The sequence below is a fragment of the Dicentrarchus labrax genome, unplaced genomic scaffold (genome assembly GCF_905237075.1).
Source record: "Dicentrarchus labrax unplaced genomic scaffold, dlabrax2021, whole genome shotgun sequence".
Lineage (NCBI taxonomy): Eukaryota > Metazoa > Chordata > Actinopteri > Moronidae > Dicentrarchus > Dicentrarchus labrax.
This window is the reverse complement of record NW_026136704.1, coordinates 27,935,799-28,060,467: the sequence shown is the minus strand read 5'-3', so window position 1 is coordinate 28,060,467 and position 124,669 is coordinate 27,935,799. Positions and strand designations below refer to the sequence as shown.

Sequence of the window (124,669 nt, the reverse complement as noted above, 5' to 3'; positions counted from 1 at the left end):
AAATATGTCTTTTTATGAATAATATTTGATTGCACATGTGTTGTAGTCGATAATGGACACAGAGGTTTGTCTGCAAGAGCCTAATAAGATAAAAAGATTAAAGAGCTTATAAGTTATTCTGGAATTAATTTAAAGTTAATGTATTTCTTTGTCCAGCAAATGTAAGATGGGAGATGTAGCTGGTATAACTCCTGATCTAACTAATCTAAAAGAAACCAATCTAAGAGAAAACGAGTAAGTACCAAGATGTGATGGATGTGAATGCTTGTGTTATTGAATTTGATGCTGCTTATGTTGGTCATTATTGGTTTACACACAGGCATTTGTTTCCTTAATTGCAATATTGAGATAGTTGGAGTCTGGCGTGATTAATTATTTTCTAAAAAAGGGACTTACAACACTAAGGAGTCTGCATAGTTTAAAGACACTTTGAACCAGGGAGCCACTTTGATGCGCACTTTTGAATATGAGCTGTGAGAGTTCAAAATATTAAGAAATCCATTCAGCTGTACATATTAGCAATCATGACGGCCCGTTTTAACTGTTTGCATAATTTCACAGCACATCAGTAAATTCAGAAAACATTTTTAATCTAAGAACCCTTTATGTGCTTTGACCTAACAACACTGCTTAATACTTAATATTTCTGAATTGCTCAAGATGTTGCGTGACTAAATGAGAAGAGTTTTGTTTACAGAAGCATGATTCATCCATTTGTTCGCAGTGTAGAAGCACTCTCCTGTTTTCACCGCAGCAGAGTTCATGCAAATCATTCTGACACAAAATATATAAAGTTACAGGCTTGTAAGATCAAAAAACTGTGTACATCAGTTGATAATACATCAAGCAACCAAGCATCTTAGAAAGCATATTAAAAATATTTCATGTCAAAACGTTATATCAAAGCATATGTTGAAGTATAAACTTTTCTTGTTATAGCTCTTTGGTCAACAAAGGAAAAAAAATACAGTATGTTGTAGTATAGACAAAATAAAAACTGAAGATTGCAGTTTATGTGGGTAGCAAGTGTTGCAAATACAGATGGTAATATTTAGGGTATCCCATTTTATGTGATCTATTGTCCCTCTTGAACAAATTCTCAGTGACATTTTATTGTGGGCGCACTTTTGGTACACCCATGCCATGCCTCCTGTGAAGATGATAACAAAAAGGGTCATTACTGTTTGATGTGGGAACATCTTTTGCATGCATGTTTGTGGCATTTTGGACAAGGTTGACAGAAGTCAAAAAGCACAAAAAGTGTCCACTTATGCTGAATTTAGGAACAATTCTCTCTTTGGTTATGTCAGGCCACTCTGTTATTTTTCCACTTAATTTTTCTTTAGTGTTTGGAGGCTCTTGGTCTAATAAAACACTGTATAATTGGCAAAGGCACCTTTCATATTCCTCTGTTCTTTTGGCTCTCTTGCCCCCTCAGGTAGAGTTTTCGTTATCATTTTCTTATAAAATAAATTATTACTTTTGGCTCGGTCTGGAGTTTTATACATTGCTGACCTCCTGTTTGAGCCATGCTTTATTGAGGTCCTAACATATGCCATATAGTCTAGAGGCTTTGCACAGACTTGAAGTATTATTCTTGTTTTGACAACTCAATTTTGGCAGTCGGTCCATCAAATAGGCTTGCCTTCTTCAACTGTTGCATGAGCAAAAACGATGTCCATAAACATACGGTAAGTAGTATGACAATTGTTCTTTCAGCTAACAGCTCAAAGTGGTTATAATCATAAAATGCTCTTTTGATAAGTGCATGAGTGGTAACATTTGCAATCCAATAGAGGTGTGATGGCTCCCAAGGAGTGGCAGATTTATCCTCCCCTGCCAACATAACTGAGGCCCTATTTTCTTGTTCAGTGAAGTGGAAGTGGGTGGTTCAGCACTGTTTGCCAATGTAATACCAAACAGATCTTATACAAACGCAATTAGAGCAGTGTTTGGTTCTGTTGTGCATAAAATTGATTGACAATCGGAAAGTAGCATTAGTGAGATGCATTCTGCAATTCTCTAAGCTATTGCTTTCTTTAGAGGAGAAAGGCGAGGTATGCCTACTGCGAAGGTGAAGACTTATCCTCAGAGCTGCGGGTTATTATGCTGAAAAATAATCTGCAAGCCCCCAGGGGTATTAGATTTACAGAGCCGGTTGGGCCAAACCAAATATCCAACTTTTGCTCAACTCCCACTGAATCATCTCACCCGAAAAAGCACAACAAGAAGGCAAATATTATAATATGGTAAACTCTCGGAGTCACATGTGCATCATATGCAAAAAATATACGGTGCACATCTAAGGGACAGTAGAGCGGTTTTAGAACAATGCTCTGTTACACATCTCTGCTTCATTTTTTAGCTCTCTTCACTGCACAATTTGCATTGCGTGAGACTAGAAGCCCCCTACAGTCGGTCTCTTTGATGTCGGTCAGCAGTTGGAAGTAGCCCACTGATACGTATATTGATTGCTGTGAACCACAAGTATACTTCCTGCTGCTCTGTGTTTCTGTTCTTTTCTTTCTTTTCCGAGCTTAATCTTGGTATTGATATATTACTGTAGATAAAAACAGTCTGGGCTACAAATAGCAAAGCCATGCTTTTTACAGTTGAATGGAAAGCCATTTCTGTTGGTGAATTTTGTTTTCTTGAGGATTTTGAAAGCACTTTATTCCCCAAATATAAATGGATGGGAGAGAGAATGTGGTTTTCTATGTGTTTATAATTTGATATCATCAATTTAATCTGGACACTTTGATGTTTTAGGGCCCTGCTTATTCCACTGAGGTGGGCTTTCTTTTGTCACGTTATTTTTCATGTCAAATTCATATTAATAAGTTATTAAGCCTTGTCACAACCTAAACTTCTCTTCCCTGAACAACCTTGGGCTTCATTAACATTTTGAACCCTGGGTATGTTTTCTTCGCGCTTCATTGACTCTCTCCTTTGGTGCCGGCTCAAACTTTTCGTCCCTTTTGAGTTTCAGTGAGAAAACTATCCACAGAGAATAGATCTGAAGTTTGCGGTGAGCTTTGTTTTTCCCAACAGGTGCAATAAAAATAGTTCTGCTCGGATGATTATTTATGCAGCGTAATAACCTACACTGCAAGAATAAAGCAAGAAGTTGTCACACGTTATTGACACATCAGTTACACAGTCTGCACATGGTGTTGAAATATGGTGAAATATGTTATCTTTCTTTCTACCAAGTGAGTAGGAAAAAAGTGTGTTAAATTCACTTGCTGACATGGTGATAATGATCATGTTTCAAATCAAACCCTAAATCAATGAATCAACAACATAATTTCTTTATTCTTACCACTAATTGCATTATGATGGTGTTAATAGTAGGAGAGTTCAAACAAAGACTACAAAAATGAAAACTGATTGGAAACAGCCAGCCCGTGCCGATCACTCAACCAGTGATGCTTGTATGGTTCAGCTCAATTTCGGCTCCCAAATGAAGAAGGTGGCCGTGCCATTTCCGCCAACAAATTTAGATCCCCTGGTAATGTGAAACTTATCTCAGCTCAAATATTTGCCCATAGATGCTGTCAAGGAGAGTAAAGAGCCAGGAGATGATGAGAGACAGCTCTCTGCAGGCCTCTCTGTTTGCTCAATACTCATGGGAAGTCCTGATACACACAAGTCAATAATGGAGGAAGCACCAAAGCAGATGTCTGCTCTGTGAACGAGGCTGGCTTGGCCAAGTGTCTTTTCAAGAAGAAGTATTAAAAGAAATTCAACTAGTCTTAAAGCACAGTGGCACCAACATTTTCTAATGTGGTTTTGTTTGAGACAGCTGTGTCTGAGCTTCTACTCTGTGTAAAATGTTGCCAGGCATGATTTTCACTGATATCCAAGATGAGAAACAGTATGGGTGTATGTGGGTCATGCACAATAAGCACAAGAAGGGGATCAATTCCTTTGAAAGGGTTTGAGTAACTCCATGTAACTATGATGATGATTATTGTATAAACTGGTTTTCTATTTCCACGCAGTCAAACACCACAAATCACCACTGAGCTTCAGTGTGCTGCTGCTGGTCAGATAAGAAGAAAGCACACCTGAGCTTTACCTCCTTTTATGAGCTGTCAATCAATCAGGCTCACCTCCATGCTGCACATGTAGGTTAACCCTTCCTGTGCCTCTCTTCACAACAAACTGATACATTGCAAAGATGGGTGATAATTGACACAGCCTGAGTCTGTTATATTTTTGTGACAAAAGTAAATCAATATTTGATATTCAAGGCATTGCTGTACATGAGCATAGCATAGCTTAAATAATTCTACTGAGCAATTCCCATAATTATGTTGAGCAAAATTAAGAAGATACTATACTTTTTTAATAAGAAATGATTGAATATAATTAGTCATTTTCGACCCACTTATGGAAGAATGTACCAATGGCGTATGCATATAAGGGTTAAAAATGACAACAATACAAACATTGCCCTTGTTTTGTTCATGTTGACGTCGACAGCTCCTTTTAAATGTAATGTTTTGACACCCCAAACAAAATTCCATTTACCTCCATTGTATTCAGGTGGAGGATATAGAGATGTAATGTAGAGAGGGGTGAGAACATGGTTTTTGGTAATTTGGGTGAACCACTAACTAAATAAAACTAAATACCTTAAAATTTATATTATAGCAAACCCAGTGTTACATACAAAGACAGTAATTTTCATTCTGAAGCAGTCCTTCTAAATAAATATGTATATTATGTGGTATGAATAATGGCAGTCACAAAAGGTGTTGCAGACTGTGTATTCATTCAGCAATGTGCTATTGTAAAGAAGAACACTGAATGAGGATGGGATTAATGCTCTCAAGTATTTGCTCAGGAGACACAACAACTCTAAAATGAGCTACAAACCATTTGATGAATCATTCATGGACTCAGACCAATGCATTTAGTGGTAGAGCACTCAGACCTTTAAGACTCCCATGAGGGTGACTTCATTTGTTTAGTTTGCTTTTGCTGAAAAGCTGTGATATTCTACAGTAAGAGCTATTTAGGGAGTGGAATGGCTAACAGCTGCCCAGAGGTTAGGTTCAGGGATATCACTGTATTAGTTCAGGGTGTTCCTCCATCATCTTTAAAATGAGACAGGACAAGAAGATGTGTATGGGAGTATCCACCTTAAAAGAGAGGAGGAAAGGGGAGATATTGATTTATGGCCTCCTGCAGCTTTCCTCCCTCATTCATCATGCTGTCCCTGTGCACACCGCCATCACTCCCCGGTAGGGAGCTTCTCTTCCTCTCTGTGCAGCCGGCCACTCATCCTCATGTCTGGGTAACAAGCTGTGTGCTCCGCTCAGACCTCCGGCAACCCCCTCCAACCCCCTTCCTCCCCACTTTACCGTCACACTCCTACACCCAGAGACGCACCATGACAGGATTGCTCATAACATGCGAGGCTCCGAAATATGGCAGAGCCAGATATGTGCGGACGAATACCTCCTGTCATAGCCCATCAAACACCTTTTTAATTCCCAATTCATTAACAGAATGCTCTGTCTGTCAGCTAATTTGTTTTACTTAATGTTTGCCTTTGGGTGGCATAATTAATTGATTGGTTTCAAAAAGAATCTTGTCATTCCACCTGAAAATGTAGCTCCCTGAAGATTACACATATGAGTGATATTTGCACATGTGACTTTTCAGAGAGCAGGTCTGACTTTCCTGCACAGATCTTGGTACAAGAAGTAACAAGCCCTTGAAACAAGTGTCAGCTCCTTCATTATTCAACAAAACAAAGTGACAATTGCACCTGTGTGATACTGGCTCATCTCATCATGCTGAAGTAGTCTGATGCTAATTAGCACAATTTCTCGCTGTGGGAGGTCTAAATAATTTAATTGCTCAACTTTATCGCTACATTCCAAGTGCTATTTCTCTAAAAGGATTTATTATTCCCTCAAATTTTAATGACCTCCTTCAGAAAGTCATACACTTTTATTGCATTTTTACTGCTGCATTCATTTAAAAAAACATTTTGTACTTTATTAATGCATTCAAACACTGAGGTCTACAGAATGAGCCGTTAATGAATATTCAAATCAGGCTTTGCCCTTTAATAAGAAAAAAGAGGCACAGCCTTTAGTGATATGCTGTCAAGCAGGAAAAAAAGAAAGAAATTTCTTAAGGAATGTAACAACACTGGGCTACATGCTCTTTTTTGACTTCTATTCACTGTCAAGCTTCTGTTTTGCATCTAGAAAAGACAACATGATGACATGAAGCAAAGGCCTGCAAAATTATTGTTTTTTTTCTCTCGGGTCACTGAGGAAAACGCGAGTGTCATGTCAGTTTGACGTTGCCGTTTGAATAAGATCTCCCTCTTACTTCGCGGCAATGCCAGTGGCTGGGGTCATCCGCCCTTCACCCTTACAAAGGTTTCATGAAGCTCCACCGCCTCTCTCACCTAACATTACCATTGCCTCTCATCTTCCATGAATATTATCCTACAGCATAGCAACAGCACATTCTCATTCCATTCCCTTTCCCTTCCTTCAAGGCCCTCACAAAGTCAACCCCAATTTATTCGCGAGGGATGGACTCATCATCGCTCTGGCCTGCCTCTCTGCAAGCCGCGCTCTGCATAGGGATAACAGAGCCCTGCTGCTCATTCGCATGCAGCTGTTAGTACTGTATTTCATACATCTTGACTCTGAGTCACAATGATCTCTGGTCAGTCAGAGTAAATTAAAAACAGCAGCTGCATTCAGATGAACGAGCAATTAATAATTTAAATGATACCAAAGTGTTTAAGTGTACCAAAACGCCTGCCCTTCAGTGGATTCTCACAACCCGTCATGTATCATTCTGTTTGTCTCCTAATTGTGTAAATGTTGCCTCTATCTTGCAGATGTTTTGGCTGATTTTTTAAATTATATTTTCTATTTTCTGAGAGCACCGCAAATAAAATCCCACTCACGTTGAGACAGGGTTCTATATCTGCATGGCTACATAGTAGCCATGCAGATATAGCAGTAAGCAGTAAGTGAGAAAATGTGTTTCATTTTGTTTTTGTAATTTGTGTGAACTGACCCTTTAAATAGCTTGTTTTGTAGGAAAAAGCCTCTGAATCAATCAATCTTCTGCCTACTTTCAATTTGCAATTTGCTACAGCGGACTTGCCATACAGAATATAACAACGTGTTTGTGAATAAAGTCAGGCCGTGAATGTCGAACAACAGTTGCACCACAGAAAATACCATGGCTTTACTCCTGTTGACTATGCTGAGAGACAACAGAGGAATGTCAAGCAACCAGTGGGCTGAGACCCTTGTCATCCTTTATTTACTTTTACAACAAGGTGGAGTTGTTTTAGTCAGCTATATGAATACATAAGCCATATGGGGTGTCGAAAAAATGCAATTTCTCTCCAGGATCAAACCCCATGGTTAGCATAAAGATTTTTATTTATTTTTTTTTGCTATCATCTCATGTTCATATCTTTCAATGCCCATTAATCTCTATACTGTCTCAACAACATCAGAGAACAGAAATAAACATGTCAAACAAATTTTTCTCAAGGGGTAACAATTTACTTTGTATTTGAAGACCGAATTCTTCCATTGTGTGCCTGCATGGCTCACTGTAAGCATTGTCAGTTTTTGATGTTTCAGTCTGAATAGTATCAACCCGGGCCAGCAGCTGCTGCTTTTGGATGTTCTGTGCTGGCTGACTGATTCAGTGCAGGAAAAAACACCCAGATCTTCCCCCGGATTTTACTTACCCACATCACGCCCACCTCCAGATTTGGTGAGTTTTATGTCCTTCAAGAGCAATTCTAGTCTGACTAATGAAGCCAGGCTGATTCTGAGGCACCGGGGCTGCACAAATTGAGCACAGCATCCTTTTTTATCCCATCTCCTTCCAGGAACAATGCTCTTGTTAGAATTTACTTTGAGATTTTCTTTGTGCATTAATGTGTGACTGGATGTTCCTCTTTGACAGGTTCCTAATGCCAAAATGAATATGTTATATGTATGCATTCCTAAAATGGAAATCTTCATTACAGAAGGATAAAATACCAGCTCTTGCTTTGGCTCTGATACATGATCCAGTGGTTTTGAGCATGTAAAATCCAAGTAGCATTTTGCAGCTAAATGGATCTTGTTGTGAGCGGATCCATTTCAAAGGTGTGGTTCATCCTTTCCACGTAGCGGTTGTCTCTGGGTGATGGAGAGCATGTGTCTGTGGCCACGCGTGCTGTTGAGTGCTCCAGATCACCCGCTGCAGGCGTGACCTTCCCTCTCTTGCTGCTTAACCTAATCAATTATGGTTCAGAACAGAAGCCAAGACAGAGGGGAGACAGAAAGCCCACGACCTTGTCAGAGCCCTGAGGAGACTGTGAATAATTCCCTTTGAGCCCCATAAAGAAGGTTTCCATGGCAGGAGGAGAAGAGTAAAGGTAGCTTGTTGAGCAGAAGAGAAGGAAGCTGAACAATAGCATGTAAGGTACGATCAGGAGCCGCTCGATATTCTGAGAAAACCGCTGAATCAAACCAGCTATTTGAGACTTGTAAGGTCAGGCAGTTGCAAACATTTAAACTACCAGAAGGGTTCTGCTTTGACTGCAACAGAGCTAAACCTACTTCACAAAGGTGAAAAGGGAAAAAAGCCTAAAAGACGTGTTTCTGCAACCTGTGTCACAGGTCGAGATGTGTTTAAAGATACACATATAGGCTGCTGTGAAATTAAATGGAAACCAAAAAAAATGTTGCGAAATAAAATAATATAGTGTTAATTGATTTTTATCTTAAAGGCCACAGTGAGCTGTGCCAGAGATGCTGTCACCAATAAATACGGTTAAATTAGCACCAATTTAGCCTGTGTAGCTGCACCTGAGAGCAACTGATTTTACACTCTCAAAAACACCTTCACACAATGGCAGCATCTCCAGCTGTAAATACTTTTTTTATTTATTAGCAGTGTGTTTAGTCACACCCTGGGAAAGACCTCCTTCGAGTGCCCCCCCTCCCGCAATAAAAAAACAAAAAACACAAAATTCTGTATGAACTATAGGCCTGTATTTATTATATTATGAATGAAATGTGCGTCATTTGGAAGAAAGTCAAGGTGTGACTGACTTACAGTGGATCCCCCGTTCCCCCCCTATGTTTGTCTGGACTTTTAATGTGGTAGAAGGTGTAGATATATTATTTTTAAATATATATATATATATATATATATATATATATATATATATATAATAAGAAACCTTTTTTTTATAACATGTCGGGAGGGAATCTTTAATGTTTTTTTCTTCATAGAGAAGTCTGAATTGTTCCAAATATGTGTGCAGCGGGAGGATGTACATTTGAAATTTCTAATATAAAGGTACTTTCCACAAAGATAGAAAGTTCAAGATAAAAGTATCACCCTCCTGATTCTTTAAAACAATATCAATATCGGAGTTACATGAACACATACTAAATGTGTGTCTGCTAAATCTATCTATGTGTTTTTTTATGTATTTTTTAATAAACCTTTACTTCAAAATGTTTATTCTGTATATGCAAGCATTTTTTTCTGCAATACTTATTTCACATTCAACCAGCTGCACACAGTTACATCTGGAATCTGCCCAGTATAACCACATACACTACAACCACAGTGTGTGCTGAGATTAGCATTCAGGGCTCTAGGGAACCATTTTAAAGGACACACTAGTGGTTTGTGTTAAAGCAATTGATGATTTCAACCAGAAGCCTTTAAAGTCCTTATGTTTAGCTCACATAACCCAGGTATGACATAATCATCTGTAATGATTGCAGGGCTCTCTTTTCTCCTGTTCTGAGTCCTTTTTATATGGCACTTTAAAAAGCATGGGTAGAATTATATGAGTTTATGTTTTACACAGCAGTTATTAATTTGAAATTGTTTTGCTGAAGGGTCGGGTGGTAATGCAACTTAAAGCTATTTCAACAGCTTGTCTCTGCATGAATTCTTGTCTTTAGAGCAGCTTATTACCTTCGCTGCTGTATTATAGCCTGGGGAGGGCAGAATGTTGAGTTTGCATTACTATAAGAAACATTTCTAGATCCCCTACAGTCTAGTGGGTATTTTAAATCACCAAAGTGTCTTTTGAATAGACAAATGCAATAGCAAATCATGCAGAGTGACACTGAATATAAAACATGTTTTCATACATGCACAATTATATTGACATTCATTTCCTGTTACCATTCAGGTTCTCTCTTGGGCAGTTTTCCTCTTGTTTGATACTGTTCAGTTGTGTCCACAGGCAAAATGGGACCTGGTCTCAAGTCTGATCTAAACCAAAAGATTGAGATAAGAAAGTATGCATGCTTCCCTTACCACCCCCAACTGAAATAATTTCATTAGTAAATGTTTCAGGGGAACGTTGAAGCCTCCAATCATTATGTGCTTTTTTGGAGGCTTTTCCACACTGGTAGAAATAAAGAAACATAAGGGATCCCTGCTTGTATGCATACCCTTTAACCAGCTGCGCCAGCAGGACAACCTGCTGCCTTTTGTATGTAAATGGATGATAGCACTATGGCCTGACTATAGGTATTGAAAACTTTTTCTTTCCATCAGAGCGCTAATCATAACTTCTGCTCAAGTATTTGAGATTCTGGAAAGCAAAACATCAACCCTCTGTGAAGGGACACTGAGCTTGACTGTCTCATGAAACAGGAGATCCCACGAGGTGCATGGAAGAAAAGCGTGTTTAAAGAGCAAACCGCATATGAATAGTCTGTCATCAGGAAGACAATGCACATATGGTGGAATGGATGTGCCGTCTGCTTGATTCAGCAGTTGGTTCACCTGCAGTTTGTCTGGCCTCCACACTGATTCCGGCAGCAGCCGATCGTAGCTTGTTTGTTTCTAACACATCAATCATAGTCACCTCCTAATGACTTATTCATTAACTTCTCCAAAACACACATCTTGATGATGAGACTGGAAGGAGCATGTTTCAAGACACACAGTTGCCGAGTCTGCAGTCAGCATTCTGTGGAATTAAAGCCACTATTAATCAATTTTAGCCAAGCTGGAACAGATCCCAGACCCATGATCGTAACAGCAAAAGACTGAGAAATGTGCTGTGTGCTGTGTGTGTGTGTGGTGTCGATGTGTGAAACGGAGGCAAAGCAAATTCAAATACTAATGATGCCTTGTAGACCACAAATAAACCTTGATAGCAGTAGATAGATCGATATATACTGTACAATAATCGGAGAGAAAGAAGGCTCAGTGTTTGCCTGAAAGATTCAGATTATACACTCCTTTACATCATACCAATATGAAAACAATAAAAATAAAGATCAGGAGCATATTCCACTGTTAAATCCACTGGAAATCAAACTAGATGAAAGCGTCTGTAACATTCATAAAATGTTAACTAAATGTGAAGTGATTGGCACCATAGGAAGCGTCATGCCTTGCAATTTATGTTTTTTCAGCTCTGGAACAGAGATATTACTGTGATCAAGCATGGATTCAAAGCGTAGCTCTAGGATACAGAAAGCCTTTCCTGAGCTTCCTGCAGGGAAAGGATGACAACATGTGTCCAGCTGTCAGGCGCAGCTGCTGGCCTCTGAAGTGATACACTCGGTGGGTGCAGACTGCAGTGGGTGGTTGCAACACAACTCCTAAGGTGGCCCCATCAATTGGGTTATGACAGTGCTGCAACCCTGTTAAATATCAATGTGTCCTTGGGTTTGTGTTGCTGAGCTTCTGTTATTGATCTTACATAATAGAAACATTATGGCTTCAGTGTTTTCTTCTTTTGAAAGAATCCATGTCATTTGGTGTAAAATTGCATGCAGCTCCACAACACTGAATGAATAAATTTGGAGGAGGCAAAAACAGCTCTTTTTGGATAAGGACAAGTGATTTAAAAGCAGCAATTATTGTACTTGTTTGTGTGTTTTTCTTCACCCCCCGGAGTAATTGGTCAGTTTTCTCACTGGTGACCAAGTGAAATATGTTTGTTTTTATTTTTTTTTTTTTTTTTTTCTGTAGGGACACAATTTTCATTGTTCAGGCTCTTGGCATAGAGCCAATTTTGCATTGCCTTCAGCTCTCAAAAACAGAGCTGAGACAACTTGACTGATATACTTGTCTCTGTGAAACACTGCTTACCACAAGACTTTCACAATGGCTGTCACATATTCTTGGGTATATGCTTGGTTTATCATCTGTGATTTGGAATGGAGTCACAGGTAGAGTGAGCAGTGCTCCTCTCATTAAAGAGGCTCTTGGCTGTGCTGTGACACATGGATAATCCAACAAGGAATCAATCATTACATAGTTATTGAGGTAATAGGTGAGCAAATATGTTTCCTGGTGGCTGTCCTTATTATTCTGGGGCTACCGGGCCCCCAGGAGACAGTAGAGCCAGATGGAATTGAGGTGTTGTCACTACTGAGTGAACAGGTAATGAATTACTCCAGGACAAATGGGCCGCCACATGGGAGATGAGGAATCCTCCTACAAAGAGTAGAGACAGAAGGTGAATGGCAGCATCCGCTAACACTCTCTTGCCTCAACTTCCTCCCGATGTTATTTTTTTCTAAACAGACGTGGAATCAGTGAATGGTAGTAGAACGGATAAAAGAATGAATGAATAAGGTAAGAATCCTCTGAGATGCAGACAAAGAGGCAAACAAATATCTTCCAACCTACTTTGGCATTATACACCCAATTTCAGATCCAACTAAAGGGATTCTGACACAGCTTTTTCAGAATTGCCAGAAATTACATGATACATGATAGTGAACCTTTCCAATTATAGAGTCCAACCTTCCCTCCCTCTTCTTTTTCTGGCTCCTGATCTTGAAACCAGCTGATTTGTTATGACATTAGAGTAATGGTATTTCTCTGGTGACAGTCATTGCTGAGGGATATGATTACGCTGTGGTAATTATGATTGTTATTTCCAATCACAGCTGAATTGAGTCGGAGTGTGTTATTTCAGCAGCATAGACAGCACCAGAGTGACTATCTGCACTTGATGATTCTGATGGGGGCGATTTGAGATACAAGCGTTCTGCTGGCACAAGCACTGACAAATGCATTCTGTATTTCTGCAGGGAGACAGCAGACAATCTCACATTCTCTGCAGGTGGGTCTGCTGGTCGCTGAGGCAGCTGGATGACTTCAACAGCACTTCAGTGAGGAGAGAAAGGTAGGGAGCCCAAAGAGTGGCGTGTAAGCTTATATTCAACATTAACATGAAACTTTGACACTGATTCTTTGATTAAAACTAATTTGCATCACAATAGATGTTAACATCTATAAAACATATGAGAAACATTTAAAAATATTTCTTTAATGCTTTGAAATGGTTGTAAATATATACATCCTTGCTCAGATAAATTAGAAAGGGTCATTTTAACATCATCAAACAATATGCAGTATAATGTTATGAACCAGGATTAGACCAAGCTGTCAGCTATTGGGCAGATATTAAAGATCCCCTATTAAGAATTATAAATATATACTATGATGTGTGTGTTTGATGTGTTTTTTCTGCAAAAATTTTATATTTTCACATTAAAGTACTTAAAAAGGCATATCCTCCTATTTATTTTTTCTATTTAACGTTAGTAAATGGTAAATGGTAAAATGGACTGCACTTTTATAATGCCTTTCTAGTCTTCTGACCAGTCAAAACACTATATATAAATATATATATATATATTTATATACGTCACATTCACCCATTCACACACTGAGGGCAGCAGTTGACAGTCATGCAAAGTGCATAACTGCTGAGTCAAGAAAGCAGATACTAGGCACATTTATACACCAATGGCACAGCCCTGGGAGGTATTTGGGTTCAATATCTTGCTCAAGGACACACTCAAACCCCAAACCTTCTGATTACCTCCTGAGCTACAGCCACCCACATACAAGTAATATGCTTTGTTCATCATCCTTTGTCCTAAGGATCCAATAACCCAACATGGTAACCCATAAATTAAATAATAATACATTTACATATATAATGTTTACACATTTAATTGACACAGTTAGTTAATTTATATATAGTTACAAATCTTATAACAGCAAATTTTGAACATTGACAAAATCTTTTACTTTAGTCTTGTCTTTGTGGTTTTTGATTGGTTATTAACAGGTGAGATAGGAACAAAGAAGTCTTGTTGTTCTGAAGATGATGAAGTGTGGGGAACAGTAAAAACTGCTTAAGAAAGTTATCTGTCTCCGTCCTGCTGTTTCTCGTCATTAAGAGTGATTCCAGCCACCACATATCAAAGCCACAATTTGACATTAATGCTAACGTTTTCCATCCTGCCAAAATAAAAATTGTACGAGACGACAGTATAGTTGTGGTTATCCATTCACAGAAGTATAGCCCGTATTATGTGACAAAATAATCGTAACTCTAGGTCAACAGGCTAGCTTTTTTTAGCTTGCAGCTGATGGGCAGATGGAGCCGGCTCTGTTGTCATTGTGTGACCTACAAATGAAATGTCTATACGTTGGGAGATCATAACCCCTGTCTCTGTTCAAAAATGGTGTCTGGCCTCAGATGTTAACATCCTGCTTGGTCTTCCTCCAACCTTTGACCCTTCCCAGGATCAATGCTCTGGGCAGTTTTAATCTACTGGTTGTAGTTGTAGTTTCATAATGAAAACAAAGCATCCTTTAGTTTTTCAGTTACTATATCTGTTGAACTCCCAGATAGGTTTGATATCTCCAATTAACTCAAACTGTGCTCTGATTTCTGTTGTTCTGTTTTTTTATACTTACTTTAAATAGACTTTAAATCTTTCATCCCTCACTGTGACTTTATGCAGCCACTTGCATGCATAAACACTCTACCCAGCAGATGTTGGTGCTACCAATAATGAAAAGAATCAGTCTACCAACCAAATTATAATTTACCACCTCTATCTAGTCAGCATCTGCTGAGCAATAAATATAAATTGCTTAAATTTGCTAAGCATGTTAATGTAACTCACCATCTGTACTAGTATACCTTTATGCTTTCCTGACGTTTATAAGGCAGGAGACTTACACTCAGCAAATAAAACCCAAACATGCACTTGCACAGGCATACATTCACTCCTTAGCATATTTTCAAACTCGAAAATATCATTACCATATTCATTCAATATGAAGATACATTTCATTAGATTGTAGCCAAAATATACACTATCTTCCATGTTTGAATCAGAAGTTGGTGCAGCAGTCTGAGCAGTAGTGGAGTGGAAAGCAGTGTAGCACAACACAGCTCTCAGAGTGTGTAATGAAGATAAATTAAGACGTTTTGTTCGCGGATAGTGCTGTGTTAGCTCAAATGCTGCGGATTGCCATCTCCTTAGCCTTTTCTTGGGAAATTAGGATTCACTCAGCTGCAACATCACACACCACCTTGCAAACCGCAGATGTCAGATACTTGCGTCGTTAGAAGTGTGAAAGTGTTCATTCTCACACTGACAGAAAAAGAGACAGACTTGAGTGAAGGAAGATTATGTAAAGAACTGGTTCTGCCAAACGCTATGACTGATCAGACAGGTGTTCCCGCCATCCTGTTGATTCCTATAAGACACTACAGTAACTCATGGGACTCCACCGTTAGTTTGGATCTACTTGCATCTTAATTATAAAGTTGAACAATCTAAAACCCTACATAGTTCAGACAGTCAACTTCACCATTTCATCGGCTTCACATGTTTGGTTGTTTTCTGACACACGCCCATGTGCAATTTAAATAATTGGTTGTGTTGTGAAACGGGGAGGTGATTTGTTTCTGATCATTTCCTACATTCTGCCAGCAGCTCACAGATTTTACCCGCCAATATCATACAAAGTTTGGCTCAACAGATCAGTAAGTCCTGAATCCTGCCATACAACTCATCCCACCACTTGTCATTTGTTAGCAGCCCCTAATTTATAATCCTTTTCTTGCTGCAAAGCACCACCTCTCTAATTATATGTGATTGCCATGTTCCTACCACCAACAACAGGTTGTCATTTTCTGCATCTTGAAGGACAGTTTTAATGAGCATCAAGGGTAGACTTCACTAAACTATAAGAGAGAAAGTTCAAGCTTTCCTATTTACTATCTTCCTTAACTGTAATTATGTTTCATATGAAAATTGTGGGTTTGCAGTTGGTTAGTCTCAGTGTCCAGAAGGAAAAGACATATCAGACAATTGTGTAAAATGAGCTTGGGCTTCGTAAATGTTGGATAAATATATCCTTTACTGCTGACATTGTGTGGTTGCCATATAGCCTAGCATGTTCAAGGTCAGGCGGTGTGTTGGGCCCAGTGGTTCAGCAATTACCTGCAAATGAATTGTAGTAACATCCACAGACCATTCAGATTTAGTTCCCAGTGATAACCGCATCACCTCTGTTCCCAATATTTCATGCTCTCAGGCAGCCTATAAAGCGTGCAGTGTACTCCAAACAAAACCAAAGTCATTGTGTTATCATCACAGGCAATGTGGCAGGTTTGCATCTGAAAAGAAACGCTGCAGTGGACTTTGAGGTGTGTACATCTTGTTCCTGTTGCTCTGTTAATCAAAATAAAGTGATTAGTGGTGCTTTTTTGGGGGGGGCTTTTTCTGCATTTTATGTGGATAGTGCAGAAATGGGCCACAGGTTGGAAACTGCTCTGCTATGGCAAGGACCCCACCGAGCGAGCCAGCGCGGCGCCCTGATTAGTGGCGCTTTTAACATGTGACCTTAAGGGTCAGGTTTCTGCTTTATCTTTAGCTTAATTACACCTTCCTTATCTTCTTTGCACTTTGGGTAGATTCACCACCAACATGAATCATCTGCAGGAAACGTGTGTGTAACATACATCACCCCAAAATATTAAAACATACACTGTTGGAGACAGAACAGGCTGTGCTCATGATTGAGGATGATTATTCATTTTTTGACTGCTTGTGATTTTTGCTTCACAACTTTTTTTTAACACTTTTGCACATGCAAGGGGACTTCTCTGCTGAATGGATGTCACTGCATTAGAGATAATAGTATATATTCACTCTGTTGAAACAAGAACACAGAACTGACATGTAGTTTTAAAATAAAAGACAAATTGAATACTCCATATCCTTAGAATTTAAAACAGAATGCAAGACTGGGAGGCAGAGACCTAAACTACTAAGCTTAAGGTAACAGATATGTGAAATAATAGGCTGTCCTCTGAAATATATTTCACAGTGTATACTATAAGCAAAGCTCTCCAAACGATATCAGTGCCAACAAGCAAAGCTGTAAGAAGGACCCTTAAAATACTGCTTTTAAAAAGATGGCATCTAAGAGCTGATAAGAGCTACAAGCATTGGAATGGATCAATTGTGCAATAGGAAGAGCACTCAGTCATGGGTACTGTTTAATTAATGATGGGGGGTAGAGATAGGCTGTTAGCTCCATATTGTCAGTCAAACACTCACAGAGGGTGGCAATGTGAGCTATGTAAGGGATACGTGAAACAGAAGGAACTAATCTATACTCTCCAGTCTAGTACCATTAATGTTGTGTTAAGAGGGCAGGGACGCTGCATTTCTTCTGAATGCAGAAGACCAAAGGCAATTAATAAATACACAATAGTGGGAAATATTGGGAGACAGTTTCATATTTTCTTACAAATTGGACATTTTGGTGCTGCTTTGGTTAAAAAAAAGATAAAAGAAACACACTGTGCTGAACACGTACCTTTTTATCTTGTCCACCAAAGCTTGTTTATTTTAATTGACAGAAACCATTCCATTTTTAAGCCTGACATAACTCTTTATACTTCCATTTTACAGGAGAAACAAGTAATCCAACAAATGTACATTAAAACGCTTCTTCTACATGTTTACTTTTATCAGAATGAGTTGCTTCACCTTTATATATAGAATTACTCATTGCTCTTCTTTTACTAGTGTCTAAATGAAGAAAGGGTTGAATAAGAGCGCAACCCCCCTCCGAGGGAACTGCTTTAAAACAGACATTCGATAAGTACAAAAACTGGACTAATTGTATCAAGCTTCAAACAAAAGTCTTTTCCATAAAATGCCCCTCCCAATCTGAATTTAAAGCTCAATGAGGCAGTAATGTGGCTTATTGATTAGTGAAGCCCACGTGGATCTAAAGCCAGTTGTGACCATCGATAGCCACTTGCCCCATCAAAAGAAAAATCCTCCGGCGAGGCATTAAACCCCCACCTGTCACTCTCAAACTAATAGTTAGACTTAGTGAGTGTTAGCCAGCTTAACCATGTGGGTTAAAAACAAACCTTAAACTAGAAAAATACTAACAAAACAGTGTGTAAAAAATTTGCCTTTTAGCATGGATGTATGAAGCTCGTCTACCAAAAAATAGTGTACCAAGAGTCTCCCAGAGGCCTTTATGTTAGGGAACAGAGTGTTTACTGCCCTCGTGGTATCAGTGATGAACAATATTAAAAAGATAAATATCATACTAAAGCTTTATGTAGATATTTTCAAAATACAGTAAGCAAAGAAACAATCCAAGGCGAAATAAAACGATGGCATGTGAGTTTGTGCACATTTTCTTCAGTGTGAATAATACATATATTAACACTGATTAATATTCTGCAGTAGTGTTGCTATGGTATATAAATACCATGGTATATTGTGGTATGGAAATTGTCATCATACTGTGTAGCTACATGGCTTGGGAACCGGAGGGTCGCCGGTTCAAGTCCCACAGACCACAAAATATGGAGTGTGGTCTGGTAGCTGGAGAGGTGCCAGTTTCACCTCCTGTGCACTGCAGAGGTGCCCTTGAGCAAGGCACCTCACCCCAAGCCTGCTCATAGGGCACTGTTAATGTTACAGCCCCATCACTCCACCATCTCTCTCCCTGTTTGCATGTCCACAAGTGCATGGAAGTGTGTATTTCAGCCTGTGTGTGTGTGGGTGTGTGTGTGTATAAAAAAAATAAAGAGTGAAAAGAATAATTTCCCCCAGGGGATCAATAAAGTATATCTTCTTCTATTGAATTCTATTCTATTAAAGGGTTAAAATTACAAATTAAAGCTCCTTCGGTTTTCATTCATTTAAGGGGCATTGTAACAAATATATATAACTGTGTAATACCGTTTACCATTAAAACAGTGACACTGAGACATGCAGTGAAAATCTCATACTGTTGCTGCTCTATAGAACATCATAGTTATGTAAATAGAATAAATGTTAAAGCAACTTTATGTAACTGTTCTACCGTAAAAGGTTCAAAGTGATTTTGATGCCATTCTGACTTGAAATAGGTAGAATGGTGCCTGTGTCATTCCCAGGTAATTTTTTCCCCCCAGGATGGCGAAGTCATGACCCGCCCTACCCTGTCTATAAATGGAATGCTTACTAGCCAATCAGAGGCAGAGTAGGGCGGGTCTTGACTTTGCCGTCCTGCGGGGGGAAAAAAATTAATTAAATTAAAATTGCGGTCTGCCCCTGATTTTGGTGAAGCTAGGTTATGTTTTATAGAGAAAATGGTTTCTGATTTACGGGTTTTCTGATGAACAGAAAGCTTCATTTGTTGCTGCTTGCTATGTCGTGTGTGAAGGGCTAGTTTTTAAACGTAAGTAATGTAAACACAACACATGTACAACTTATGTACGCGAATTGTACTGTAAACTGGGGACGCCAAATCGTGAACAATATTAATTCTAAATATTAAAGCTTTAATAACACTATGTAATTTATTGATTCTAGAAGCGTAGTTACAGACTGTGGCCACTGGAGGGCACTGAAAACTGTTAAACCGCTTTGATAATAATAAATAGCGTGTAATTAAAATAAATAATAAAATAAAAGGTATTTAATATATTCATTTTTAGCTGACACTTTGGTAACCCAACTTGTTTATCAAAATTACCCCCCAATTAGTGTAAACAGGGGGCATAACCTAACGTTAATGCCACTCTTTGCACACAGCACATTTTTTTTAAACCCCCCTTTCACTGAGCCAACTTTACCATTTTCCATAATCATTAAGGGAACAACCTATAAACAGGTTGTAACCAGGATATACTCAGTGGCAGAAACTGATGCGATGCCACTCCTCATAACTAACTGAGGGCCACCTTTTTTATTTTATTTATTTATTTATTTTCGCTCCCTCAACAGCACCAGTGAGACGGGATGCTGCGCTGCAGAGAGAGCCTCAGCCAGCCGGCTGCAGCGGTGGAGACTGACTGAGAGGAGACCAAAACCAAAACCTCGATCCACCACGACGCACAGCACCGGCACAAAGCTCCCTGAAGTGGAGGAAAAGGTTGGACGCTCGAAGGGGGGGTTGGCGGAAAGAGCTGGACACCGAAAGAAATCACATCTATTCATTGGTATTTTTTTTTATTTTTTTTATTTTTTCTTTACTTGAGGATGTACTGTTTACGCTGGCGAACCACATAGAGCGGCAGAGACGAGGACCCGGACTTGATATTCGCAATATCGCTGCCATTCCGCCGTTTGGGTCGGGAGGGAGAGACGCTACTGGCGGTCACCACAGCCGGTATCATCTGGGAGAGAAAAGAAAAAGTGAGACGAAGGAGGACTTTTTTTTATATATATATATATTCAGTGAGTAAACTATTTTACTTGAGCGTTTCCATTTGTTTGTGCTCGGGTTGTAGCTGCGGCTGTGTGAGTGAACGCAGATTGTTTCTCAGAGACTTCTGCTGACAATGCTGCTGATAATACCCATGTTCAAAAATCATCTCAAAGGAGCTGAATAGTTTTGGACGGTGTCATTCATCTAGACAAAGTCCTAATCTCCTGCCCCTTCAGTCTGGGTAATTTCTCCCCGTGTTGTTACAATAACTTCTGCCTTTTCCCTAAAGAGTCAATGAAGTCAGATGAAGCATGAGGGCGATGGAGCTGTTGAGTGTCCAGATGCACAAACACAGCACAAGTGTCATGTGAAATGAAACATTTCTTGCTTTTTATTACGCCTGAGGGGGGGGGGGGTTGAAATAATCTTTCCAGATTTGAGCACAAATTAAAGGTGTCCTACACTGAACCCCTCAGCAAGCCTTGAAACGATGCTTTGAAATGTATTTACACTGAAGTGGGTTTGAGGTGTTACTGCTTTTGATGGGAGCTCAAAGGGACCCGTGAAGATATATTTTTATTTATTTTTATAGCAAAAGAAAAGAGCTCTCCTGGAGGAGCAGAGGCAGGTCCTTCTTGTTTTTTTTGGGAGTGCATCTTTAGGTTAGCAGAGCAGGAGGCTTCTAACACACCACTTACCACACAAGTAGACCCACAGGAATTATCTAATCAGAGATATGCAAATTTCCCAAACTCTAATTTTGCGGCTTCGCTGCGGTTGAATGTTTAGTATAATACTATCATCTGACTGTGCTGGTGACAGTTGGTTTGTGCATTGTGGCCTGGGGGTGCACAGACTCTTGTTTGATCTTATTGATTTGTTTTTTCAGAGCTGTGTTTGGACAATGAGCAAGGGGTATTATTAAGCCATTATTCAATTAGGAGTATTATTTCCAATTTCTTCTTGAAGTTTGTGTGACTTTCTTTTCAATGACAGCAATTAGCCAAGTGGTGGCGGCTAGAATAGAGACTGCCGAAGGAAAATACAAGCTTTTGAAGTGTGTCTGCTGTCAGTAAACCCCCCCCCTTGCTGCAGTTTTTCTTCATTTTTTAATGCAGGTCCATTCAGAGACATGAAGAAACACCTGACTATTTTAAGGCCAGTTTCTAATTTAAAGTCACAAAGTATGTCACTACAATATTCAAGACTCCTGAAGATTTAAACCATGAACCTTTGGACCAGTTTCCCTTTCTAAAAATACAGGATCTAGTTTTGGCATGCATCAGTCACTTCAGAATTTGACACAAATTATGTTCAGATATAGTGATACTTTAGAAACGCTGCTGATGAAAGGATTTCTGATGTAAACGGCATCACAGAACATGAGAGAGTACCACTTCCAATATGTGGCTCAGAGGCTATCAAATAGGAAGAAGTCAACTAGGAAAAAAAAAAAAAAAAAAATGGAAATATTTATTTTTTCTTTAATAGAAATGTTTTTTGCTGTTCTATGAATCATGATGCTCAAAATGATCATGTGACGCATGCGGTGGGTCCTGACCCCCCTCCAGTTGAGTTACATATTATATTGTGTGTGTGTGTGTGTGTGTGTGTGTAAGTGTGTAAGTAAGAGTGGGGTATGTACAAAGGAAAGTAGCCTACTCAGTCTTTTTTTGCTTCAAGCACAATTTCATTCACATTCTTTGATGGATTGTGAGTTGAGCACATCTATCTTCAACTGTTATGTCACACATACCGTACTGTAGTAGTGTTATATCGTTGCAACATGGTTGCAATCAATTTTCAATTTAGCTAAGATGTAAAGAAATTCTAGCCAATTCAGCAAAATCGTTTGGCTTTTTGTTTTCTTGCACAAAGTGCTCTTGTGACTTTTTTTTTGTCTCTGGCACAATCTAGTAAACATTTTTTCTGTAGAGGCAGGCTCAGTATTTAACTTTAATTAATGAATTTTACTCTGATGTGTAAAAAATACTAAATATTGTTTTTAAATGTACAATGATTTGAATCTTACCTGTACAACTGTAAATCAGTGCTCAAATCATGTAACCTATGTCACAGTCTAATGCTGCCTGGCTTCCTGTTAGTGTTCAACAGCATCCATTAAGACTTAACGATGGAAGCCTAACTTGAAGTCATGGTTGGGATTTCAAATGGGCTATAAATTGCCATAATGTTAATCTAGATATATATTTCATGAGACCTAATGTGCTTAAACGATTGTCATAGCAGCCCACTCCACCACTTAGTTTAATTTCCTGAGATCATTTGAAAATGGTTCATCTCTCCAGGGGATGCATAGTCGGAGTCGCCAGACACAGTCCTAATCAAAACGGAGCTTCACCTGAATGTCAGGGGGACTGGATGGAGGGAATGAACAGCTGTGCCTGTTTCACTTGGCACGAATTAGAGGTTACCTCCACTATCCTTATCGAATGTAAATCAGGTATTTGCTGGCAATACATGCTTTAAAAAAATGTTTGTAAATCCACTTGGGGGCAGGTGTGAGATGGAATGTAAATTAGCAGATCGGCTAACCTTGATTGAAATGGAATGTGTCTTGAAGTTACAGCTGTCCCATCTTCTTAAATGAAATGGTTATTGACATGGGCCAACCGACATGTATTTAGGGTGTAGCTAATTGAAAATGACAACTCCGGTGAAGGCTATCCCTTGGGACACTTGAAAATGCATGAAAAATGCATACCAGCAGTGACAAGAGAGAGGCTAGGGATAGAAACCGTCTCACCAAGACAATGGCACCCAAGGGAGTCCTATTTTCACTGACAAATCTGAGACTAATAAAGTGAAAATGGACAAAAATTTCTTGCAGATCACAATTTGTACTCCCTGTTGTCTGGTTTTTTATATAATGCAAGCAAAGATATTCAACGACAGTGATATGGCCTCCCACTGCACAGGCGGTATAAAGAATCTAGAGTATGGAGAGCGCTATTTGTTTATTTCTGTATGGTGACAAAAGGATGGGTTGTGTAAGTGCGTGTGTGTGTTGTGCGGGGCATCCTGAAATCTGTAAACAACATGTTTTTCACTGTCCAGAGAATGCAAGGGTGTAATTTTGTTCTCAAAACACAAGAGTGACTAAGAATGTAGGTCCTCGGCATCTTCCCCTGCTAAGATTTGAGATGACATGCATTTGTTAGATTAAAGAAATGATTTTGTACAAGAACTGTTGGTAATCTTGACAGTGGTAGATCCTTCCTTGGCTGTCTTCCTATCCAGCACTTTGTTTATAAGAGAGGCCCACTGGTCTTGCAGAGCCTGGAAGACAAACGTCCCTCAGGACCCATCTGACAACTTAATTTATGTAATTGCTTAGAAGCATCTGCGTAAGAAAGACTGACTTCCAGCGTCCTCCTCCACTTGTCACTGTTATGAATGACTTGGATTTGATGTCCAGTGAGTCAAACAGACAATCTTAAGGCACATTGTTGTTGTCATACTAAAGCATGTGTGAACGACAAATAAGCACTGTTAATTTAATTACAGTGTTGCATCCTTATGGAAAACAGTTTTAGCATAACATCTTCATCTTGCATTTTTTTGCTCTGATCAGGCTCTTGATGCAGCCGGCAGATTGTACAATAAATCCATGCACCATGACAAATGTGGACATATGTTAAGCATGCATTAATGTGATTAACATGAGTGACATGACGGCATCAGTGTGTGGCATTTTGCGCTTGATTTTTGCAGCCTTCGGTAGTCAAGCAGCTGAAATAACTTGTTTTGGTTAGCGAATATGTCCCACAGCCTCAGGTTGGTTAATTACGCAGTCCTTTTATCTGTTTGTCTTTGTGCTGTCCCCATCGTGTGTTAACTTTGAGCAAGTTACTTGCAGATACCCGCAGGCCGCCGCTTAAATGGGTGTGAAAATGTTAAAGGTTATTAATTGCATGTATGGAGCGAGGCAGTGTGCTTTTGAGTATTTGTAACAAGAGCAAAAAGATTTCCTGATTTAGAATATGTGCCCTTTGTTAAGACATTAAGATGAGGCAGTTACAAAGCGAACCTGCTGCCTGTAATATTAAAATCTGTACAGTAGCACTCTTTACTCAAGGGATTTCTACTGTAGTCACATTACTCATGTGTTGAAATAGGTGGTTTGATTTGTCTTTGGAAAGAGTTTGTCAGCGAAGTGAACATCAAGTATTTGTGGAGATGGTATGGAGAGAGTAGTGATGATGGTGATGGTGGGGAATAGCCCGAGGATGGAGTGTTTTTCAGTAGGCAGCTCCTGATTTTATGTGACAGTAAAGGGCCTTATCTTCCAGGGCCATGATGAAGCACAACACTCTTTGATTTTTTATCTTCCAAACGTCTAACAATCTCATGCTTTAGACAGATTAGTGAGATGAAGGTGTAAAATGGGCTGTGCGGTTTCAGGGGAGTCAAATACAGCCAAATACAGGGTCTAAGGCTATATCTGCATCATGCTGATAGTACAAAATGGAAGATTAGCTGAAATTACTGATGTACTTTTGACCTTCAGGTTCAAGAAAGTCAAAAAATATGATTCGTCTTATGGCACGATTTGTTATTTTTGCGCTAGTAAACAATAATAGATGTGGCAGACGGTGTGAATGGGAGAAAAAGGGGATGACATGCATGGTTTGGGCATAATCTTTAGCTGAACTTGTGGTAGCAGAACGTTCTTGTCCCCCTTGTCAGTCTATTCGAAAATGTGTTCGGAGAGCATCTCAGCCGCAGTCTCTTTGGAGCTTCACATTTATTTCAGTTTCTCATTACCTCAGACAGAGCATTGATCCTCTTAAGAATTAGTTGGGGGGTGTTTCTTTTTTTTTTTTTTTTTTTTTTTTTACACCACTTAAAATTCATTGGAGTCCAAAACCTTTCTTTACTTTATTTCCGCGGTATCTTAATAGGTCCCATCTCCCAAGACACAGGGAGTCACTCTGGGCGAGGATCAGCGGTGTCGACAGAACTCGCCGGCACCTCGAGAGGTCAATGAATTTTCATGTAACATTTGTTATTATATCTAATTATGTAGAATTACCTTTTTACATTTTGATCTTTAACCCTAATGAAAATGTCTTCAGGCAGTGCTGGTTAACAATCTTGTTTGCTAGCTCGCTCATTAATGTGGAATTGCATCTCAGCTTCTTGTAAAAGCAAGTCTTAAAACAAATAACATGCAACATCCTTGCAGATTATGTTTTAAATAATTAATTGGATCCTAAATCCTATGCTCTTGCATTATTCAAACTTTTTTATTGGGATTTTCATTGTCACTAGCCATAACATCATTTTTTGTGTTATACTGTATGTTCCTTTTTTATATAGCCTAAGTTAAACTGTAAGAGTAAGATTGTGTTAGGCTCATGTGACAGACTGTTGAGATTATTTTCAAAGTACTTTTATTTATTCACCATGCATGCCATCCACAGGGTAATGCCAGGTCTTTCAGAACTAAAACAGTTTTTGAATCCATAAAAGTAATCCCTCAGGTCAAAATGCAGTTCAATACTTCTCATTTGTTTTTCAGATGTTAGGGCCCTCTCAGTGTCCACTAAGTGTTGGCGAATGTGCACGGTGATGTCTTGTGCAACCCGGGGCATTTCTGAAAAGAAGGCACTCAATGAAGTACATTAAAACTGAAGGAGGCGTGTTTTAGGGTCACCTTTCTTACACTACTATGTCATGCATCCTAGAGGCTCATGATGAGTTGCTACGTTCCACTCTCATGCCTCCTTTCTCCCGAGAGATGAAATGTGTGTGGAGGTATCTGTCAGAATACAACTAACAGGGCTGCTGTGCTTAGCTGTGCTTGTGCAGTACCTCCCTGTTCACTGTCTCGTGACAAACACTGGATTTATCCTGCTCAAGTGAGGTCGATGTAGTCTAATTTCCTCAGTATCATTCTGTTTTTTGACACTATCCTATGACATAATGGTACTCATATGAATGGATAATATTTAGTGATTTGATGTTTTCTACCAGTAATGAAAATGTTGATCTGATACATTAACATGAATGTCAACTGGCAATATTAGGCAGAACATGACATCTTATTCCACAGGAATGCATCAACATACAGAATGCATGCTTGTGCAAATGTAGGACTTACCGGTGAAATGTCCTCCAGATATTACGATGATGTGAAGGCTCATTTGGCATTGGGATAAGACATAAGCACTGATGCATTTAGCAGGAAATCAGGGAAAGAAAGCTGGCCTGTGAAGCTTTTATTCAAAGCTGCTATTGAGTGAATGCTGATGTTTGGTTTTACACAATTCCTTGATATCAGCTGTCACCTTGGCGTGGGTAGAACCATGGCTGCAGTGATTTAGCAAGCGTTCCTGAAAACAAAAAAGAAAACAAAAGAATAATGTTATAATATTACAAGTGAGTAGAAAACAATGGTTTGTGAGGTGTTTGGTGTTTCTCTGATTTAATTTTTTTTGTTGCATTTCATGGTAGCTTTGCAGTTATTTCAATGTGTGTAGTAATTTATTGACCTGGCTGACATTTTTAATTCACCAATCAAAGTTCAACCTTCCTTGTAACGTCTCTAAAAATGTTTATAGCTCTTAATAAAAATAATAAGATAAGGAACCTACGAGCAACGGGTGAGAGGTTACTGAATCGTCTCAGTTTCCAGCAGTCCGAAAGATCAATAAATGTAATAGTTAATGGAGATTGATGGGAGATGTGACAGCAAGGCATGACAGAACAATATTGTTTGCAGATGTGTTAATGTAAATATGGAAATGCAGCATTCCACTATCAAAATAACAGAAACCATTTAGGCCATAGCTTGTTTTTAAAACTTGAAAACATTCACAACGGTAAAACGAAGTCTCATCTGAGCCTTTGATAAGCAGCTTCCAATGTCAGCAACTGGAGGTTTGTAATTAATCAGCTACTTAAAACAGTGATAAACAAAGTATGATGGCCCGGAACAGGCATTTATGAATCGATTGCATCTAGTTAGTTTAATTAGTTGTTTTTCAAAGGGAGAACATTTATGGAATGGTCTCAGATGGTTTAAAGGACCTTCTCTTTTGTGCATGTCTTATCCTGTTTGCTACAAATTGTGCATAATTTGTTGGCAACCATTTTCAATGGCATATTTTTGTGGTGTGGATATTTGAGTCTTACATAGTACTGTCAAACATCTATCTTATCTATTCTAAATGTCCCTTGATTTCTTTTTGTCCCATTATTTTTTCTCATTTTAATGCTCTTATCAACATGGAAAAGTGGATCGGCTTGCTTTGTGCAAATGTTGTTTTTATTGAGAAATCATCCATTGTCGCCTGGCTTTGATGAGGGGGCGGAGAATTTGCATCAGCTGTGTGCTTGGCCATCAAGTGGTATTTCGGACTGGACGTGCTGCGATGATAGCTCAGTTCACAACGACAAAACACACAGATCACTTTGGTCTTGTCAATGGAACCACTTGGCAACTTTTTAAAAGTAAACTTTCCATTCAGAATATTATTGGCATCCATTTTGGCGTCTCACGCTCGCCATCCACTCAAAACGTAATGTCTACTACTCTTAAACAAGTGTGTGCGGCGTGCCTGTTGTTTTGTTTCCGGTCTAGCTAGATCCGGTGTGGTGTTGTAGTTTTTCTAACGTTACTAGTTGTTGCAACAGCATGTGAAAAAAAACTGTGCTTGGCCAAAAAGAACGTTAATCTTGCGGTAAAAAAATTGACGCCGTTAAAATGAGTTTGCGTTAACGCCGTTAATAACGCGTTTAACTGACAGCACTAGTCTTACTTACCATCCAATTAGCCATTAGTTTCAGTTTATATGAGTCTGGGCAGCCTTGAGAGTTGACTGCTCCTTATGAGCTGTCGTGTTGTCAAAACAGCCAGAAAAAGAGTTCAATTCTTAAGTCATATTGATTATGTTGCCTTTTGATTTATTATCAGCCTGATGTTTTGAATGAGTAAAAACCAAATTATAAATCATTCTTTTCATTAGTCACATTTTGATTGGCGCACAAAAATCAAATGTATCTTAATAATCATCTAAAATTGGATTAAAGAAATTATGTAAAATGGAAATCTCCAATGTGGTTGCTAATGGCCAGTAGCAAGTAGCATCACTGTATCTCCATAGAGGAGATGCAGAGACTTGATCACCTAGGGAGCCAGACAGTGGAGATCCCATTCAAATAAATTGAGAATTAATTAGATCTATATATCATTGCCACGGATGTGCCATGGGACTAGACAGAATTGCACTGGGAATGGGCATGTGGCACAGAAACTCACAGCTGCATTTCGGTGGCTGTTGTGCTCTATTTCTTCAGCTGTGACTCTTAAAAAGTGAGCACACCTTAAAAATGCCTTTCTCTTTCACGTTTCTACGAAAGCAATTTTTAGAGGATGAAGCGAGATTGCCGGTTTTTCCAGAAAAGCACCTTTACTACCCGCTTTAATTCTATGGCCCATACTATAGTTACCATAGCAACTTGTGCCCCTTGATTTGAGCAGGAGAAATCAGGTCACATTATGGCTATATTAGATGCGACCTTTATTTCGGCACAAATCTAATAGTTGGTTTCCTCTTTCCAACCTGCCACTCAGTGTGCATCTCTGCTCTTTGCCTTAATTGTCTGCATTCAGTCATATAGCAGCATGAATTTTAATCAGGATTAAAAGCATCTGGGCTAATTCACAGAGAGTGTAGCATCAAAGCACTTTTAAAGATGACTTTCAAAAGACCATGTGCTTTTGACGTCAGTATGTCATCAGGGGATATCTCAGTTTGTACCTCTGCTATTTCATTTTGGAAAATAGTGATTATTTGGAGTATATAACATCATTAAACACTAATGATACAGAGGTAAACATGTCATATTTAGATATATTTGGAAGAATCTCTAACACATGAGAGAGAAACACTGTGAGAACCTGTAATTTCCAGTAGAACAATTTGAATTTATGTGTCAAATAAATAACTGCCAGTGTTGCTATGTGATAAGTTTTGATTTTTTTGTTATTCTATCTTGCTGTTACGAGAAAAACAACTTTGGGCACAAGGGCACTGATAGCTGTCATTTTATTACCATTGAGTTTTGCATCCCAGCTAGACAATCTTCCAATACATTATTCTGTGTAACAACATGTTTGCTTCTTTTGTTTTGTATATCAATACTGATACATCCAGTTAGTGTGGCACCATCAGTGCCATTATTTATGCAGTACTACTGCAACAGAATACAACATAATTGGAAACCTTACCTCACTTGTCTGGGATCAGATTAATTCATTTGAAGTAGCCAGTCATTTTTGTTATTATAGTGTAAAATTGATGCACAAGTGGGTATGCTAACTGTGCTGACCTGAGCTGTAGAGATCCAACAATAGGCCTTGAGACTCCCCCCTCATGTGCCAGATCACATACTCATTAAATCTCAATTTCAGCAGAGCTCATGTGAACAGGGACAGATTCAAGTGCTAAGCTTCACATGCTCAAAACTGGTATGTGTGTGTGTCTGAAGCAGCCTAAGATGGCCAAACCTGTGATTCTGCTAAACTGTGTTAAGTGTGTGCAGATGTAAAGTATGTAACTGTGATCTACCTGACGCTTTAGACTACCGCATATTTATATTCGCAACAGTGTGAGGGTGCCTTTTTTCAAAAAGCAGAGCTGAGTCAGCACAGAGGGATATTTCAGATTGATATTACAGAGGGATATTTCTGGTTTGATGGGTTTTTTAGTGTGTTTCAGCCACCGCCTGTAGCAAAGCTATGTTTTGTCATTTTTTTTAAGTCAGAAGGAATTAATTCATATATGTTCTGCAAGGAAAGAAATTGTCTAAAGACCTTATAATAACATGCTTCTAGAGGTGGTGCCCTTTGGCAGACTTTGGTGTCATATTATAAATATGTTTCATTTTTTGCTGAGAAAGAGGGATTTTAATCACAACAATTAAGCGGCTGCAAAATGTAATTCATATTAGGCTACTTTTCATAGTCTACAAATTAGGCATTTTATTGAGCGTGGGCAGATGTAGGCCCACAAGCCATTTTCGATCCAGTAAAATCACCACATTGCATGACCTGTCTGCCCCCCCTCATCTGATAGGAGACTTGGAATAAAACAGAACCTTTATACAAGTTTTATTCAGCTTTAAAGGATCATGACCCCATTGATCATAAGATTGTCATTGTGTTGTGTTTTTGAGAAAAAACAGCTGAGTTAGCTCATTTAAGCATTCAAGGCTACATGTGGTCTGTGATGTTTCAGGTTAAGAGCAGTTTCTTAGGTGCTGATCTCCCCTTTCTTATGAGTGGGATCATATGTCCCATTATCTTATTGTCATCTAGATGGATGGTATAAGTGTGAATTATTGGGTGACAGGGTGTGTGTTAAACATTAGCAAGAGTTGGTGCAGCGTTAGTTATTCATTATTTAACATAACAAGCATTACAGCAGAAGATTTCCTCCCAAAAATACCTTCCCAGAACTAGATGTAGCAACCTGTTGAGAACAACGCATAGCATAGCATTCATGCAGAGCAAGGAATGAGTTTGGCTTTTACTGTGAAGCAGGTGCATGTTAATGTTGTAGTTTCTATTAACAGCGTAAACATCACAGTGGGTCAGCCATTAACTCCAGCAACCTTCACTCTCTAGTTTGTGCTCACACCTGCTTTCTTACAGCTGTTTTCTGCTACTTCTGTGATTTAGTAGCACTTTGCCCACAGGATACAGTGTGTGTGTGTGTGTGTGTGTGTGTGTGTGTTTTTATTATTTTCAAAAGGGTACTAATTGGCTGTCCAAACCTAAATGCAGGTGTAGGGTAGTATGCCATGTAATAAAAATGAAAATAGTTTTATAGTGGAAAGGATAGTTCACGAGTAAAAATCTGTAATGTCAGTGAGGACCTGCAGACAGGCGTCTGTACTTTTTGTTTGTTTGTTTTGCTACATGTTTTGAATTTGTGATGTGGTATGGATGTAAGAGTCCTTGTGGGAACGCTGTTCAAAACACCGGGGATTGGAAAGATCCTTAGAACCTTTTGCCCATATTTATTACACTGCTCGGGTACTTGGCTGCTGTTTCTTTTTTTTTCTTCTGAATGTGATCAATCAGATAGACAATACCCACAAAAATATTAACATGTATGAGATGGAAAGATTTTTTGTTTACATGCTTCATAGTAAGCCAAAGAAAAAAATGCCACAACAATATGTCCAATAATCAAACTTGAATCTGGTTCAGAAGCTGTGTTTTCCCACTAAGGCAAAAAATTTACTACTGCTGGAGTTAAAACAGTAAGATAAACAAAAGATGAGCCTTCTGTTTATCTTCCTGAAACCTTCCTTGTTCAGAGATCCACTAGGAAAGACGCACCACTCTGAGAAGTGTGAGACGGCGCTCGTAAATGACAAACAATAGAAGACTGAGTGATGCATCCTCCCAAGGGAACATCTTTGACTTAACTCAAAGAGTGAGTGAGCATGCACACAGAGAGTGTAGACTGTTGGAATGACTCAAAATTCAAATCTTTCAATTAGAGAATAGTTTAACCTGCCCGTACTAAAAGGAATAAAATTAAATCAAATTGTTTGCACATCTCTGACTGAACTCCCATTCTAATTTATAGTGGAATAAAAGGGTTGAAACACAGTGACTGATAAGCAGGGTACAAAATTTGCACCAGCCACAAGCCAAATGCTGGTAAAATATGCAGGTGGCAGAAGATTGCTTCCTTCACCAGCCAAAAACAACAATGGTAATCTACTGAGTGGCTGGTAAAATGTGAACATTCACTAGCCTTTTGATAATAAGATAAATGCTGGGCTGATCTCAGAAAGGGGTGGGTAAAAAGAATCTGGCTAATTAAAATAAAAAAAAAAGTATGAAAATATAGAACATCCCTAACTGAAAATTAGTCAAATAACATTTGAACATGCAAGGTAAAATGCATCCCAACAAATCACCAGCTGCTCATTGGATCCACTGAACTGGACTGAAGTTGGCTCCTTGATTCAGCTCAGGTGTGGGTAATCAGGATGTTGCTGGAGGTAAAGACGTCATTCACAGCACTGAAATTATTCCAGTGCAGTTGTCACTCTACAATCTGCTCTTACAGTGTCACAGATGGAAATCCATTAAGATAATCTGCCATTCACAAAAATGAAAAATCCACTCCAGATGGACGCGTAATCCTTTTACCAGTTTAACATAACAATAAATGAATGATCAGTTAGACTTCTCTATATATGGCAGCACAATTTTATGACCTTCTTTTGAGCACTGCTACTACTACCTTAAAATAAGGGCTGATGCAGTTAGCTGCAGTTATACTCTCATGTCCACATTCTGCTTCTGTCGAGGTCCATCTTGTTGTGTGGCTATAGACCTTACAGAGTTTTTAAGCACCACTGTGGTTTTACATTTTATTACTGTCATGCAATTTCTGCATTCATTGAGATACCGATCCAGACAATGTATTTTTATCAAGTGTACCTAATTAACTTTAATTGTATAAGTTCTCCAAAGGACAAAATGAAAACCATTGCTGTTGTCTGCTCCACTGCGGTGCAAGCTGTTGTTTATTCTATTTAGGCTTGACTTAAGATAATTTCTTAGTAAAATAAGTCAATTTAACAACAAAATACTATATGATGACAGTAAACTGGTTTGTGTCCGCAATCTACTGTACATAATGCACAAGATAGGTAGTTTTTCTTCAGGTGCAAAGATTTCAACTTATTTTAATGTCAACTCTGTACAATAACAGGCCTGATATTTGGTGGGGGTGTTGTTATCTAGTGCTTGCTTTTTAAAGAGGAGATAACTGAGGAAAACGCACAATGTTGCCCTGCCACAACAAAATGGAGTGGGTTGGGTGTACCAGCATGACTCAGCCACAGTCAATTCCAAAGAAACTTTTCATCTAAGGCTTATTGATCGTTTTCAAGTTTGTTTGTTTTTTTGTTTTTTGAAAATTCACTTACAATTCACAGTAAAAAAACACAAGACTAGATCCCTTTACTTGCCTATGTAACTATCACATCTCATATCAAGAGCATTAAAATGTTCTATGAAGATGTAAACTGACTGTTAAAGGGACTGAATCAAAGCTGTATTCTGTATTCTGACATGGGCTTTATACCCACCCACCTAACAGTGACATTGAAAGTTACCATACTGCTGCCTGATTTGATGCTTAATTTCTTCAACTCATATTCAATTCAATTCAATTCAATTTTATTTGTATAGCGCCAATTCATAACAGAAGTTATCTCAGGACACTTTTCAAATAGAGCAGGTCTAGACCGAACTCTTTAACATTAATTACAGAGACCCAACAGTACCACCATGAGCAAGCACTTGGCGACAAGGGCAAGGAAAACTGCCTGTAAAAGGCAGAAACCTAGGAAACCCCCCTGGGGGGGTTGGGGGGGGGAAAAAAAAAAAAAAAAAAAAAAAAAAAAAAAAAAAGAAAAAAAACAGTGCCAACAATCATATGCCGTTACTACTATTAGTCGAGACCTCACATACACTATTAAAGGCAGACTATCACTATGTATGCTCTGTGTACACCCAAAATGATGCTTACGCCAGAAAGCTGTAGCCCAGTGGGGCAGTCTGGATCATGAATATTCTAGGATCATGGATTTGGCATTGCAGGCCCAATGCTCATAAACATGTGCGTGTATAAATATGTTTACAGTATATAGAAAAGGAAAAATGTGTTCACCTGCTAACGTTGCCTTAAATTTTGAAGACAACACTTGGATTTATGAACCATGGTGAAATAGCTAGATACATCATTTTTATGCCACTTTTCAGCCTTTACAGGCTTCATGATGGTGTGTTTTCCCCTGGCAACCATCTCTACAACAGGTCAATAGAATTCCCTATGTGGCCTCTGCAATGAAAATAATGCAGAATGAATCACTTGCATATACATATAATTTTAGTGGTCTCCAAAGGCTAGATGTAAGAGATGAGCGTGCAAATGTACGGGTATGATGACGAAATGTGGGAGTTCAAAGTGACATTTTAACATTTTCCTAACTCAGCAGGGATGCAGTTCTGGCATGTCTGATGAATTGTGATATTCTATCATGATATCCTATTGCATTAACTTCAATTTTGCACAGACTTTAATATATTATCCAGCATTTCCTAAAATATTCAAGTTTTTCCTGTCTTTGTCTATCACTTTTTAAATACATTAAAATAACCGTTCGCCCTTCCCATGATCCCCTACAGCTACAGAGATCTTAAACACTTGTGTGGCTTACTCCTCCCTCAGTCCAGGAATGACTCCCTTCATTGATTCTTGAAACAATGATGGCAGGTTTATGGAATATGCCTTATTTTCACTGCAGTGACAGTCTGCACATTCAATACATGGCAGACTACAAGGGAAGTTCCAGATCATTTCCAAATTCTTGGAAAATTTGTTACAGTTACTTAAAAGGAGAGTGGTATTGAAGGAAAAAAATCTCTCTATTCTTGCATTCCTTCTTAACCTATTTTCCAACTCATCTCAGCTTGCCCTGAATTCCTCCACACAACTTCATGTATGTGTGCCACTTCAAACCGTAGCACCTTGTTCGTTGGGCTTTGAAGTTTGAGTGTCTTTTCATATTCAGTCTTCTCTAAGGACATATAAGCATTTCAGGCACATACTTCATGCTCACTTCTTCATCACGACAGCCATCACTGGCTGCACATGTAATTTTACCACTGTGAAAGGTGCTAGCTCCATTCAGGTGTGCCCTATCTCGTGGTGAAGACAATAATTGCCTGTGCTGCTCTTCCCTTTGGTAATTGTCTTTTGATTGAGGTCATCAGGACAATTAAAACCATTGAGGGGTGAAAAGTGGCAGCAAGAGACTTGAGACAGCTCTACTAGGTGGTAGAAAGGATGAACAAAACGTACAGAAGAGATAATTGCACGTCGGGAGACTCACTGAAGTCAGGATAGGACACTGTGGAGAATAGCTTTGTCTACAGTACTTAATCATAGAGTAATCATATGCCTTTTTAAAAGAATGTATTGAAGGTACCTGTATAATGTCATTAGTGATCATTTGAGATTAATTCTCAGTTTTTAAGAAGTTATATGTCAATTGTGTCTTGAATTCACTTAGACCTTAGATGGAATGACACGATGGCATTGCATATTTTATGAACGGAATTTCAGTGCAAAGGCAAAGAGTTGTAGCGGTGAGCCGGGGCCAGGCATTTTGTGGAAGAAGAAGAAGAAGAAGGAGGACCCATCTGTGGGCTCAGGTTTTGATAATTCACAAATCTGGCTGGATTGTTTGTGGAGGATAGTCTGAAGATATGGACAGGCAGTTTGGTGTCAATTGGGAAAAAAATGTGGGAGGAGAATAACAGTGATAGACTTCAGAATTCCTGCCAGCTCAAAGCATCTGAACATTTCTGCTCAACTGGGCCTACATTTTGTTGAAAATGTTAAAGTTTTAAACTTAAGATGGTTGCTGTAGCGACACCATTTGGACTATTACTATTATTATAGTTTGGGTGCAAAGTTTTGTTTATTTTCATGCATGGGAAGGCAGATTTCCTGAGAGGAAGAAAAATAATAACATTGGCAATTCCAAGCTGCCGGTCCCTAAATACTGTCACCCAGCGATAATGACAACATCCACTTTGTTTCTAAAATCTGGAAAATACAATTGGTTGTGTCAGTATGGGGAAATATCTCATGATGATTTGAATCTCTATAAAAATAAAATCGTGGTGGTATGTCAAACAAGACTGGAGATATCATTTCACTTATTTGCTGTGGGCCCCTTAGGCAAATCATTGTAATTTTGTGAAATGTTAGTTCTCCCAAATAGGAAACATCACTCAGCCAAGTTTCGTCAAAATCGGGTCAGTAGTTTTTGGGATGTCGCTTGTGACGAAGGAGACAGAGATGGATAAACTGTTCAAATAATGAGTATGAGTAACTGTTTCTGAGCATTCACACATCGTTTGCCTCAACTGTAACAGCTGAGTGTCAGGTATGAGGCTAGTGTTAGAAAATATGCACTCATCCCCAGGAATTCCTCATGTATCCTGTGACAATGACATTTTTATTTTTTTATCTTCATGAGCCATTCTCTGTGAATGTGTACCAGTGAAGCGTGGGCAGAACAAAGTTGTCTCCTCTGTCTCTGTGTGGGAGATGGTGGTGGATTTGTACTAATACACACTAAATAGTCTGAGGGCGTATGAGTAACATTTTTCAGGGCTTTAAGTTTTCTGGTTTTCTTGCTGTGATGACTTATTGCAAGGATACCAAAAAATAACCTTAATTGTCTGTGTTGCAGACAGTAGCAGCGATCATCAGCTTACACTTTCACTCCAATTTGAGAGGTTTTGGGGCATGATTTGACACAAACTTCTAGACATCCTTTCCAGCTGAATGGACGGTTAAGCATCAGAAGTAGCACTGAGCAGATACATGAATACACCATTTGAAAGCAGCTCACTGAGGCTTTAGGACATAGCACTGATGCTTGTAGTGTTTACCCTAATTACATTTTCACCCCAATTAGATTTTCAGTACCAATTCTGATGAATAGATAGATATATAGATCATCTTTGGATGGAATATAGTTAGATGGGCTACAGTCTGTCTTCACACTCAGTGGAGAACTGTTGCGAGTAGCTCAAAGGGTTCAAATGAGTGGATATTATCTCTCATGGGGAACGTTGATAGCCACTGTTGTTCCATTCTTAGATTGTATGCTTGTAAGCCTCATCAAAAACAATAACACACTGATAAGGAACATTCACGTTGCTCTTGTTAGACTTGCAGGTTGCCTTTATATCAACGTAAGACTGTAACAGACTGAATAGGGTGCAAAATGTTGATTATTGAAAAGTGGCTGTTCGACACTTACGTAAGAATGCTTGTTAAAGTTTATAGATGTTACTAAAAACATTCCTGAAGAGAAATACCACTCTATACAGAACTTACATCATGTTTCAGTTTATTTTGAACAGCAAATTCAGTATCAACGAACACAGCTGTGAGCTCTAAGCTACAAATCTGAACATCAAGACTTGAATCATGATGTCATCAGGTGACCTTTTTGGAGCTGATCCATCGAGACTGAATTAATGAATGATGCTGTGGGCTCAGAGGATTTTCATTTTAAATATTGCATCCAGATGAGTTTTATTTGAATGTAGGGCTTTCAGCTGTGATTCAGAAAACGTCCCCGTGTCCCAGTAAAATCACCATGGGTGCTGTCGTAGTGTCCCAGGAGTTATGTCATTATTCACTGTCTATGAAGCAGCTCCAGGATTAGTTTGATTCATATTCAGAGTATTAAGCTGTTTAGCACAATTAAAGCAATGTGTACATGTTTTAAAGGTGTATGTTCCTTTCAGGAGACAGCAAAGAAAAAACATTCAAACATTTTTTGTGATTGCTGCTTAATGATCAGCAATAGCCTGTTATAATCCATAAATAAAAAGTCATTTGAGGGGACACATTTCTCTTTTAGATGGTGAATGTTCCATGCCAACATTGCTTGCTAGGTATTTTCAGCTAGTCGTGTTTGGCACCTGTGCATCCGTAAATAGTCAAATGAGTGTGTATTATTTTTGTAAGTGGAGAGGGGACTTTTATCTGACAATCCATGTTTTTACCTATTTGCTGATCAACTGTGATTCACACACTCACACACTACACACACACATATGTTGGTGCGCACACTCTACCGTGTTAGTTACCAGGGAAATGGATCTTTAAATGTAAGAATGCAGTAATGTAAATTTGTACATTTGTACAATTGTACATTACCATCATTTGTTTTCCACTTTTTCTCTCTTCACTCAAAAGAAGCAGTTTTCTTGTGTCTACTTTATAAAGAACTAGTTCTAAGAATAGCAACGTTTAAACATTAAAGGACCAGTGTGTAGGATTTATTGGCATGTAGCAGTGAGGTTGCAGATTGCAACAGACTGAATACCACTCGCCTCACCCTCCCTTTCCAACCGTGTAGCTGAACCTGCGGTGGCCACAGACCCGTGAAAAAACATGAAAGGCCCTTTTCTTGAGCCAGTGTTTGGTTTGTCTGTTCTAGGCTACTTTAGAAACATGGCAGTGCAGACTCTGTGGAAAAGGTTTGGGCAGCAGCTCTGTTATCTCAGTTAGCTGTGCAACACACGCTAGTCCACTTATGGGGGGCATCCCATAAGTGGACTAACGTGGCGAGAAGGTGGCAAGAAGGTGGTTAGGCCTTACTGAACAAAAACACAACTTTATAACTATTAGGGATGTCAGGTTTTTTTAGCCCCCGATCCGAGTCATTTAACATTGAGTATTTGCTGATACCGAGTCCTGATACGATTTTTAGATAAGCACAGTGCAAACTTCAAGAACATTACAGTTATTAAAGTCAATCCAGTGTATATGTTTGACAATTAAATAGCTCTTTATTGCATCAAGAAAAAAAACCTGCATCTAAGCTGTTCCTTAATGTTTTTGTTTTTTTACACAAGAAAGTATAACATAACATACCCTCTGTAATCTTTTTGTCGCTGTGTGGGGGGACTTTCTCTCCAGAGTGTGGTTATGTAGGACGTCGTGGTTGTATTGCTGTCTCTGCTCTGAGCAGAAACTCTGCAGCGGACGGGGCTGCCTCTGCTCTCACACTGACACAGAGCTCAGAGTGGAGAAAAGAGACAGAGAGAGTTGACGATGACTGCACCATACATTCCAAGCTTTGTGAGTAAAAACAGCTGTGGGACAGCTGACGTAAAACGAAAGATCGGACCGGATCAATAAAGCTCAACATAGCCCATACCGATAAATTAAAAAATGCCTTGATTGGCGCCATCATTGAGAATGGATTGGGACATCCCTAATACCTGTTAAAGGATTTTGGTGAAACTAGCAATAAGGGGCAGTGAATTTGAAGAATTTACTGTTTATCAGACCACAAATTATACAAGGATTAGGTTGGAAAAACAATAAATGGCCGGAGCATTGTGTTTCTAGGGGCCAGGTCTCACTGTTTAACTGTACAGAGACACTTGATTCACAGGTTTTGGTGAAACTGGATCATATTTTATGGGTAAAATATTTTCTGTTTGTCCCTCTGATGTCCACTGGCTGCTCTCATCAAATGCTAGTGATTTACTGAGTGGACAATACTTGCTGCTAACTGTTGCTAGCAGTAGCTGCCAAAAGCTGCCAAAAGTTACCTAGCAGATAGTTGATGTATTAGCTGAACCCGGTTCCGTTAACCGCTGGCCCACCTCCAATTCTAGTGCCTATTCCGGCGCCGGTCCCTGCCAGCATTCCCCATTAGCATCCCCATAAATCTTACACGCTGGTCCCTGAATCAGACATTCCCATTACACTGCTTAGCGTTCAAGGCAGTTTCATTGAAATGTTCTTTAGATTTTGCTTTCAGCATTTAGTACATGCTCTATAGTAGAGGTTTGCATTAATGCAGGCCTCCCACTGGTCTATCTGGTCCCGAATCAGTTTTGAGTGGCGTGGGTATGTTTTAATAGCTGCGGGCAGTGATGTTGGAATGCTGTGGGTATAATGAAAAAATAATGAAAGTAGTTGACATGGAGATTGTGGGATATTTAATTGATAAGCTGGACCCCAGTCAGCCATAACCAGAATGTTAAAATGATGGAAAAACAAAAGAATCTGTGAAAATATGAAAAGTGGTACCATAAAGTTCGAATATATATCAATATATAATATATAACGAATGAATTATGCAGCAAATTAATTTCACATCCCACTGTTTGCATGAAATTGGCTATTCTATAATTTCGGTTGCATATCATTTTCTGAGAGTGTGTTTCGGATCTGACCACAGTCAAAGAGTCTATTTCCCACAGTTTAAGGGAACAATGGTGAAAATCTAAAAGACATTACCGAGCAGAATGTATAAATGTGCAGCGAACAGGACCCAATCTAAAACAAGGTGAACAGTGACATTGCTCTCAGATTGGCTGCGTTGGCTGCATTCACCACCTGCTTCTACAACACCTTTGATGTCTTTATAGATGCTGTTTACCTCACCCTCAGGCTACATGCAGTTTCTAAGCAGACAGCTCATCAAGATGAGTGACAAGTGAAGGAGTGGGAACTTGACCAACTGAGGGGGTTGATAGTGGGACAAATGATACACTACCCGACTCCAAGCCAAAAGCACAAAGGTTGCATACTATAGCTTTAATTCTAATTTTAACCTAGTGTAGATGTTTTCCTAATTCTCACACAGCTGCTTAGTATGAGAGCTCAGTGAAAGTTACTCATCTACAGTGTTCACCCATTTTGTCTTCCAGTCCAGGGACTGAAAATGGTTCCGGTCACAAGCCCAGTTCTCAAACATTCACCATATTCCCCTGCTGCACATGGTCCTTTTTTATTAGTTGTTTTTAAGAGTTTGCTGTGGCTTTAACAAGACCTAGCTAAAGGTTAATTTAAAAAAGATGTCCTATTAACAAAGGGCTTGTTTTGGTCAAAGGAGTGAAACTGTGGCGAGAATAATCCCCCGTATTATCATGTTTTAACTTCATCCCCTTGTGCTCGGATTAAAACCTCCAGTGTGTGTAACGAGACTCATTCTAAAGGGCTTAGTAGTTTGTATAGGCTGAAACACAAATCTAAGCAGTGTTTGCTGTGTTTTTTAACTGCACATCTGAAAAAGGTCCTTTGATTTTATTATAATTCTATTTGCATTTCTGTAAAGTATTATTTTTTCTGAGAAATACAGATAACGTATTGTACAGTTTGACTGCTCCTGTGTCTAGACATATAATTTTCTTAATTATCATGCTTGTTGTTTAAGGATGGCCACTTTTACTGAAAGTCAAACAAGGTCCAAGGCTTTTACAACACAACAACAATAGACACCTGACATACCCACTCAAAACTTATTTTATGAACTACTTCTAATAACACAGAAGCCAAATATTTACCTGCAGTATCAACTTGTTATTGACTAATCACCATTTTAAAATATGTGTATATATTTTTAACATTACATTAAGCGTCCTATCAGAAAGCAGCTGCTTTATAACAATGGCTGCCATAACCTTGCTTTACTCTGAAGTTCTGCTGCTACCACAGCCATGGAGGAAGAGTCACACAGATCTAACCAGGCATGGAGCTGGCAGAGTAACTTAACTTAAAGGTAAAAATCCACTCCAGCTCTTGTTTGAACATGATGACATCTACAATTTCCTTAACATTTACAGATGAAAGTGTATGTGTCGAAGGGGACAGAGAGACCCTGTATTGTGTGTGTCCAAGTGTCACTGTAAAATGAAGCTTTTGAAGTAGGTCAAGGTATGCTTGCGGGTGGCTCTTCAAATGAACTCTGCTTTACTGGCATGTGGTACTTCTGTATCTGGTTTGTTCCAGGTCCGTGTCCACCTATAGGCTAATTGATCGTTATTGTACTATTATTGTACAATATTGTAGGCCTAATTAGTTGCACAATTTCCATTTTTTACTGCATTACAATGTATTAGATATACACAAAAAATAATTCAGATATTTGTATTAGTAGAGCAAATGCTAACAGGGATTTGTCTTGTATGAAATATCTGTAATATACACCCAAGTCTTCATGTCTCAGTTGCCACAAATCAATGAGCAAGCGCAGTAGAGATAAGTATCATAGAGAGCAGTGAAGTGTCATTCACTCACTGCCTCTTACACATATTTTTAGGATGGTTATATTCAAATGATTACAGAGGAGAAGGCGGATGTTTGTTTCTGCTAGTTGTGCTGCTTCTGTTGGTACAGATGCTACTACAACTATGCTATGACTATCATTACCACTACTGTAATCACTACTTCCTCTACCACTTATTACTAGCACAAATTACACGGTATGGGTTTCGGAAAAAAAACAAAAGCTAGCGCCGGGTTACGTTGTTTTATCATTTTATTTGCTTCATGTACGTCATAGAAATACACAAAGGGCCATTTTTATTAAATAAAAATGTGATAAGATCGAACAATAAGCTCATGAAGGAGAACAGCAAATTGCACAAATGACAAATAATTTCCTTTGATCTTTTTTGTCTACTTGATTACTGTATGTGCTGTAATTTAACACAGTTTGTGTGTGTTCGCGCGTGTGTCGGCAACTCAAGTGCTGCACTCTACAAGATGGCACTGATTAAATTTCTGGTCTCATCCTTAGATATACTTGCCTTTCTTGATGCACAAGATGTATGCTAATTGGAATTGGTGACAAGGTGAGACAAGGGTGTGCGAAAACGATAATTACAATCAAGATCTAGATTTATCTGGGTATTACATTTGTCATCATGGCTTTCGCTTGCCTTCATGACTCAACCTTTGTTGCTCTAATACGTTTGTACAACAAATATCTTTGTGTTTAAGCTTGAATAGAGAAACAGGCTGGTCGTTGAATAATCTGTAACAAGAAGCTATACATGTATTCCAGCACTCACACTGCAGTGTATGTGAACATTCATTCAATTTTTACGAGACTGTCAGAAGCACATGCCACTGCCTTGTATTGTCCTGAATAATACTGTTACAAGTGGCTGATGAGAGGACAGCTACTGTGGTGATGTTATTAGGTGATTTGGTTTATTGAAGCTCGGCCTGGCAAACGATGTCTGCATTTGTTTTTATGTGTAACACGCCCTGTGGAGACAAACACAGCCATGAGACCAAGCAGAGGCAGCACATTCCGAACTGTCAGTGCACCTTGTGGCACCCTGCACACTACCTCATTAATAACCATCTGGCTGGGCTGTGATTGCCTGGACAGAAGTGTGGCAGAATCCAGCTCTACAGCCCCCGACTGTATATAGCACACACCTGGAGGGTTGCAGGGTACTATTGAGAGTATTCAAATTTGGATAATTTCTGTCGATTTAATTGATGGATTGTGTATGTCTTATGTTTATGCTTTTCTTGTGGTTTCCTGTCTTTTATTTCGTGTTTCGTTGGCAGGTGTTCCTACCTAATTGAGCCAACTTTTTCATGCCATCATGCTCTGAAGCCTATATGCTTTGTGTGGGCTTGTCTCTTGTGAATCAAAAACAATTCTACCAATTTATTTCTCTCTCGTATAAAGTATATGGTTGACTGGAAAGTGAAATCTGAGTCCACAAATGACATGTCTGCCAGAGTTCTGTGAGACACTGAGCAGTCAAGTAAGGTGAACTTTAGGTTGTCTGAGTGCAGACCAACTTTATTTGATATACACAAGGGACCCATGTTCTCTCAGAATCCTAAATGCTTGACAGTAGATGAGAGATCCCTAATCCCAGTTACTGTAATGCAGGTAACTAAAGATGTAATATTTCCACAATAATGCCTGTTCTCTAAAGATTTTGTCTTATGTGCAGTTGCAATACACTTTATTTTATACCTGTGCGACTTATAGATTATTATATTCTTTTTTTTTTTTCATTTTCAAAACTGATACCATAACAATGAGTATCTGTTCATTTCAATATTGATTGGATTCCTCTTCTCTCTTCCCTGAACTGTAAATTCATATGCACCTTGCTCGTGTGTGAGCCATGAAACGTTAAGCTTTAACGTCAGACTCTGCATTGTGCTGTCAGACTGACGCCTGAGCAATATAACTAATGGAACTGTTAGATAATCAGGTGTGTGTTGATATGCTGTACATAGGATGTGTTTGGCTCTGGAATAAATTATAAAATGCATTCCAGATCTTATGAGAATTCTATTATCAAATGTTAAAGATCTCTAAACATAATAATTCTAAACACAATTGGCAGTGTTCCAGATTGGAAGCAAGTGAGGGATCTTGTCCTTGTTGCAGGGCTAGCATGTCAGTCAGCTTCGAAAGAAATGTTGCTTTCATTTCAGAATTCATGCTGAAATGACTTCATATGATCATATAGCAGCAATATGGCAATGTACACAATATGGCAATGTACACAACACAGCATTTAATTTCATCATATGCATCAATGAAATCTTGCCTTTTGGAATTGTGTCCACCTTTATTACGGTCTCATTTGAAAAGGATAAACTTGGTCTTACTTTCCAGAGTTTTATGACAATACTAGGTTTGGTGTGAACATGGACAGAACTTTGTCTTCTATTCTGCAAAAATACACGGCAGGCCAGAGATGATCAATCAGAGGAGCTGCTGATGGATTCCTGTAGGAAGAGTTGTGTTTCAGACTCCAGTTACCAACTGTGGGCTGATGTGGAAGTTGTTCAGTCCAACATGTACCCAGGGGTTTGTATGACAACAAGCTGACCTATGCAGCCAAGAATAAAGTGAAGTGCTGAAAAGGGACAGAGAAGGCGTCCTTCCCTGAGGTGATTTGTGTGTTTAATAGGCTTCTGCTCGTGTTCTGTCACACTGCTATGGTATGTTATATTTCTATACTCCTGTATGCAAGTAAGCTGAAAGGGAGGTCATAGTTAGGTGAAGGAGGGTGAGGCCCTTTTTCAAAACAGAGCAGTTTTACCAGTCTGCAGACAGCTGTCTAGACGGCAGACCTTCAGCTGTTTAATTCTTTGCATCGGTGAACAAAGAAATAGCCACATAAAGTGCCATTGTAAGTTTTTAAATGTATTTCCAGCTGTAGAGAAAAGGCTTACATTTACAGGGAAGAGCAGCTGATTACAAATGGCAAACAACCTGCAAAAAGACAGCAGAAAACTCCTTTTATTACAAGGAAGGAAATGGATCATTGTGTTTGTTTATCTCTCTTTCTGTTTTTCTTTCTCTCTGTCTCTCAATAACAGATAGCCTAATTGCTAAGTCACTAATTGTTTAACCCACTAGTACATCTGCTGGTGCATTCTGGGAGGATAGGGAGCAAATGAGGTGAGGCAAAGACAAGGAGGCATAAATGATGAATGTGAGACGACTCCTGCTGGATCTGGACATGCTTCCTGCAACCCTCAGAGCTGTCTGTGCCACTGCATTAATGATCTAAATGACAGAAAACTTAAATGAAGATGAGAGAGCCAGTTAGAGAGATAAGAGAGGAAGAGAGTGAGAGAAACAAAGACAGGGAGCATACATTGAAACATGTTGATAAAGAGAATGAAAATATCACATAAATGGAGAAGTACTGCAGTTGTGGAGATGAATGGTGCTGAAGGAGAATAACAAGGTCAGCAGATCTTACTCTCTTTATACTTTAGGCCTACACTTCCAATTAGCATTGTTTGCAAATAGAATGGCATCTATAGTTTCAGGTGCCATCCTTTATACACATTTTCCTCTGAATATCAGTGTTATTATTGTGGCTTTAAGGCTATATAGGTCAGGTAAAGTGATTGTCAACATAGATTAATTGAATAATATGTTGTATGTGGTTGTTGCACAAGTAACTCATACAGTTGTGAGGGTGTGTGGATGAACGTCATCAGTGAAGGGCTTCGCTTTCATGTGAAAAGAGGTTTTCTAATTCAGTGCGCAAGGTTTATTAAAATGCACAAAAACATAGCAACAGTGACAATGCTTTAATCCGCTGGTGTAACGAATCCAACCACAGGTTAAACTAACCACAAACTGTTGAAAATGAATGATTTGGTATGTCTGGTATGAATGCGAGAATATGCTCCTGATATAGAAATATAATATAGTATAGAGGGTGTCCTGATATAGAAAACAAAATTAAAGGAGGACATTTACTTTAGTTTTTGGGACACCTTGTTGTTTTTAAATGCTTATTTTGTATTTATACAAAACATACATGTAATTCAGAGAGTCATTTATTCACAGCACCATCAACTCATTCCTCAGTTTAAGGACTAGTCACAATGTGTATTTGGAGCATACATGTGTTAGTTTGATACTCTGTAAACTAAACATGAGAAAATGTGTGCGTGTTTGGGAATGTTTGTCAGGAAGATATTTTAATATCTTTAAATATGTATCTGGTCAACATCTTTAAACTTTCATTTGTTCTGCCGGTGAGAAGAAAATGTTAGGAATAAGAATAAACTCTGCAAATCAGCTAAGCAAACACTGAATACTTGCTCTAGTTTTTGTGTATAAAGTAAATGAACAGTATGCATGCATTTACTGACAGTTTACTGACAACCCATTTTAGAGCCTAGTTAGTGCTATGGGTGCCAGCCACAATCTGATTGATTCCATGAAACGTGTGATTTTTCTAAGCACAAGACCTGCAACAGTAATGAAGTAGGAGGGGGACTTTTAAGCTCTATGATAGAAGGCAGACAATTAGAATGTGTGAGAACCCAGGAAGGGATGGGAACTGACAACACAACACTATACTGCCTATGTTAAATATTTAGAAATGATATTTTGTATGGCATTAATGTTTTTGTACCACACACAAGTACTATAAATAACAAATACACAGGCTCTGTTGACATCACAAGCTTCTCTTATTTTTTTCTACACCAATTACTGCCCAGGCAACAAAAACTGCTGTTCCACGGGAATCTATGTTTTGCACAGTGAGATCACAAGAAACCTATTTTATTATTTTAATAATTATTATTATATTTTCTTTTAGTGATCCAAAATGCAAATAAGTGATTTAGTGAGATTAGCACAGTGAATTGTATGAGTGCAGACCAACTGTGGATTGACAGCTGTTGAGTTCGACCGTGTGATTTTGGATGTATGTGATAATTAAAGGTTTATCTTCCCACCAGTTAATGTTCTCTCTTTCTGTTTGCAGGCACAGCTTTAATGAAGAAGCAGACCTGCTAACATTCTCGCAGAAGGGACCCTCTTAAACAAGTATGGGGTCACCATGGAAACCATTTCTCCTCCTGTCTGTCATCAGTGGCCTTTCAGGTGAGACATTCAAAAGGTAGCGTTCAAAGATAATAGTAGGAAATAGTTGTACAGAAAATTCTTCATAACCACTGCTATGAGAAGAAATGGTACAGTACGCAATGAAATCTACTGTAATGATATTGCAGTTGTAAATGTTACACAGCTGGGAGAATGATCATTTATGGGTGTGAGAGGGGGCCTGTGTCCTTTCATACTTGTAGAAGATGAATCCGCATCTTTGAAATGATGAATTTTGCACTTAAATCTGAGAAGAAGTGAAGATGCCATGGCTCATTGAGCATTCCTATTCTGTTAGGCTTTAGAGTCGCAGTTATTTGACAGGGGTTTCCACACCTTTTCAGTAAAGGTCTGTGGTGGCTGTAAACAACAGGAATGCTCAGAAAAAGCACCAGCCAGTAATAAGGCTACATTACTGCTTTAGTTTCAGAGTCCTGTTTGCATGACATTATTTGAATAGCAGGGTTGATTGGCATGCTAAATATTAATTGATTATTGAATTAATTTGATTAAATACTTCCCCACATAATAAAGACAGAAAAATGCATAATATGTAAATATCTTTTTTTCTTTAATGTATTTAGTGAGACCAGTAGGAATCAAACCACAGCATAGCAGGGCTCTGTTCCATCCACTGAGTTGAGTTTTCTGGTAGAATGTCTTCACTAGTGTGATTAGCAGCCAATGCACAATTTTAAGTTCCAGATCAAGAGCCTCCCTTGGTCAGTCGAGAGCATATGTTTGCCAGTCTAATGGATTCTGCCTTTTTGATGGTTCTTTTAACCCACCAGAGCAAGGTTCGTGCACTCTGTGGTACTATCCGACCTTCGTTTCTGGGAGTCAAACACTCAACGTTGACCTTAGTCGCCTGCTCGTTAGACCATACTATTAAATGGAAACAGCTATTTCTTAACTTTTGATCCCTGTCTTAACTGTGAACATTTAGAACTTTAGAGGTTATATTGTACAGTTTATATACTGTGTATATATATTAGGTTGGATAAGCAAGCTGTCATAAAAGGTAGGTTAATGACGTCCTACCTTCCTTTACCTAATATTGAAGCATTTTGATAGGTGACATTTAGCATACCACAGGTTTACGGCCTGCTGTGTTGGGTTGATGTTATGGCAAGCATTGGGCTCGGCTCCACTATAGCATGTAAAGAGCAAAACCGGTAAAAAGTACAATTAAGGTTTTTCATTGTAACCCTAGTTTATGTAATCTCTAACATTGTCATACTGCTGCTCTTTGAGTCAGTAACTTTGAGGATACTGGCCTTGGCTAAGACAAAATTTGGTGTTCATACAACTATTTTGGCAGGCCACATTGTGCATGTTGCTATGATTCATTTCCATCTAACCCTGCTGAATTTATTGGTACTTCAAAGGGAAGAATTATTTTCTCATAAACAGTTTTTTTAGGCAAATGTGTTTAGATGTTTTATTCCTTCAATTGTGGTCCATAAGGTGTTTTACTTTCAAGAGCGTGTAAATCTGTGTTTTTATTCACATACTCTATACTTAATTTGTTGTACACCATTGGGTACAACAAATTAATTATCAAGTATGTGAACACTGGGTAGTAATCAGTAGGCAAATTGAAAGGACCAAACTGCATCCCCTGTTTGTTTGAATATGTTAATCTAGTCTGCCTGACTCATTCATGCTTTATCTGCCTCAGTTTTGTGAAAGTTAAGTGGAGTGAGTGACAGACTGACAGACTGGAGTAAGTGACAGACTGACAGACTGGAGTGTAGCAAGAATAGTGAACTAGTAGTCAGAGCTAACCAGCTATGTGCTGCTGCTGTCAGATGCTCTGTGTCTGTGCTGGAAACTTATAGAGTCCGCTGGAGCTTTTACAGTCACTAAAAGCACATTCATTGCAGTTTTGTGTTGTGCAAGCTAACAGTTGTCTTGTCGCTAAGCTAACAGCTCAGACAGGCTACCTCTCCAGTATGTGTTGTGTGTCTTTGACTGTGCATGGGATAAAGGTAAAGACTGCAGTCCAGTGGTGCTTCGAACAAGTCTGAACCACTGCACCAACATGGAAAAATACTAAGTAGAGTGTTAGCAGAAAATAGCATGAATTCTTAATGATTTTTCTCAATCAGCATACATTTGTAAATGAGAACAACACTTTCACAGAGGCTGGAGGAGGTGGGTTGCACTCCTCTGATTAGAGGGCGTTAACACTCTTTTTTTATATAAATGTCGACATACAGTAGTCCCAAACAATCAACTATATCTGAGCATTGGCCTTGCAAGGTTCACAGGGCTTTGCAACAGTAGATGGCGTGTTGAGCCTTTTTCAATCCATGAAACACCAACTGTCGTAAATTTGGTAAGAATTTCAGTATTTACAACAGCATTGGTGTGCTCAGTACAGTCATATAATCTAGTTTACAGCTCAAAAAACATGTTTAAGTGTGGAGTACCTCTTTAACTTTGCTGTGTATTAATAAATCCAGTGCTGTAGTAGTAGATGGATTTATAATTTCACCCTCTTGGATCTAATATTCTCTAAACCAAATATTATACATAATCACTTCACTATACCATATGTAGCCTATATATTCTATGGAGTGGTGTCACCTTCATGATTAAATTGACAAGTAACCACGTTTAGTCACAGGGGAGTGAGAGGATCGCACTGCTGCCTGTAGTATTCCTGTAATATTCCTGTATTTCTATGATTCATTCAGTAGTGTCTGCTGCTGAATATGCACCCCCATACCAAGCCACCTCTGTAACAAAATATTTTAGGGGAGACATGACTACAGATATAGCTTTTACTATAGTGTTAGGGTAGGTAGACGTGAATGTCCAAATGCACTGGTACAAGTTATTTATTTTTCAAAATCACAACCGAACATTATATAATAATAAAACCCAGCCATCATCACCTGTTAAAAATTAGCAAGTCGTGGCTGGTAGTAGTCATATTTTCTTGCATAGATGATATAACAAGCAACAATGTAGTATAAACATAATAGCAGAGCTGTTTTAGGGGGAGTATACTGTATATAGCACTGTATATGTATTCTTGTGTATGCCAAAGGGAAGGCAGGCCTGTGGTTTTATTTGCATAAGCACTTGGAGGGTTGTTGTAGTCTAATCATAAGCATTTTAAACAGTTTTCTTTTAGGTCTAAATCTTGCCTCCCCATGGAGTTTGTGAAAATGTTTTAAGAGAGGCGGAGGGATGTGTTCAAGAGAAATGGTAAGGCTATACAACTCACCTTTATACCTTATATCACCCTTATATGAGCTGTTATCTGTGTAGACATTTATAATCCCACTTTTTCTTTATCAAAAATTGTATACTCAACAAAAACACAATTTAGGGAACATTTTATGCTCTCTGAAACAGTCACATTAAAACCATTAAATGAAGAAACAATGTCATGACAAAATAGTACGGAGTGCTAAATAAAATGTTTAAACAAGTGGTGAACCTCTGGTCTTTAAAAAATCCACAACCAGACCAAGATATTAAAGATATCATTACCAACTGTGGAGCTCACAGATAAAACAAGAAACTTAAATAAGCAGAGAAATTGCTTTATCAATCATGCCCACACTGTTGTACTCCATCTCCATCTTGTCTACTGTGTTGTCATATCTTGCTTGCGTCACCCCTACTTGCAACTTAAAATGTATACCCACTGAAAAGGTTTTGCTGCTTCAGAGATACAGCAGAGGACAGTCTACTGGATATTGGCACGCTTAAGAAATTGCAGTACTGACAATCCAACTTCTGAGTCCTGTGCAGTTCTTGAAGCAGATAAAGGCATGACGGAGTAAAATGAAAAGGCAAGGCAAAACAAAAGACACCTTCATTATCAGCTTGTCACATACTGTGCTTGCCACCCTCTCAGGGTTTCAAGTACAAAGAAATGCAAAAGCTATTTTCACATTTTCGATCTGCATTTTAGGTTTTTTCAAAAAATAAAAAATTGTTTCGACCACATTGTGTGTAAAATATTCAGTCAGTCCAAGTCAATCAGATTGAAGAATGACTCAGTGAAACACAGTCAAAGATGGTTAAAAGAAAAAACTTCAACTGCAGTGTAACATCAAAGTGCAATGCCTATTGAAAGCTTTTCAGATCAACACAAGCACTTAAGAGATCTCTCAGAAAGGTCTCATCTGTTGTGGGTGTCTGTTAGCTTTTTGTGAGAACAGCAAAGGCCATGGCTACTACAGAAGTTACTGTTGTTACAAACATCATGAACAGAAAAATGTGAAAATGTAATGGAAAATCCACAGACTCTGGTATACCAAGGTCTAATGTGGGACTGGGCAATAAATAGACCCTCAGTATTAATGTTATTTCATAACTATATGTATTGTTGATGTTTGTATAGGTGGTAACTTGATGCAAATGGAAACAATGACATTTTTAAGCAATGGGCACCCAAACCACATTGTTAAACCACCCCAACCATATCCTAGCCCTATTTTTAACCTTAATGATTCGTTACCCTTCCTGGTTACAAACTCTGAGGTAGGTTGCCAGTATTTTTGATACGTGGCTTTCTCTCTGTATGAGGTTGCCCTAGATGTGCTGTCCCTATCTTTAGATTCAATTAATGATTTGTTGTTGATATGTTATTCTATAACCAAATATTTTTTTTTTATACAAGTAATAGTCATACTTTGAAAAAACATTTTGATAGGATTTCCCATCTGAGCAAGAGTTTTGTGCGTAAGGAATTAAACACATGTCCCATATAGACAGGTTGAGTTCAGTGACTGACTCAAATAAAACCCCGGGCAATTCATTGGAGTTTTACTGTACCTTTAAAACAGTATAGAAACCCAATGTTTACATAGGAACGTGTCCTGCAGCTTGAGCTAGAGTTTTTATGAACTAAGCATTACATTAGAAAAGAAGCCATTGGAGAAAAGCTGGAGGTTATCTGTTTATCAAGACTTCAGCTAGTTTATCAAGTTTATAAACAGGGACTTAGTGGCTTGTGCAGTTAATTTGTTTCAGTTGAGTCAATTCTATCTATTGATTTTTGATCTGAGGATTTGGTTCCATGGTACCTTGGGCACATATAGTTGACAGTATTTGCTCTGCTTGTTCATTATGCGTATCTCAGCCCTCTACATTGACTCCTGTTGTCTTACTGGTTTGCAAAATAATTGCCACTCAGAAAAATGGGTAGGCACTTTCTCACAGGCTTTATAGGGTGGTACAGTGGCATTGATTTTTCCACCTTTACATTCCATACTCATGTGGAGAGAAATATGTGACCATGTCTACTTTTGTCTAAACCGAAATTTCAGCTATCAGAGGTAAAAATATCCTGATTTTGTTGAACATAAAAAAACAAACTTAATATGAGCTTATGAAATTGGTTTCCTATTTAGTAAAATGTGTATCTGGATGGCAATACAGGAAAGGAAAAACTATTTTGGGAGGGCTGTTCATGTTTTTACATTCAATCAAATATGATAACATGCAAGTTCTTAAACTGCAAGCCATTAACCTTTCAGCAATAATGACGACATAAAATAATAATTCTATTAGATGAACATTATATTATAGCAACGCTTTTATTTTTCACATTAGCATGAATGGCAAAGATTACAGAGTTTTAAAAGGTGGTCCTGTTTTTCAGATTTTCTGAGCTCAGTAGACAAAATACATATATAGTCTAGGTTTTGAAGCACACCTGCTTTATATGTGTAATATCTGACACATAATAAAAACTTGCTGTTTGAATTAATTTGCAGTTCGGAACATTTGGTACTTTCAGTAAAAGTATTCCTGGTGTAATATATCTATTGTAATTTAATGGAAAACGTAACAAGCACATTTCTCTGCATGTGAACATATCCACATACAGAGAAATGCATTCTGATGTCACCCACATTGATGATCACAATATTTCCTGTACATACTGCATTATCCCATTTTGTACATTTATACTGTATGATTCTGGTCTGCATTTCCTCCACGTCTTGTATTTGCATTGAATGAGAGCACCAATAGATATAATACAATGTAGCCAAAGAAATGTTATGGACGTCACATAAAAACCCCAAAAAGAAGATAGACACCATATATCAGTATTGTCCTCAGGCATATTGTTGGCTTATGCCAAGCAGCTGTGTTTACTTTAGTTTGCTTTCTTTGGCTTTGGGAGAAATTTCTGAGCTAATCCCTGTTTGGTTATTTCAAAGCGATGACTCTGAGTGGACTTTTATTAGATCGCCTGAAGGAACTTGTATTTCCTGTCATTATCCATCCACACATCAGCAAAGCATTGCCTTATCAATAACTGGAATCAAAACAGTCAAATTAGTGTTGCACATTTGTCAGCAGTGCTCATACCATTAATGCTATTGATTTTTAAACAGTGAAAAATATGTTACACATTGGATGACACCAAAATGTTGAATATAAAGTCTGTGGTTTTGCTACTATGTTGGCTCACTGGAAAGGCTCTGCTACACTAAATGGAACAGGGACCTCAATTAATATCATTGGTAACACCTGTGTTTATATTTCATGCCAAAATGGCTGCTGTGAAAAAAGGTCTATTACTTCACTAGTGTAGGACCATAGGTAACAAAGAAAATCGATGAAAGTAATGTTTTTCCACTTTAGTCAAAACAGCACTGAGAGCTGAGCATGCTTGAGTCAGAAATATGTCACATTTTAGTAAGAGTGCTGCACTTCAAACTGGTTTTCAATATTATCAGCAGCAGGAGCCATGAGCAGCCACTCCCAGGGGTGTGATGCGGTCTTTGTCTATTATGATACTTTTGACATGATGGCTTGTGTAATGGATTATTGACCTACTGTTCTCTGTGAATATTCTGAAAATGTTCACTTTGAAGACAATAGAAAATAGTTCCCATGTTATGTTTTACTTTACTCTGAAGCGGCCTCCACTGCCTTGTCCTTTTTCATGCCATAGATATTTAAATCATGCCGAAGCAGAGAGGGCAGCACAATTAGATTTCTCTCATGTTTAAAAGTGGGCTGGGCAGGCATGATGTCTGGGGCCATTTTTCCTCCCCCCAGCCCGCCTCTGATTGAAATACAATGTTGCTTGGAGTGTTAAGTGTGGAATGGTAATTCAGCTGTTCCTCAGCAAACTCTAAGGTATCTCAATATTAAAAGTGGGTTGCAGGGAATATAGATGTGTAGTGCTGTATAAGTGATGCATGAAGTCATTTTCACCAAGGGCAAAACAGTCATGCACCAGAAATATGGTTGTGTATGGGTAAATGGATGAGTATTTGCATGCACTACACTGAGCTGGATCATGCAATGAATATATTGCTGTGATTGTATATCTTGAAAAATAAACATTAAAATACAGAGCTTTGTTAAAAGTCACTCCCAAGCCATAGAGGTGAACTGCAATTCCCAATGTCCCACATCCCACTAACCCAAATAACATAGTCAATGCCCAAAATAATGATGAGTAGTTGCAATTCTGCAGGTTATTAACTTTGTACGTACAAGTACACAAACTTTGCAATCTATTTATGGTCCCACCATCAGGGACTAATGGACTTTCTCCAACTGGCAGGAGAGCCTGAGTTGTGACAGTCTCTCTTACACTCACAACTTGAGCCCAGGAAATAAAAATAAAAAATAAAAATAAAAAGCCATTGTTGATTTCTGTAAGCATGAGAAGCTGGGCACAACATTCGAGTCTTGGCAGTCAAGTTTCTCTGTGTGTGTACAGTGATCAACACTATAATCAGTACCCGGGGATTTTAGATTTGGCTTCTCAGAGAACATGAGTACATATTGTACAATGAGCCTGTGTGCTGACGCCAAAGTTGAAATAGAGTCTTGCGATCTTGTGTCGCATAGCCTGAGCCAATTAGATAGGTTGGTTGTCATTTGCTTCAAATTTCAGATACAGAAAACAGGTATGACATCTGACTTTGTGTAATGTCACTGTAGAATTTTGTTGTACTTCCAATATGAGCATAAAAAAAAAGAATATCAGTAACATATCATGCTAGAAACAGACTTTCTTTCTTACTATTAAGAAGCATGACAACATAATACCAGACACCTTATAACACTACTGCGGTTTCAGCGTTACTCTAGCAAGGTTGAAGCAACTCATACAATATCTGTACACCAGGGATCAGGAAAAAAGACAGGGTTTTAGTAAGTAGTCCACTGTGATAGGAGGCGAGGTGAGGTTGCATATGATGTATGGATTGTTCTATCTGTAATGATATTCCGCTGAATAAATGGTCTCAAGCATAATCAGCTTCAGTCAATATAATCTCCCTGTGAAGGTCTTCATTAATCTTACAGGCTATGGCTAATCATGTCCGTCTACTTGAGCCCCCATGAGCGCCCCACCTACTTACTGTATGTTATTTTAATTAATTTTTCACGCCATAGTCCAAAGGCTGCAGACAAGAAAAGCCCAAGAGTCATACATTGTCTCTATGGTGCTATGCCGAACCCGTGACCTAATACAAGTAGATGAGTTTCTCACTGTTCCCCCAGGTCTCCCCTCTGTTCACTCAAAACATGTCATCTTCCCTTAGCCTCACCTTCACCTCTGTTGTTGCTTTAAGTGTAAGTCCCAAGTCGCCTCAGTTGGTCACACTGCATGATAACTTAGACTTAATTTAATGCTGAATTTATATACCGAGAGGTGATAGCCATTAAACCCACAGTATAAAGTGACATATGATAATAAGGACAAGGTAACAGGAACGTTTGGCTTTTTGTTCTTTGTTCAAGTATAAAATGGCCATTGTGTCCTTTGGTGATGTTATCATGAAGGTGGTGTTAAGACCTGAAACGATCACCGATGGCATTGCTCTAGAGCTCCCTGAAATGCAGCAGGTGCAGCTCTTTCAACAACAATGAGTGTTTCTGATTTTGCACCCTCTGAAAGATAGGGATCAGGGGGATCTGCAAGGGTCATTGCTTTTATCAGATGAAGGTGACAGCTGACAAGACCAAGTGCCTGTCGGCTTCAGTAGTCAAACAAACAAAAGAGACTTTTTTTTAGTACGCTGTATTTGTCAGGATTTAGCCTCAGTCTGGAATGTTATTTTCCCAGGCAGAGGAATTGGACCGAGAAATTTGGAAATTATTTTGTCTGTCAAGGCTTAAATCACACAAGAGGAAATAATAATCTATTACCAATTAATTTAATTAATTATTTGTTTTGTTGCACACTGAAATTTGCAATTTGAACTTTTATCTCCACCAGCCATAAGCCTGGAAGAGGTTATGACTTTGGTCGTGAGGGTGTCTTAGTGTTTGTGTGTGTATCTGTCCATAGCCAATCTTGCCGCTACTGGACCAATCAGCCTAATATTTTTACAGTTATGACTGTGTATGTTCAAGCACCTCTCATGGTTGCGGTGAGTCACATTTTTTAAAAAACCTTGAAAAAATTATTTTACTGACTGCTCTGTTATATACAGACTGTTGACTCGAAAAACGAGGCTAGTCTGTTGCAGACCACATTTTTGCCTTTGTCTTGGCTCAAAAATGTACATCCATAGAATCCTAATACTGAACTGATTTTCATGAAATTTGGACATTTGAACATTATACTGTTTACTTTTTAAAGTTAAATTCAGTTATTGGGGGCATATCTATGCCAAAACATTAACCTTCTGAATAGTCACAACTTCCAGGCTCTGATCTATGAATAGACAACATCAAGTTTCAAAATTTCAGCTTATGAGTTTCTCCAGAAGTGTAGATTTCTATATCTGTTATTGTTATAAAACCACCTAGCTGCTTGGAAATTTTAGTATACTTAGTTTTGACTTGTCCTACAATTTATTGTTTCCTCATCACGTTTATATAGTTAGGCAAACCCAGGACGCTCGTTACAATACTATTAGACTATTCTATAGATCTTAAAAACAACGTAGACCATATTACACAAAAACACTTTAAAATCTTTGCATACATCTATATAAGAAAACATCTTTATAATTACCATCTGTTGCCTTGCAGAGATCTAGTCTCTGCTCTACTGAGTGCACTCTTCTAATGTTTAGTGTTGTCAGTGACAAAACCATATTCATTGAGTTGAGTTGAGTTCAGTGTCTTTTATAAGTAAACAACTGAATAACCAACAACTGTTGGGTCTCTGTAAATAATGTTATGAGTTCGATCTACACCTGCTCTATTTGGAAAGTGTCCTGAGATAACTTCTGTTATGAATTGGCGCTATACAAATAAAATTTAATTGAATTGAATTGAATAAAAAATGTGCAAAAAAAAAAAATCTATCCAAATTTCTTTAGTAAGGGTCAACCTTGCAGTTAAGATTTGTTACTGGCTTGCTATTTTATTACTTTAGGGACACCTGCTGTAGCTACATCCAATATAACACCTTCCACCCCCTACATACATTAATCATTAGTAGGGGATGATAAAACTATTAGAAATAACTTTCAATATTATGCAGTACAGTTAAGCAGCACCAGAAAATTACTGTTTTAAAAATTATAATTTAGTCAAATAAATACTTCTCTGACACTATGGTAAAAAATAAAAAAATAAATAAAAAAATAAATATGTGGAATAGAGAACCTACAAAGCCATGTTCATATCAAATAACTTAATAGCTTGGCTCAAGCACTATGATTACTATGCTAAAATCCTGTGCTGTTTAAAATTGAGTATGTCAGGTATGCGCAGTGATAAACAATCTTGTTGAATACTTTATGTCCTATACTTTGGGCTGGTCTCAGTCTGCGCTGAGAGGGGGCTTTGCCGCTATAGGGAGAAGGACTTGCATCCCAGTGTGTTATTGGCAGTTTTTATGTGATCCACTACTCTTTTTGTCCAATTCACTTGTCTTTGTACAGTATTGCTCACGGCTAGGAATCTACAGATATCTACCAATTTGATTCTGATTCAGGGTGCTATGATTCAGACAAAACTATTTCTGATGCGTCTGGATACATGTCAATTTGTATCTCTATTTGTTACTGTAGAACCACATTAAAAATAACACAATAATTGTTATCAATCACGAATAAAGTCTGGTGAATTTACTTACATTAACATTTACCACGACAGAAGTATGGCAACTGGCATTGAAATAATATGGCATGTTTACATGTCCCATTTAGTAAAATCAATTAGCCTTTTGTCCTGACAGTATTTTTAACCCTTCAATGCAGCTGTCATCTTTTAACAGAATAAACTTATTTTATAACAAGCTATTTCCTGTCATCACTCGCTGCTTTTCTCAACCACACTGCAACTGTCACAGCACAGCTGTCAGTTAGAGAGATGCTGACCTGCACCAAGTCATATATATAGCACATGTACTGTCTGCAACAAACTGACTAAAATCCAGTCATCTGCTAACAAATTGGTTTTAGTCACATAAAAGAGCTATAGATTTACCATGATTTACCATTCCTTTTTTAAATGATGTACATAGCCAAACTTGCTGCTGCTCACTTATTGGTTAAATGTTCTAAATGTAACTTTCAGAAAACCATTGTTAATGGTGACATCAAGTTGCCATGGACTGCAGTCAGCGTCCTCTTGCTCGCGCTTGCTCTCCGTACTGAGTCTAGAATATTATATATATTCGATATTATATAATTCAGAAAGGCGAACTTAAAAACAGGGGTTTGTATCTATAACTGTAGTACTGTAAACTTGTGCATTTATGTTTATATCTGACCGTAGTCTTGTAAACTGTAAAATCTGCAAGCTTGCATATACATACTTACATACTCGAGTACACCTTTGAGCCAGATTTTAGCCAGATAAAACCACATTATCACAATGTTTTTCACAAGATTTGCGGTAATGTTAGCTTTGACTTTGGACTTTTGGTGCACTGTGACTCTGTGTTGTAGTGGGTGCGAGTCGTTTTTAGACATTAAATTCAACCAGCAGCCCTACATAGAAATGCATATTTATTGGTCCACAACCCATTCACTCATTGGTAATAAAATGTGATTTATACATAAAAATAATATGTAAATTGCTTCAGAATCTTACATAAGGAACCTTAACATAGTTCAACTAAACAAGAAATAACTTGCGTCACATTTATTATGTTCAGTCTAGAACCTTCTTACCTTGTTGGTACCATGTTGCTGTAATTTACTGTAAATTGTAAAAAAAGATCTGCAAATAGTGGTCCTAAATGATATAGGAAGGACAAAACTAACTAAACATAGTTGCTCAAGAGATGTGAAAGTGTGAAAGACCAGAAAGTGGATCTGCATTATACGCTCAGCAAGTCTTTATATAAGTCTCTAAATTGTGACAACAGCGTTTGCAATGTAAGTACGTGCTGACAAATGAATAAAACATAGCTAAAGAAGAACAATACTTACAATAAAGAGACATTAAACCTAGTAATTGCTGGTAAATAGTGCTCTTTCAAACACATGGCTTTTGAGAAATGTCATACAATCACTGAGCACAGGGGCATTTTTCTAAGACTAATTAGAGGCTACGAAACCAACTGTTCAGCAAAACTATTGTTCTGCATCTTCACATTTGAGATAATTAGTATGGCCATTTAAATGCATGTAAGACATCATAGGATGTGCGAATATATCTACATTTTATGATTAAGATGGCATTCAGTCAGTGAAGCTAAAACAAAGAAACAGATGCCTTAGTCTTACTCCTACTATTTGGAGTTAATATGGTTTTTAACTCTTCCAGCTGTCAACAGAAATAGTGGAAGGCTCTGCATTGTTTAGTCAACCGTGGGTATCAGCAGTGGAAAATGTGGTTTACACCTCAATTGAGCTGATTCTCAGCAAGATACATTATTTAACTGACTACCAACCGACTACTAATTGCTTTGCTTATCAATTTTCAAACTCACAATACCTTTAATTTCAAATGGAGTTCCATATCCTGCTACTCGCCATAATATATAATACAGTAATTGCCCGCTCTCCATTTGTAGATAGCAGTATTTTTGCAGCTGACAAGTCCCCAAGGGCACATAATTATTTCTCAGTTTTGTTCAGTTTCTTCATAGCACTTTATCATAGTGCAAAACACACCCACCCCCTTTGCAGAACTCTGATTAGACTCTTGCTGAGCTTGAAGCTTCTGGTCTTTTGCATATTTCTTTAAGCGTTTTGTCCGAACAGAATTGGTTCCATATCATCAGTATATTCAGCTATCTATTTTAGCTGTATTGTATAGTTACTTTGGAGAATATGTGTTAGTGATCAGCTGTCATGTGTGAACTAATTGTGCATGTAATCTTGAGTTATTACATTTGTACTATCATAAAACAACACATTGGCACATCACCCTACGTAAAGTGGATTGAATTCCTCAAAAGTAAGTGTAAGAAGATTATGTTAGTAGCAATGACTAGTGACAGTCTCAAATAGAGTTTACATTTCAGAGAGGATGTTATTCTGCACCTCCATGGACTGTTTTACTTTAAAGGAAGCGGTCCTGGTCTGTTACACGTACCATTTTATTCAATTTGAGACTTTGATGACAATGATTTCCAGAATATACAGAGCATCTGCGGTAACTTGTTAGAAGTGCATGTTTTCACCTAAGGCATTATGAGCCTTTACACGGTGCCTCTAATGCCAAATAAATGCTAGATGCTTCAAAAAGACTGTATGGAAGCCCAAAAGGGAAATCCTGGTATCAAGTTTAAGAAGTTTTGGTCTTTATCTGTAATGTTCTTTTTAACAGGTGTCTTGGTGGTGATTTGTTCCATTAAGTGGATATTGAGGCTTAAAGAGGAATAGATATAAGCTCACCGAGGCTTCAAAGCTCCAAATCAACATCTTGTTGCCTAAATGTGGATTTTTCATCACAGATACTATGCCCATGTTTTTCAATTATGTATTTTCAGCAGACTGTAGGAAATGCCTTCTAGGTTTTTCCACCTATTTCAGTCAGAGCTGTCTCTGAATCATGACACCTCCTTATCCTGCTGTCTCTACTCTTTTCTTTGTTTCTGTTCAGCAAGATTTCTGCCCAGTAGAGCACAGATTATTCCAGTAGCATGATACTCGAGCTCATCAGTTTTACAGAAGACGGTAGTACAGAGAATAGTACAAATACAGAGGTTACAATATAGTACTGTAATGGCTCAGTATTATTAGGTTTGGACCCAAAAACAAAGCTCGGAGACAAGGCAGGTAAAGTTAATTGTTCAGTTTTACTTGTGGTCATAAAAAGGCACAAACAGTCAATATTAGATAGGTAGGGGGGCAAAGTCCCATAAGCAGGAAGGGGTTCCTGCAGTCAGGAAGGCAGGCAGAGATGATGACTGGACTGCTAAGCTGAAAGCACATCAGACAATCTGTGAAGAATGAATGGGATTTGCCTGGTATACATACCGCAAGACTAATAGGGAAGTGGGAACAGGTGTGCAGGTGGTCAGGGGAGATCAGGTGATGAAAAATGGCAAGAACACAGAGAGAGGTAGAGTTAGTATATGGCGAGGGCAGAGAGCAGATATAAAATGGGGAAGTAGAATCAGGTCAATGTGAAAAGTCTGGTGTGTAACCATAACCACAAAAAATGCAATTGCATTATTCTTTCTCTCTGTTTGAACATGGATTTTGATACAAAAAACATTCTTTGGACCAAATTTTTGTTGAACCCTTGAGTAGTAGACCAATTTTACTGAAGTCATGACTATATATGATGTAACTCTTTGCTGTGTTTCTGCTTTTTTTCCCCAGACATTGCAAGAGCTGTTGCAGCACGGCCTATATCATATGCAGCGGTATTACGAATGAAACCAGACAGCTCGTCAGTGCTCAACTCGCGCAATAGACCCCGACAACACCACAGTGGTGGGCTGGTGACTCCTGACTGGCCTGCTTTCTCCAGTCACCCCCTGTCAGCCTTGAGTCTGCTCCGCTCTCAGGAGGACTACAGGAGTGAAGGTAAAACTAATGGTGCAGTCACACCTACAGTTTCTTTGCTCTTGTCTCTACCAAAATGGAAAAGTTTTGGCTTTGGTTTGTTAAAGTCCACATTCACACTTAAAAACCAACTAAGCAACTTTACACAAAAGTCAAATGACCTCACAAACAGCTCATTAATAGTACAATTTGTAAACGTGTCTTTGTGCATAGATTTCATTCGCAGCTCTAGCCAAGGATAATGAACACTTGTGTACACTCTGGCATTATTTGCCCGCTGTGGTATTCATTAGTTAAGAAAATGAGAAGAAGAAGAAGTTGAATTATCTGTTAAAACTGGTATGCCTTCAGCTTATTTTGTAAGATGTTATTGCTGGCAATCAAATGTCAGCAACTTCCTCCTGCCAAGAGAGATTTGCATTTTTGTGCCTTTTCTAGTTAACAGTGCTGGGTTGCATTCTCAGTTCTGACCATCAGCCTTGTAACAGCATTATGCAGGACTGAGACCTGAATTTTCAGGTGGTCTTAGTGTGATCAGGTAGTACCACATGAGTTCAGATTACATTGTTCTCACCCGCCAAAATGAACCAAACTAAAAGGGTGGACACCAAGTTTGAATAAACCTCTCCAAACATGATTGGTGTGAATGCACTCTGCTATCTCTGCAACAGTCTGCCATATCTGGTCACACTTTATGTGTGAAGGCTTCCTGCCTGTTTAGATTTGGTCTGAAAATGAATCTCACCTATCCATCATCACTGTGCATGGGCTGCAGTGACCGGGGTTGTGCCCTTTGTGAAATTGAAGTGGGATCATGGCAATATCCAGCTCTCTCTGTGTTCCTGTCACTATGGAAGCTATAGATATGATGTATATCTTTTGTCAAAAGGGAAGATTTAATATCCCAAACACATCATGGAAACACACTGTCATAAATCTACATGGGTCACTTCCTGACTTACAGTATGAATAATTCTAGAGGATGTAATGACACGTTGGTGCTTTAATATGTGATTAATCACATCATGCTTATTGCATTTGGAGTGCTTAATTAATGGAAATCTGAAGTAGCTGCTGAATTGGCGAAATAATAGCACGCATTAGGAGTAAGGAGCTGGTCACATTAAAATCAAGCGGAAAATATTATTTTTTGTTTTTTCTTTTTGTCTTTTTCTGTTTCTGTTTCTTTTCCTTTCTTTCTTTGTGCCGTTCTGCCTATCTTCCTGTCTTTTTTTACTCTCTGACAGCATTATCACTATGTAGCCATAAAATGACTTACATCTCTATAACCAAGGTGAGAGTAATGCCTCTCCATTGTCAGTGGTGACAAGAGCATTATACCATTGCACTGGATTGATGTTCAGTGGATGAAATGGATGCCAAAAAGTAATGCACCTTTCGTGGCTCAAAGGGGATATTGCTTTTTTGGCTCTGTGACTGACAGATGGCCATGGCACTTGAAGTTGAGTGATTTAAACAACTTCTGTGCTTGTGTATGTGTTTGTATTTTATATATATATACACACACACACACACACACACACACACACACACACACACACACACACACACACACACACACACACACACACACACACAGCCCATATGTCCTTAAAGACTGAAACCTGGCTTTTTTATCCAATTCTTTAATGTTTTGGTCACAAATAGTCTATTGTATGTGCACACACGTTTCCAGTAATTAAGCAATGATTAAGCATCTAGGTGTCCCGGAACAAGAGAAAATAATAATTTATCCACCATTTATTTACATGTCTGGACACCTCTTTATTATCATGCTGTTACCAGTAAATTACCAATGAAAATAGTGCTTCAAATGTCCATTTATTAAGTATTGTGATGTCAGTATAATCCATTGTTGGTTTCACCTGTCACCTGAAGCAGAAAGCATAGCTGTTTTGATGGCTTTCCGCAGTATATTATAGACTATTTCTTTTTTTTAGATCATGTTCAACTCTAAACCAGAACTGCAGTGCAGTCAGAAAGGACAATGGCATTCTTGTTGCTGTTTTGGCTTTGTGCTCCGTCACACTGAATTTTAAGGTTAAAGTGCCAACATTCAGCTTTAATTCAGATGAATCAGATCAGAAGGACATTGTGGGAATTGTAGCCTGTTTTATGCATCATCACCTGATTTGAGGGGACAGAAATTAATCGGAAATTTTAACATAAACTGGATGTCATCCTATTTAATGATACTGCTTCTTCATGACTTCCTGTAGTCTATGATCCATGGATATCAGCATGGTTCTTTCACTTGTTCCTCATTTAAACTGAAACTCAGTACCAGAAACCTTAGCCCCTACTATTGTTTCATTTGAAATAGAAATAATTTCATCATACATCACAGTCCACTCCACAAGCTAAACGGGGGCAGGTGGAGCATGCTAGTATTGTTGGATGTATGTAAGGATGGATAGACAAGAGAGCAGTGCAAAGAAATGTTTTAACACTAGTAAGACTGCAAACACTTTGGCTTTGCTTTATATGCACAACAAGGTTGCAACTTAATATTGATTCATTTTCCTCCACTGATTAGGGTATTATTTCAAAACCTTTTTATTTCCCTGTAGAGCAGCAAATTGCTGACAAAGGGTTGGTGAGATTATAGATACCCTGAGAAAAAAACCATGAGTCTTTTTTTGTCACCACATTATTCCTAAATAGTGAGAAGTACTCAAGACTGGTGACTTACAACGTTGTATTATTTATGCACCGGATCAGATGTAATGCCACACAAACTTAAATGCTCAATATAATGATGTCTGTTTACACAAATAGCATGAATTTTGATACACTATAAGAATTTCTGCTGCTGCATTTTGGCGTCACATGTAAACACAAGGAGCACATCGCTAGCTGTTCACTAGGTTTACATTCTGTATGAATTCATTATCTCATCGAGAAACAGTTCTTCTAAAGAACACACGATTCAGCTGTCTTTTGTAGAGTCTGATGCAATATACCTAGGAAACCCTCTACAATAAGTACATCACTTCTGTGTTAACAGAAGGCAAGATCAAAGAGTAGAGCACTCTGAAGGAACAGAAGAGAATTGCAACAGGGACTGTCAAGTGGAAAATATTACACCAACAAGCATATCGATATGAGGGTACAATTGTGCCGCGGAGACTTCAAATCTTACACAAGAAGCACTTTAAATCACAACAGGAGCAACTTAGATTTAAATCAGTGTGGCATAGATGTAGTCATTAAATAGCATTTCACAAATTTTAAATCATATAAACATTTGTAATCCAGGTTTCAATTGAACTCCATCCTGCAAAAACATGTTACTTTGAAATTAATTTCATTGTTAACATCTTGTGACTCACCTTCTGGATATGTGCCATTGGAAACGTAAATCATTTGTTGCAAGGCAAGGTAATCTCATTCCTTTAATCCTTGAAACTTTTTGTTAATCCAATTTATTTGGTTATTTAATTAGAATTGCCTTAGACTTACTCGCTTGTCTAATCTCAACTGTGGTAGTGTGGGGTTCGCAGTATTGTTGTTTTGTTGTATTATTCCCCTGTCCTAATTATATGGTACAACATCAGTCAAATATATATTTACACTTCTGACAATGATATTTTAATACATATTGATGTAACAAACTGATGTTGTCTGTGATTTATACAGATCTGTCTCCCCGTTCATCATTTTGTAAGGGGGCTCTGATTGCAAGGCACTTTCAATGGCCGTGCTTATTACCAAGCCTTAACAATGCACCTCGCCCTTCCAGGCACAAAAATGACCGCGACATAATGGCAGATTGCACAGTGTGCTTCAAACGATGCTCCAAATTTCTATACTTTTCGGATACACGACACTATGCGATGGTGTGAGCTGCCTGTAATGTGGCTATAGCATATGGTATGTAGCAGTTGTATGCCAAGATTAATGCCTATTGGTTAATTAATGTACCCAATAGAGCCTGGGGCTTAAACTCACAACAGGTGAGTAGTTAATACAACCAAGAGGGCCAAGGCTACAAACCTCATAGATTGAATAGAATAGACAATTTGGATACATTTGTGGTATTAAATTAGATTTGAAGAGCAAGAAGAAAAAAACAAAAAGCCTTTCTGTTGTGAAATAAACTCTTGTTGTCACTTAGATACAATATTTTGTATATTTTTATTATATTCATTTGTATAGTGCAATTGAATAGTACCATGTTGATGCCCAAAGATAAGAGCTGCTTACAGTAAGTATTTGTTGACCAATGTTTAATTCTGAGATAGAGCCATTTTTTGTGGATAAAATTTTGACCGTAAACTTGTTTTTATTTCTTGCAATTTTGCTTGTAGAGCTTGTTATGGAAAAACAGAGGCTTGCCACAGACTATTAGGTGGATAGTAAACAATGCTGGAGAACTGACAGAAAAGGGAAAGATTGTGTTGTTGTAACATTTCTTTCCTGACAAATAAAAAAATTGCCTATTTTCAGTAGCAGGATGGTGGAAATTATTCTGTAAAAGGTCAGAAATAGACCAGTGAGAAGAGATGATAAATAGTATGTCGGCACAAATTAACTAACAGTAAATTACTAATGTTATCCCTCATCTGACATGGGTGTATACCACTCGGTACCGTTGTTTGAACATGTGTTTTGTGTGACATTTCTAAACCTTTTTTTCCCCACCAAATAAATCATGTCCAACCAGGTTAACTGTATGATCACAAAGAATCACTTCTAATTTAAGAAGTTCTTATTTCTGCTTTAGAACTGCCACCAGGCTTAAGGAGGCTCCTCCTGTTGAACAGCCAGATCATCTATACAATATATCACAGTACATCAACTATCAAAAGAAAAGTCAGTGTGCTGCAGAATGCAAGTTATTGTTGTAGTCTATTTTGTTGTTTATAATTCCCTCACAGTATGCAGCTGTACATCCTCCTTCTCTCTTGTCTCCTATAATAGAGGTTGGTAGGAAATATACACATGCACTAAACAAACTAGGGAATAATAGAAAACGTAATTGGATGTTAAAACTGAATGGCGCTCATGTTGTGATAATTGCAATCATCCTTGTTTTTATGTCTTTTTTTCTCATAGAGAATGAAGAGTTTGGGCCTGTCTTTATCCAGGAGCCAGACGATGTTATTTTTCCTTTGGATTCTGGTGAAAAGAAAGTGGTGATGCACTGTGAAGCACGGGGGAATCCACCACCCACATACAGGTGTGACATAGATTTGTCCATCTCCTAATTGCAGTCCCACTTTCACAGCTCATTAGCTTGTCGCTCCTCACAAATGTATTAAAATCTCCTATTCTTCTTATGTTTTTCAGTTGGTACATCAACCGGACAGAAGTAAATGCAGAGTCAGATTATCGCTACAGCGTCATTGATGGAAACTTACTTATTAACAATGCAAGTGAGATCACTGACTTCGGGAAGTACCAGTGTAAAGCGGAGAACGGCTTTGGGACGGTCCTCAGTCGAGACGCTCTTTTACAGTTTGCATGTGAGTAGACTTTTTATTTATTCATTCAAAAATCTTTAAAATTCTACATACATACAATCAAATAATATATGATATACTCTATAGCTCTTGTCTTGTCTTGACTGTGTTAAAAAAAAAACATTTTATTCTGTCTTGGGTGAAGAACATGGCTCTCGCGTGAAGCAAATAATGAGCTTCAAGCTCTTTCTCTCTCTGTGTCAAAATAAACCTGTTTGGTTCCAGGGGTAAATAAACACTACACTGTCTACAGTAAGGTTTCAATGCTGAGTTTAGTTCCCACCGGCTCCATCTGATACTGTTGAGTTTCTCTGCTAACAGGGTATGTACCCTCAAATGCCATGTCTCAATGGTAAATGAGAGCAAAAAGCACATTTCTTCCCCCAGTAATCCCCTGGACTAACTCCAAAACATCACCACAGGCTAAGGCAGCATACACGGAGAGACCAGGGGCACTATGCTCAGAGGAAAATGCATTGTTGGTTTTCTCTACAGTTTCCTCGGGAGCAATGACCATAATAGCCTTATTGGCATGTCTACGGGGAGATTACCGGTCTCACTCACTGAGCTGTTGCTAGAAAGTATAGTACATGGTCCCATGTGTTGTTATGGGGACTTACAGTTGTTACAGGAATTACTCAGGAAACAAATGGCTAGATTAGCCTGAAAGTATGTAGACAGAAAAAAGGAATGGAGTTCTGTTTCCTAGAAGAACAATTTTCTTTAACAGAACTTAGTTTTTTTGTTTCTTTTATACTCTTTTTGTTTTGTTGTTTCATATATATATCAGCATGATCAAAAAAGTGAACAAAAATCAGAAGAAGACCTCTCCTAAATTAAATATAAGCCAGACAGCATTGGCAGGCAGGGATGCCCAGATGGTAAAGCACAGACATGCTTCAAAAAAAGTGCTGCTAGTTTCTAAGGGACAGAAGCTGCACCTCAACATGTACTCGCATCTGTCCTCTCAACTGTCCAGATCTTTGCCTCCCCCTCTCTTCACTTGCGTGTCAAATCAGTATGTGAAAAAAATGAGCTTGAGCCCTTTTTTTCCTGAAAGATTGAACCGAAAATGAGCAATGTAACAAGTACGCTCTCATTTATTAGGTGAAGCTTCAAGCTGAGACATTGGTAGCTATTTTTAGTTTTGCATAAATACTGTGAATTTGCTTGACACTATATTATTCATCAGACTCATACTGGCGATATGTAAGATTCAAAAGTTTGGGTTCTATGGAAACAGTGTGGTGTTTTTCACTGTAGTGTGCATTTCATTTGTTGAAATTTCTATAGAGTTTCTGTAGGTGGCTTTCACTCTCTATCTGTTAGACGAAGAAGACAGCAGTTGCTCGTTCTGTCCCACTTGAAACAAAGCCGTGATGTGTCATATAGTGCAAATGGATGCCCAGATTTGTACTGGAGCATACATATTTTACTGTGTTTAAATGATTTAAGCTCAAACATAATCACATTGGAAACTTTAACCTTCCTTTTCAACAACCGTCAGCCAACGAGACAATCCAAAGAATTTGAGTCTAGCACTTTAAGATCCGCCACCTGTAATGGCTGCACGATCCTGGCTCCAGAAATAAAAAATCTTAATGTATTGCTGTGGAAGATTAGAACCGAATAAATCTTTTCAAATTTAAATCAGTTATTTTTTATTCCATTTAGCCCTTATAGATATTTGCATCTAGTTAATTTGGCCAATTGCACATTTTCCAATGTGTGTCTTAGCCTTAATTAAAAAAAATAATTAAGTCTTAAAGCATATTAGGGATTAAGCAAAGGGTATATTTGGGGTCATGTTTGGTTGATTGGCAGGTGTGCCTGCTGAGACGATGGCCACTTCCTCGTCTCACATCAGCTTCACCCAAGCCACCTTTACACAAAATTGGATTTTCTTGTTCCAATAAGCGACAGGTCAGTCAGTATCCTGTTGTTGGAGGCGTGACGGGGCTTAATGTGGAAAGATGCAGCATAGACAAGAGTGTGCCAGGTTCTAGGTATTACATTAAAAACAGCTTATAATCGCCTACAAAATTATATCATTATTATTCAACTCTTCTTGCCAAATCACAGCAATGTCAGTGCATTGCAGCACAGTAGCAAATTCTCTGTGGCCTGGGGGTTTGAAGCCACAGCCCCAAAATATCACTCACTGAATAAAAATGTGTGGATGTCTCAGCTGTACTATTAAGTCGGGAGCAAATCCCACATTTAACCAACTGTCATTGTGTGGTGATGTCTGAAGCACCAGTCAGAAACGTCTAAGGGGAGAATTAAAGATTTTTTTGTGTAAGGGTGGCACATCATCACACTGTGTAAGAATCACTGAAAGATTTATTTGTTCTGTTTGTGAATATGTTTTAAGTAACAACAATAAAGATCATCCACATTAAGCTAGCTGCCTTATTGGGGTTGTTTCCTAAATAAGTTTAACTGATGAGAGCTCAGTGCCTTCTGAACTTTATTAAGCTGTATTCAGAAAACCTGTCAGGACACTTCGTCCCAAAACTGAGTTTATTTTTCCTCTAGGTTCATCCAAGCATATAAAGTGACAAATTTGTGTGACCGTTGCCTCAGCTTCAGCATCAATGTGTAATAGTCTCTTTCCCAGTCTACATTTCTTTAAAATGCGACCCTTCAAAAGGCGAGCCACAGAAACAAAGAGAGGTGCCCTGCAGCACAAATTTGGATGCAGAACCTTCCCTCTCTCTTTCAGCATAACAAATGGTGGGTATTTATCACTCAGCGTGGAGCTCAACTTTTTCTTCCCTTTTCATGTTGGCAGCGCACATTTTCATGCATTGACACAGTTGTCGACTGCTTTATAGTTCAGATACACATGAGCACTTCTTTCCCACGTAAGCTGTATATTTTAAGGAAGTAATTACATGCTTTTATATGTTGGTAATACTGGAAATAGACTGGTCAACTACATTTTCTTGTGTTGTACACAATCAGAGCACATTGAGACATACATGTTGCTGCCTGCTGACCTACAGTCATCTCTGTTTTAGATAGTGAACATTATTTTCCCAATTACAAACTACCTGCTATCACTTCAAGCAGAGCATGTTAAATCCTGGAGGTATGCAACTCGGCCAATTTTCTTTATTGTGATTTGTTAAGCAGTTGCTGACTGGTTTGGTTTTATTATCCTTTTAAGAGTGTGTTTATTAGTGGGTTAGTTTTTAAGATTTTTTTTATGTATGCTGAAGATATTTTGTCTTACTAAATCTTGGTGGGCACTAATATTATCACTTTTCTTTTTTCTGCGTGCATATAAGAGAATAAAGTAAAAGTATAAGATACATTTAAAAAAAAAAAGTCAATTGTTTAGACTGGTCTGGGCTAAATTAATTTGTGTGTGGTGCGCAGTACACACTCCATAATACACTCTGGTCCTGAAGGTTGTTAAGTCAAGCTGGTGAACTGAACACAGCCCTGTTTCATGCAGGGAATCAGGGGAGAGCTAGAGTGGACCAGCCAGAGTGCATGTGGAAAGGTTCAGTCAAGGCTCTCTATATTCTACCCCACTGGTCGTGTACTCTGCTCCAAAGATGTTTCAGTAGGATGCTTTTTTCTCTCTTTGTTTTGAAATTCTGAGCTGCTGAACTCACACTTGGGCTGTTTTTCAGCCGTGACTTTGAAGGCAGCAGGCAGAAAGGAGGCCTCTGATCTTTCTCCCCAAAGAGTTCTTCTCTCTCTGCAGACGTGAGTCTGGCTGAGGCTCAGGTATCGAGCCACTCTGAGCAGTACAGTAGTAATGAAATTAACGGTACGCCTTGACTTGGGCATTGGAAGACCCACACTCACACACACACACCTTATTCTGAAATGTTCTATAAATCTGAAATGATCAGTAGTTAATGCCCATTGACTGAATTCATACTGATCTTTAAATAACTAATTTGCATTGAGCACCTGCTCCCGTGCTTGCTACAAATTTCATCACTGCATTTCTGGATTTTAAACATTTATAGGGACATATGTTGACTTGTAATTTTTGAGGATACTTTAATGACCGTGCTGTTTTTACATTATTAAAAAGGCATTAAATATTGATTAACTTACATAACTATTTTGCAAAGGGAAATGATAGGTGAGTAAGCATTTCATTTTAACTCATTTCATTTTCAATGACTAAAACACTTTAGTCTTTATTTGTTTATTCTACATATACATGCTAAGGAACCATTGAGCTTCCACATTGTACTTTTCACTTGGCAATCAAACAGTTCTGTAGGTTAAGTTGGCTCTTCGATTTTTTTTTTCTGACTCCCTTATGTTGGCTATTACTGCTAACCATGACTTATTTATTCCAAACAACCAGTGTTGCTGCAGCCGGAAATGTAAAATGTATAATTTCTTGTGTGCCTGGAGATGTTTACCAGGAAAGAGCTCCCCATTACTACGTGTTTTTGTGTTTTCAACAACAAGTGTGATGGGTCTCTTAAAGTGGAAATAGTGTACTATAGGTTGAATTGTTATCATAGGGGTTTATAGCATAGCAAAATGGAAATATATAAACATAAAAATTACAGTAGGAAGACTTGTGTTTCCACAAAATGTAGCCTGGCTGAATAATTGAAGGTGAAGGAATACCCACTCACATCTGGTTGCTGCCAAGTACAACAGTCACATTGTAGGTTAGTGATTACTTTCGTTCTACTTTAGTAGCTGTTTTTGTCCTTCTGTTATTTATTCACTTATTTACTCACTCATGCATTCCAGTCCAGTCCCAGTCTTTATCAATAGATGAAAAATCTATTTAGCCTACATATTGTCTATTTGCTCATTAAAGCTGCAGTAGAGAACATTGATCCATGATAACTCATGATTTATGTTTGAATTCAAAAGGAAACAGAGGTATAAGGCAGCTTAATTGACAAAAAAGGCAGGTTTGTGACAGCTGCTGGTAAATCAATAGTGAACATGGTGACAATCAGTGGTCCTCCATCCTCACGCTGGTGGCAGCTTGTTAGCACACATGAATCACACATAACAAATGAGCAAGAGGTGGGATCGAGTTTTACTAGGTTAGCAGTGTAAAAGATTACAAGTCAGGGTTCAGTATAAAAGCACTCTGCAATATGAACTAGCCAGCAGCCCCTAGTTTGAACAGAGGAACCTAACATTGAATTGATAGTCCAATCAGTGGGAAACAAATTAAAGGTAAAAGCTTCAGTCAATCAGAGTTCATTTTAAACAACACTGGGAGCCAAGGTATCTACAGTCATTTGCATTTCAGACATTTTAGCTTTGTGTATTGTTCTTCCAGTGTTGCACACTGTGTAGAGCTGACTGTCTATTCATTGTTCGATCTGCCTTGTTTTAAGCACAGGAAGTGGTCGGTATGGCAGATGCCACTTGTGGTGTGGATTGAATGCTCGCAAATACAGGTTGTATGACAGGCTACTCTCCTGCTTGATTCTATTGAAAGAGTATAGCATACCACATATAATATTTACTCTTTCTTCTTTTTTTATGTAGTTATGGTATTTCTGCTCACCAAACTCTTGCCATTTTTTAATAAAGGGTCCAGGTTAACCTGTTGTTATGTACTTTTGTTCTGATCTGTTATGTTTTCTCTTCTTTTGAACTAAAATGTTTAAAAAGTATCGTGACAACCTGTACATAAAATGAAATGCAACTCGGTGCTTTAATGAGGAGAAAAAGGAGACCACACTGATGTTTTGAAAAATAGGGAAATATACTTTGACAAGAAATTGACTTTGTGCTACATTTGAAGATGAAGGCCATGAACTATGATTATTATTAAATGTGTCAGAAATTTAGACGAAACGCAGGTTTCACAAGTCACTCGGAGGCATAATTATCCAACAGTTCTGGAGTAATAGTCAACACTGTACCTCAAAGTGATGAAATGAAAGTGTTGGAGACACAGAGACCCGCCCTGGGTCAGCAGTCGCCTCATTTCCACACTTTGGCATTGCTTCAACTAGAAATTAAGGAGGCAGTTTTGGGTCCTTGAAGGCTACGGTTCTGGGATTTGTTTTGTTTTGAAAAATAACTAGGTGAAAACAAACACACTGCCACATTAGTAAATTTAAAATGTCAGTAAAGGAGTTTAGTTAAAAAAAAGTAACATCATATTAGAGATGATTTAATCTAACAGTTAATGTCTTCTTGTTCTTGTTAACCATTTAATGCCACAGATCCACAATAAATGTTGGCTATGACTAACTATGATGACTTCCCCAAACCTTTACCAAGTGCCTTTAATTGCTAAACGTCTGTAGATTAGAAAAGATCATTCTAAGGTTAATAAACAAAAACAATTCTTATTTTCAGGTGATGATTGAACCTCAGCCATTGTTTAACTTTAATCACCATGCAGGAAACCAGTAGGAGTTGCTAGTGCAGCAACAAGGGTGAGAATCCACATCACAACAAATTGTGTGTGAACACAAACCAGCATTGGAAATCAAATGATGGATGAAAGCCTTATCCTTGTGCCACCACTTCAAAAGTCTGTTGATGCATTGCTGTGTTTTTTTTACATTCCTAAATCATATAAAGACATTGAAGGCAGCAGGGATATTGCCACTTCATAATGATTCAACATGTTATATTTTACTGTTGCTGAAAATGGTTGTCTTTGCGTGCTGTTCCAGATCTCGGTGCATTTAGTGTGAAGACCAGAGGTGGGGTGTCTGTGCGGGAAGGCCAAGGTGTGGTACTCATGTGTACCCCTCCTCCTCATTCACCAGGTAAGAGTTAAGACCTTCAATCACAGCCGGAAGAAAAAATATTTTTCTCTCTTCACTGCCTTTGGGATTGTCAATAAACTCATCACTATTCATCACGATTCCTATGACAACAAGTAGTGTTGTTATTACTCTGCCAAGGTGAATGATTGTTCTCATTATTTATTTATTTATTTATTTATCTGTTGCATTGTATTTCGATGGTTAGTTTTTGTGCCCGTCCGTTCTCCTGTCCATCCATCCATGCTGTTCAAATGACGTGGTAAGTTATGGCCACAACAGAACCGGAGCACAGATTCTCAGAGATCAAATTTGCTGGATCATTAGAAATGAAAAGAAATGTTACACAGCCAATTATTTCACATAGGCAGCGCATAGACACCTCTCTTTAATGGCATATCTTGAATATCCCTCTCTGCAGTTGTCCTCTAATGTAGGCTCTTATGTGAGCCATGAATCACCCAGGCTTTCTGTTTGCATCAGCTCTGTCGTACCGCTGCACTGCACCCGTGGGAATGTGTGCCAAGCGCTCCTCAGCACCCGCTTCCATTTCTGGATGCCACTTTGAATGACATGATAGTAACCAGAGAGTCAGTGGCAGAATAGTTGAGTTAAAAAAGAGACAATTAATTATTAATGATGATTAATGATTGACAGATTAAAGTGTAGCGCCGATGATTCTCATCCTCAAAGTTCTCCATCAATCACAGCACAGGTGTTGCCTTTGCTTAAAGTGTGTGTCATTTTTCACTCTACATTTACAGGTCAAACCCCCTTACATGCATGCTTCTATTTTTCATGGGTTTTCTCTTGAATGGTTGGAAGTGTAATTTACATAAAATTCAAATTGAAATTCAGAAACACTGTAGATGATTCTGTGAAGTGAGCTCGGTATAATGGAACTAGTGATTTTCTGTCATTTAAGGTTTGTTACAGTCTTGATGCTATAAGCTGTAAAATTGACCCAGGTTTCAGTCATGATGACAGATTGTAAGACCCTCGTGTTACATTGCTTTTATCGGATTGACCAAGTGGGTCAATACAGAATACATTTTATAACTCTACCTTTAAAATAACTCAACCACTAAAATTGCAAATTTGCAATTGATATTTTACATCAGCATCACATGTATCAAAGTCTGTTGTGGGGAAACACTGCAGTAAGTCCTTTTATTACTTGAATATTTGCTTTCTTGTTTTTAATGTCTAAATTAAGTCACCAAATGAATTGTGACTGAGGGTGCCAAATCACGATTTATGAACCAAGGACAGTAAACAAATAAGAAAAGATATAAAAGATCAGATATACAAAGTGACACTTATGCCACTTAAAACAAAATTGCTATCAAAGGTTTTGGAAGGTTTCCTATTCCCTTTCACTGTATTTTGGCAGTAAAATAATGTAACCAGAGTGATATCTTAAGTACTTGATCGGGCAACCTTGGTTAATACTGTTTCAGGAAAAATCTTATTTATATTTAAACAGCTTAAACGTTCCCTTGAATAAAACCAAAAAAATGTGCTCTTAGCTTTGAAGGATTTAATCTTTTATGTACAACCTTTAACAGCTTTAATGTTACATATATATACAAACAGTGGTTTTATGATAATCATAGTACACACAAGTTAATGTTGCTTTAGCCAGTCACACATTAAATACTGGTAACCAGAAGGCCAGCCTCAGCGGGCTGTTGAACCTTTATTTTGATGCTTATTTCTCATGTTTACAGATTATGCTCAAATACACACTGCAGGTAAGATTATAATTTATTTCTTCAACATTGCTGACATAAAATGAAAAATGATCCACAACAGCTAAAATAATTTTTAAAAATGCCACAGCCATAAAATGTGCGGCTGTGATGAATGCCTGGGTGAGTCAGAGCGTGTCACAATTGAAATTCATGTTGTATAGGGAGTGTTAAACAATGTTTAAGTTAAATTGGTTGTGGTAGGATTCAAAGACATTAAAATGCCACTTAAATTAGATAGGTCTCATGAGTGAAAACAATTTGGAATCGGTGAGATGTGAAAAGTTTATTATTTTCCATTTCATGGCTTTGAGCTCTTGTGATCAGTTTGTATGTGTCTTTGGTAAACAGTCTTTTACTTTTATGAAGCTAAAGTATGGTGACCTTTGAATAAAACCTTTTGGAACTCAGGTGTCTTTGATCAGGCTAATTCTTCATAGCAAAGAACATTGTAATTTATGTTGTTTTACATTTTAAATCAGCAATATATGCTGGGTATAAAGTTATCATTCTTTATTTATTAGAGTACAGTTGGTTGTGTTGTAGCTCACAATCTGCATTACTGCCATGTGCCCTGTCCCTGCTTCCCTCTCGCTTTCAAGTAGTCCTCTCAGTAGATTAAGCAAATGATGCTGACTTTGCAAATTAATCTGTTGACATATAATATGTGTAAAGTATCCTGAATTTGATTCAGTTTTCTGTCTTATTACAGCTACTAACTTTGAGCTTACATCTAGTGTCAAACTGAGTTTAAATCTTTCAGATCTGAGCATCTTTGAAACAGCAGTTATTCATTATTTACCAATATGACATTGATGGTCTAAAGGAAATATAGTCGTCCTTTTTTTCTCCAGAATAGACAGATTATGGATGCAGAATCAAAGAGTTGTGAAATATTGTTAGGCAACACTGAATAGATTAATTTCTCCCTGAGTTTGACAGTCATATTTTTTTAACATAATGATGGATGGTGTGTGTAGAACTATGAACAATAGACATAAAGCAGCAGCGTGCTGTCAAAGTCTGTTCTATGTTCATCATAGTCATATTGTATCCATCCATCCATTTTATTACCCACTCATTCTTATTCAGGGTCACTTTGCAGACTGTTTGTGGCTGTTTTTTTCTTTTTGGGCTTTTTTTTTTTCAAACCCACATATTTTGTTCCAAGCAATTGTGTAATCTTTCTTTTTGAACAATTTAATTTGTATATCAGCATGCACTGTAAAGAATACTAAACACAAAAGCACATCTGTGCTGCCAAGTCTTCAAGGGATCAGGAGTTTATATCCCACCCTATCCCACACTGTTATTCATGAATAAAATATAAAAGATTCAACCTAGATGCAAATAGCTTCATAATCCTTCAAAGATTATTACCTAAACAATCAGAAAAATCCTTTTCTGTGCGCACACATGCACACCCACAACCATGCTCACGGCCCTGGAATCTCAGTTTTCATATGCCAGTTTCACCTTCCTGATGGTATCAGCAATTAATTAAAATGACATCACTGCAAATAACATGCTCATTAAGGCGCTGTTTAATTGTTTTTTTTTTTTTCATCTTTAGGGGCCTCAGTCAATTTTTCTAGACTTTTTATAGCAGTCATTTTATGCTGATGAGCAAGCCTTTGTTGTTGTACAAAACTCACACTCATTACTTCTTTAAATTATTCTTGTTTCTTAGATATTGAGCAGTGATTAACATTGGTTATTAATGGTTGATAATGTTTACAGTGTTTGTTGTTTAACAGGGGTTGGAACAGTAGATACACTATTCTAGTGGTAGCATGTGACTAATCCTAACTATATTTTAGAGCATACTATATGTAAGACAAGATCAGACACACTTTTTTTTCATGGAGTAACACCCGAGGAACCTTCAGTAATTATTTGCCACAAACTCAAAGGGTGTATAGAAGACTATTACAAACAAAGTCAAAACAGACACAAAGATAGGCGCTATACTATACTTTTTTCTAATCTGTATGTTCTCCTCTTGCTTTCATAGAGATCATCTACAGCTGGGTGTTTAATGAGTTCCCCTCATTTGTTGCCGAGGACAGTCGGCGCTTCATTTCCCAGGACACAGGAAACCTCTACATCTCGAAGGTGCAACCCTCTGACGTAGGAAGTTACATCTGTCTTGTGAAGAACACAGTGACGAATGCACGGGTTCTGAGCCCTCCAACACCTCTAACACTGAAAACCGACGGTGAGGCTCTCAGATTTATAGCACCTCTCATACGTGATAGGCCCGGGTTTGTATGGATGCCCTAGAAAGACAAATCTAATGGATTTTATTGGATAAACCAGACAGAAAGTATCGCAGAGTCCTCTCACTGATCATTTGAAAGTGTGAAATTGTTTTTATTTTTTATTTTATTTTTTTTAGATCTATTACAGTGCTCCCTCCGTCTGAACTTGTTTAGCACAGATGAAAATCTAAAAGCATATTTTATATTCTGCTGGTGCATTTTATTATATAACAATGCATTTGGAGAAACATTTTCAGATCAGATAGGTTAATAAAAGTTGGGCAGTCTTCTGCTTTCCACTGAGCCTCATGTTAGTGGAGGGCGTTATGAATTCCATACACACTGTAAATAGATAGTGAGCAATCCTTTAACATTAGTGTGGGGAGTCTTCTTCACTCACAATGTGCTTTGGTGAAACTGGCCATCAGGGAAATCATTTTCTAGCATAAAATTAACTGAATCAATGGCCCTTGCTGTGGATGGGATTTTGCTCTTTTATACTAGCCTCTCAGGAGCCATGCCGGGGAGCTGTTTGTTGGATTCAGGTGTGGATTTCACCTACAGGCTTTTTACATCTGACTACACAGAGAAACGTCCATCACTTCACACAGGTGCCTGTCATTGTCAAGGTTTTAAAGAGCCACTGAGATTACATCCCCAGTGAAGCTGTGAAAGGGCCTCTGTGCCTCGGAACCAGGTTTGTTCCAAATGTTGCAACACGAATTTACCTCTTAAGGATTACCTTCCAGCAAGAATCCTGCTCTGCTATTTGCATAACCTTGTATGAAATGGCCCTCAGAGACATGCATAATACCTAGCACATAACCATGCTAAATTGGTTTGTGTCTCTCATTAACCAAGATGCAAAATACATTCAGAAGGGCATGTGGTCAGTCTGCTGTGTTTAAATATGGCTGATTGTCAGATAAAGAAACAAGACATTTTTTTTGTTGTTCATCTTTCAATGATGAGCTTATGATGAGCAGCATTCATATTGTGATATGTGGCTATGACATGTGGGCTGAAGGACAGCACTCTCACCTGCAACACAACATGGCCAAATAAAATCTCTACAGCTGTAGGTCCGTTATGCCAAAGAATGTCTTGGCATCTCTTGCTCGGCAAATCTCATGATGTTCACCAGCCTTTTTATATTGTGAATGTGTGTCTAAAATGCCGAAAATTACATTGGCACACCTCACAGCAGTCACCCAAATGTCCCCACGGCGTGGGCACCCCTCAATCATTGGAATCTGACCAATCAGATACCGCAATCTGTGCTTCAGTAAACGTGAGTGATTATTACACAGTGAACAGTTCAAGCTGGATCTGTGTGCGGCTCACCACTGTCAGCTCCAACCATGACTCTCTTAATCAAAACAAGCATCTGGGCTCCATTATACTCTGCTGGAAGCCATTGATCGTCAATTCGCAATCCACCTTGAGCAGAGCAGGGCTAAGCACTGAACTCTGCACTAATGCACTGTTTTTAAACAGACATACAGTTCATCTCAGAAAGACACCGCCTTTGATTTATCTGTTTGATTTAACTAGAAGCAAGTGCATAATAATGCTATGGATAGCAGTACCTTTGAAATGGCTCTGTATCAGACCACATGGAGTGTTTGGTAATGAAAAGAAATACTACAGCAAAATTAAATTGCTGTAAATAAAAAAAAATCCATTATGTCTATTTTTTTTTGTTTTTGCAATCATCTTTCATCCATCTTTTGCCATTGTTTGTCAGTTCTAATGGTCTTCTTTTGATTAAAGGAACAAAATCTTCAGAGAGGTTTTACATCCTGGTTTACCTCGCAGGAGTGACCAGGTTCACTTTATGTGTGCACACAGTTTTATTTATAGTGATATGTTTCTCTTTTTTTTACATAGGCTATGATGTACATAAAATTGCAACTATTTCTGAGGTACATTTTTATTATAAATATAATAAAGTAAAATAACAAACCTATCATTCTCACACTGATTGACAGGTGACAAGTTCAAACAACCAGTTTTACCAAAGTGCTGTACAAATTTAAGTAGACAGCAAAATTATATCAAATTAGTAGTAAAAAAGGCACATTGGATGCCAACGAAAGAAAATCTATATACACATACATGCACACATAAAACTATTCAATTACTGTCTGTATGTCAGTGTATTTCAAATGAATGTTTGTGTCAAACAGATCAGGATTTTAACCATTGCTTTTACTTACAGATAAGTGGCAGTGCAGTACTGGTGCAGTACTGGTGGGGTTATTATAGTCATAAGACATTTTCTCTCTCCACACTGACAGTAATATCAGTGAAACGTGATGTTTGCAGGCATGTCGTCTCCATATGGCATGTTTTCTGCCCTACTTTGTAAATCGTTATTGAAGACCTTAGGCCCATAGCCATATTGGATGTCAGCATGATGTTTTACTAACCAACATATTTTTAGTGGTGTAGTCAAAATAGCTCATTGTCTTTTACCCTGAATGTACATATTCTGCTGTCAAGAAAGCTCCAACTTTCAGTCCACTGATACATCACTGTTATGGTATAGAATGGCATCTCTGTCTGAATCATAGGAATGTTTCTTTCAAATTGAAATCTTTAATGTTTTAGGTTTATCGAGCACACGCAACAACTGTAAAGGTGTCATTGTCAGTGCCAGCATGTTAAATTATCGCCTTTGCCCCAAGAAGAAATGTTTTTAAAAACTCTAATCATCAAAAATTACATTTTACAACATTTCATGCAATGTTAATCATGTTCCTTGTATTAAACATGGCTGCACTGCTAATGCAGTATGGATGAAGGATCAGTGCCTTTAGGGCACCCTCCTCAATGAGTGCTACATATGATTGTACAATTAGGTAGAGCAGTCCAGCTGTCCAGGAGCTGGCTCAAGTGTATGGAAATGAAGAAAATAAGAGGAAAATTATTAAACCATTACAATTTTACTGTTGTATGGGGAAGTCAAAATGTCAAATTTGGATTTAAATGTTTATATTCATGAATCTTAAAACGTTTCTATACAAAGGAGCTCTAATTCATTTGTAAAAACATTGTGTATTGTTTCTCAATGTACAATTTTTTTATCAAAGTTTCAAACATTCTCATGTTTTAGTGCTTCTGAGAGGCACCTTATGATCCATATCTATTACTGGATCAGAGAGCTAATAAAACACATCATTTTCCAAAGCTATAAGCTCTGACCCAGTAAATTTTAGAACATGTATCATACTTTGAAATTGAAATTGGAATTGGTTTGCAGAAGAACCAAACACAACAGAAAATTTTAATTTTCATAAATGAAACTGGAACATGAAATATAAACCAACGCCACAAATGAGGGTTGTAATGTTTCAGCACACCAAGCCAAGACATTATTTCTTTCAGTTCTATCAAGTCTAGCCACTGAGACTGAATATCATATTGAATATACTATGGCATGAGCCTATGAAATATTGCAAATTCATTACATGTGAAGGGCTGCTTTGGAGCCATAAATGTTGAGAATGAGATTGAAATTGAAAAGTTCTTTGGAACAAATATCATAAAACTCCTTTTCCATTCATAGTGGGCCACAATTCAATAACCTCACTCCTTCTTTGCAGCATTCATTTTATCACATAAAAAGTGTCAGGTACACGTAGGAGGTGTAATTATGGTTTCTCAAATGTCATGCCGGTCATTTGTCTTACTGATCATATACATTACAAGTGGAGCAGCGCTGCATATGGTCTTATATGTTTTGTTTTGAATTCAGGTAGCTGGGCTTAGCTGTGTGTCCATCAGTGGTGCTCACATGCAATGATTGTGTGTGCATTTAACATTCGTCTAAAGGGTAAAATGCTCATGTAATATTCATATCACAAACTCCCATTTAATAAGACAGATAATAGTAATTAGATCCCATATGAAGGTGTTTTCCTTTGTTTCTCCAAATTTGCTCAATGCCATCTGACATATTGTTCTGGCAAATGGATATAAATGGCCGCCTTAACATACAGATGAATAAACAAAGAAAAGGTGTCCTCTGGCTATGACTTAGATTGGAGGTGTTAGTCATAGTGGCACTTAGCAAGACTGATAACACGTTATCACTTGTGTCCTTTCGCAATGTGTTTGTAGAATTGTAGAGCGGATTACTAATTCTTGAGGACAATGCAATACTATTCCCTGTTGTCATTGTCATTGTGATACCATGGCTTTTGAGCTTTTCTACCATATCTTACAAAGTAGCCTTTGTGGTCGTGCATAGAAGGCAATATGCTACCTAAGACTTTGGCTCACATGACTGCATTTTCCAACTAACTCTGACTCCATATAATACGTGGAAGTATACTAGAATAAAATATACCGTGTGTTAAACTTGGCTTATCCTGTATTCTAATATGCTACTCTGTTTTTTAGAATTAGATCAAATATAAGTATTCAGTTACCCTGTGTTTGATTTAAAGCAGTAACCTATTAATAGGCAGGGTATAAAGTAAAGGTGGGTGGTTGAAAGATCTGCCAGATGGTGTGCATAATGTGCAGTCCCATACCTGTACACTGCATGATTCAATGTGCCATGTGTATTTTGAGAGGCCTATACATCAGGAATTCTCTGGAAATTTAAATTGGTTGCTTCATTTTTTATTTTTTGTTCAGTTGTTACTTACATACTCATAAAAAAAAAAAAGTACCGGGGCAATAGGAAGTGAGAATCCCTATTATCTTTAAATCCCTATGCCCAGTCTCTGTGTAACACACTGCAAGAAAAGATGAGGATGATGGGAAATGGGGGGTAAGTAGCTGTTTCAATCTGCTTGGTTCTAATGTCTGCAATTCCTCTTTCTTAACCTTTTCCAGGTATCATGGGTGAATATGAGCCCAAAATTGAAGTGCATTTTCCTACATCTGTGCTGGCTGCCAGAGGAGTCACTGTCAGGCTGGAGTGCTTTGCTCTGGGGAAGTAAGTAAACAAGGACATATTGAACAAATATAGGTTGTTGTTTATTACAGCAGTATCATATTAATCACTGGGAAGAGTAAACTACAGCCTATCACTGCTCTGCTCCTGAGAGATCCTTTAGATAATACTCCTTTTGTTTTTCTCTCTTCTTTAAATTGCATTATTCCATTACCTGAATGGGGAACCAGGCATATCTTGTCTTCAGGCAGGATGTTAAGTGAGTGTAGAGAAGTGCAGCATCGTAGCTCGGTTGTTAGATGGCATGTTAGTGCATGTGGGGGGGGGGGAGACTGAATAGGGAATTCAGCCCTAGGGACCCATGTGTTCTCATAATTGAGAGCCCTAATGTATCTGTGTTTCCTGGGTGCTTTCAGGGTCGGTTATGAATGTAGAAAGCCAAGGTTATGTCTATGAAAAATGAAATTGGTAATAGTTGTCTGCCAGAAGGGAAAACACACTTTTGTCCACTGAGACTAAAATCCACACCACTTACCGCTGTTACTAAAGTTAGCTTCATGGTTTACAAAAAAGGCCTTTTTAGATCCAAGTATTTTTTTAAACTGAGAGGGTTTTTTTTTAAATCAAAATAATTGTGGTGGCTAAATTGTGAGCAGACTAGACCCAAATAAGTCACCATTATTGGTCAAATTTGATCATTACAAAACATCAATCTGTCTACGAAGCAAGATAAAGTGGTGTTTGAAATTACAAGAAATAACTTTCGTTGTACAACATAGTCCTTTATCATTCCTGCTCCATTCTGTTTATAATTATTCTGCTTGAATTATTCATTGCTGACTCCTATCTTAAGAGCAAACACTCTCTAATCTACAGATGACTAAGGACCTCATAATTGTTTACCTTGATTTCAATTAATTATCCACATTATGGCAAGTCATTTCCTAAATATATAGACACTGCATTATAATCTCACACCCCTTAGTTTTTCCTATCAAGCTAAGCAGCAGTTTTTGGAGGCTTGTACGTAGAACAGCAAAACAGCTTGAGTCGCTTCTCTCAATGAAGTAATTTGTGCTTGATGGCTTTCAGTCAGACAGTGATCCCAGTGACTTACCCTTTTGCTTAGAGATGAATGATTTATCAATGCACCCCATTAAGAAATGCCAGTCTTTATATAGTGCTGAAAATGAAGTTAAAATAGGTTTTGTTCTCCTGTTGATCCATATTTATGATGGCATCACTAGCTAAGACGGGACAGGAAAGCTCTTTGTGTGTGAATGCCAAAGCTCCTTGATGTGATTGTCTGTTGTGATATTTACCAGTGACAGTACTTAGTAGGCCATAGTCAAGGTCAAAGAGAACAATGGCACAATGAAAATGAGAAATAAAACAATAAAAATAGTCTTCTTAACTTTTAAGAGTTTTGCACGCTAGTCAGCTTATACTGTTATTTTTGTCTGCAAAACTTTTTTAATTAGAGATGATAATGATTTTAGAACTTATGTTTGTTAAAGTGGATTCTCTGTAGAATGATTGCTATTGTGGAGCACTGTTGTTTCAAGGTACTTCATATACATAAAAAGATGAATAAGACAAAGTACAACATTGGCAGGAATCATTATCATCATTATTCATAAATTAGCGTTTTTCTATTAGCCCTAATTGGCTTATCACACATTTTATGTGAACAGGACTTGTATTCAAACTATTTATTTGTGGCCTGACAACATTCATCCATTTTCCTGGATTACATGAGAACTGTCAAACGATATAGACCAGTTACTATATAAAAATATTTGCTCATTCTTAAATCATATAATATAATATATATATATATATAATAAAAATGTTTATTGTCATTATATGAACCAGTAGTTTGCTGGTTTGTCTGGCTTCCAGCTCGACTGCCAATATTTTCTAGATGGAAATCTGTAGCAAACAAAAGCATGTTTGCTTCTGTTCCACTAACAGTTGACAGCCTGTTTAACAGTGTACAATATACTGAAAATATAAAGAACATTTGTTCATTTAAAGAACATGTGATGTTCTTATATATATTGATGCAAATGTTTTAAGGATAGTTACCATGAATAGCTATCTATAGATGATGATATACTGTACTAACTATAGATTTTCAAACAACCCAATTCAATTTAAAACCCTGTCTTCGCAGTCTGATTTACAATAATCTCTGGAAAGTGCATTGCTGTTAGCTGCATTCATTTCAAGGGACACTGGAGTATGAAGTTCATTGTAGTTCAAAAAGCCTTGTACAGTTGATGGGTTACACATTCTCCCACTCATTTCCACTTAAAATATATGTGGCATGTGGTGGATGCTTTCATCCAAATTGCCTTAGAGTAGAGATATACTTTTAGTTTTAGTGACCCCAGAGGGAATCAAACTCTTGAAACCCTTGTAGTTACTTTCCTCATTGAGCTGTACAAGGACCACATTGTCAGCAGCATCAGAAAGTGCCTCTTAATGACAACATGTTTTATACTCTTGATGCTATTGTTAATGTTTTTGAAAGGCAGTTGTTTTTTGCTCAGATCATGCAGGTAAAATGTGTCTTTGTGTTTCAAATTGATTCTGTCTAAAAATATTGTAGAATTTCCTAGAGGGACCATGGAATTGAGGGCTTAGCAAATGAGCTAAATGGTGGCATAATATCTAGATCTTAATGATCTGAAGCAAACCAATTTTCCTCTATACAGTATTTTGGTATTAGATTTAATTTTCAACCTTTATTATAGAGACAGTCCAGATGAGAGCACAGCAATTGTGTGTTATGCTAATTAAGATGTCATCTTCAGAGCTTGCCTATGGGCAGATTCTTAAATTGAAATCTGTAACACCTTACACAAACTCCAGTGTGTAATGCATTCATAGTGTTAGGGTATGAAATACTCAGTTTGTACACTTTGACAAAATGGACATGACCAGAGCTTCACAGTTCAAGAGTAAATGCCAACAGTCTCATACAGAAGACACTAACAGGCAGAGCTTCTCGTTTCTAAACTGACTATTCCCTCCTGCCCACCCTCAGTCCTGTGAACACGTACAGGCCTGGTGCTCATTATTCAGCCTCCAAAGAGAAATCGTGCCACAAACTAAGGAAAATTCACCCTCATGCTACAGCCCCTCAAGGTCTCTATAGATTTGCTCTGTTCTCTGGCGAGTTGAGAATTTTGCTGGAGCAAAGGTCTCCAAAATTCTCTATCAATAACATATAAGGAAGGGCTTCATAACAACTGCATGCCATATTCATGAGTACTGATTCAATATCTGTTTCTTTTGCTAGTAGTGGTTGATGTTGTTGTTACACCCCACAGGGGCATTACAATGACAATGCCAAGTACTAACAAATGGACGCACAGTACCCCACAGATATTTGATTTTACCGCAGGCCACAGATTTTGCCCCCAGCATACTGTATGGGAAAGCAGCAAATATGCACTATTAAAATGTATGGCTGTCTGCACTGCAGATCGGGAGATACTATACTAATGATGACTTATGAAACTCTATGAGTGTGTCATCATATTAAGGTACTAATATGCTTTTCCACTTTTTTACAAAGATACTCCAGATCAATATTTGTCAAACTTTCAAGACATTTATTTGACAGAACTTCACACACTCAATGATGAGATAAAACCTACATGCATGCTGTAAGGTAATAAGTAAGCTATTAAAAAAAAAAAAGTTAAAGAAAATGTTTAAATCAATAGTTTACAAAATAAACATGACACAAAACACCTGTCCAAAATGGACAAAATGCTTTGTTTAATACAAAACATGCTCTAAATCCTAGTTTGAGTCCATTGCAGCACTTCAATGTCCTTGTGAATTTAAAACAGAAAACTCAGGGATGTAACATTTCCATCTTGGCTAAATGATTGATGGGTTCACTGGAGGTTTGTATGGTGTCACATTTCCATCTTTCAGACACCTGTCAAATCTAGTTGTCATACAAGAGCAGTACTGATACTGAGCACATAGTGAGACGTTCTCTCTCTGCATGTGCAAGTCATCTATCATAAGGATCTATAGGGCAATCCATGAATAAACAGGAATAGATGACATTGCTTGAACACTAATCATAAAAATCTCTCTGGCTGTTGTAATAGCCTGATTTGAATATTGCCCCTGTCCCTCTGAAGCCTGGGGTCTAACGTGTGGGTCGTTTGCTACCGTAAATATATCACAAGTGGTCAAAAGGTCAGTGGTTCACACATAGAGCAGAACCAACAGAAAATACCCATTATGGTGGTATGTCAGTTGCAAATGAAGGACTTCTGGGATGTGTAGGTCATTGCTGATGTTTATAGTAAAAAATAAAAAAATAAAAAAATATTTCTATAATGTGGGAAACTTGATTAATGAATAATGTGATTGACCATTAAGCATGCCAGCATAGCAGTTCACACATGCAATATAAATCTGAGAGTCAAAATTGTAAAAGGTTTAGCTGTGTTTTTAAATGTTCTTTCACAAAGGTAAACTATTGAGAATCTAGACCAAGAATCTCTCAAGGTTACTGTTTTTAAAATGTTATTAAGGTGAAGTACACAAATATATCTTTAGTCATTTTAATTATTATCAGAGGGTCATTGTCAGATGGCAAATTTATCTATGAGCATGTATAAAGTTAAATTTCCTTCCTTCCTTCCTGACCCCTGACCTACACACTGGTCCTTTAAAGAAAACAAAAAACTGGCAAGTTCTCTTTTACTCTGTACTGTTGAGTATACTGTCATCACCATTCTTCTCTTCTCACAGTCCAGTGCCAACAATCACATGGCGGAAGATAAATGGCAACATTCCCAAAAAGGCAAGACTGCGGAAGTCCCAGGCTGTGCTGGAAATTCCCAACATTCAGCTGGAGGACTCAGGAACTTATGAATGCAAAGCTGAGAATCCAAGAGGAGGAACTGCTTTCAAAGGACATCTGCAGGTCTACAGTGAGTCTGAGCATGCTCACATCCTCTGTCCATGTGTTAATCTTTTACTTTTATTCAGCCATCAAACATTCAAGTTCAATCATAGTAATCAACTATTCAGCTTCTTTAATAAGCTATTTTGGTCATTCTGAACAGTTTCCATGGATTGTAAAGACATAATCGTTGCTAGTTAAAGTGTTCTCAAATTCAAGGCTGGGGACCAGTGCTGGTCCCTGTGAATTTGCCGAGCAGTCCAAGGACTAATTATACATCCCTTGCAGATAATCCAAGAACAAGTATTCATCACCTTAAGAAAAAAAATGTTTTAACTTTGAGATGTGTTTTGTTCTAAGCGGAAAAGGTTTCTAAACTAGTTGTTTTATAGACTGCTGTGGTCATAATATGATCTGAATTGATTCTATTTATTTTTGTCATTACAAAAACAAGTTTCAGTTAACAGATGGGAATAATTTTGGTTGACCTACCAATACTGTAGTCAGTTTAGCTCTAATGCAGATATACACAATTATTTATTTGACCCAATCTATGCTTGTCACCAAAAATGTCAACTAAAAGCATTTTTTTTTTTCGTGCAGGAATTTTATATCAGTTTCAGCACAGACATTGGCTAAAGATGAGTTTTTAATTTTCTAACCAATGTGAGGTACAAGTAAGAATGTTGAATTACTACCTTTGCCCATGATCATAAACTTATCTACCCATTCCTCTCTGTCTGTGCCGTGCGCACAAGACCCAGATAATGGACTGCCTCAGCCTTGGTAGGACACATTTCCAAGGCCCTGCTCTTCTTGGCAACCTCCATTCTGTTGACATCACAAGGAGAATAGGGAGCCTAATTTGTAGCAGCTTCACGTTAAATGTAATTTACACAGGTCAGCTGGTAGTTTGAACTTTCATTGTGAGGGAGACCTTACTGACCATAATCATTCAATCAAACCACACAAAAAGGTATTCTACTAAAGGTGCCATATGCAAAGAATAGCAAAGAACGTGCTTGGAATGTTACTGTAAGAGAAGCAGCTCAGTTCCAGGTTTTCCTTCTTTCTGCACACACTGTAGAAGAAATACACCACTTGCAATGTACACCGATTGGATCTGACAAGGTGTGTCACACTAATACGAAATCATTTTTATCATTTCTGTAGTTAAGAAAGTAAAGACAAAGCAAAAAACATCAGAAATCTGTGTGGAAGCTTTGTCTGTAGGGAATTCAGGGCCAGTACTGGTTCTGAGCTCTGTGCATTTAAAGCTTTACACATCTACTGATTTGTGCTAATTGATCACATTGACCATGTGATAATATCATGTCATTATCAGTAACTTCTTAGCTTGTCCCAAGAAATGTAGTCTGCACAAATGGGTTCTTAATTGCTTGTTTCCTGTATTATTTAAATTCTTTTAAATTCTTTAATTATTTTTCAGAACTTGGCATTTATATTTACGTATGTATACATATGTATTGATGTCGCCATGTGCATTTATAAATGTCGCATTTGCATCTAAAAACATAACATTAGAGTAAAAAGTACCGATAAAGGAGATTAAAATAAAAGGGAGAAAAGACTTTGGCTAATGACTGATTAACATCCCTCCCCCTACACAAGACTGGCAGAATGATCCAGTCCCAGTAAAAGGTCCTTGTACATTTTATATTCTTGTGAATGTACGAGAAAAAAAAATGCACATCCACATACAGCCTCATTGAAGACCCAGTAGATGGAAAAAGACTACACGATGAAAATAAAAGTACCTGCAACCTATACAGTGCTCAGATCTTGAGTTGTGACAGATTCTTTTTAGCATGTGGAGTTGGACAGGGACTGTGGATGCAGCCTTGGAAACAGGGTTGCCTAGTTTGCCTATTCCATTGGCCAGCCATGCAGTGGAGGGAGAAAAGGACATTATACAAAAATAACATGAGAAAAGGATGGTAGTCCTATTTTTGACAACAATGTAGCTCTGGTCCAAAAAATCAGTAAAAAACCTCCTGCATTTTCTGTTTATATTCTAAAACTCAGAAAATTAGTAATGTAATCAAACTTACTGAATGGGTTGCTCCTGTTAATAACTCTTTGTCTTGGTGGTGCTTGTTGGTCTTGAGGTATACAGGTTTTGCTTCTGTATATACTTGATCCTAGTTCCAGAAACAAGTCCTGTATGGCTTCTTTTGTACTGTTTTAAACACTTCCCCTCCTTTCTTTGTCTGCTTGTGAGCCAGAACCTCATTAAAATAGGTGTGCATTTTCATTTTACTTCAGTTCTTCAGGGTCGAAGAGTATAACAGAGGACCAGGAAAAAAGATGTCTTATTACTGGACACATTGTGTGATTTATCTCTTTTAAGTGCAGTGCAAAAGTACAGGAACAGTGAAAGTCAAAGGAGTTCAAGTATTCAAGGAGTTTTATGTAAAGTGACAAGCATCCAGAGACTAAAAACAATATAAACAAAAGGTGCAAGATAAAAAGGCCGTACACAAAAGAGAAGGCATGAAATAAAGGTTTGTGCTAAAGTTTATTATTGAAAAAAAATAATAATTCAAATAAATAACACAAAGACAACCTTTTCTCTTCAAGTATTTCCTAAACCATAATTGTGCTTCTTTTGGGAATGTAGCATTAAGGGATTACCAAAAAGTGCTTTAGTACATTACCTCCACTTAAAATGTCTTAAATACAACCTCCAACAGGATGTGTTGATCGTGTATTTGTGCATGGCTGTTTCTACTTGTGTGTGTGTGTGTTTCAAGGATATATTACTTATTCTACTTCTTCTTTTTTTCTATCTTCAAGCCCTCCCTCAGTGGGTCAGAATGATTAATGACACTCAGATGGATAGTGGAGAGAAGCTCCAATGGGAGTGCAAGGCCACGGGGAGGCCCCGGCCCACCTATCGCTGGCTTCGTAATGGTTTGCCCTTGACATCCCAGGTACCTACCTTACTACACAGTACCATCTCCGTTTGGTGATTGTACCATGAAACATCTGAATAATTCCTGTGAAAGCATGATCATGTATTGTATATCTATATTCAGATATGATGTACCTTTGTACTTTTTTTATTTGTTACAGGGTCGAGTTGAAATAGTGAACGGAGAAGTGACCATTCACAAAGTGCAGCAGACGGACTCGGGAATGTACCAATGCGTTGCAGAAAACAAATACGGGGCCATCTACTCTAATGCTGAGCTCAAGATTTTAGGTATTGGTTCGGTTTCTAATTTAAATTAGATAAAACACGGCATTAAAAGAAAAAGTTGCTTGTGTAAATTTTATGAGGCAACTTTTCCTTTCAGCCAAGCATATTTCTTGATACTCTGCAAAGAATAAAATTGCAGACCAAGTATTGGCAACTGAATAAGGTACCAGATGATAGGTAAGGGAGATTGAAATGCAAGTAGGGAACGCTGAACTGTGAGATGTGCTGATTGCCAATCAATGGTCCCTGATTTAACCCAGGCAGTGGACGGCATGAATAAAAGAAGGACCCTTATGGTTATATTCAATGAGATGTCTGCACGCGTCAAGTTGAGGAGAGTCTGGAACAGCTCTATGTTATTCTGAGGAGAATGAAAAGCAATGACTTGTAGGTATAGATTTATACTAATGGGAGTGAACACTAGAGGAGAGACATCAATGGTTTCTTTGATGGAGTTTAATGACTCCATTAGGGTCTTATCTCCGCTCTATCGTTTGTCATCAAAGCACAGCCTACATTACGATCCCCATTACTTAGAAAAAACAAACCTTCACTTTGGGCATGACTTTCATCAGGTATTTATCAGTCAGTCTTTGCTATTATCATCTGACAATCAATTATCAATAATTGCCAACTCACATATTGGATAGCGTTTTCATTATTTTGAAATAAGTGTTTTGTACATAGAAAAACATTTGCCACGTGTATTTTGAAATGAAAGGACAGTAAAATCCAAGGAAACTGTGCTCTTCAGACTTAAGGCTTCAGGCTAAAAACATAACAGTCATACTGAATGGCTGTCCACTGTTCTGTGTTGATGCACTATTTTCTCCTTGTCATCTTCTATACTGGGACACATCTGGTGACACCCATTCCCCTTTCGTGTTTCCCCAAGGGACAGTTTGATTTACTGTCTGTGTGGCATGCCCTTTTTGAAGGGGAATCTGTGGCATTTTGAAAATCTTGCTTCAAATGGACAAAGTTTTTTTGTGGAAGATCTATCAAATGTTTATCCCGAAACCATCAGTTTAAAATCTGTGTAAAAAAAAGTATGCTTTCTCCAAGAGTTAGAAGTTCTGAAATTTAATAAGCTTTATCTGCGCTGACGAAGAGGTGCTTTTGCCTTCCTTAGAGTCACAGTCACAATGATGATATTTGGGAGCTGGTGATGAATGTTTTCATAACTATACCCCCCAGGCATCTCTTCCCAGTGACCTGTGCTCTGTGGAGATGTCCACGAGCAAACACTATCAGGACAGATTACATGGCTAATAACAGCCTGCAGATGAGCGATCACTGGAGGCTACGTGGGGGCAGTGGCTGCCCTCATGCCTGTGATCTTGTCCCAGATCCAGCTCTTCTGGGAGGGTGGCGGGTGAAGCAATAAGGGCACTGCCGCCACCAGCTGCGGGCCTGCTCTTATTTTGATTAAAACAAATACACACAGCAACTGCTCTGTTTTCTGCTGCTTTTCGTGTCTAGAGGGACCTCTGCCACTCAGGCAGCTACTCAGGCTCAAAGACACAAGTGTTACGGGGAGAGGGGTCAGCCTGTAGCTACAGATGGGATTGAATTGTCATTGCGTATAATGTCACCTATAAAACATCATTCAGGATTTGAATAATCACAGTTGACAAAGCCTTGCAGCCTGTAGATGGCCTTGATGTGTAATACAGCTGTATACCAGTGCCACATCAACTCTAAGCCTCAAGTCTAATTTAGACCATTGCTGCTTAATTCATACTCTTGAGCAAGCCATAATTGCCAGGTTAAACACGGGTTTAAAAAACATTTTCATTAAAGCAATACAAATCATCCAACCATGTCAGCATTAACATGATGACAGTTATTTAGTAGTTAGGCGGCACAATACAATGCATATTTATATATTGTAGTGGATACAGAATAAGCACATAATTAAGTATACATTAAACAGTATATAAAAGCACATTTACAACAGTGCATGTATAGAACCATGCTTTGTAATACTTCACATGGAAAATGTAGTTATTACTTTGGAACAAATTAGCATTTTCAGTCATGATGTGTCAGTCTAAACCCTCTAGCATTTTTGAAATAATTACTTCGAAATGCCACAGTTGAAGAGGTGTAACGACTGTTATGTTCATAAATCTGTTACATTTTAGCAACCACACAATGAGTAAAGTTGCATTAAGAACGTTTTTTTCACCACTAGGGGGCAGAAAGACTCCAAAACAATTCACAGAAATAAGCTAGTCAAGTTGTGTTGGCAAACAGATGTCACTGAGCAATATGAGGATGCCATCTGTGTCATTTTCCATTGAGCAGGTAGCACACAGTAAGCCTGTGGTAGGCTCTGTGCTGGAAACAGCTGCTCACGCTTTAATACAATCAGCAACATTTTAGTTTTTGGTAGTGTGACCAGACAAAGTTAATTAATTAATTAATGGGGGCTAGTCTTCACTATAAGCCCTATGACTTTATGAGGAGTCAGTTGATTCAGTGTTTGATGCAAAGATAGATCAATGATTGCACATCTCATACAAATAAAATATCTTATCAGGCTTATGGAATTAATATGTAATGTATTATATAACTTAACTGTTTCAAAACTTAATTTAACATGAATGTTTTAAGAGCCAAACTTTGGGTATAATAAATCACATACAGTATGAATATTATATGTGTTGGCCATGTTGTGACAACATTATTTTTTTTTAAATGTCTTCTACAGCGTCTGCACCTGTCTTTGTCCACAATCCCTTACGCATCATTGCCACACTTGGAAAAGATGTATTACTAGAATGCAAACCCAGAGCATCACCCAAACCAAGGATAACATGGAAGAGAGGAGACAGAAGGATACAGCCAAATAAAAGGTACTGCGACTCTTTCTTAAGCATCATGCTTCACTCTCACATAGACATTGCTTCTTACATACTGGATGTCTCATTCTGGTTGTGTCAGTTAGAATGTATTTTTATATGAAACCACAACATACACTTACAGTTCTTGATCTGTGTAAGAAAATGTATATGTAGCATGTGAAGTGTCCTTGCTGATAGGGATCCATCAAGGACACTTCAAAAGCGCAGGTGTGTGCCTATGTAAAGGCGGGCACGTGGGTCCGCACTCTAAAGTCATATAAAGCCCAACCTGCTAACCAACATGGTAATAACAACATATACTGAGTTCTACGGAAGCCCTAAAGGGCCATGCATTCATACATTTTATTTCCTCCATTTTCCCGTGATAACGAGTTAATTTTCTCGAGATCTCAAGATAACGAAACTTTGTTTTCCCGAGATAATGATATAATTAATTTGAGATCTCGAGATAATGACTGTGATATGATAACTGCGGTCAAGCCAGCCGTTACTCCGATCTCCATGGTCAAATTAAATTTACAGCCTATTCACTTCCGGTTTTCAAAATAAAGGTATTAAGAACAGTAAGCTAAAATAAAATATGTTACATTAAAGTGTTTCATGCGCCCATGATCAATAAAAAACATAGCTAATATCAAGCATTTCTACTGCACCAATGTGAAGAAATGCCAAAACAAAAGTTCCATAGTTGTATCTCCAAGTTGCATCTTTTCATATATTTGAGGTACAGTAAAAGCAGGTACAAATATGGAATTTTATTGTTGAATTTCTCCAAATTGGTGCAGTAAAAATGCTTGATGTTAAGTATACTTGTATTCTTATATGTGTAGAAGTCAAATATACCATCCATAGCCAGGAATTTTTGAGCAATATGTTTTTACTGTACCTCAAATATATGAAAAGATGCCACTTGGAGGTACAAATATGGAGCTTTTGTTTTGGCATTTCTCCACATTGGTGCAGTAAAATGCTTGATATTAAGTATGTTTTTTATTCATCATGGGCGCATGAAACACATTAATGTAACATATTTGATTTTAAATGTAGGTTTGAATTATAGCTTACGGTTCTTAATACCATTATTTTGAAAACCGGAAGTGAATACGCTGTAAAAGTGCAGCTGATTTGAGTAACGGCTGGCTTGACCGCAGTTATCATACTACAGTCATTATCATTATCATAATTATATCGTTATCTCGGGAAAACAAAGTTTCGTTATCTCGAGATCTCGAGAAAATTAACTCGTTATCACAGGAAAACGGAGGAAATAAAATGTCTGAATGCATGGCCCTTTAGGGCTTCCGTAGAGTTCAGAGCAACCTACTGCATGTTTTCAAAAAACGTATGAAACATTTCTAGATAAAATATCCAGATGAAAATGTCGGTGTCCGGCTAAAACCAGTGGCCAGTTAGCCTCTGAAGAGATGGTATAGCAAGTTTCTACTGTTTGACAAATGTTTATAATTGCACAGTATATCGTCATAACATCCAGGCCTCTGTACAGATACAATTTGTGGCATTAAAAAGTAAGAGAAATGTGTAAAACTCTGACAAAAGCATTATATGCCTTGAAATATCACTGAAGTAATGATCTGCCTTGAGCTCTTTACTGTGCATACAAAATAGCATTTGTTGGAAGGTGTGTCTCAGTGTCCGGAATGAAACCCCTAAAATATTTTAGACTTTTAGGAAGAATTCATTTTTGCATTATTGGTATAGATGGTGTACATTTTCTTTGCAGGCAGTGGTAGATTTACTGGAGCTCTGTTTTATAAGTAGCAGTTTTCTTCCTGTGCACAATTTAGGAAACAGAATATTATGAAAGAAAGTTAATTGCTCTGTAAAATATGCATGAAGTCATGAAAAGTTTGTCTCCCTCAATATCTTTATATTGTTTTTCATCATAGTTTTGTGGAATAAATGCAAGTGTTATCATTTCGGTTCAGGCTCCTTGAGGAATTGTATACATGTCTTGTTGTAACACATCACAGTTTCATTACTGTAACTGAAATTAAGTGTCACTACTAAAATAAAACACCTTAGGTACTGGCAGCGCTCTGGAGACTCATCCTCAACCCCACCTCCTTCTCAGGGATGCTGACAATTTAGACCTTACAATTGCATTTGGAATTCACACGCAGTTTGATGCATCATCTTTTATGAGAAACATCTCTCCGTTGCACCTAGAGGGGGGCTGAGCAGGGCGTGGGTCCATCAATCAAACTGAGCGACACCACTGAAATTATCAGTCACTGCTGAGCATCCCAAGTTTTGAGTGAGAGAACGGGACCTTTATTTATCAGCCAAGATTCAGCAATCTGTTCAACAGCCTCGCAGCAAGGGCAGCCAGTTGATAATCAGATCCTCAGCGTGTGCTGCTCCTTCAAACAGGCAGCGACAAATCTTCATGCATCTAACAGGTGGATGGAAACAGTATTCAGGAGTATTCAGAAATTAGTTTAACACAGTAATAGCAGAGGTTGCTGCAAATCTGCAAAATATTTCCTTTTCCATTTAAAGAGAATTGGTCCTCAGAGGTAATTTTGATGTCTATACTCTATATAAAAGAGCTGGCATCAGTAGAACTGATGGATGGGGATAAGTTAGTGAGTGTGTTGCCCTAAAATGGTGATTAATGACCCTAGCTTGTCTGGATCTGATAAAGCCTTTGAGGTATTTGTCAAACCCTTGCAAATCTATTTTTCAATGTTGTTGCCGTAGACTGCGGGGAGATTCATACCTGTTCAAACACCTTGATCTTGTTTTTATCTGACTTCAGATAAAGTCGTGTCTTTGAGAAAATTGTTCACAAAAAATATTGGCAAAGCAGTAAGTTAATCTCTCCACTCAGAATAATTTATCATTCACTATTGAGTGCCTGCATTGTATCTGTATGTGGTTCATTTTCTTCTTAATCTTGGAAGAATTTCCACAACTTTTCTCACAGATTCCTCTTAAGCTGCTAAACACTGCTATTATAAAACACACATCCAATTAGAGTTTGATGCTCTAATAGGATGTTTTTTTGTAACTTAACAGTAATATAGTGAATAAATAAACTAGATAAAAAAGTGTGTTGGGGGGAGGGTCACTGCTCAACTGGAGATCAACCTTGTAAGAGAGAGATTTGTATCTGAAACAGCCTAAATAAACAGGTTGTTTTTAGGTCTTGGTCAGGGTGACTCCTGAAAGGATTTTCTGCCTTTACCTTTAGTAAAGAGTAAAGAGTTTATAGATGGAAAGACGTTCTATTCTTGGAAGAACAGGAGAGGAATCGAAACAGCTCCACGTTTATCTAGCATTGACAGCTGTGCTGACTTAATGAAGGTTTGTAATTAACATGGATTTCCGCTAATGTTCAGGGCTTTTGTCTCGTAAATAGAAAGTATTAATCCCATTAGTTTGAAAGTACATGCAGACTCAATTGAAATCCACAGACTTTTTTGTTTAAGAGTCAGTGCATAATTTGGCAATTTTTATAAAATGTGAAATGTTTATTAATGCATTATAGGTTACTGATAGCATACGTAAATAATGAGTATTCTGTAGCCGTTTATTTGATTTCACCCCAGAAACCTTGCCTCGGATTTAAAAGATATATATTTTGAAATCCTATAAGTTTGTGATTTTCCTTTAAAGTGCCTAAGATAGAATTGATTTGCATATTCTGTATACCCAACAGCCCCTATCTTGTCCTTTCTGCCTCAGTGTCCTTGTCGGATGTGAATTTCCTCCCTAATTTGAAAAATGTCTCCTGGCTGCAGATTGCCTCAGAATTGTCTATGTGTGGCAGGATTTTGTCACGCCTTCATGGGTTTCTCTTTGCCAATTTCAATCACCTTGCCCATGATGAAAGAGCTTAGTGTTGTAAATGTAAATGCCAAACAATATGAATTAAATTAAACGATGAGAATACCTCACACCCCCACACCATTTCAATTGTTAATTTCAAATTAAATTGATTTTGTAATAAAGAATAACTTTGTAAATACTCATCCCCACCTCTGTCGGCCATGCTGAAGTCAAATGTAATATATAATATGATTAAAAAGGGGTTTTGCACTGGACACTGAGGGTAGAGCAGTGGCTCAACATAATTCAAAATATTATACTTTTACGTGATTCCTGCTCTGAAGCCATCTGCTCACACACCTGCTTCCAGTGTTGTTACATCCTATACCATCTCATGTCAAGCACTTAATTTTCAAGCTGTTATTTACAAGTCAGAGCAAAATGTTATACAATATTGCTAGTGTTCTTCAGCTGGATAAGAGGCTACTTATGAATGCAGTCATAGTGTTGTTTTTCTCTCTATTACACTTGTGTTTCCCAGGAGGACAGCTTGGTGATGTGCACATCTTGGTTTGACAGTGTTTACTTCAGATTCACTGAATGGGGCAATATTTAGAGTTTGTCAGGTGGAACTTATGATGAATGCACCGTTTATTTAGATTTATGGAAATACTGATGCAGAGGAACAAAGAATCTATTTTATTTTATGTTGTGTCATGTTCTCCATAGATTTAACTTTGAAATTTCCCTAATGAATTTTAAATTATAATGTAATTACTCCAATAGGCAGCCTATTGTGTTCTTTCAAAGGCACAAGATCAGATATAGTTCATCATTGTGCCCAAATTGAAAGTCAGAGGAATACTGTGTTTCTTTGTTCTTGACATCAATACTTTTTTTTCTTTTACTGAAAATGTGTCCCCATTACCTTAATCTGTATCTTTAATAGCATCTTTGTTTTAATCCAGTTGAAGATAGGGCTACTCAGTGGTATCTGCAAATCAGATTCATTAACACATTTAAATTGTTGATTGATCTTTACTGAATAGGGTTTATTTGCACGTTCCCTTGTTGAAGGTTACACAACAAATACAAACACTGCTCTTGACTTCACATCCCCCAGTCCTCTGAGCTTTTTTGTAACATAAACAACTTAATGTCAGACGCTTTTTGTCCTTCAGTTCAGTGATAATAACTTGCGAGCTCTAAATACAATAGTTTTTTATATTTTTCACCGGAATCTCTAGTGGATGATTATTTCAAGAATATCTGAGATGTTCATTTCAACTTTTCTTTTCTCATCCCTAGTGAATATTTCTATTCTTGTAACCCGACACAACCACAAACATATAACCCCATGCCTGAACTTGTAGTGCCACTGTTCGTATACGTGAATTTGTTTCTCATACCAGTATTGATTTTTGTGTCCTTTCTCACAGGATTATGTTGTTACGGAACAACACTCTGAGAATTGTTAACTCCAGCCGAGCGGATGAGGGGAACTATGTGTGCCGGGCAGAGAATCAGTTGGGCTCGGCAGAGATGACTGCCATACTGTGGGTAAAAGGTAAGTGATGCCCTGGGGGCCTTTATTTTCTGCCAAATTAGCACAAGTCGGCCACCAGTAAACAGTCCCCAATGTCATTTCCCCCCCCCACACCTTTGCTCGGTTGCCAAGAAATTTACTGTGCTCGCTCAACCGTGAACCAAGGGCTCTCACATTCAAGAATCATATTACAAGGACACACTTGAACAGCATAAAGGCTTCTGTCTCATAGCTTCACACAGTGTAGGTCAGAGCCAAGCGGGATATTTATCTGACAAAGGTGAGTGTTTTTGCCCAAGTTAGGGTTGGGTTCCGATGATTGCTCTAGCAGTGATGTCACAGTCAAATGCAGCTGCTTGACGCTAGCTTTGGGTTAGCCTGAGGTGACAGTGTAGCAGCTTTGTGCTTCCAGACGCCATGCGTGTGGAGCTCAGCCCGAGCAGAGTGGAAGTGACCGTGGGGGAGAGCGTGGTGCTGAGCTGCAAGGCCACGCATGACACATCGCTGGATGTGGCTTTCCAGTGGTTCTTCAACCAGAAACCAATCAACTTTCAACAGGACGGCGGCCACTTTGAATACATCCAAACAGTAAGAGCGAGAGTAAGAGCAAAAGTAAGACCAAGAGTAAATTTATCGTATTGGTTATGGTCTATTTATCTACCTTTTAATCTACCTGTCTGTCTATCTAGCTCTGTCTTTCCAGCTGTCTGTCTATCTGTTTGCCTCTCCGTCTGTTATCCATTGTAGCTTTATCTGTCTGTCTGTGTTCATCTGTTAAGTGTAAACAGATGGCGGTTTTGTTTTTGTTTTGTTTTTTTTATTAATTTAATTGACATCATGCCCAAATTTATTGATCTTGTAGATCAATGTATTACAATGAAAATTATTTACTTTTTTACTTCAATTGTGCTACTTATTGCACCAAACTCTTGTTGTACCCACTGTAAGATCCAATTCTACTAAAGGTCAGACAACCTTGCGTAGCATCAAAGCCCTGCATTGAATCACATGAGCATGTATATCAAAGCCTAGTCTATTGTTTTGAATTTGCAACTGTGAAATTGTATCTTTCTGTGAAAATGAAAACACAAATAGAGACTAACATACTGGCTTTGAAAGGTAATAAAGTCTTAAACAAAGTCAGCAATGATTCTGCATAAGAAATAGGAAAGAAAATAATGAAGAACAAATTATCCTAAAAACTTTAATATGGTGAAATTGTCTGTTTTTTAATGTGCATTGTTGCTTTTATATACATGTAGCATGTACAGTACCACCACCTTCTGTCTTATCAAACTGTGGCTTTGTAAAAACATAATTACACATCCGTTCACAACAACTACAACAGGCAGGTCCCTCCTGAATTGTAAGAGCCTAATTGTACCCAATCTTTTTCTTTGTCTGTCTGTTTGACTTTAGTCATTTAGAGTAGGTCAATAGATACAGGGTCAAGGATCCTCTGAGGAAGATGTATGAATTCTCCAAACAAAATATACCCAAACAAAGAAGCATTTAACCTTTGCCTCCCCTCAGCATCAATGTTGCATTGTTAACTTTGCCATTTCACCTTCACCTTAACCCTTCTTTCTTTTTGCTTAACCTTTTCTGACCTCCATGTTTAACTTGTTTCTTATTACCAGTTGCATTGTTTTCCCTGGTTAACCATACAAGGTGTACTGTGGGATTATGTTCAACACAGTATACACATATTGCAATCTCTGTTCTGCATTGTGCAAATAGATATACCATACTAGTTGGTTCACATAAGCTCTCAGTAGTCAACAGTTAATGTTAGTAACTGAAGGATAACGTTGCTAAACATATGCCAAATGCCACTGGTAAATTTCTCATTTTGATGTATCCCTTTTTAGATGCATTGCTTTGAATATTAAGAAGAAGCAAAGCATGAGAAGCAAATTCATCTATAAGATTCAGATATCACTTCTGTCATCTTGTGCACTAAACAGTTTGAGGCTTGTTTCAACAAGATTAATATAGTTTTATACTTTTACAAAGCAACATCTTATATTTCCCCTCTCTATAATATAAAAAATCATTAGTGTCTAAATCATAAAATGAAGTTGAAAACAAATTTGCTTGAGAGTGGGGAGTCATGTGTATGTCACTATTCCTTTGTCAAAAGTGGATGTTAAAATCACATCTGTTCTGATGTGTCCTCTGCTACTACCCATGCTCTGGAGAGAAAGTATTTGCAGTGACAATCCTTTACAGGCACAACAGATTCCTGGCTGATGCATGGTTTGTAATTTTAATCAGGTTTCGTGCTAAATAGCTGCCTGTAGACCTTGAATTATTCCCAGTCTTGCCTTAGGCATTTCTCATTTCAACACAGAGAAAATACGGATAGCTGAAGAATGTAACAGCAAGCAAGCACCTGAATTAAACAGGAATCTCTCAAGCCACATGAGCCTCTACAAGATGTAAAGGAATAACACCTTTTTGTGTCAAGTACATTTAGGCTCCTAATACCTACCTTTTTTATTCTTTTCTTTCCCAATCACAGCAGTCTTCGACAGTAGATCTGATGATCAGGAGCATCTTGTTGAAGCATGCTGGGAAGTATGGGTGCCGGGCCCAGACCAGTGCTGACACTGTATTTGCTGAGGCTGAACTTCTTGTTCGAGGTGAGCTGTCAGTGTGCCGGCACACTGTAATGTCTTTTACGCTGGAGGCGCTGACTCACTGTCCCCCTTCAGCTGAACCATTACCCTGAAACAGAACTCACCTTATAGTCAGACTGAATTATTCTTCTAAAGTTTATTCCAGTGGAAATTAAGACTAAGAGCCAATCTCCATTTTTTTGTGTGATTAAAAATGTGAAATAATGTTCGCTTTATCTGTTTTAGGAAATTAACCCACACTCTGTTAAGTGCAGCAGATTTGGGAAGTTGGTTAATTACATCAGACATTAGAAATTTGCTTCTGGTGTAGGCAATTGAACAATGACTATTTCCACATTATTGCCCCCTTTTGACCATCTTGACTAATTTTTTATAGTCACTGTGAGTATGGCTGGACAGACGGTCTGTCTGCATGAACAAGTTTAATATGTGCTGTTAAACAGATTGGCTGAATTGTCTAGTGATCAGATTCAGGGGCTGCTTCTCATTGTTGCTGATAATGTAACATAACGATTATTGTTAACACAGCTCCTGGTCTATTCTTGACCAACACACCAAGTACATTTTTTTAAATTGATTTAAGGCTGTGTGATACCTCATAACTTTTTTTCAGAAGACTTGACAGGAAAGAACAGTCATCCAACCAAAACTAAACTGAGTTTTTTGCTTAGTGATTGTGTATAGTAGGAAGTTTAAAAATTATTTGAGGGAATAATTTCAAGTAAATTGTCATGAAAAATAAGTTGTGGAATTTTGTTTTACATGTTAGATTTTCCTAATAAAATGGCAGCAGAAGACACTTTAAACCATATTTTTATTATATTATATTATTTTTCCAAATAATTTGATCTATTTGTATCTCAGAAACATTCATATTAATATACTGTTAACTTCAGCCATCTCCAGTATAGTATTTGATATATTTAATGAATGTCATTTAACATTAAGCGCTAATAGAGGGGAGGATTTATGCCATGGTGTTGAGCACACTAAAAGGAGGGTGCTGTTCCTATAGTGACACAAAATGCATCTTAATGTCCTGAAATGCAAATGCACCTTTCAGTGCAACCTTCTAATGGGCACTTTTTGGGGACACAGTACATTGGTTTTCATTGAGCGTACCAGCTGCCAGCTTTTCATTTACAGCTGTTTCCCCTTGAGTCCTTAGACGTTTGCTACACTTGCAGATTACTTTTATTTCTGAAGACTGAGGTAAACATATGTTCAGCTGTATTAAAACACAGGAAGGCCTACCACACAGTCATGCTCAGCAGAACTGGCAAACTGCCTTCAAAAACCCCCAAAAGAAAGCTTCAATATCCCTTAATCAGCATGAAATCCTTGGCAGCAGATCTGTGTCAGCCCAAATCCTGATTCAGTTTAATATGTTGTGTTCTTGTTTGTTGTTTGTTTGTGCAAAGCTTACAACAGAGAAATTATGTTGTCACCTTATGCATAGAGCTGCTTTTTAGTGCATGCATGGATGCATCCATTAGTGTATCTAATAATAATGCATGATGAAGACATCACAATATGGACCAGCTTAGAGTTAATACAGAGAGAAACCGAGCTTGTTTTTGTTCTTCCTTTATGTCTTGACATTTCTGAAGCATTGGTGGTTCAGCCGTTCAGACCTGTAATTTAATCTCTGTTACCTAATCATCTTTCCACCAGGTCCTCCTGGACCTCCTGGAGTGGTGATTGTGGAGGAGATCACAGATACCACAGCCACCCTGTCCTGGACCCGTGGCCTGGACAACCACAGCCCTATCAGCACCTATAATTTACAGGCGCGCAGCCCATTTTCATTAGGCTGGCAAACTGTCAAAACAGGTAATCAATAAGGAGCAAATTGCAGCATGTACTCTGTGAGGTTAATGCGGGGCCATATACAAAGGCCTTAATCCTGCCCAAAGTCAAGTACCGAGATGGTGAATCAGCCCAACTAGAGCAAGGTTACTGGTTTCAGGAGACATAATTACTTTTATACTATAACACAACCAGCCTTTGACATCTCATCTAGAAAGTAATGGATAAAGTGTCTTACACTGTTCTCTGGACCAAACTCTGACCAAGACTTTCTTCTCAGATGCACGTTTAAGAAGTTGAATTACAGTTCTCTTTCAAGATGTCATTTTATTGTCTGAGCTTGGCTGTTTTTCAAAAGAACTTAGCAAAAAGTAATTTGAGCTTATATCAAATGTCATTGCTTTGAATTTTATTCTGTGTCATATCACCCGTTAATGGGAAATTAACCTTTTGGGCTTGAATTATAAGACTTATCTATTTTCATTTAGTGTAAATGCACTTTCACTGCTTAAAAAATGAATTAGCTTCTATTTTCTGTACCTTGACAGAAAAACCATCAATTACTATTACTTAGCATTAAAGGATGAAGGCTTGCTGAGCATTGTGTGTAATCCATCTTAATATGCCGTGTGATAATAATAGCAGAGTTTAAGGTGTGATAATGATTCATCCCCACAGAAATATAAATCATACTTTGTATACACTCTTCTCACATCATGTCTGTTCAACCACATTTAATTCGATAAAGCACAATTAGGACTCTGTGATGTATTGTCAGTGTTGAACTTGTTAAGATTAGCATAAAGGGGATTGGGCTTTTAGCTCCCACTCCTTGCAAACACAGTTATCAGCTCATGTTTGAAGAGCAGCTTGCTTGACAGAGTGGTCTCATTGTGAGCTGCTTTGGATGATAAGAATGTAAGCTCCACTGCTTCACTGAATGTTGCCTTAGTTAGCATAGAGAGACCTTTGGTTCATTTGTGACACGGATATGCTTTCAGTATGTTTGTTTGTTGTTGCAGGATCAATATTGACACTCTTTGATTATGACAGCCCTGAAGAAACTAGATTAGTTATGTTACCTGATTGTAATTCCCTTTAAAATACATTCATAAAACTTTATTCCATCTCAGGATGTAATATATATAATTTCTTAGCTCTCTGTAGATACTGTGAAAATTGATTGAAGTCAGCTTCCCCCTATGTAATGAGTTGTACCTCCAAATGTGCTCTAAAGCTGCTAGTAAGCTGTTCAGACATCAAAACAACATCACATACCAGGTTTCAAGAAAATTGCGTATCGTCACAAATATCCCAGCAAATCTGAAGAGAAGGTGTAATACCGTGCAGTCCCTAAGAAATAAGACAATGGCTTTTTTTTTTTTTTTTTGGCTCTCTACTCTAGCACCATGGATTTTAAATGAAACAATGGGTATGAGGTTAAAGTGTCAACCCACAGCTTTTACACACAGATGTAAACATTGTAGGAATTATCCTTCAATTTTAGGGAACAGAAAGTAATTAGTCAAGCTGACACAGTCTTGTAAGTCATATGAAGTCATCATATTTAACCGTATATATAATCCGTTGCAGTTAATGACTGTCTGTAGGCTACAGACATCAGCAGTCACTTTGTAGCTTCCCTGGTGATGCTCTGCCAGCCATCATAACTCCTTGCTTGCTTCAGTCTGGCCCTAAGCAGAAAAACCTGCCTCATCTGTATTGTTAAGCATAATTGTCCTGCTGCTCTATTTCAAGAGATTTCATATCCAAAGGTCTATGGTTCCTACCGTTTTTACACAGTGTGCATCTGATCACTTAAATACCCTTAAAGCCTTAGCGTTCGTACTTAAGGCAGTGTATGTTTTGCATGCAAAACATATTGTGAACAAAAGTGCAGGAACTGTTATGTGGCATTTGTCCTGATTACCAACACTGTTGTCTGCAGACCCAGACCCAGTGACAGGGGACATGGAGTCAGCCATGGCTGTGGAGCTCAACCCCTGGGTGGAATATGAGTTCAGGGTTGTGGCCAGCAATGCAATCGGGACCGGAGATCCCAGTGCACCTTCGAGAGGAGTTAGGACTAAAGAAGCAGGTAATCCTCTAAAGCCATCAGTGCTGCATATGCACTACATTCAAGTCACATTTTGACACACATAATCACCCGGTAGTCCAGCCACTTATTATATAATGTGCAAATTCCAGCTGATGATTTATTGTAGCTAGAGAGCTTACAGTATACCACCTTATATTCCCATTGTTAATATACTCAATTTTAATTGGGCAAGAAGTTGAAAATAAGCAGCTTACATGAATTTCAACAAGTTTAGTGTTTCTGCTAAAGCAGCCAGTCCTTTAATGCCCAGAGGCAAAGACACAGCAGAATACACTATTTATGGTGAGCAAAAATTGACGGAGACAGGCTGGAAGAAGCGTGCCGCTTCACTAACTGCTCGTTTCTCGTCTATAAAATGTAATAATTACAAAGGTCATTGGTCATTTGGAAGTGGCTTATTTAATCTGTCCTATCTCTTCAGCATAATTAGCAGACTAATTACTGTATCTACACACAGTTGTGGTAATCCATCCTTAAAGTTATAATCCATGATCCAAATGTCAACAAAAGGGTACAAAATTCAAAACACAGCACTGGAACCTGCTCTCACTCATATTTTAATGCAGGCACAAACATAAAACACAAAACATTTTAATCATTATAAGAAAGTTTACAATTTCAATTTAATTCTTGTGCATTCCCATCTTCAGTTTTGAAAAACATTTTGAAGTGAATTTGTAGTGCTGGGTCAGTGATGCAGTGTTAACCTTTCTGTTTCAACAGTCCCGTCAGTGGCACCAGTGAACGTCAGTGGAGGGAATGGCCGCAGGCATGAACTGGTCATCTCGTGGGAGGTAGGTCCTCTGCCAAACTCCCTCTGTAGCAAACGTGACTATATATGTGCAAAAAAACAAATGTCGCAGTGCGTCTGGTGCCTCAGTTAAACAAGCTCAGATTTTTGTTGAATAAACAGAAGTTAATGGAAGTCTAGCCTCACTTAAAATAAACTTTGCAGTTTCCTGTTGCATCTAAAAATGTCAACAACATGACATTCAAACTGTGGAATGTTTTCAAAACTCCTCAGAAAGGATATAATAATGATATATCCACTAAATAATAAATATATTTATGAGAGAGGGCTTTAAGGTCCTTGAATTTCAAAATGCTTACTGTATAAAACATTATCTTGTTTTTTTAAAGATACTGAGGCAGAAACTGCCACATTTATTATACTGAAATTCAAATTCCAATTATATTTATAATTAAACAGGATTTTAAATTGGAAACTTTACTATCTATTCAATTCAGTTTTATTTTTACAGCACAAAATCATAACAGAAGTTATCTCAGGACACTTGTCAAATAGAGCAGGTCTACTTCTTATAAAAAATTATTCACAGAGACCCAGCAATTCCATCTGTACTGTAATTAAAATGAAAAATCTATGTGATTCCAAGTAAATCCAAGTAAGTAGATTAGATCAACATTTCAAGTGCTAAATGTGCTTGTTTATTATAAAAACCTGCCTTGAATGTCAATATGAAAGGGACTCCATATGGGAAATCATTTGTAGTTATATGCTCTGTTTTCCAGTAAAGTGCATGGCTGTGTTGCATTATGTAAACAGAACCGTGTTAAACACAATCTTATGAGGTTTGTTTCTGGTTTTCAGAGGAGATGCACAGTAATCAGTCACTCTAAAGTAACTAATCCACAGGTAATGAGACAGACGATGAAATAGAAATTTGTTCAGCTATATGTCAGAAAATACACTCATGTTTTAGGGAGCTTTTGCCAACTTGTGTAAAAATATGACAAAGTCTAAAATGTAACTTTTAGGTAACAGAAATAAATATAATCACGCACCCTCAAAGCAGGTTAGGTTACAGTAATCTGCAGTATCACAGTGATAATAATAAGTATGCTGAAGACCTGCAGGCCAGATTGAAGAAGAAACAAGTTGATGTAATAATTGTAATCACCAGTGCAAGTCTATATTAGCTTGCTAATAACCCCAAACAACATAATAAACTACAGAATATTTTTCATTATGTGATTTATGAGTTTATTTTTATGAAATTAACATCTTGGTCCTATAAGCCAGTGTTTCCCAACCTCTCCTGCTTGTGACCCTCTGAAACAAAGCAGTGCCTGCGGTATTGAAAATCCTGGGCATAAAAGCACCAAATGATGATTATTTTTAGGATTTTTACATGATTAAATATGGGAAGAAACCTATATGGTGTGAATATTCATCATTTAACTTGAGAAAGTATGACTCACCAAGACTACAAATGTGATAATAAATCTGTATGTTGGGGGAATTTATCATCACCCACCCACTGCTAAGAACATCTCTGAACCCGTAGGTTGAGAATCAGTGCAGTAATCCAAGAGTGGAAACAAGCCCACTGAAACAAGGTTCACTTTAAACATCTGCACTGAAAGTACAGCTTTGCCATTGTTCCCTTAGGTATTCAACTGTCACTAAGTAATAAATCCTGCATGAGAATGTGACTTAATAATCATGTAGAGCCTGCTACTGCACGTACCAATCATTAAAAACCTTCACTTTTTGTTGCCTGGGAATACTTGTCAGACATTATTAAAGGGGATAAAGCATGGTTGATGGACGACGCTAGTCCTTGTGGTTTCTAAGCTTGAAGGAAACGGTCTAATGATTTTAAGATATACAGATGATTGCATTAGTTTACAGTCAGCTGCATTCGCTTGAGGTGAGATATCATGAGTAGCTCCAGAGTGTGCTGGGGACCTGTGTTTGCTTGCCGTCCTTATTCCCAGAACCATCAAAGTGGGATCTAATTAAAACATAGAGGAAAGTTTCAGCAGTTCGAGTGAGAAAGTGATGAGAGTAGTCAGTAAAGTAAAGTCAGTCAGTAAAATGTAGGAAGACAGATGTATAGAGGGATTTGCTGGAGTATTTAAAGAACAGTTGTACATAGGAGGTTGACATTTCCTTTTTTAAACACCTTAGACCCTTCTTCAAAAAAAATATTCTGTGCCTGACAAATCATTTGCATCAAATGTACAAATAGACACTGACATATGTTCTTGACTGTGATTTCTCTCATTTATATTTTTGTGGTTTTATCCACTTACCTCAGCTCTGAAATATGGTTTCTTCTCACCAGCATCATGTGTCAACACCAAACAAACCCCCCAAAAAAACCATCCCCAACAGTAAACAAAAATGTTGGTATGGACAAAGAGTCCATAAATAGTAGTCCATTAAAGGTATATTAGGTAAGAGTCAAAGCAAATGTTCAACTAGCAATGTTCTAAATGGTTGCATTTAACACAGCTTGGTGTTTGAGATATAAGCTTTAGTCTAATTAAAGTAGTTACTGTATGCTGTGATTGAATTTGGCTTTAGTCAGTGTTCCCTCGCAAGTCTTAATATGTTGCTGAATAATTGTTCTTAAGTCAGAAAAGCATGCCTGCACTTCCTTGATCAGGAGGCGCAGCATCCAGCTAAAAAAAGAAGCACACTCAGTTGTTTTATACTGTAATGCCACTACTGTGGCAGTCCTTTTCAGCACCACAGCTGCAGAGACAAAAGTAAAATAACCCAGGTGGGGATGCACTGAACTCCCAGTCAGCCATGACCTTTCTGATAGAAAAAGGCGAGAGAGATGCACATTATATCCAGTGGGATAACACAAAGGTGGAGGTTGTAGTGTTCATAGTACTGGGAGAGGTGTGAGGGGGCTCAGGTGAGCCCCCATTATTAGGGCAACGTGACCTTTTTTCCCATTTGAAAGAGAAAATGTGGTAGACCCATCTGCTGCAATATTCTACAGGATTTTCTCTCACTTGCTTTCACTAAATTTTAATTCCATTTTGGAGGTATTGAGCAGGTTGAGCCTGGAAGAAAGACTTAATCTATTCCAACGAAGGAATAAACCTGACGGGAACGTGCTTCGGTCCACTAGGGCAGGATGCTTTTCCACAAGATCAGAGGTTGAAATAGATGTTGTACAAAGGAAGCACCTGTATGAGATAAAGATTTATTTGTCCCAAGGGAGTCATAGCAGCAGCAAAAATACAATACAAGCCATAGTATAACAACTAGAGCCCAGTCAAATGAATACACAAAAAACAATATGTTGATAATTTTCCCAAGACAAACCTCCAGTTGACCTGAAGTAATTACTATTGACAGACTCATAGATTGTCTGTGGATGCAGTCTACAGACATGCATTTTCAGCACATGTGCATGGTGTTTTCATTGCCTGCCATTGGCTCTCCTGGCTGTAAGACTCAAAGAGTGTGTGCCAAAGTGTTGTTGGTTGTGCAAATTGTCATTACAAGCAGGGCAAAAACTCCTGCTTCATCATTTACAGTAGCATAACCCCAGGATCACAGCTCATTGCATTTTAAACAGGGGCTCACTTTATTCTGTTGGAAATTTGTTTTACCATCCAGGGTCTGGAGTTTGAGGGCAGAACTTGGTCACAATTGTGAAATTTGCTGACAAAGCTGAAAGAAGGCCAGCTGGGCCATGTATAACACGGAGCTGCATCAGCCGGGCAAGTGATTAAGATGTTGTGAATTTACAATTTGGTCCCACCAGAGAGGCACAATGATGATTAACCTTGAATCTCAGAGTCGCTCCCAATAAATCCAGGGTTGTTTATGAATATCTGTTTGTAATCTCAATCTTGACAATGGTTGTACAAAACGTAATAAATCTCACACCAAGTAAAGAGGATATTAGTCTGAACTGTTTCCAAGAGGACAGCTTGGCTCTCAGCCAGGTTTAGGGCACAGCATGACCAGAATTACTATGAGCAAAGCTGAGAATTTGCAATTGAGATCAGTTGAAGGATATATTAACAGGGGAACAGTGAACAGATGTGGAAGCAACTGACAGTTATTCTTGTAGTTATTAAGTATGGGAGCCCAACTGCCACTGGGTAGATAACCTTCACATGAGGAGAAGTGCCCCTCAGTGGCACATTATAGGGGATAATGTCCATTCCAGATGGGATGGTGTTTGGTAGTAGACCATTTCCTATTAATAACTTAAGAGTGTCATTAGAGTAGCTAGTATAACACAATGACAACATCCTTATGAATAAATACAGGACCCCATGTTGGAAGAACCATCGAGGGATACTTAAAGTTACACAAAACCATGATTGGTGCTTGGTTAGACACAAAGCCCTGATAAAGAGTCCTTTCAAGCCATGCATGAACTTGAGTAATTACAGAAAGTGATTCTTAGTGAAAAAATTTCTTAACCCAGAATTCTTAAGGATTCTCTTGATGAGACTCGGGAAACTGTAAAATCTGCAGCTTTTCTGTTACAAACCTCTATGATGAGAGCAATTTGTTTCTTCAAGTACCTCAGCATAAAGAAAGTGTGAACATTATTTAGTCTGCTCATTTGTTTTTATTCAGACAGTTTTGCAATCAGATCAATTCACTTCTGAAGTACAGAGTGCATAATAGTGAAAAATTAAAGTACTACTTAAAAAATTATGAAATGATGTTTCCTCGCTCCCCATTGTGGGGTACAATAATTGGTCACCCATCAATAAGTCTGTCAGTTCAGAGTATCACAGGACAATGCTCCACTTTGTGCAGTGTCCTCCTTTTGGTACTTTTTAGTCCTTTTAGCTCTGCCCTATTTCTTCTCGTTTCTGCTAACTGCTTTTGGAAATAAATCAGGACTTTGTCAGTGATCAATGGAGATGGATATTAAAGGAGACGGAGCAGGAATGTTAGCCCTTTTTGGCAGTCGAGGCATGTGAGCGCATGGCAGTTCTGCCTCTCCAATCATCTGTGGAGAGTTGTCAGAGCCTGGACGGCCATGGTGGGCAGGGTTATTAAGCAGGATGAATGACTTAACAGTCTCCGCAGCTTCATTCAGCCGTCTCATTAGAGTCGACGGTGAGAGACTGCTTTTTCTCGGGGAGCCATTGGGAGGACCATTAGTGTTGCCCCTACAGTCACCATCACTGAGCCCAGCAGGCCCCACAATTTCATCCACAAGACTTACCTCAGTTGTCTCAGCCTCCTAACTGTGTCCACATTTACAGAATCTGTGCCTATCTCAATTCCCAAACCCACAAGTGTTTCTAGACATAACTAGCTAATTTGTTCATGCTGTTTTTTAAAGACCCATATTCCTTGGCATCTCTTTCAAACCATTGCCAGCTCCTATAATAACTTTGATGGAAGCTAATTCATTTTCACTGATCATCCCTATAATTAGGCAGTCATGGTGAATGGTCGTTGTTGAATGAAATGTGAACTACATCTCCATCCACCGCCAATCCCCCTGTAGACTAGATGGCTAATTTGGGTGATGCCTTCAGGGGACAATATTACTTTGAAGCCTATGCAAATCAACACATTACAGCGCGGGCTGTTTTTGTTGCCAAGAACAGGTGTACAGGTGTTTGTCATTTATTAAATTTAGCCAAAGATTTAATCCCTGCAGCTCACATTTTAATTAAATTCTAGCTCACTTAATAAATTGGCATTTGATTTGATTAAGCACCGAGCAGCTGTGGAAGACAGCGCCCTGTTTCACCACTTCAGGAAAAGCACAGATAAGTATTGAAGCCAGCACACCAAACCTGTGTCCCAAAAATCCCCCTGTCAGACACGGAAAAGATAAATAGCTACATAATGGGCACAACTGAGCCAGATATGATTTGTTTCCATTACTCAAGACTGACTGCATCTTTATTAACACTGGCAGACAGTTACAGTAAATGGGTAGTAAATTGAAAGCTGGTTATAGTGGCGTTTCAAAGAGGAAAAAGTCATGTTTTGTTGAATAAGAGTCTTACTTGCACAGAAGAAGTTGTTGAAATGAGAAAATGTGCAAATAATGCTCCTTCAGTCACAGAGCTGAAGTGCTGGTAAGTCAGTTCGCACTTAATTTCAGTGAAGGACACTCCTGGATGATAGATTCTCTCTTTCCGTTGTTTTCAGCCTGTATCTGAGGAGTTCCAAAATGGTGAGGGCTTTGGGTATATCGTTGCATTTCGTGCCAACGGAACCAGAGGCTGGAAGGAGAAAATGGTGACTTCAGCAGACTCTACAACGTATAAATACAGAGACGAGACGTTCCCTCCCCTTACTCCGTTTGAAGTGAAGGTCGGAGTGTACAACAATAAAGGAGATGGGCCGTTCAGCAAAGTTGTCATCATCCACTCTGCTGAGGGGGGTGAGTTCATACTTGTGGTTGCATGGATTTAAAAAGTACAGAGGGAATAGTTTTTCGGGCATTTTATGATTGTCACCATTTTGACTTGTTTCACAGAGCCGAGGGAAGCACCATCTGATGTGAAAGCTTATATCATTTCTTCATCGGAAATAAGGGTCACTTGGAAACCCCCCAATCCTGGCCCCGGAAGGCCGAGAGGATATGAGGTGCTTTTAAATTGTCTGCGTGTGCTTGTGTGCGTTGGTGTCTATGCACGAACATTTACAGACAGTATCTGATACTATTGCACAAGCATACTTACCTTTGTGCATGATTTGAGGTTTGATAACAGTATAAAGTCATTCCTTTCTGCTAACAGGTCAGCTACTGGAAAGACATTGAGCAGGAAGAGTTGGGGAAAAAACAAAGAACTGTGAAAAACGAAACATCCATGGTCTTGACAGGACTAGAGGGCAACAGTCTGTATCTCATCACAGTAAAAGGCTTCAACAGCATCGGCCAGGGTCCTGCCACTGCCGCTGTCACAGCCAAGACCAGGAAGGCCCGTGAGTGCAGCACTGACACTAATCACGTAACACTATATATGGAATAGAGGCTACCTGTTAAGTTCGCCCTAAATCCCCTTGTAAAAAGTGTAGTAATTGACCTAGTTGGTTGAAACACTGTGTAAAATCTGTTTGAATTTGCAACCTGAGTGTTCTCTCCGTAGCTCCTGCTCAGCCTCCAACCAACCTCATGTGGATTCAAGAGGGCAACAACGTGTCTTTAAGCTGGGACCCAGTGAAGGCAAAAGACAATGAATCGGATGTCATCGGGTACATGGTAATGATCAATCTCTAAAGTCACGTTTGTTCGTAACATTAAAAAACGTTCATGCAAAAACTCTAGATGTGCCAATTAAGAAGAACTGCTAGTTGCAAATGTATTTTTTACCACCATACATAGAATTATTTAATGATGTTAATGGTTTATGTCATGGCCTTTAGTTTAAATTGTTTTAACTATGTTTCTGAGAGAAAAGGTTTTTACTGACAGTTTGGTATGTCAGCCAGCTCTAAATACTACAGCCCCATGGTTTCCAGCCAGTGAGAGTGGCAGGTTTAGAACATTTCATCACTGCAGTTGAAAACAAAATATCAAACAGAAGTGAATTTATTCAGTATTAAGCAGCATCTGAAAGTGAATCAGTTTAAACTGCTGTATATGTTTTAAGGATTCTCTGAAGTGTAAACCTTAGCTTCAGCTTGCCGTTATTGGCATAGACAACAAAAACGTGCTCAGTAATTGGACATTTGGACTAACATTTGCATGCAGTTTTATAACTGACTTTGTATTTAAAGAACTTGAAATTTACTTGCACATCTCTTATGCTGTTGATTAAAATGGGAAATTGTCCTGCAGGTGTTGCTCAAACAGGAGGGCAGAGGTCACAACCAGGTGACAAGAACCATTAACCCTTCCACCATGCTCTCACTGCCAGAGGGAGGCACCTATATCATTGAGGTGCGCGCCCTCAGCGAAGGGGGAGAGGGAGCCGTCAGCTCCCAAGTTCGTGTGGTCACCTCCTCCGGTAAGCTCAAAGCTAGTTAGTCGCCTCCCCTCTAAGCCACACGGTCCATTACATGACCTCTGAAATCCAATCTCCATGCACAGGCTGTTTTCTCTTTGTAGCAATCTTATGTTCTGCCCTTAATTGAGTCACCGCAGCTGTTGTGCGAGCCAAGTTTTCTTTGGCTAATACTGTTTTAATTACCTCGCCCACACAAGCCTTCCTACTCTTGCACAGCCAATTAACTTCTAAGCAACAGGACGAACAGAAAGTTTGCAGCCGTGTGTGTGACATGACCAGCCAGTTTCTCATGGCAATGGCTTGCTGTTTTTTCCCTCCTGTCTGTTTTTCTTTGCTTTCCTTTTTTCTTCCTTAAGTTTCTTCCCTGCGCCAAACTCCTTAAGACCAATTCATTCGAAAGATCAATAGAGTTATTTAGCATTAAAAATGAATGCATATCCGGCATTTTGTTTCACATCTTTGTTTTCATCCTTATTGACTTTCTCTCTCTCTCTCTCTCTCTCTCTCTCTCTCTCTCTCTCTCTCTCTCTCTCTCTCTCTCCCTCCCCTCTTCTCTTAGGTGTGCGAGCAAAAAGCAACCAGTGCTCAGTTCACCGCCTGCCACAGAGCCTAACATGGACAGCACTGCTCCTGGTTCTACTGGTGCCTTCAGCTTCTTGGTGAGGCCACTGTGCCAATCCTCATTTTCGTGGAGGGAGCCACCAGTCTTCCGCTCCCTTATTCCCTCTGACTGCCTGCTCGCTTTGGCCTTACCCATCCCAAAGGTCCCGAGGCCTGCCAAAGGGGGTTTAGTCTGCCAGTTAACATGCAGCTCTTCAGAGGTCGTCCTTTTGAGTTCCCTGTTCCTTTTGAGGCTCTGGACATTTTGATTTGCACAGTTCTTTCCAACATCACGGTAGTGTTGTACTGTAGTGTACATTGTGTGGAAAGATTTGTTTAATCATTTACTTTAACATCATGTGTTCCTCTCATTGACTGGCATCTAACCACTTCCAGACGGCCCCTACAGCTCTGGGGCTCTGCAGAGCGTGAACAATTCCTCGAAAGCTGCTGTGGTAGTAATACAGGGATCAGCCGGCCTGTTTCTTTTCATTACTTATCTGCATCAATTTACCCCTTGGCTGCCTAACAAGCAATGCAGCAGAAGCTCTGTAGAGATAAGTGCATTGTTTTCTTATTCACACATTGAGGAGAAAAAAGTTTTTTATGGAACCAAGAATCTTACTATTTCCAGACTTGCTTTTTGTACATTGTGTTACCTTTAGAGAAAAAAACACCGTGGTGTGTGTCAGCTATGTCAAATTCTCTGTTTTTGGTAGTGATTAAGCAATGCTTGGTGATACAGTTTGTTGACTGTTGGATGTATGGAAGTAGGAAACAGGTACCTACCTGTAGTGCCCAAACACATCAATAGACAAAGACAACTCTGTACGGACTCTTGGTATCAGTACAAATAAATGTGATGTATATTTTTTAAATGCTTGTTGTTTGTAATTTCTAAGTTTTAGAAAAAAAAAAAATTATGAAAATGCACTTGGGCTACAAATAACAATTGTTATCATTATTGATCAATCTGTTGATTATTTTATAATGCAGCAATTTATCATTTTGTCTACACAATGTTTCCCAAAGCCCAAGGTGACATCTTCAAATTGTTTGCTTTGTCTGGCCAACAGTCCAAAGATTTACAGTCAAATAAAACCCCAAAAAAGCATCAGATTCCTGTATTTTGAGAGCGTGGAGATGGAAATGTTTGATATTTTTGGTCAATACATAGCAAACGATTAACATAAAAAAAACTAAATGTATCACAACAACACAGAGTCACCATGATGCTTTCATTCTATGTTGCATCTGTAATTGTGAAAATGTTGCTGGTCAGTCAGACAGTTCTGCACTTTGAGACACCTTTCCCAAGTGTTATGTAAAGTCTGGGTTGATTGAATTCCACACACGTGGCATTAGAGGCCACAAAACTTTCTGTGATAAAAGAACCACTGCAGAGCCAAATAGGGCAGCATCAAGAATATCTCTCCCTCCTCTCTGGCTCATCTCTTGCCTTGTCTGCAGTAAAAGCTTATCTCTCACTGGGCAGAAATCCAAATGAATTTGCCTCAAGTGTAATTAATGATAGAATGGAGATCTGTAGTCCTAAAGCCTGCTTGCTTGAGCAGACCTTTTTGCTTGCTCTGCCTCTAGCTCCCTGGACTCTCCATTACAGAGTCAGAGTAACCTGGCTCACCCGCTCAGGTTCAAACAAGGGTACCAGCTCAACCACAAGAGATAGGACCACACAGCAAAACAGAGGACGAACACTGCTCCAAGCAGTGTCTATCCCGTGGATACTCCTCTTCTTTCAGACCTCTCTGTTTTGGTTACATTCAGAGGGGGAGGATGAAGAGGTTGGTCTCCTCTTTCTAACTTGTACATCATTTCCGTCTGTAGTGCAAAGCATTAAGCTGTTTAATGTGGATGGAGGGGTTTTTGCGGTGCTTTTAGGCTGTTCAATGACGTCGGCTCAAACACATACCTCCACACAAGTGCTAATGTACCGACCTTTAATTATTCATGCAGCACCTGTCTGTGTTGGCGCATCTGATTTATGATAATGGATTATGTATCCTGCAAGGGGACCCATTTGGTTCAGAGAGCCAGAAGCTATAGTGTCAGCAATTAAAACATGAACTCCCCTTAGGTTAATGTCAGTGTCTGTGTGTGTGTGTGTGTGTGTGTGTGTGTGTGTGTGTGTGTGTGTGTGTGTGTGTGCACGTGAGTGTGTGCACGTGAGTGTTTGCTGGGATATACTGTACTTTTAGCAATCTACAGTATGTTACATTAGATGGTTTTAGGGATAATGTACAGTATATTGCTTTAGATCAAGAAAGACTTTTACAGGTCCGATTATCATACTTACAAAAGAAAAAGGTATTTTCATCAAGCTGTGGTTTATGAAACTTAAGCTGCTATTAATTATTATTAGTACTAAAATGTTCTTTTTTCACGGACTTGAATATGAAGGTCTTCTTATTTACTGTCATTATCTGTTTTATATTAATACTAAGGTTTGAGTCTCACTTTTTTCTTGCTTCTTTGTGTTTATGAAGCGGGAAGAGTCAAATACGTTTTAGGCTTAAGGTGTCACACTACACTGAAATTGAATAAACCTATTTCCTTGATAGGTTTGGCAACACCTAAGCTAACAGCAACCCTGAAGCCAAGGGATTCGACGTCTCTGCTCCAAGGACGTTTCAACAGGACAAACGCTTGCTGTTAGTTGAAGGACATATGCACCACTTCTATTGCGATATATTTTATTCACATATCAACAGAGATGGTCTATTCATGTGACACCACTAAAGTTTCTCTCCTTCACTCACTCCTGAAACTAAAACCATATACACAGGCATAGTGACCTATCTGTACCAAAACAAAAACTTTAAATATGATACCACAGCAAGCAGCTGCTGATACTACGTATGTCTCCATGCCCAAATGTCCTTTAGCCTTCTAACACTTACAAGTCAAGTATTAAATTGTCTTGGTGGCATCATTGCTGGAGTGTTTGCTCTGTGATTGAGAGCTGAGCTGTGACTTTGCTTTTCAGGCGGGTCACAGTTTAACACTCATCCTGAATTTGCCAGAAGAGTAGGGCCCTCCAACAGATGCTACAGTAAGAGGTAAACTCTAATATCCTACAGTAAGAGACCTTCTGAGTAGCATGTCATTTTCTGTCTTGCATTTGATGTTTTCATGTTTGCCCACGGACTGAGTTGCATTTACCAAAACTGTCACATCACAGTTTTGAGTTACAATTGTCAAGTTTTTCAACAGCTGCTACTGTAGATGACACTAAAGTGGTGAAATTAAATGGCAAGTTTGTCAGGGATTGGGGAAACATGTAGAATGGTGCAATAATGCAGCATGTCTGTGTGTCTACGTTGGTGTTCTTAGGAATTCAGGACCACTCACACATTACACTGAATTAAAAACCATAATTGTAGTTTCACCCTAATTCAATTTTGTCTGCAGTTTTTCTCAATACGCTTTAATTAAGTGTCCTCAATTCATAATTTTCTACCAATGTATTTCTGGTTAATGTTCTTATAGTATAATTAAAATCGTGTGTGTGATGTGAAACCTTCTGTGGTGATGAAACATTCTCCAGATAAGATCATTTCTAAATTGCTGAGTGAGATATCAACCGAGTTATTTTCTATCTTTGCTGTGGTACAAGACATTCTGTAGTTTTTGCTATATAAATGTAAAAATATAACTGTCGGGACTTCTGATACAGCTAACTAATTTGTGTTTGCTGTTGGAGGTTTCTGTGATGTTTGGATTTTCGGCCTGCTGGTCCCCCCCGGCAGTGGCAGGGATGGCAAAGAATGAGAATTAGGGAAGTGTGCCATGTTCTGTTGAAGACTGTGAACAGAGGGATTAAAGGGGCAGCTTTGCAGAGAGAGTCAACATCCAGCATTGTATTGCACTAGTCCAGTAATTATTGAAGTTATAATTGAAGTTGTCTTTTGACCTCTAAAACCAGCTGCACTGTCAGGGAGCCACAGTGCACAATGTGTTCTGCTGTTGAGCTTTGCAGGACATAAAGAAATCATCAGCCTTGTTTGTTTGTTTGTTTGTTTGTTTGTTTGCAGTTCCCTTATCATACCGTCAACAACTTATTCGTCAGACTGATATTCTTCCGTTTTGCCCCACTGAATGCCAGACAATGACTTCAGCTTGCAGGGTTATTATAGTTTTACATTTTTCATTAGTTTTTATTTTTATTTTGTTTTTCATTTTCAACATCTCATTTCAGTTTAGTTTTCATTGTTTTGGTTTTAGTTATTTAAGAAAAAAAAATCACTATTAGTTTTAGGTTTTCTATTATTTATTATATGTGGGGATATTTGTGAAGGGCAAGATTTAGAATGCCAGTGTGGATTTAGTGGCATCTAGCGGTGAAGTTGCAGATTGCAACCAACTGAACACTGCTCGTGTATTTGACAATCTGGACATGAAGCGTTTAGGAGAAACTACAACGGCTGCAAAACATGTAAGGCCCTATCTACAGCCAGTGTTTGGTTTGTCTTTATTTTTATTACAGTTAAGTCAAATATTTTTTTGAAGCTAGTTTTAGTGTGGGGGAACATAGCATGGATATTCCTAGTCCCAATTTTGGTGAAGCCCCTGACATTTCCTGTAGCATCACTCCAAGGGAAAAATGTACTCAAATATAAAAATCAAACTAGCTGTTTTGCGTTTAAGAGGATGAACCTGTCTTTGCTCCACCCTCAGGCTGTCCACTTTACACACGAGGTGTGTCGTGATGTAGCCTGCTACATTCATACTCCCACAGGAATAAACCCATGTGATTGTAATGTCCTGATGGCCTTTCCTCTAGCACACCTCTCAGGACAAACTTCACATTTTAGCTGCCTTACTGAGGCTTCACCTCAAGCTTTTCTGAGGCTATTCTGCTTGTTGTTTGTTGTGTTTGTGTTTGTTTTGTGGGCTCCAAAAAAGAGAAGTATGTTGTGGAACTAATGTTGGTTTTACATATCAGTTGTTGTCTCTGCAATATTTGAAAGAAAAGAAAGAACTACAGTATTTAGCCCTTAAGATTCCACAGCACAAGTACATTTGCATGTAAGGGTGGTTTTATTAGAGCCAGGAATTCAAAACACATTCTCCATCAAATATAAAGGATTTTAAGCTAATTAAAGATCAACTAGTTGCAGAATTTGGTTATATTTTTCTATAACAAATGCTCTTGCCTGTGTGATGGCAGATGGTGTACTATTAGAGAGAAACTTTTTTAAATATGCCAGCTAATTTGATATACTGTGAACCCTCCCTCATAAGAAATTAAAGTAGAAGTGCCCTGCTGAGAGGCCTCATTAGGGAGGCACATTTAAGAGTAAATCTGAGAAGAAAAAAGACAAATCCAGTTGATTAAACTTTCCACCCCTTGTGTTTTTTTATTCCCAAACATTTGCCAAATATAATACTGAAATGTTGTAATGGAATGCATTGTACAGCTCTATTTCCTCAAAGGTCTATTTCTATTGAAGTGAACAGTACTCTGACAAACCAAAAACTCAGCCTCAGAAAGCTTACCGTTATCGCAAGGCTATGAGGTTGGAATGAATTACACTATATAAATAACCTTGGCCTTTGCTGTTTCACGTCTATAACCACAAATATTTCCAATATGGCATGGTATGTCTAGCTATTCAAAAGAAATAAATATTTCCAAAATTTCAGGTGTAAATCCTCTCAGGAAGTAAAAGTCACATATGGTGATTTGTTCATAGGGACCTTGGAATTCAGCCTAACCCCTGCAGATTGGTGAAGGCGTGATTCAATTTGGAGATCCAAGCTACTTTTCTTCAGACCCATTGTGTGAGGAAATATAATGGGATGGTTTTGTTAATCTGGGGATAATCTAAGTGCAATGTATATAGGAGGATGAGGGTCGCATAGGGAGATTTAAAGGTTAAGCAAGAACGCAGTCAGCTCTGTGCAGACCTCTGCCAAGACCTTATAATCTCCCCAGGTAGCTGTTACTTTCACAGTCACTATTGTAGGCCTGCCATGTAGATAACTGAAGGGTTATATGAAGGTGACCTAAATTTCACTTCTTGTAGGAACAAAAGGAAAGGTCATGGGGTCAGAAAAAATCAAAAGGTTTCTCCTGATGGAAGAAGATGGGCACTATGGGGCAGTAATGTGCATGACGCCAATGTTAGTTACACAGACAGATAGGGGCGTTTATTCTGGGTTCAGGCTTAAAAACTTTGTGGGGATCTACCACTGTGCTTTGGTTCAGACACAGCCACTAATTTACCATGGTATGCCTTGACACTACCCGCTTGTGAGGTCTACCTCTTCCAGTTAATCTGTAAAACTATTAGTTGGTGAATTAGCCAAATGTCATGTCCAGTTAAACCATCAACAAACCACTATCAAACGGGGAGCGTCCAGGTCGTCCATCATATGGAGCTGACTGCACAGCATCTACTGTGTGGTTAAGTTTAAGTTTTTTACTGCAAATGACGGTTAAGCTAGCTCTATGTGAGTTTCTGTTTTCTGTCTTATAAACATTATATTCCATTTCTGCCAATAGATCCTCCTAAATATTACACACTGGACCTTTAATCATTGCAAACTCTTGGCTATTGGGAGTAAGTAAAGTATTTAAGATTACAGTTCCCAAGTTTATCCACCCAACTTTGGGAAACTAAACTTCTTATACAATATTCTTGGCTACAGAAAAGAACATTTTGTGTATGCTGTGTGTTTTGTTGCTGCTGAATTCACTTTGATCTGATTGTGGTTTGAATTTTTATCATCGGTTCATTGATTTTCTCATATCTATTGTAGTGTTTGAATGAAAAGGCCAGGCCTCACGCTGACTGGCATGCTGACATTAAAATGGTAACATTAGTCAGAAAATACAACTGGGGCTGATGGGAATTCAACCATTCATAATCAAGGTATTTTGTAATGAAATTAAGTATAACCTGTGCAGATTTGTACCTCTGGTAGCCTGTGGAGCTGTTTATTTACAAGTCCCTCTGTGGTCTGTTTGTCTCATGCATGCACATGCGCATGTGGCCTCCTTGTGGTCATACGCCAAGAAATGTAGGATGAGCCAACAGCAAGGAAGAAGACTGCAAGCTAGTGAACATGGATGCAACAATAAAAAATTGGCTTCTCAAATTTTTTATGAGAAAGGAAATGCGTTTTGGTGAGTAACAGTGATGTAAATATAACCTTTGTTTGGTTACAAGAAAATTCCATAGGGCACCTTTAAGTAAGATAAACTTTCCATTTTTAACACAGACAATGTGAGAAGATTCAGCATCTGTGAAAAAACAAAACACAAGTAAATCACTAGAATGTCACATTCGTGAGTTCTTGACATTTGTCACCAATCTGGATGCCAGGGAAGGCAGTGTGCCTGCAGATGGTCACATCTAATTGTGTCTAGGTTGCCTGGTGGATTTATTCATCTCAGAACTGAAAAACATGCTCTCCCTTTTTTTAAAGGTTTCCTACTGAAAATGAGACTCACTGGTCATTCTTTATACTACACCTATGAGCTGAATATGTGGGGTACATTAACATGACTACAAACATTTCTCAGAAATGTCCTGTTGTTCCGGCCTCACAGTCTCTTTTGTCTTGATTATATGCAGTTTTTTAAGATCTTAATAACAAGTGGATCTGAAGGTAATACCTAATGTTTTATTCAATGCTTTTAGATTCAGATGAATCAAAGTCTCATCAGTTCCTTTAATGCACTGGCTTCTTCCCGGATTGAACTGTTCTGACCTGTCGCTAAGACCTTGCGGCAGCCCCCACCCTCCGTTTCCCATGGAGGAAGGAGAGAAAGGTAAATGCTGGGTTTATCCTTGGTGTGGAGCCCGGCTGCGCAAGAGAGCATCCAGTTCATCGCTTGGCCTTTTACAGCTTCATTGCCTACTTTACAGTAAAGCCAGGTGCAGCGAACCTTTCATGGTGCTGACATATTACCTGATTTAAAGATTCCCTGGGTGGCAGGCCACAGTAAAACCTGGATCAGTTGAGGCAATCTAAGGGTTCCTTCAAAGTGAAACTAAGTAATAAAACAGTAAAGAGGCCACACTCTCCTCGTTTCCCTGCTCCTTTTTGCTGTTCTTCACCAAGTTTAAATTGGCTGGATTATCAGAAAGCCCCATATTTGCCCATGTCAGACTGCAGTAGTAGAGATCTGACAATTTCCATGACTGATAGAATAAAGCTGAAGCCCTTTCACACTGGCGTCATAGTAGTTGACTGAAATGTGCCTGATTTTCAAATGGAATTTGCAATGTGCAAAGTAACAACAGCTGCGTCATTTCAATACTCATTTACAGAAATAGCAACTGTCTGACTATCATTCTGACATTGAATACATATCAAGTGTTTTGGTAAGGATGTTGCTGAAAGAGCATTTTAGATAATTCAGTGAAACACTCTCTGTCTCATAATGCTTGAAATCAGAATGTATTATCTGTCACACTGCATGGAATGTATAGAGCATAACCCTTTCATTAAATCTGATCCCAGTTAAAAAACAGAGAGAACAACAACAGTGTCTGTTCACTCTATTCACAATGATTTTAATTAGCTGCTAAGATTCCTTGGAGCTAGGATATGTTGTTTGATTGTTGTTGTTTGAATGAGTTTATTGTATTATGTTCAGAAGGTCTTTAAACACTCAAAATGGAAACCACTGCCATAAGAAGGATGAAAGAAAGCAATATAATGCATATATATGAAGTCTTATTGTACATATATTGACCTGAAAACGCAAAACACAGACTAAACATTGATTCCTTTTTCACACAGGTGAAAATGTCATTGATGTGTGTACCACAGTTGCAGATTATTGTTCAAATATGTATTGAAAAGTCTGTTGTGAGATGTGTTTTCACAGCTACTTTGTGAAATATCCAAGTGTTGTTTGTTCTCACTGAGCGTGGTTTAATTTGCAAAAACAGAAAATGAAACAGTCATAACCCACAACATTTAACCACTGTCCTAACAGTATGATGGCTAAATCAATTTACACAAATAACAATGTAAAAAAATACATAAACATTGCAATTTGCGTAAGCTCCTTGTAGC

General features: G+C 38.3%; 1 protein-coding gene across 5 annotated transcripts; it reads left to right on the top strand.

The window, feature by feature from the left end:
- The first annotated feature begins 19,998 nt into the window (after positions 1 to 19,998).
- Positions 19,999 to 116,493, top strand: cntn5 (contactin 5). 5 transcript variants are annotated; one of them, XM_051398143.1, is made up of 24 exons: positions 19,999 to 20,525; positions 47,225 to 47,343; positions 62,028 to 62,234; positions 67,293 to 67,416; positions 67,527 to 67,702; positions 74,344 to 74,439; positions 78,202 to 78,405; positions 83,297 to 83,399; positions 88,146 to 88,327; positions 91,117 to 91,253; positions 91,396 to 91,525; positions 94,239 to 94,383; positions 99,624 to 99,751; positions 100,143 to 100,342; positions 102,255 to 102,375; positions 104,047 to 104,205; positions 106,130 to 106,279; positions 107,024 to 107,094; positions 113,211 to 113,445; positions 113,542 to 113,651; positions 113,804 to 113,990; positions 114,155 to 114,267; positions 114,847 to 115,015; positions 115,575 to 116,493. In XM_051398143.1, the coding sequence occupies exons 2-24, from the start codon at positions 47,289 to 47,291 to the stop codon at positions 115,676 to 115,678; spliced, it is 3,306 nt and encodes a 1,101-aa protein (XP_051254103.1). In that variant the 5' UTR covers positions 19,999 to 20,525; positions 47,225 to 47,288; the 3' UTR covers positions 115,679 to 116,493. The 5 variants fall into 5 exon arrangements, with proteins under 5 accessions (XP_051254103.1, XP_051254106.1, XP_051254105.1 ...); XM_051398146.1 differs by having other exon boundaries at positions 19,999 to 20,567; positions 100,143 to 100,318; positions 102,258 to 102,375; XM_051398145.1 differs by having other exon boundaries at positions 19,999 to 20,567; positions 100,143 to 100,318.
- The last annotated feature ends 8,176 nt before the right edge of the window (positions 116,494 to 124,669 follow it).

Excerpts from the sequence above, each read along its gene's own strand:
- cntn5 (XM_051398143.1), top strand. The coding sequence starts at position 47,289 with ATGGGGTCACCATGGAAACCATTTCTCCTCCTGTCTGTCATCAGTGGC. Across the intron at positions 67,417-67,526 it reads AATCCACCACCCACATACAG|TTGGTACATCAACCGGACAG; the intron begins GTGTGACATAGA and ends TATGTTTTTCAG. Across the intron at positions 74,440-78,201 it reads CCCTCCTCCTCATTCACCAG|AGATCATCTACAGCTGGGTG; the intron begins GTAAGAGTTAAG and ends TTGCTTTCATAG.